The following is a 140,882-nucleotide window of genomic DNA, read 5'->3' on the forward strand; positions in this document are numbered from 1 at the left end:
TTATAGGTATGCATCGCTACAGCCAGCTGATTCAGTGCCCTTTAAGTACAACCCTGTTACCATACTCTCTTGTGGGATATATTCTAAGGACAAAATAATTGGCTTTCTTCTTAGCATATTTAATGTGGATAATGGTCTGGATGAGGTGAGTGTGAAGCTATTTTGGGTCTATGTTAAGATAGACTTTATTTGGTAGAGCAAATGAGTAAATATATCAGTGTCAGAAACTAGAGTTCTCACTGTGGTATAAGGGAGGGTGTGAAAGAACTGTGACACAGATTATGGCTGAAGGTTTCAGCATGAACTTGTGATTTCTTAATATATATGGGTATATATATTTCTAATGATTGCCTATTAAAGGAGTCTAGAAGCAGTGATACTTCACTCCCAGTGAGCACATCTTTCATATAGATTTTAGTTTCTAAATATCATTCAACCAACAGACAAAAAAACAAATGCCATTCTCCAGTAAAAGGCTGATGCTTAGTCAAGGGCAAGCAAATATACAAGGTAAGCCTTGAATATATTGTGGTACCGGAATAAATGATATTGTAACAGGGAGGAGACATGAGGGAATTTCCTAAACTTTCACGTCTCTTTTCTAAAATGTTCAGCTGGGTGAAGGATGCTCAAATTGTTCTAAATGTGGTTGTTTGGGGGTGCTCTTCCTGTGTCACTTTGCTATGTCCACATAGACATAAAAAAAAAAATCACAAGTCTAAGAGGTGGTGGGTGCACACCTTTAATCCTAGCAGTCAAGAGGCAGAGGTGGATCACTGAGTTCAATGCCAGATTGTCTTACAGATTGAGTTCCAGGACAGCTAAGGCTACACAGAGAAAAATCAATCAATCAATCAGAACTTAATACCAAAACTTCTCTCATTAATTAGTGTGCTGTGAATATCCAATTCACTATCCTCATCATAAATGCTTAGCTCGTGAGTCTGTCCCTCCTGTTGGCCCACCAAACATCTTACCCCAGCTCCCAGAATACTTGTCTTTAGGAGGCAACTTGAGCTGGGCCCTTCATTCATGCTACCTCCTAGTATGATTGTGATCACATCACATATGAGATGAGTGTCAATCTGAGAGTCAGACAGTGGCTCTCAGGAACTTGTTGTATTGGGCAGGGAGAAGTGAGTGGATCAGTGCCACTTCTTGGGGTGTATATGTGGCTCATCAGGGAATAGTGCCTATGGCAAATGTTCCAGTCCATGATGAGGGCCCTTAGACTTTAGTGTCTGCTGGTGTATGGGAAGCCATACCAAATTCAAGGCAAATGCACCATCTGCATTTGTGGTCACTCATTTTTATCTAGTTCCCAGCCTCCTCTTCTGGCCCTCTTCCTATTTCTTATCCCTGCAGTATTTGTTACTTGTCTTCCTCTTGTCTACCATCCTTACCCTGACAGAGCTCCTGAAGGCTTACGCCACCTTTTTGTTTCCATTCCGTTATACACATATCTTGTGGAATGAGTTTCCTGAGGACTCCTTGGCCTACCATATATTGGAGAAAACCTGCTGTTTGAGGTTGCAGTTCTTCCAGTTCAGATAGCCATTCTGAGCTTAGCAGTAAGGTGCAGGACTCCCTTTCCCCAGCAGGACCTCTTGTTCTCTCCCTGACTTTACCTGGATATAGAGTGTCTTTATACACAGATGCCTCTAATCATATTTGATAGATGGCATTTGACGCAGCTCCCTGCTTGCTTTCCCCTCCCCAGCGTATGTTTCTATTCATATGATAGGAGCGTGCTGTACAATGCAAACCAAACATCCTTGAAGTGCCTAGTTCCAACCAATTATGTACTCCTATTCATGGAGGCTCCTTCCCACTCGCCAAGGGCGCCTTTGTTCTCTGGAATTAAAGTTGAACTAGCTCCCTGAAGTGGTTCTTGGGGTGTGTGATCCCTGTACAGCACTTAACGGCTATTCCTGGCATGCTCCTTGCCTTGTGCTCCACCTGCCTTTGGTGGCCTGCTGGGAGACAGGCCCCAGGCAGAACCACAACCATACAGTAGCAATAACCTGCATATATTAAGAACTCCACACAGAGGCTCCATCTTGTCCCTGTAGTGGAAGTCCTGACGGCCTCTCCCTTCTAGACACCTGTCCTTGACTTGCACTGGTGCTACAGGAGCTCATGCCCTTGTCTCTGGCTACTCTTTAAACTCCTCTGTGGTTGGGGAAGCTGTCCTTTTGAGGTTGTGACCTCACACTTCTTTTAAAGTCCCTTTCTCTGAGAAGCCACCTCAACCATTCTTCTAGTATCTAGGACTCCCTGTTTACTGAGAATTCCTGGGCAGAGCAGTATGGTTACACAAGCTCAGGAATAAAGTTAGGCTAGGGCTTAAGTGGTAGATCATGCACTTTCCACATTTGGCAGTGAGATGAAGATGAAATGAGAGAAGTGTTCTGCGTAGAAAAGGTCCATAAGAATCCAGTAGCTATCAAAAGGAACCCTTTTGTTATCTGGATCAGCTTTTCTATTGCAGAGACCCCAGTGCATATTTTGAGGGCTCCTCACTCATCTCTACATCCAGTCTCATATCCCCCATCCCTGAACTTCCACATACAGCAACTCTAGCCTCCCAAGGCAACCAGAAAACACTGGACTCCTTTCAGAACTCCTTCCTACACTTGTTGAGTTTTCTGTCTCAGCCACAGTCCGATTCCTGAGGCACCCTTCATTTAGTTTCTCACTCTACAGATTGCTACAGAGCAAAACCTGACAATTGTCCCATTACATAAACTCATCCGAACACCATCTCATTTTTGGATAAGATGAGCATTTGCAGACTTCACTTTGAATTGATAAGCATTGGCTTGAAATTCATGAATGTTCCTATGGATTACTTTTACCTATAGAAACTTTAAATTTCTTTGAATGCAAGTCTTAGAAAACGTTCCTTAACTGAGTCCTCATCCCTTCATTCTCTACTATCTCCAAGGAAATAATGATTTTTCTGGTGAAGATGTTTTGTGTAGTAGACAGTTGCCATCTGCATCCACCAGGACATCCATTTACTTTCTCTCCCTGATATAGCTCACATGTGTCCAGGAAAGCAGACCCCAAGACCGGCTGAATAGGTGCTAATGGATAATTAACAATTCCTTTTCCCATATGCCCAACTCAAATACTACACAGGATGCAGTTCTGACCAATAAGAGACAGCATTTATTTGCTGGGGCATCTGAGACAGAAGCTATGCTACAGAGAGAAAAGTGCTCCTTGCTGGCAGCGAATGAAGAGTTTTGATGAAGCTGCAGACAAGCCACCCTTCGCTCCTTGGAAGTGGTGGTGAGGATGAAGCAGATACTGGAGAATTCAGAGGGAAGCAGGAAAAAAGCTGGATGTTTGGTGAATTAGTTCATCCACTGCCAGTATTCCTGGGCTTTTTTTTTTTTTTTTTTTTTTTTTTTTTTTTTTAGTTTTATAAGCCAGTAAGTTTCCTGTGTTGTTAAACAAATTATCAGAAACCAAAAGCAGTTTAGCTTATTAATAGAGTTCCTTTTGGTGAAAAGTCTCACATGCACCTTTAGCGTTATTTAATTTTCCAAATACACTCCCTCACTCAGAGTGAACAAAAACATTGGTACACTTTTTATCTAAGCTGCCAGTCCATACACACACTCAGAAGCAGGTCCCTGATGTGGTACCCCAGGTCTCAGAGAGGACCAGGGTCTATCACCTGCTCATCCCCTGAGGCCTCACTTTATCATTCCACTCCAGGGACTCAAGATTTGTTCCACAAGGCCTATGTAGGAGGCCCTTGGGGAAGAAAGGGAAGTGTAGCCCCAACTACATTCAGAGTAGAGTAGCTTTCTTGGCAAAAGTGGAGGGATAGGAGTAGTGTCTTGCAGGTGGCTGTCTTCTACCCTAGATTCCTCCTCAAAGGAGCTAGTACTTACATGACCTTTAGCACCCAGGCATAGGTAGAGTGGAAAGAGAAATTACTGCCTTCAGCTTACATTTCTATCTCCTCCTCAGTGCCCTGAGTTTCTCCTTAAGCAACGAAGGTGTGCAAAGTACAAGCCCCCATACATAGGTGGCAGAGGAAGCATCCGTCTCACGCTGTAGGTGAGCGCTGTGTGAAGAGACCAAGGCAGAGGCCTACTTGTGACAGTGCCTTGCTGAGTCGCCTGTTGTCCCTCATGGGTGAGACCCACTTCCAGGAGGAGCCAAGCAGCTAGGGTGCCCCTGAGAAGAGCTATGTCACGAAGGCCCAGGATCCTCCAGCCGTGGCCTATGCTTGGCTATCACTTCACTTTTGGCTTCAGTTTGCTTACTGAACACAAGGAGGAACTGCAGGTGATAGCAGACTCCCACCTTGAGCTGAGAAACGGGGAAGGAAACTTATTCAGGTCAGAGGAATAACTATCACAGAACAGACTCAATGGCTGGGGACCAAAGTGGCACAGAAACTTGACTCAAGTCATACAACAGAGCTGGGGTATCTTGCTGATCCTCCAGCTCCTAACCTGCTTATCATTCATCAAGAGCACACTGGCAGCTGGGTAATGGTGGCACATGCCCATAGTCCCAGCATTCAGAAAGCAGAGGCAGGTGGATCTCTGTGAGTTGGAAGCCAGCCTGGCCTACAGCCAAGGCTACACAGACAAACCCTGTCTCGAAAACAAAACCAAAACAAAGAGCATACTAGCTGCTGCAGCAGCAGAGGGGCCGTGGATAGCTACCACTTGGCCTCCTATGGAGATTTTCCAACGGCTATGCCAGACACACTAGAGGGCAGGTGACAAGGACTAGTGGCTTCCTGAGGGAGTCATTTGAGAGAGTCTGATGAGTGGGCTAAATTGGAATGCTAAGGCCCATCTCTCAAAACATCACACTCTTTCTCCTACAGAGGCACTTCTACAGGCTGGCTAGACTTGGACCCTGGCTGTCCCAAGCCATTGCTAGGTGTATCTACAGTGCAGCCTCAACTCTCCTACAGGAGACAGAGGAGAACTCAGGCCATGTACTGTGAGTAGTGCCAAGCACCTAGCAAGAGCTGGGTACATACCAGCTATTATTATCACTACAAGCCAAACTGCGAAATGAGAACACATTTAATGCAACATGCAGCTGTGGCCAGACCTGGGATTTCTTCCCACAATCCCAAAATGCTATTTGGAGAACCCTTTTTCCATAGCCTCAGTCACTTCAGGGTGTAGAAAGCGGCTGGCCAAACGTTCGATGTCATCCAGTGTTAGGCGGCTCAGGGACCTGTCATAATCCTGAGGAGAGAAGACCAGTAGGGTTCAGGAGGTACCAGTGGGAAGGGGTATGCTGTAATAGGTGTGGGCTGGGGCTAGAAGTGTTGGATCGGAGGTCCAGCATTACTGTTCTCACCCTCTGTAGTTGTTCCAGGACCCTGCTGGCATCTGCTACACTGAAGTGACGGGCCAGGACTTTGGAGATCAGCTGCCAGATGGGTGGAGGTGGGGAGTCCACCAGTTTGTGGGCAGAGCCTTCTTCCAGTAGCACCTTCTCCAAAGGCTTAACAACTAGGTTGAGCTTAGAATTAGGCCCAATGTTGTAATCTGACAGTCGTTTCTCATCTGCCAAAGAGAGATTGGTGGAGTTCCTTCCTCACTGCTGTGGGGGTGGCTGGGGAGCAATCCTGCCACAGAGAGCCAGAGTGAAGCACTGCAGCATCTGGCTATGGGGTGGTGGGGGCTCGGCTACTTTTTCCAGATCCAGTGGCATCCAGTGCCCTGATCCATTACACTGGCCTGTACATCCCGTCCCCCAACTTCCTGTGGGGCTCCCTAGCCGGCTCCTTTCCCTAGTTACCTGCTAGGGCCTTGCCCTTGAACAGCAGACGTTGCTGGCGCACGGGGACGTTCAGCTTATCCGAGACCAGGTGCTTCAGTGTAGACACTAGCTCGTCCTCCGACACCTGATCCGGCCGAAGTGCAGAGGCAAGGGCTCAGCCCGAATTCCCTCCGCAGTGAAGCCCTCACGCCCCTTCCTGAGGCCAGCTCTCCCAGCCTCCCCCGCTCGCCCTTGGCCCCCAGCGGCAGGAGTAGGTGAGTGCAGCAGCCTGCAGGGTAACCTTACCTGTAGGCTGCACTCCCGGCCCTGGAGCGCCTTTACGGTCAGCTTCATGGTTTCCAAGGCCGCGTCCCCTACGGCCAATACAAACCCCAACGGTCGCCTGCCGCGCGCTGCCCCCCAAGGCGAGCGCCGGAACCACCCGCTGCCGCCGGAAGCGGTGAAAGGGGCGCGCCCGCCTTGTGGCTTCCTCCTGCGCGTTCTTCAGTCCCTCTTCCGGGCCTTGTGCCTGCCCGGGCCCGGGGTAGAATCCGCGGTTTTGGCTCTAGAAGCCTTCCGCTGCTGTGGTGCAGGGATGTAGGGATGTCCCGCCCACTGCGATTGAAGTTAGAAACATATAGGACCAGGCTTGCTTTGCCTGGGAGCTGTGGCTCAAAAAGGACTAGGATGTCAGCTTCACGCAAAGCTGGGCCTGCGCTAATTCCCACCCTGCTGGTGGACCAAGTCAGTGCAAACACACGATAGTGTTTCTCAGATAGAGAAATGGTCCAATACTGCTTGCCATAAACCAACGATGACTTTCTACTTCTTGCTTTCTAGTATGGCTGCAAAAATATCCCGACTGAGGCTTGGAAATAGTAGACCCAGGCCTCTGCTCTCTTCATTCATTATAGAACAGAGGCCTGCCCTATTAATAGAGAAAAGCCTTTGCAGATCTGGGATAGAGCTCAAAGGTGCAACACTTGTCTACCATGTGCAAAACAGAGGGAGTAAGGAGAATGGGCTCTGTGCAGGTTCACCAAACGTGTTCACCATCCTGGCCAATACCTGTGTAGAGACACTCTACCCCCCCCCCCCCCCCAAACCACAGGCTCCAAGGGACAAAGACTAGAAGGGACCCAAGCTTGCTTTTGTCTTTTATTGAAATATAGTTCTGGGTAGTACCCAGTTGTCTAACTCAGCATGGCCTCTTTGGCACTGAAAGCTGGAAAAAAAAACAGTAAAAAAAAAAGCCTGTATTTGTCTGAGTGCATAGTGCATGAGAACTAAAGGCCTTTGGTACACAAGAACTGTGGGGAGAGTGGAGTATGGGGGTTGGGGCTTATAAAACTTGATCCAGGGGGCTCAGGGAACAGGAAACAAGCTCCTGTAAATGAACTGGCCAATAACCAAAGCCAGCATCTCAGAGGTACCACTCAGTGCCACAATGAAAGGGGCTTGAGAGGCATAGTCTGCTTGAAGGCGGCGCAGAGACAGCTGCAGCATGGCTAAGGCTAGCAGGCTGTTTTGCACTCCTACCTCTATGCTGACTGTCCGCCGCTGGGCTACTGGCAGCTTCAGGCACATAGCCAGGCTGTAGCCCACTAAGAGGCCAACCAGGGGCACTGTGAAGCCTACCAGTATAATGGGTAACCTGACTCCCACTAGGATGAAGACCCCCATGTGGTAAGCCAGGAACAAGCCACCCAGGAGAAGTACAAAGCTGAAGGGTTTGATGATCTGTAGCAGTAGCTCAGAGAACTTGGGGAGCTTAGACTTGATCACCACACCTGCTGCTAGGGGGATGGCAATAAACAACAGGGTTCCCAGTATCTTGGAGATGGGCACATGGAGTGTTTCATGGATGCTGAGAAGGCGGCTGTAGACGGCTGATGATAGTGGCAGCAAACCAGTAGCAGCTACTGTTGAGATGAAAGTCATGGAGATGGCCAGGGTGACATCTCCTCCAAGGAGGAGACTGAAGAGGTAGCTCCCACCACCGCCAGGTGATGAGCACGTAATGATGAGGCCCAGAGCTAAGGCCTTGGGTAGCATGAAAACTTTGGCCATCAGGAAAGCATAGAAAGGCATGACCAGAAACTGGCCCAAGAGGCCCAACAGCATGGGTTGGGGGCTCTGTAGGAGCTCCTTCAAAACTTCAAGTTCCACTTTGCACCCAAATGAACACTTGTTGACAAAGATAAGAGGCAAAAGAAGGTAGAGTATTGGGTTCTCTGAGAAGTGGCCCAAGTTGGCATTGAGAGTAGAAGAGATATCTTCAGTAGGTGATACTCTGATGCAGAAATCTCTCCGTTCTTCGATTAGCAGGGGTGGGGCCTCATGGAGGTCCAAGAGCTGGAGGTGGAGTGGGGCTAGCCCAGCCAGACCTGAGTGGATGCTCACCACAAAGCCACCCCCGCTGCCCCAGGTCATGGCACTCACATTCTTGATGGTCAGCACCTCTGTGTCCAGGGATATAACCCGCAGTGTGGGGCTTGAGTGTGTCCCATTAGCCTGTCCATAGTGGCTAGAAATCACAATGATACCCTCACTCTTCTCAGGGAACTCAAATTCTGTCACTGAGCTGTCTCCAATGCTCAAATAGTGACCATTTGTCAGTGGCCCAGTGTGGCCCAGAGCAGTGCTGATGTTTGCACTAGCCATCACTTGGGCCCCCCATGGCAGGTTGATGAACAGCAGGGCAGCTATAAGCATGCCTCGGAAACCTGTACAACCACCCTGCCCTCCCAGGCCAGGCAACTGCTGGGAGCCACGTCTGCCTCTCCTGACCACCATGGTACTTCTCAAAGGATTGTGTTTGTAGGCCCTTTGTGTCTTAGGAGAACACTCTTGCTTGTGTTGTTGGAATGTCCTCAGAAGGGTCCATGGGAAGGTCCTAGTCCTATGTTGTCTTCCTTAATAGTAGAGATTTTCCTGAAAAGAGAAGGGGCAAATAAAATGGCTAATAAAGAGAAGAAACTGTAAGCTCAGGACCATGGTGCTATCGGGGAGCCTTTTGCCTCTAGTTTGGGGGTAGTACTGGCCCTTGCATGCCATTTAGCCACCTCCTCTTAAAGCACAGCTGCCTCAAGAGAGCTGCCAAATTCCATGGACTTGCTTGCCTACTACGGTGACCTCATAGAGATATTCTAATATTGAGGGTTTTAGGAGAGCAATAGCTAACCCTGTCACCACTAGCCCATTCCACACTGATCTCAAGATGCAGTGATACCACCATGGGAATGAAATAAAGTGCTTCCTGGAGGGGTAGGTATGGTAGCTCACTCCTGTCATCCCAGGACTTGGGAAGTGGAATCAAGAGAATCATGAGTCTAATATCATCATCCAGTTACATAGCTAATTCCAGGGCAACCGGGAGAGTTTGATAATCCATTTCCAAACAAAGAAAATCAAATAAATGGTTTCCTGGGCAGGGAAGGACAAGGAGACTAGTCAGATGAGAACAAAGGGTACTGAGGGGAACAGTGATTTGGGCTGGATCCAGGTCTTTAAATAATAGAATAGGGGAGTCTAAGTAACATTTGCCACCTACAAAGTGGTGACAAGGTGATATGGACTTTGTGGTTCAGGTGACTTACTGAACCAAAGGCTGCAGGGGGTGATACAGCTACTGACATTGGGTGAATCATTGCTGTGGCTACATGTCTTGTCCCACATGCCCTGTAATAATGAAATGGTAGTACTCGTGGGACGCATGTCCTTACTTTCAGGGAAGTTACAGTAGTTCTGGGTTAGATATCCATTGGGTAACCTTCTCTCTCTCTCTCTCTCTCTCTCTCTCTCTCTCTCTCCCTCTTGATTTTCTGAGACAGGGTTTCTCTGTGTAGCCTTGGCTATCCTGGAACTCACTCTGTAGACCAGGCTGGCTTCAAACTTACAGAAATCTGCCAGCCTCTGCCTCACTGAATGCTGAAATTACAGTCATGCACCACAGAGCCTGGCTGGCAACCTTCTCTTTTGTCAGACCTTCCCATTCTCAGAATTTGAGCTCTCATAACTGCTGCTATATCTGATAGTCTCTCCTTAGAATCTTCTGGCATATACCCTATCAGAGTCTTTTTTTTGAGACAGGGTCTCTGTACTGGTTGACCTGCCACTCACAAATAAACTAGGCTGGACTTAAACTCAGAGATCTGCCTGCCTCTATCTCTTAAGTGCTGGAGTTAAAGGTATAGGCTACCACATTCAGCCCTACTAAAGGCTTTTTGTTGTTGTTGAGCTAGGACCTTACTGTATAGCCTTAGCTGACCTAGATTAATCATGTAGACCAGGCTGGAACTCAGAGATCCACCTGCCTCTGCCTGTCAAGTTGGGATAAAGGTGTGTGCCACATATCAGAGTTTTACACTTATAGTGGAACCTGAGTTTTGTTGTTGTTTGTTTCTAGACAGTGTTTCTCTGTGTGGCCTTGGCTGTTCTGGACTCACTTTGTAGACCAGGCTTTCCTCGAACTCACAAAGATCCACCTGCCTGATTACAGGCATGTGCTGCCTTGCCCAGCTAAGCCTGAGTATTTCTAAGGGTGGAGTGACTTGGGTGGGAAGGAGGGGTCAGCCTCCAACTATTTCTCAACTGGATAGTTAGCACTTTCTTATCATCATCTGCTAGAACTAGGGCAAATGATATGACAGTGGACACAGCGGGTTTTATGTTATGGCTTCCCAGGTACCTTAAGCCTGCTAGTGCTTCAGAGACTTTACCCTCTGGTTCCTGATCAGACATTGGTCCCAGGCCTCCACCTATATGGCCTTTACTGATTTTAAGTTTGGGTCACTTACCCTGGGAGCCCTGGTCCAGCCTTGTGTCTCACCGATGAAGAGGAAGGCAGGAAAACCAGAGTAGGGTAACTAGTCAAGTAGAGAGGAAAAGGCATCAGAGTGGTCTGAGTCAGTTAAGGGAGAGGCTAAGGGCCATCCACCCATACCCCATCCTTTTAGTAGGGCTGGTGGACCTAACTCACTCCAAGAGTAACTTGGCTTCTATCCTACACCTCTGCTGATAGAGGGGCTGGAAGAAATTAGGGTAAATGTACTTGTGGCTGAGGAAGCAATCCCCCTCAGAAGCTTTTTCCACAGCAGCGAAGTGTTGAGACTTAAGGATAACTAGAAGTGATGACCAGACGTCCTCTGAACTTGGGAACGTGAGGATTGTCAAGTGGTTGGAGAAGTTAGGAAGGGCTCACAACCCCGTGGGCAGTCTTAGGTTCAGGATAGCCTCCACGTCACTCCAGCGCCCACAAGGCCTCTCGCTGGGCCTGGTCTGGGCGGGTTACAACGGACTGCGGACGGAGCCAGAATTCACCTCCCGTCCACCCCTTCCCGGTCGAAGGCTCTCACCTGCTTCCGCAGCCACGGCCACAGAGCTCCGCACAAGCGGCGGCCAGGCCGGCAAATGCCGGCGAGTGAGGCCCGCCAGGGCCTAGTCCCGCCCCCACAAGCTCCGCCCCACCGAAGCTCCACCCGCGTGTTAGGGCTCCGCCCTCTCACAAAGGTCCTCACCTCTGGCGGGCGTTGTCAAGGGTTCCACCGGATATGACGTTTCTGGGAGCGACACGCTGCTCTGCCACGTGAGACGTCACTTCCTGAGTCGCCGCTTTTGGCATGTAGAACGGTTAAGTACAATCTTGTGTGGTTACCTCCTGGGAAAAATGGGTGGTGAGTGGGGATAGGAATGATGTCAGAGACAGCAAAATTAGTATTGACTTACAGGTGATGTAGAGGTTGAAGAGATCGCCCAGTGGTTAAGAGCACTTAATACTTTTGCAGAGGACTCCGGTTCGATTCCCCATCACTTGGCAGCTTGCAACCACCGGTAACTACAGTTCTGGGAAGTTTGATACGTTCTTCTGGCTTCTGCCCGTACTGGATGCGTGTGGTGCGCATACAAACATGCAGGCAGGCACTCATACACATAAGTCTTTAAAAAGGAGATTTGTATGCAGGTGATTCTGTTACTGCCATACCTGCTTCTCTCTGAAGTGTACAAAACAAACTTGTTTATTATTTGGTTTTGTTATTATTTGATTTGTTTTCTTTTTCTTTTTTTTTTTTTTAATGAGGCTTGGAGACCGAGACAGGCAAATCTCTGAGTTTGAGGCAGGCCTGGTTCCAGGACACCTAGCCAGGGCCACACAGAGAAACCCTGTCTCACCCCCCCCCCCAAAAAAAAAAGAATGAAAGATAATGAGGCTTTTGAGATGGCTCAGCTTGTAAAAGCACTTGAGGACTGTCAACACTACTAGTTCAGTTGAAGGAAAGAACTGACTCCTAAATACACAATTTTTAAAAAGATGTTTGTTTCCAAAGGTGCTGGAGAGACTAAAATAAAACGAGTACTGCTCTAAAATGAACCTTTTTCTAGAAATGCCTGTAATTCCAAGGTTGAGGCAGGTGGATTGAATTTTTTTCAGAGACAGGATTTCTTTGTGTAGCTCTAGCTGTCCTGGAACTCACTCTGTAGACCAGGCTGGCCTCAAACTCAAAGGTCCGCCTGCTTTTGCCTTCCGAGTGCTGGAATTAACGATGTGCACCACCACCCAGTAGTACTGGATATTGAAGACTAGGTTATCTTAAAAAAAATAACTAAATAAGGGGGTGTGATAACCCAACCTGTAGTCCCAGCACAGGGAAGTAGAGGCAGGAGTTCAAGGCCATCCTCAGCTATATAGAATGTTTAAGGCTAGCCCCAGTTACAGGAGACCTTACCTCACAAAAAACAAGTGCTGGAGAAGTGGAGTGAGGGGTGAATATGATCTAAATGTACTGTATTTGTATATGTAATTACTGAATAATACATAATCTAAAAGCTAAGAAAGTAAAAAATAAGTCTGGAGAGACAGTAGTGAGTACTGCTCTTCAGAAGGACCTGAGTTTGATCCCTACATTGTCAGGTGCCTTACAACCTATAAATCCAGCTCCGAGGGTTCTGACAGCTCTAGATTCCAAGGTAGTCCAGACACTACAGGCATACATAATTTAAAAATAAGTATATTTTAAAAAAGAAGAGTATGCAAAGCCAGCCTGGTTTGTTAGTGCAGGACTGTAATTCGATTTTCCTGTTGTTGTGCATTCTGAAGTTCTTGTGAAGAAAACTGAACCTAACCTACCACTCTATGCAAACCAGTCTCTCTGCCAAAATGTACAGTGCACTTTTGTGTATGGCCAAACTGAGCAAAGTGTTTCTTCTTTTTTTTCCAGAGCTGAGGACAGAACCCAGGGTCTTACACTTGCTAGGCAAGCACTCTACCACTGAGCTAAATCCCCAGCCCCGAGCAAAGTGTTTTCTTAGCTCACTATAAAAGCAATACTCTGTCACTTGTATGCAGTTCCATAAAACCTCTCAATCTGGAGGAGCCATGTTTAGACTCTTACTTATTTTTGAGACAGAATCTCAGAGCTGGCATCAGAGTTCTAATGTAACCGAGAGGATGACCTTGAACTTTGAATCCTTCGGTATGCATCACCACAACACAAAACCCAGTTTATATGGTGCTGAGGATCAAATTCAGTACTTTGTTCATGCTAGGCAAGCATTGCATCAACTGACCTACAGCTAAAGCCCTGAAATTCATTTTAAATGATTTTAAAGTGTATTTTTAAAAAATTGTGTGTGTTTGCATGAGTTCATGTGTACCATGTCTGTGCAGGAACCTTCTGAGGTCAGAGGGTATTGTATCTCCTGGAATTGGAGTTACAGGTAGTTGTAAGCTGCCACAGGTTGCTGGGAACTCAACTCAGGTCCTCTAGAAGAGAAGTAAGTACTCTATCTCTTACAGCCCCATATTGCATGTTTTTTTTATAAAATTAAAATTAGTACAGACATATTTCTGTGTGAACATATGCATGCATACCTACAGGTATGTATAAATGTTAGTAGTATATATGATCTAAGGCAGGAGTCCTCAATCTGTGGATTGTGACCCATTTTAGGGGTTGAATGAGCCTTTCACATGGGTCACCTAAGACCATCTGCATATCAGATATTTACATTATGATTCACAACAGTAGCAAAATTACAGTTATGAAGTAACAATTTGTAGAGGAATTTTAATTCAGCACATAGCTGCACTAGCAAGAGATTCCATCCAAAGATCTTCTAGGTCTGTGTGATCTGGCAGGAATGCAGACCTGGTGGCATATATCTTTGATCCCAGGAGATAGAGGCAGGCAGATCTCTGTTCAAGGCCAGCCTGATATAGATAGAGCAAGTTTCAGATAAAGATGAAGCTTAGATACAGGCATGGTGGTACAGGCCTTTAATCCTAAACAATGAAGGGAAAGTTAGTTTGTAGAAGGAAGCACCCATGTTTGAAAGTGTGTCTAATTGTGAGGCAGACAAAGTAATAAATCAGAAAAATATTTGACTGAATGGGATATACCCAACTCTCACAAGAACAGGGAGGAAAGGGAAGCTACTTAAGGGAGCAGCACAGAGAAAGAGAGAGAAGGCAGTTTTACAGAGAGAGGCTGAAGAGAGAACAAGCTAGACACACGTGAAGACAGAAGATTAGGACAGATTGCTGGAGCCAGGCAGAATGGTGCATGCCTATAATCCCAGCACTCAGGGAGGCAGAGGCAGGCAGATCTCGGAGTCTGAGGCCAGCCTGGGCTGCAAAGCAGGGCTACACAGAGAAACCCTATCTCGAGAAACCAAAATCAATCAACAAAAAACAGATTGCTGGAGTTAGTTTGAAGCCAAGCAGAGCAATTCAGAGGTTGAGAGAAAAACCAGACTGAATAAGTCAGCAGGGAGAGGAGTTTGCGCCAGAACAGCTGAATTGAATCAGCCAGTAACAGTTCAGAAAGATCTAGAAATGGTGAGCTTATTCAGTAGTAAGTCTCAAAAGCTGAAAACATTGTAAGCCTATATTAGATTGTGCAGAGACTAGAAACTTCCAGGACTTGGCCTAGGTTAGCAGAGAGAGGCAGTAAGCCTTGGAGACACCAATAAATCAGGAGAATAAAAGTTACTTTTACAGCAATGAGAAAAAATTTTTGTGGTTGGGAGTCACCACAACATGAAGAACTGTACTAAGAGGTCACAGCAGATGCTGTGTGTGTGTGTGTGTTTGGGTGTGTGTGCCTTTAATCCCAGCATTTGAGAGGCGCTGGCAGGTGGATATTTGTGAGTTCCAGGACAGCCTGGTCTAGAGAGCAAGTTTTAGGACAGCTAGGGTCACACAGAGAAACTCTGTCTTGAAAAACTGAACCAAACCAGCCAAACAAACAAACAAAAAGGTTGTAGCATTAGGAAGGTCGAGAACCAGTGCTCTTACATGGTTTGATATATGAATGATCACAAACATTTGCAGCTAAGAATAGAAGCTCACAGTTCTTTTTTGTTTGTTTTGGTTTTGTTTTTTATATTTTATTTATTATTTATACAGTATTCTGCCTGCAGGCCAGAAGAAGGAACCAGATATCACTATAGATGGTTATGAACCACCATGTGGTTGCTGGGAATTGAACTCAGGACCTTAAAAAGAGCAGTCAGTGGGGCTGGAGAGATGGATTAGAGGTTAAGAACACTGGGTGCTCTTCCAGAGGTTCTGAGTTCAACTCCCAGCAACCACATAGTGGCTCACAACCATTTATAATGAAATCTGGCGTCCTCTTCTGGCATGCAGGTGTACATGAATGCAGAACACTGTAAACATAATCTTTTTTTTTTTTTTATTTTAAAAGACTTACTATGTTCTGTCTACAAGTGTACTTGTACACCAGAAGAGGGCACCAGATCTCATTATAGATGGTTGAGAGCCACCTCTGGAAGAGCACTAAGTGCTCTTCTGAGCCATCTCTCCAGCCCAAATAAATCTGAGAGAGAGAGAGAGAGAGAGAGAGAGAGAGAGAGAGAGAGAGAGAGAGAGAGAGAACGAGCACAGCCAGTGCTCTTAACCGCTGAGCTATCTCTCCCCAGAAGTTCACATTTGTAATTCCAGCACAGAGAGAGGGGTTGAGATAAGGAGGATCAATTTGAGGTCAGCTTCAAAAAATAGTGAACTTCAGGGAGCATGGTTGTAGAGTGAGAACTTGTCTCAAAACAAAACAAAAACTAGGGTTAGGGAGATGGTTCAGTGGGTAAGAACACTTTCTATATAGTCATGTGTACTAAATTTGAATTCCCAATACTCTTGTGAAAATCCAAAGATGGCTACATATGCATGTAACCTCAGTGTTGGGGTGGGTGGAGACAGATGGTTTCTAGGAGTTTCCTGGCCAGGCAGCCTAGCCAAAACAGATTCAGATTCAATGAGTGGCCTGAATCTGAATCTGAATCTGAAAAATCTCTTAAAGAAATAATGCAGATAATAATAGTGCGGAAGTGCACACCTGTAATCCCAGCACTGGGGAGATACAGGCAGGCAGATCTCTTTGAGTCTGATGCCAGCCTGGTTTACAAAGAGAGTCTAGGACAGCCAAGGCTTCATGTGGAAACCCTGTCTTGAAAAACAAAATAAAACAAACAAACAAAATAATAGAGTGATAGACGAAGAGACCTTATATTCCCTATACCTCTCTAGCCTTAATATATGCACAACTGGGCATGCAACACACACACACCTACATACCTACACACCTACACACCTACCTTCCTACCTTCCTAGCCTTAACATATGCACATATGGGTATACAAAACATACACACACACATACCTCTCTAGCCTTAACATATGCACACATTGGCATGCAACACACACACACAGACACACCCCAAAAAAAAATAAATAAAAAATGAATTCCTAATGCTTAGAGGATAATTAAGCACAGCATTGTGTGTATACTTGGTATCTGAGAAGGTTGGTACTGTATGTTTCAAGTAGGTTTGAGGGGTACTGATGGAAAATGGCAATGTTTAGAGTAAGGGCATGTTGAGAGGATGCCTGATATGAAGAATTTGGCAGCTTTGTTTGAAGGAAAGCAGAGAGAGAGGTGAGAAAATATTTGAAGTTGGCTGTAGGAATTAATAATTTACCCCAGAAGAAGATAAGGAAGGGCTATTTATATTAGGTAAGAACATCAAGTTCCAAAAGAGAAATCATCTGTGTGAGTATTTAGGCAGTCTGCTTCTGGGTTGCTTAGCAACCTGATGTTATCATATGTCCCCTGCCAGGTAGATGCATCTGGCAGGCACCGGTCAGCTGTGCAGGAACTATGCATGGACCCCTGCCTCTTAACTCTCTCTCTTGCTCTTGTGTTCTTGCTCTCTCCCCTTTCTCTGTTGGAAAGTCCCCTCCCCTCCCCCATCATGTCTTTCTCCCTCTCCTTCTCTCTCCATCACCATCCAATAAACCTCTTTCATATAAAATCTGTTGTACGCGTCATCATTTCAATCTGGACCAGAGAAAAGATAGAACAGACAGTAGTAAGAGTTGTGACAACATCAAGGCATTTCAGATGGGATATCTGCTACTGAAATGTGCAACAGGACCACAGTGGTGACCCTGAGTGGAGACCCCTGATCCTGTTCTCCAGGCAGGGTAGGAAGGCATCTACACAGGTATGTGCAAGGTGTATCTAATACTTGCAGAAAATAAAGTAACAACAGTTGTTTTGACCAGCTAGCCTCAGGATATAACAACTTGTTTTTTTCTTAAGTAACTATCCCACCAACACTCTAGTAACATATGGATTGCACATGGGTGACCCTGATACAGGACCCTAGGGTGAGTGTATGCTTTGGTATATATACCCAGTTGGTTGGTGGTAGGACAAACCTAGTCTCGACTAAGGAGAATTAGCCTTCAAAGTTGTCCTGAACCTTTTGGGAATTCAGACACCCAGTGTACCCCACTGTCAGCTTCCAAGTCTGTGTTGGATCAAATGGGAGATAAATCTAGCCATATCTGTGGCTCTCTTAACAGTGTAGCAGTAACTGCTCAACACAAGGACTTAGTTAATTGTAAAACAAATTTGGGCATGGAATATAGTTAAGTTGATAAAGTGCTTGAATACCCAAGTTCAATCTACCGAACATGTTGGTACATGCTTGCAATTCCAGTGCTGGGGAGGTAAAGACAGGAGGATCCCTGGGGCTACTGGCCAGCCAGCCTAGCTTACTTGATAAGTTCCAGGTTAATGAGAGACTGTGGGGCCAATGGAAAAAGGTGTATGCCACCAAGCCTGATGACCTTAGTTTTATCCCTGGGAGGACCCATTTGGTGGAAGGAGAAAACCCATTTTCACAAGTTGTCCTCTGACCTACACCTACACAGACATACATATACATACACACAATGAACCAAAATAAACCTCTGAGGTGGCTTGGAAGTTAAGAGTACTGGGTGCTCTTGCAGATAACTGGGTTAAATTCCCAGTGCCTACATGATGGCTCACAACTACCTGTAACTCCAGTTCCAGGTGATCAGATGCCCTCTTCTGGCCTCTACAAGCACTGGAAACAAAAGTGGTGCACAAATACATATTCAGGTAAAATATACAAACATAAAATTTAATTAAAATATAAAAAGCATTCCTGTTAAAAAATTAAGGAGCAGGGACTGGAGAGATGGCTCAGAGGTTAAAGAGCACTGGCTGCTCTTGCAGAAGTCCTGAGTTCAATTCCCAGTACCCACATGGTGGCTCACAACCATCTATAATAAAAACCGTTTTTAAAAAATTAAGGATGGTGCTGAAGAGATGACACTGAGGTTAGGAATACTGGCTGTTTTTCCAAAGGTCCTGAGTTCAATTCCCAACAACCACATGGTGGCTCCTAACCATCTATAGTGAGATCTGGTACCTTCTTCTGGCTTGCAGGCACACCTGCAAGCAGAATAATGTATAAAAAAATAACCCCCCCCAAAAAAATTAAGGAGACAAATAATTGAAGAAAACACCTAAAGTTGACCTCTGACCTCTACACACCTATGCATTTGCACCCCACCCCATACATCTAACAAGGTGGAAAGTACAAGAACAACACCTGAAGTTGTCCTCCGGCTTTGACTTGAGTATGTGCGTGTGCATACACATACAAAGATTGGACAAATACAACAACTGTTTGGGATGCACATGAGGGTCTCTGGCCCTTTCAGTATCATATTAAGCGCATTTCAGTGAGAGTCTGCTTCACTTGGGAATAAGCTGTTAACCTAGGGAGCCTACTCATCTGGTTCCTAACCTCTAGGTACTGTTGTAGCTCTCCTAAACTCACTAAGGCCCCTCTTTTGTTCTGTAAAATGACAACAATGACAGGAATCCTGTGGTTGTGTGGACTCTGTAAGCAAGTTGTATAAAACTAAAATCTTGAAAGAATAAGCCAAGACTTGCTTGACATTTATTCAGAGCATTATAAGTGTAGCTAAGGCTATATTGACTACATTGTGGAAGAAGGTGAAAAGTGTACTGGATTTATATTATTCTGTCTATTCCTTGAAATTTTTGAAAAATTTCAAAAATAGAAGAATCAAGAGGTAAAAAATATATATCTGATAATATAATTATGGATATATATATATATATATATAATAAAATCATTACATGATTTTGTGAACACTCAAAGAATGTGGGCTTATGAGATGGCTCAATGGGTAAAGGTACTTGCTGCCAAGCCCAAGGCCTGAATTTGATCCCTAGGACTCACATGATGTAAGAAAAGAATCAATTCCTTAAAGTTGTCATCTGACTTCTGCACATGCCCACACATATACCCAGAAAATAAATACATGTAAAAGATTAAAAAGAGAAATCCCAAAGAATGTATACCTGTAGCAAACCTAATATAAAAATGTAGTTCACTGATTGTGACCAACAGGAGTCAGTCTTATGGGCAGTTTCTGTAATTCTCACTCAGTTTTGATATGTATTTAAAATGGCTCCAAAGAAAGAAATTCTTTTAAAAAGGGGACAATAGTAATAGAATTTTCTTTTGGTAGTGATGGGAATAGAACATAAGACTAATGATCCCCCAGAATATACTTCACAGAGTTTGGTACAGGGGCTAGAGAGTGTTCAGTCTATAAAGTACTTCCTGTGCAAGCATGAAAACTGAAGTTTGAGCCCCAGAAACCATATAAATAAAAAAGGCAGGCATGGGGGCAGTGCTGGGGAGGCAGACATGGGCGGATACCTGGAGCTTATTGGCCAGCCAGCCTCACCTAATTTTGACTTCCAGGCTATTTGAATAAACAAACAAATAAAAGCAGTGGAGTATGGTGGTACATGCCTTTCATCCCAGGACTTGTGGGACAGAGACAAGCAGATCTTCTGTGAGTTCCAGGCCAGCTAGGGCCACACAGAAAGACCATTCTCAAAACAATAAAACAAGTATCTAACGCTGGGCCTGGCATCCGCCTTTAATCTTAGCACTTGGGAAGCAGAGGCGGGAAGATATTTGCAAATTGTAGGCCAGTCAGAGTTACAGTGAACCCCTGTTTAACAAACAAAACTCTCCAAACAACAGCAACAAACTCCACCAAAACCCCAAACCAAATCTAAACCAAATAAAGCTCAAGGTAGACAGTATTAGAATAAGGACACTTAGGGTTGACTTCTGGCCTCCATATGCATTTGCATGTGCACATACATGTAGCCATATGAACATGCACACACACACATACACATGAACACAAATATTTCAGACTCGGGTGTTATCAATATGTCTGAGACAAGGATCTGAGCCCTGCTGATTTTCCCGCTTGACTCTGTTAGTCCTGGATATAAAACTATCTCTTCCCTGGCATGCCTCTCCCCCTGGACACCCCAGCCCTCTAAACCAGCATACACCTCCTACTGAATACTTTCATCCCCTTTCCTCTTTCTTTTTTCCGTTTTTTTTTTTCTCTCTCTTAACATTTACTTATTTAGTGTATGTTCATGTACATGCCTAAACATGGTTAGAGGACAACTTGCAGGAAGGAGTTGGTTCTCTTCTTCTACTATGGACTTTGGGGATCACCAAGTTTGGCAACAGGTGCATTTATCCCCAAGCCTCCTCCCACCTTCTGGATGCAGAACCTCATTGTAACCCAGGCTGTGCTGCAATTTGCTGAGTAGTCACAGTTCAATTTGAACTTTTGATCCTCCTTCCACTTCCAAAGTGTTGGAATAATAGATGTATACTACTATATGCAGGCCTACTCTCATTCTTTGAGGCCTGGTGTGCCCTAACCATTTTTTCCCCTGAGACTCAGTACTTTCTCTCTCTCCCTCTTTCCCCACCCTCTTAAAAAGATTTATTTATCTTATGTATATGAGTGCTATGTTTTCATTCACACCACAAGAGGGAATCAGATTCTATTACAGATGGTTGTGAGCCACCATGTGGTTGCTGGGAATTAAACTCAGGATCTCTGGAAGACCAGCCAGTCCTCTTAACCAGTGAGCCATCTCTCCAGCCTGAAACTCAGTACTTAACACCAATGGGCTAAAGGCTTGGAAAGCCTTCTAAGTTTATCACCCCTGGCATGGCCACTTCAGGGATACTTTGTGGGATCCTCAAATTACTATGCCTTGATGTCTCCCAGCTAGGAATGCCAAGTTGTGTTCTCTTCTTTTTTTACCAGGTTGCTTCTGCATTCCTAGAGTTATTTCAGTGCCTGTACTGGCTTTAATTTTTCAATTTCCATCTTTTTCTTTATAGCTCACACTGGGTTAGTGAGTTTCCTTGGGTTCCAGAGTACAGAACAATCTCTCTAATCGAAGCCATGGGTAATGCCAGCTGGGGAGCCATTCTGCCTCCTGAGTCACATGTTGGTTGAGCCTCTGGGACTTATTTGTCCCCTCCACACATACAAGACGACACCTCCCTTGATTCTCCAGTGAGGACATCTGAACGCACTTTATTCTACCGAGAGTGATTATTTTATTAACAAACAGGTCATTTAGAAGGTGAGCCCTCTGACAAATTGCATACAGTCATACAGTTTGTGAGGAACTTTGATTGGACTCTAGCTACTTGGGCACCAAAGGCCAGATTCTTCCATTTAGGCTTGCAGAAGTGATCTGATTAAGCTCTGATTTGGATCACATTGAAAACAGGGTTGGATGATAGTGAAGTGCCTTTGGGAGGGAGGGAGAGTTTCTGGAAGATATCCCAACCTACAGGATGGCTGCTTTAATGAGAGGGGCAAGCACTGAAGACCCTTGTCTCTGGGAGCACTCAAGAAATAGAAGGTGACACAGGAGGGACAGAGGAAGGGGCTTGGTATGAAGTGACAGTGGGAGCAGCTTTAGGAAAACAAGGACACAGGTACCTTAGCTCCATGACAAAGTGAAACGGGCCAGCCCTGCGGCCCTTATGACCTTGAGGCCACTTTCAAGCCCTGATGTATTAGGGCAGGGTAGCCTCATGCCTGAGCATGGGGCAAGGCCTCCACCCTCCATTGGTGCCACGTTGCCTCCTTCAGGCTGGTCCCAGGGTTGTGCTGTACTAGCCTGCCATGCTCCTTCGAGGGATACAGCCTTCCATCTCCAGGGCCTCTGGCCAGCCCTCATACTTGTTGGTGTGTTTACTGTTCTTCATATGCTGCAGAGGTTAACAAGAAGTCATAGCCTGACCCTCAGGGGCCAACCACCTGGATACTCTTCAGTCTGATGTCTTTCCCTTCACACAGGGATAATTGGGGATGGCTGCAGTGGCCTATTCCTTCACAAGTGAACTGGGGATGTGTCATGGGCCTGACGTACACTAGGAAGGTGAGTACTGTGGACAGGAGGGAGTCCATATGACCCTGACTTCAGGAGAATACTGGAAACTGCTGCCCTAGTTGGGGTGAAAGGTCTTGGACAGCATGAGCTTGAGTTGTTTTTGTCAGCCACAGCAATGGAGAAATTTGTATTTGTTGAAAGCAGCACTTGGAGGCCTACCTAAGAGTTTTTGCTGGGAGCCTCCTTTGGTAAGGGTGATGCCAGGGATTGTTCTCTCCCTAGCAGCTCCTAGCATCAAAGCACAAAATCTGACTGGTGTAGACTAAGAGGGAACATGGGGAAGGTGATGAAAAAGGAGTATGTAGCATAAATTGGGAAACTGGATTGTGAGAAGGCTAGGGATGGAAGTGAGCATCTTTTTTTTTCCTTTCTGTTTTATTATTATTATTATTAATCTGAGACAGTATCTTATATAGCCCAGACTGGCTTCAAATTTGCTATGTAGATAATCTTGAACTGTAGTGTTGGTATTACAGGTGTGTCCCCATGCCCAGTTTTATGCAATGCTAAAGAATGAACACAGGGCCTCGTGTATGCTAGACAAACACCCACCATAAGTAAGCTACATCCCTGGACTGAGTATCCTGAAGATGTTTGCAAAGATTTCTTAGTTATAAGTCTGGCCAATATGCAATCGAACATTTAAAGACTCTTTAGGGTGGAATACATACAGGACAGGGAAGAGCAAAGTTACTGTCTATCCCTGTGGTGATAGCAAGGGGCCAGGGCAAGGGACAATCAGGAACAGAGATCAGAGCCCTGCTGGGAAGAATTCAGGGAAGCTTTGATGTAAAGAGAAGTGGTGGCTAGGTTGCCAGCGATAGCAGGCATATGTGCCGGGTTCTTTGCTGTACCTGCTCAAAGGGGCTCTTGTTCTGCACACCCTTGGCTCCCACAAACACCCAGCTGTCACGGAAGGATAGCTCCTTGGCGTTCCTGCTGCCCAGCTCAGAAAAAAGCTTCCTGGTCTCTTCATTCATCCTATTACACAGTAGGAAGAAATGCAAACTGGGGACTGTTACTGTCCTGGAACACTGAAGCTGGACTTGGAAGTCACTTACTTGGTAGCTGGATCATCATAGGATGCCACGAACACCAGGGTACCTTCATGTAACGGCCGGATGAACTTCAAGAGATCATTGACATCTGGTAGAGATGGGCCCACAGAACATGGAGCTTCAGGTTTCACCTAAGTAACCCTTCCCCACCAAACAATATTCTTCAAATGAGGGGAAAAAAAGTAGGGACTGGGCTAGGTCACATCAAGGGCCATCGGTATGAGCACAAACTGGTAAAGAAGCTAGGGCCATCAGGTCACAAAACATAGAATCCAGAGAGATCTCCCCATCCATTGCATTTTGTGAACCCCAGGCTATACTTGAACAGCTGAGTGCAAGGACACAGAGGGCAGAGTTTCAGGAAGAAAATGTACAGTAGGCTGCTGTGGTTGCTACTCACCTCCAGCCCACATGTCAAAGGCTCTGGCTTCTAGGAGCTCACCGCTGACCCCTGTATCAAAAAGAGGAAGACCTGTTGAGCAAGCTGCCTGGGCCATGCCACTTTAACACCTTAGCTCCCAGCACAGGCTCAAACATGGTGCATGGCAGCCCTTTCTAGAAGCTTCAAACATATCCTGTCATCCTCTCATTCACAGAGCTGCAACCCATGGAGCCTCTGGCATCTGAGTTCCTAAGAGTCTACCACTATTATCACTGCTATCACGTTTGCTGGGTAACTTCCTTTGTGGAACTTTTAGCTGGGATGGAATCCTTCCCAAACCTCCCTGGGAGTACCCAGAAGCCACCTGCAACTTCAGAAGGAGTAATGAAGTGGAGGGGGCAGGCCATAGCATGGTATTTGCTTCTATGGGTCTGAAGTCTGACCCCACAACATGGGGCACTCACCATTCACCAGGGCGATATTCAGCCCACGGCCCACATTGTCCTTGATGCTGCTCATGAGCCTAGCAGGGGGCAGAAGAACTTTTGTGGGCATATCAGCTTTGCTCTTCCTCACACAGCCCCCAGCCCTTGGCCTTTACAGAACTGGCCTGAGGATCCCCTCCCACTTCCCATCCCATATGCTCACATCTTGTCCTCGAGGCAGATCTTGGGCCCGATGACATTGGCAGCCCCGCTGACTATGCGAAAGGCCAGGTGCTCCTCAGGACATGGCTGGGGCAGGCCACACTTGTACTTCCTGGCCCTTGGTTCTGAGTAATGATAGCAGATGTGACTCATGTGCCTGGCCCTGGTGTCACCTGAGATCTGAGAGTGGAGGTCAGGACCAGACACAGGGCTGAAGGAACAGCCACAGAGCATAGAAATAGGGAAGGAGGTAGCTAGGGCTCAGACCAAAGCTGGGGTTGCTTCCAAGCGGTGTTGGCAGGGTGGTAGGGACTCCAAGAATAAGGCTTTTTTGCTACTGGTAGGAAAGGGAGAAGGGGGTTGACAGCTGGCTTAAACCCCTTATACAACCAGAACAAAGCAGAGGTCTAGAAAGTCAGGGTGGGAGCTCCATGAATGAGGCACACAGTCAGACCAAAGTGGATAAGCTGAGCATGGTGCTCTGGTAGCCTCTGGATTTCTTCAGGGTGAGGGTGGAGATGATCTCTGTTATGGCTTGAATTATGATCATACAAAATATACTGGAATCTGAACTCTTAGTTCCTCAGAATGTGACTTTGCTGCAGACAGATAAGTTATGATGAAATCAGAATGGAGCATGGTGAGCCCTTAACACACTGTGACTGGTGTTCTTATGAGAAGAGAAAAGATAAAAGCACACAGAAGATGCTGTGAGACAGTAGAGGCAAAAGACAGAGTGGTGCAGCTACGAGATGAGACAGAGAAGGCTTCTGGAATCTGCAGAGGCACAGAAAGACCCTTACCCGGTGCTGACACCTTCATCCATACTCCTTGTTTCCAGAATAGTGAGAAGGTAAATTTTGTTTGTTTAAGGCACCTGCTTTATTCTGCATTTCTTAGAGTAGCTTTAAGAAGCTAATACAGGTTTTGGTGCCAGGAACTGGGGGTTTATATAAACAAATACCACAAATAGCTAAGAATGTCAAAATGGATTTGAACTGGGTAGAGTAGACAAAAGCTGTAGAGTTTTGATGTATATAATAGAAAGAACCTACACTGTTTAAAACAAGAACTAAAGCAAAAAAACAAACAACCCCTCCCCCGGAATCCTCTTGGTAAGAATACAGAGTGAAGCCAGGAATGTTACTGCATATCTGTAATCCCTGGACATGGAAGGCTGATATAGAAAGATGATTTAAATGCTACCCCGGGGCTGCATAGGAAGTCTCTGTATTAAAACAAATTTAGCAACATGGTTGGTAAACACATTTTGCTACAATCTCAGAAAGAAGAGAGTAACAGAGAAACATTCTTTTGTTGAATCTTTCACTTACATCATCACCCTAAACAAAGTCTTCATAGGAACATTACATTACAGATCTTTTGGTGAGACCTTAGAAGGAAGTTGAAAAAGCCATTGTTGGGCATGGGAGGAAAGGCCATCGTTGTTATAAAGTGTCAGTTGATCTGGTGTTTTGTAGGAAAGAAAGCTTGTAAAATATTTAGCAGAGGAGATTCACAAGCACGGTGTTAAAGGTATGGCCTGGTTTTTCCTTGCTGCTGTTCATGGTAAAATGAGAGTAGACAGAGCAGTTGGGGAAAGAACTATCAATCATGAAGGAGAACAGAAACACTGTCAGCCTATGAAAAGAACAGAGATGAGAAGAATACAAGGGTGGAAAAATTAAAGGAAGGAAAGAAGGAAGGGGGGGCAAGAGGAAAGGAGGGAGAAAGGAAGAAAGGAAAGAAGGAAAGAAGGTTAGTTCTGAGTACAGAGCCAGGGATGAAGAGGCCAAAGAGGGCCCATTCCAGAGGATGGGGTCACTTCACTGGGCCTAGAGAGCAGAGTATCTGGACATAGAGATTTCTTCTCAGGCCTTGAAATCTAGAATTTGCCTTACTTCGTACCATGAGCTCCCTTTCTTCCCAATGTCTTCCGTTTAGAATGGAAATGTTTTTCCTTTGCCCGCCCCTCTCACCTTCTGATGGTGGGTAACTCATTTACTAGGTTCACAGCCCAGAAGGCTATGATAGGTAGTTGGGAGAGGTCCAGATGGAGAACAGAAATCCTGGGTGGCTGGCTGGCAGTAGGCAGGGGTATGACACAGGCAGAATAAAATGCAGGCACAGGAGGAAATAGGGAAGGGACAGGAGGCTTACCTGCAGTCACTGAGTTCTCTGGGCCTGTGGATAGAGAGGGTTTTTTTTTTCTGTTAGCATGGAGGCCTCCAGGAGACTACAGCAGAGTAGCCAGGCTCAGGGACTTAGGGCCAGCTCAGGCTATACTTGGCATGTTCTCCACTCAAGTCTCAGCGATGCCCTGATGTAAAACTGTCTGCTCCAGGAAAAGGATGAAATGGAATTGAAAATAGTGCTTAGGTGACTTGGCACCAGTGATAAGATTTAGAGTCCCTTGTGTATCTCAGAGCCCAACAGAAAGTTCAAGACATCAGTGTTCAGTGGAGGCCTTTCCTTACTCTTACTCTATCCACTCAATATTGGATTGCAATTAGGTGGTGTTGTTCTCTAGGTCAGTTGGTAAGAAAAAGGGTACATTTGTGTTAGAAGGTAGGCCTAGTGCAGCAGAAGGAAGTCTGCCAAGGTGATGGAAAACCACCACACCCCATATTGGACACTTCTACAGTGAATCAAGAGGGTCCCCACACTCACTGGTGAAGAATTGCTGAATTCGAGGAAGGCCACTACCAGGACCACCCAGGAGGATTGTGACTAGGATCCAGGTGAGACCCATAATGATGATTAGGGCCACGATGCGCAGGGGGCCTGCAAGCAGGATAGACACAGGGCAGGACTATCTCAGACACCAGTGAACAACCCTCGCAATAACCCACTACCTCACATGACCAGATCTCCTCTTTCACTTGAGAACAAGTGATGGCAGGATTGGAAGGTGGGGCACCCATTGCTACCCACCATATCTAAGAGGGAGACTTGAACTTCCTCCTGGTAGAGGAAAGAGGGTTCAAACCTTGAGGATGATCTGTTTGAGTCTCCCCAGTAGGTTTGGAGGGGGCCTTTTAGAACCCATGCTCTGGACATCTTCCATAGCACCAACCTCAGCATCTTACTTCTGAAACTGTCAGTATATTACAGCTCACTTTTCTGCCTCTTCTTTTCTCTTGTTCTGATGGAGATTTATATATCACAGAGATCCACCTGTCTCTCCTCTCCAAGGGTTTGGAATTAAGGCTTGTGCCACCACACCCAGCTTTTATTCTCCTTTTGAAGACTTTCTACCTGCTTCAAGATCCATTAAGTTCTTTCCTGTTTTAGATACATTGTGCTAAGACTCCTTCTTTCTAGCCTCACTTTCTTTCATATTATCAACAGGCTGTAACTTAATAAGAAAAAAAAAATGAAACAGCTCCTGCAAGAAAAATTTCATCTTCTGACTCCTCACCTTCCACTTCCCCACCAAACTCTTTAAAAATTTATATTTTGGCTGGGGATATAGCTCTCTGGTGGAGCATTTGCCCAGTACACATGAGACCCTGGGTTCCATCCCCAGCATACACATAAAAAAGTCATCTACATTGTAATTTCTATCATCTCATCTCCCAACTCTCTCCCAAAATTCTTCCAATCTACTCTTGCCCCATCAACTCCAACCAAACGACCTTCCAAACCAAACGACCTTCCAAACCAGACCACCTATGACTTTCATGATGTCACATTTCTGATTGACTGTGTGTTCTTTCTTGACCTCTCAGTGGGCTGCCCAAGCCCTCCTGATGCAAAAACTTCACTGCTAGCTTCCAGAACACCACTGTCTCCTGAGCCAACTCTCTGAGACTTCCTCTTTGTCGTTTAGATTGTCTTCTATTACTTTCTCCTCAAAAACTGTCCTTTTCCAGGCTGTGTTCTCCGGTGTTCATACTCTCGTTATGGGAGATTTTATCTACTATAAGTATCAAGTTAAATACCTTGCTTCAATGACACCTTATTTTCTGCCTCCAGTCCTAATCTGTCTTGAACCCACATCTTCCTAGCCAGTTCCTTGCTGCCCAACTTGGATTTATCCATGAGCTGCTACGTTGCCAGTTGTCAAATTCTACTCTCATCCCAATCAGTCCCTCTATGAGCCACTTTTTACCCCCACAAGGCATCTTCATCTTAGTTGTCCAGCTGACAGCAGATCTGCCACTTGGATCATGTTCAACCTCACAGGCACCTAAGTCAGTTTTCTTCTAAGGCCATGCCTCTCTATCTGTACTCTTCACCCCTCTCCATTTAGCCACTAGGCTCTCTGGAGGCCTGTTTCTCACAACTCATTTTCAAAAAGCAATTGGCCTGTAATTTGAGCTGGGATATATATCTTTAACTTATAGTTCGGGAAGCTGAAGTCCTCAGAGGTGAAAGAATCTGATCATAGAATGAGTGCTTGTGCAATCATCCATTAACAAATAAACCAGTGACCACCCAGGCCCCTCCTAACACAGACACTAGGGCACCTGGCCTCTCTTTCATTCGCTGTGGAAGCCACCCACCTGCCAACCTCATGTCCACTTCTCCCGCTGGCTTGGGACCTCCGGCAGGTGCACTGTTTGGGGACCGAGGGCTCTGGGAGGAATGAAACAGGTGAGTAGGTTTGGGGTGGGGTGGGGGCAGGGGAAAGCCTGTGCTGGGCGCGATCGGTGCTATGATTTGTTCTTCCAAAAACCAGACCAAGCTCAGTTCCTCGTGAGCGCTGGGGGAAGCCCTGCCTGGCTTGGAGGGCTTTGAAAACCCGTCGTGCCTCACAGTCTGGCTAACAGAAGCGTCCAGGACTGGAAGGTAGCAGTGGTTCTCCCCTCCTGTGCTAGGCCCCGGAGCTCAGGTCCGTCCTCTCCAGGCTGGTGGCAGAAACCGGCGAGCCAAGGACGTTGCCTGAGTGTAGGGAGACGGAGACCTGAACAGGGAGTTCCCCACTGGTCTCGCTCTGCCAGCTAGGTGAAGCAAAAAGAGTCACGTAGAGAAGCTTGGCAGGCACCAGCACGACAATGGCGGCCCAGGGAGGGCCACAGCCCACAGGCGTCGCTCCGCCATAGGTCCATAGGCTGTTCTGTGGGGCCGCAGATCCTCACGCAGGCTCCACCTCCAGACCCGCCTCTTCCCTCTTCTCCCGAGGCTGGGTGGGAGGTGCCTAATGTGGCTGTGCATCTGCTGCTTGTGATAAACCTGAGCCAGCTAGCTTCTTAGAAAGAACTGGAGTCACTGCTGCCTGTCCTAGACTTTATTTGAGGTAATTATTTGCTGTGTTCTTTCCTGAGAGTGTTTTTTCTGTTTTATGTATCACTCTCTGAGGGGATGCCTGGAACGTTGCCCTCGATCCTCAGGTTTGAGCTTTTTGCCCCAATTTCCTACAGTGCCAGGATAGCCGGGCTGGTCCTTTCAGCTGGATCCATCTGTCTCCCAGGCAGCATCTGGACAGCATCTGGCAAACATTCCTGTCGTTTGACCCAATAATCCTACCTACAGGAACTACCCAATTTGGGTAATGCTCCAAAACACAGAAGCACTTTTTTGGATAGAATATAGCATTTTCAATTTGGTTACACCTGCAATCTCAGCACTTGGGAGGTGGAGGTAGGAGGGTCAACAGTTTAAGGCATCCTGAGCCACTTAAATTTGAGGTCAGCCAGAGCTGCATGAGACATTGTTTAAAAAAAAAATGGTGGGAATGGAGCCAGATGTGGTAGCTCACACCTGTAATCCTAACATTTGGGTGGCAGAGGCAGGAGGGTCAGGAATTGAGGGCCAGTGTCAACTAGAAGTGAGTTTGTGGTCAGCTTGAACTGCATGAAAATGTATCTCAGAAAAAAAAAAAGACAGGCTGGAGTAATATCTCAGTGGTTAAGATTAATTGTTGTTTTTTCAGAGGACCCAGGTTCGGTTTTCAGCACCCACACTGTGGCTCACAACCATCTATAACTCCAGTCCCAAGGATTCTGATGCCTTATTCTGACCTTCTCAGGCATTAGGCATGCATGCAGTGTACATATATACATGTAGGCAAAATACTCGTATACAAAAAACAAAATTTCAAAAACTGTAGGGGCCTAGAGAGATGGTTCAGTGGTTAACAACACACTGTTCTTCCAGGGTTTTATTTCCAGAACTCATGTGCAGCACTCACATCAGGCAGTTCATAACTGCCTGTAACTCCAGCTCCAGGGTTCTGACAACTTTCTGACCTCCTCTTCCTCCTACACAAACACACACACACACACACACACACTAAAATTAAGTTTAAAAACATTTAGTAAAGATAAAATAGTAATAAAAACAAAATGAATTCAAAACAAACAGGAAAGAATACAGTTGTTTCCATACCGGCTGACTGAGTAGTCTCTCACAGACACTCTTTTATGCTTACGCTCAAGGCCATCTGTTTTAGCAGCCTTCTGCTGCAGTCAAGGGTTTGTGCTTTGGTTTTGTCACTGAGTTTGGTGGCCTCAAGTACTTCTGGCATCAAACCCTGGGCACAATACCCTCCTCAGTAGGATTCAGTAGAAGCTGCCAGCTACTAATATCCTCATACTGATAGGTCACCAGGTATTTGCCAGATTAGTGGTAATTAGAAAGCAATGTTTGTAAGTTGCTTAGAAAAACAGAGAAAATTTGATTTAATAAGTCTCTTTGAAGGCCTGAGGCAACTCCTTACTCTCCAGGGTCACAAGAATGAACTATTCAGTTAAGGAAATTCTACATGGAAAGGAATCATAGCTTCTGCTTCTTAGCCCCAGGTAAGCAGTAAACATGAAAGAATACCAAATTGTCAGACCCTAGTTAAGCTGGCTCACTTGATGCCATGCTGAGCAGAGATGAGCCGGCCCTGGTGAGACTATGTCCAGATTGCAAACAACATGTAAAAGAAAATAGACTTGTTATTTCAGATCACTACAATTTATGGTATTTTATTTTTTTTTATTTTTAAGTATATAGGTGTTTTTGCATGAATGTATGTCTGCATATCACATGTGTGTAAAATAGACTTGTTATTTTAAATTACTACACTCTATGGTATTTTCATTTTTTAATTTTTATGTATATGGTTTTGCCTCAATGTATGTCTGCATACCACGTGTGCATGAGTGTGTAGTACCTGCAGAGCTGGAAGAGGGTTGTGATCTTCCTGAGAAGGGAGTTATCGATGGTTGTGGGCTACTGTGTGGCTGCTGGAAATTGAACCTGAGTCCTGTGGAAGAGCAACCAGTGTTCCTGACTACTGAGCAATCTCTCTGGCCTTTTAAATTTATGTGGCATTTAAAAAATTATTTCTTTTATTTTTGAAATTATAATATAATTACTTCATTTCCTCAGTAGAAGCTGCCTGTTTGTTTTCTAATAAGTGATAGAAAGGGAAAGAATGAGGATAGGTAGAGACCCTGGAGAGTGAGGAGTTACCCCTCGGACTTCAAAATTCTTTGAGACAGTGTTTTTCTGTGTAGTCTTGGCTGTCTTGGCCTTTGTAAACCAGGCTGGCCTCAAACCCACAGAGATCCGCCTGCCTCAGCCTCCTAAGTGCTGGGATTACAGGTGTGTGCCACTGTGCCCGGCACCCAGCAGGATTTTTAGATTTAATTGTAATGTCCTAATTTTTTTGCTATTGTATGTATGTGTGATATGTGTATATGTATGTATCAATGCTCTTGTATGTTGAGTGTAAGAATGTGTGTACCAGGCCACATGTGTGGAGATCAAAGGACAACCTTAGGTGTTCATCCTAACCTTCCACCTGTTTGAGATAGGATCTCTTTTGTATTGATGTGTATGCCTCCCTCCCTGGTCTAAGCACTTCTAATCTCTGTCTCCCATTTTCCCATAGGAGTGCTGGAGTTAGAGGCATGTGCTAGGGTTAAAGGCATGCACCACCATGCTTACCATAATCTCCTAGGTGCTTTTTACTCTAAACAAGTTGACAATTCAGTCTTAACCATTATAGTCCATTGTGGTGACTCAAGCCTATAGACCCAGGACTCAGAAGGCTGAGGCAGGAGGATCACTGTGAATCCAGGCCAACCTGAGTAGGCTAGATAGTTTTATGTCAACTTAACACATGCTAAAGTCATCTGAGAGGAGAGAACCTTAATTAAGAAAATGCCTCTGTATGATAGGGTTATATGCAGGCCTATAAAGCATTTTCTAAATTAGTGATTGATGGGGGAGAGCCTAGTCCATTGTGGGTGGTGCCAATCCTAGGCTGGTGGTCCTGGATTCTATAAAAAAACAGGCTGAGCAAGCCATGATGAGCAAGATATGAGAAGCACCCATTCATGGCCTCTGCATCAGTTCTTGCTTCCAGGTTCCTTCCCTGTTTGATTTCCTGTCCTGGCTTCCTTTGGTGATGAAATATGATGTGGAGGTATAAGCCAAATACCAGCCCGTCCACTCCCCCACCCCCCGGTAGCTTTTTTGTCATGGTGTTTCATCACAGCGATAGAAACCCTCAGACCCTGGGTTATAGTTATTCCTTATCACAAAGAAAACAAACTAACAAACAAAAAGATTTAACTATCATAGGTTCCCTTGAACCTAATTTACAAAATAGGTATACTTTATTTAGCCTTGTGCCAAGACTTATTTAGATTTAGTCATATATTTACCATATTCTTTATTTTTTTCTCACAGGTACCAGTTTTCTTCTATGCAAAATATAAATTTAAAAACATTAATTTGGTGTGTGTATACCTGCCCATAAGACATGTAAGAAGGTCAGAGTACAACTATCAAGAGCTAGTTCTCTTCTTCCATTATGTGGGTCCAGTGGATCAAACTCAGCTCATTAAGCACCGTTATACAATAAGTCATCTTGCTGGCCATAGAATGAATCTTTTTTTGTGATGACATGATTGTAGGAAATTTTCTAATTTTTATTTGCACTATCTCTCATGTTTAAAAGATATTTTAGTAGTGATGGAGAGTTGGCTCAGTTGTTAAGAGTATGTATTACCTTTCCAGAGGACCCCCAGTTCAGTTCCCAACATCCACATGACAGCTTATAACCATCTGTAATTCCAGTTCTAGGTGACCCAATGCCCTCTTTAGCCCCTATGGGCACAGGTATGCATATGCACATATAAAATAAAACAGATAAAATCTTTAGGAAAAAGAAAGATATTTTAAAGATGGGCATGGAGTGTACTTTTGTAATCCCAGCACTTGAGAGACTGAGGCAGAAGGACTGCAAGTTCAAAGCCTGCCTTGCCTACAAAACTTGGGCTGTGTAGGCTAGCCTGGGTTACAGGAGACTCTGTTTCAAAATAAACGAAAACAGGGGCTTGGGAGATGGCTCAATGGTTAGGAGCACTGACTGCTCTTCCAAAGGACCTGGGTTCAATTCCCAGCACCCACATGGCAGCTCACAACTCCAGTTCCAGGAGATCGGATACCCCCACACATACATACAAGTAGGCAGAACACCAATGTACATAAAATAAAAGCAAATAGATAATTAAAAACAAACAAACAAACAAACAACCTAAAATCCCACTAAGGGCCTTTGAGATGTTGAGTGTTAAGGTTCGAAAATCCAAAACAACCCAAGCAGTTACAAGAGTCCAACAAAGCATGACCTTTATTTGAATTTCGCAGTAAAAAATAACCAGTCAGGGACAACACCACAGATGTGGGTGCTGACTGCATCTTCAAATGTTAGAATAATGTTAGTTAAGTATTTAAGCAGATGACAAAAAATTAAGAAGATGACAAAAATATATTCTATTCAGGCCAGTACTGATCAATCAGGGCCAAAGAACATACTTGGGAGCTCAACTGTAATCCCAAGCCAAAATGTTACAGAGTTTTTAATCCTGAAATTAAAAACATCTATGCCGAGTTATGCTACCAATCAGGATTTAGGAAGAGAGGACTTTCTTAGGAATATGTCTTTGTGGCACACTTATCCTGGCCCTTTTGGTTGGGTTATTGAACTATGGTGGGCAACTTGCTAAGCATGATGTCAGTTTCCCAAGTACATGTCTCTTTTTGCCAAGCAGGATGTCAGATACCCAGGGAGGTTTTAAGAACTTAAACTTTACCCCTAATCAAAATGGAAGTTTTATTCAAAATGACTTCAGTTTGGTTCCTTCTTACATTGAATATCTTTTTCAATTACTCTCCACTTTAAGTTTTTTTTTTAATTTGTGTGTGTGTGTGTGTGTGTGTGTGTGTGTACATGTGGAAGTCAGAAGACAACTTTATGATCAGTTCTTTCTACCCACATTTATGTGGGTTCTGGTGTTCCTACTGGGACATTTTGCTTGCCTCCATATTATGTTTTGAGATGAGGTCTTCCACTGAGTCTGAGACTTGCTGATTTGCGTAGGCTGGCTAGCCAGTGAACTTAGGGATCCTCCTGTTTTTACCTCCTCAGCACTGGTACTACAGATAATCACTGTCCTGTCTGTCACATAGGCACTTGACATTGAACTCATGTTCTCATGTTTGCATGGTAAGCACTTAATTAACCGAGGGAGCTCCCTGGCTCTGACTATTTTTTTTTTCCTGGGCATTTTGAACATTTTATATTTCTCTCTGATTTTTCTGTGGTTTCCATTATTATACTTCTAGGCATTGATTTATTTTGATGCATTCTTCTTGGGATTGTTTTTGTTTGTTTGGATTTTTTTTTTTTGCCTAAAGATAAAATTACAGCAGTTTGATTTTATGATTTTTAATTTGTTTTTGTTTTCATTGTTTTTAGACACTGTTTCTCTGTGCAGCCCTGGCTTTCCTGGAACTTACTCTGTAGACCAGGCTGGTCTCAAACTCATGGAGATCCACTTGCCTCTGCCTCTCAAGTGGTGGGATTAAAGGTATGCAGCATCACTGCCCTTCGTAATTTTTTTTTTCCTGTAAGTAAGTATTTTGTCTGCATACATGTATGTGTTCTTAATGCAGGCTTGTTACCCAAAGAGGCCATAAGAGGACACCAGATCCTTAGGAACTGGAGTTGCAGGCTGTTGTGGACTGCCATGTGGATGGTAGGTATCAAATTCAGGTACACTCTCTGTAAAATCAGCAAATGCTCTTAACTATTGACTCTTTCCTCCAGATTCTGATTTCATGATAGTTAATAAAAAGTTTAGTTGGGCTAGCAAGATGGCTCAGTGGGTAAAGGTATTTGCTGCCAAAACTAACAGTTAGTTCTGAGTTTGATTCCTAGCACCCATATGGTGGAAGGAGAGCACCATCTCCTACAAGTTGTCCTCTGATCTCCACACAAGCTCTATGGTGGATTGAATGATTATATCCTCCATGGACTCATATGTTTTAATACTTGGTCCACAGTTGGTGGAACTATTTGAGAAGGATTAGGAGGAGTGGCCTCATAGGAGGAAGTGTGTCACTGAGAGCAGGCTTTGAGGTTTAAAAAGCTCATGCCATTCCCAGTTAGCTCTCTTTGCTTCCTAATTGTGGATCAGATTTAAGTTCTCAGCTAGTCTGTGAACATTTCCTCCTGTGTTCTTATTGGGGCTATGATTCAGTCAGAAACTGGTAACTGAGAAGTCTTGGATGCATGTTGAAAAGCAACACTGGGATAGTTTTTTTTTTTTTTGTGGGGAGGGGTAAAAAGCTTATTAGAGGAATTATCAATTCACTGACAAAGAGACAACACCCTGGCAGGGCATTTGAGGAGAGTTCTAGGTCTAAGTACCAGAGACAGAGGTTCTGAAGAGAGGCACCAGAGATCTCCAGGCAGAGTTAAGGTCCTTTCTTAGAGCTCTCTGAGGAAGAGGGGTGGTGTATAGTACCAACCTGCAGATAGGCTCTTTGGCTTCCAAATGGAAGTTAGGGAAGGTAGTGGGGATCAGGATGTGTGGTGCACCTGGAAGTCTGTTAGAGATTAATAGAAAATGTCTTCAATAAGGGGCCTGTCAGTAGATGTGAGAAGAGAAGGGCTGCTGCAGGTACTGTGGCATGAGCAGCAGTCTGGTCTGAGTTCTAATACTGCATTCTTACAATAACACTATGGTGAATTGTTTTTGTTTATTTTGAGAAAGGGTCTCTCATGTTTTCCAGCTGTCCTTAAATGTGCTATGTAGTTGATGCTGCCCTTCAACACATGATTCCTATTGTCACCATTTGTGAAGTACTGAGTTCACAGGCATGTGCTACAGATGGCTTTCAGAGGGAGAATTCTAGAGGTGCTGTTAGAACATGAAGAATGATCCCCTCTGGTTGCTTCTCAAAGCCCAAGTGAGACTACAGGCTCAGAGAAGCCCTTCCCATATGTATTGCTGTTTCCTCTGGTCCTCCTATGTCCTCCTGCTCTTCAGCGGGTAGGTCAAGTCAAGCTTGGGTTTTGACCTTTTCTACCTGCAATTGGTTGGTGGCTCAGTCCCATCAGTGAGCCAGATTTGGTTTGAGGGAGGGCAGGAACAGGAAAGCATCTGCTTTTGTCTTCTTCTACTGGTAGACCAGATCCTACTGAGCTACTGTGATGGCTTTACTGACAGGTTGTCAGACATATGTGAAGATGTGGATGCAAATCACGGATTTCTGTGTGCCTGGGGTTCAGTCTGAATGGTAAGGCCAGGTGTGAAGTTTTTATCCACCTTAGTAATTTTCAGGCATGGACTATGATACTAAAAACTGAGCACTGTGTCTCTGACAGGGGACACAGGAAAGGCCTATTAAATTTCTGCCTGTTCTAACTTGGGTGAAGCCCTGAGAGATAAGCAGATAATAAGTCTCCATAGACACGAGAAGAAGGAGCTAAAGAGAAGACGGGTAAAGCCTTTTTACATCCCTGAACTGTTTGACAGGGAGGTGGGTGGGAGAGCTGGCTTGAGTATATCTGTGTGGACAAGGATATGAATTTGGGCTAGCTGCTGGCTTGGTCTAATGCTCCTGAGAGCTTTGAAAGGCTAGTGAGGAGTATTTGTCCAGGGAGCCCACAGGGCTTTGGTGTCCTGCATAGTCATCCAGGACCCTGTTCTTAGGACTACACACTTGTTGTGATATTTTGCAGTCATCATTTTAAAATCACTGATAAGTGCATCTGTGATAACTTTAGGTACATAAAGTTAGATGGGACAAATTGTAGCAATGCAGTAAGCAATGGGTGTACTGACTCTGCATATCCTCTGTTCTAGGGTGACAGCTGACAGTGCCCCATGAATTGAGAATTCCTATGATTCTAGGATGTGCAAGTTACCTCTGCAGCAGAATAAGTGGGCATTGAGGGACCCCCAAAGAATATACTACATACTTTCATTTACATATTTCCTTTTATTTAATATATATTTTTAGATTTCCTTCCTTCTTTTCTTTCTCCTCTCTCTCTTTCCCCTCTTTCATTTTGAGGATAGTATCTTGTGTAAACCCATTTGGCCTTGGAACTTGTTATATAGTTAAGGAGGACGGTTGTGAACTCCCAATCCTGCTTTAACCTCCAAATTGTAAGAATTATAGGCATGTGACACCATCATGCCTGTTGTTGGTAACAATTAATATTTACTATTGGTTTATCTTTTAGTAATGCTGCTGTTAGTCCTAAACAGCTGTATACCCAAATCACCAAACAGACACTAGGATTTATTTAATTAACCTAGAACACAATGCTGGGTAATAGTTGTTCCATCCTAAACCTTCAAGCCCACGTAGTTTCTATCATTCAGATTTCCCACATTATACTTGCTTTTTGTGATATATTAGGTCCAGTCCATCTCTCCACGTTGTTCCAAGACCTCTGCTCTTGCCTCTGTTCTCCAAGCCTCTCCTGCCCTTCTTCCCTCCTCTGCTTCCCACTTCCTATCCTTTGGCTCCTCCCTCTCTTCCTGCTTCCTTTCCCTTGCTCAACATTGAGGCTAGTTGCTTTATTTTGGCATGTTTACACAAAGTTGAGACAGGTGATGCTTAGAATAAATATCACAATGCAATGTCAGGATTGAAACCAGAGAGTGGGGGGAAAAATCAGCATTTGAATGAACAAGGGTAAAATGTATACATTTCAAAAGAACATTATACCAACACATGTCCCTGTTTTTCATTTTCATTTTACATTCTGACCACAGTTCCCCTTCCCTCCTTTCCTCCTAGTGCTTCCCACTTACCATCTCTCCCATCCACCCTCATTTCTCTTCAGAAAAGCGCAGGCCTCCCATGGATGTCAGTCAGCCACAGTATAACAAATTGAAGTAAGATTAGGTACCTCCTCTCCTTTTGAGGCTAGATAAGGCAACCCAGTCGGGGGAATGGGGTCTGCTTTTTAAAGAAAATTTTTTTTTAATTTTAATTTTTATTAATTACACTTTATTCACTTTGTATCCCCCCATAAACCCCTCCCTCCTTCCCTCCTAATTGTACCTTTCCTCCCCCTTCTCCACTCATGCCCCTCCCCAAGTCCACTGATAGAGGAGGTCCTCTTCTCCTTCCTTCTGATCTTAGTCTATTAGATCTCATCAGGAGTGGCTGCATTGTCTTCTTCTGTGGCCTGGTAAGGCTGCTCCCTCCTCAGGCGGATGTGATCAAAGAGCAGGCCAATCAGTTCATGTCAGAGGCAGTCCTCTTCCCAGAAAATGGTTTTATTTTATTTGTCTCTGTCTGTCTGTCTGTCTGTCTGCCTATGTATCATTGATTTTGTATGTGTATATGTACTGGAGTGGCACAGCAATCATGTGGGGGTCTGAGGGAAATTTGTAGGAGTCAGTCCTTTCTAATATGTGAGGCCCATGGATTGAATTCAGGTCATTAGACTTGGCAGTAGGCACCTTTATCGGCTGAGTCCTCTCAGTGGCTGTTTTTGTTTTTGTAACAAGTTCTCATTATAGCCCTGGCTGGCCTAGAACTCTCTAGGTAGATCAGGCATTAATTTCAAACTTGTATTAATTCTCCTTCTTTGGCCTCCAGAGTAACAATGGGATTAGAGATATGCATCATCATGCTTGGTATTCTTTTTAGTTTTAGAAACTATCTTTTGTAGCCGGGCCTGTTGTAGGCCTATAATTCCAGTTACTTACATGGCCGAGGTGGGAGCATCAGAAGTTCAGTGCCAGCCTGGGCAATTTAGTGAGAACATGTGTCAAAATAAAAAGTAAGAAAGGGCCTGGCATGATGGAACCTTCCTTTAATCCCAGAACTTAAGAGGCAGAGCTGGGTAGATCTCAGTGAGTTCTAGAGCTATATAGTGAGACTTTCTCAAAAACACAAAACAAAACAAAATGTAAGAAAGGGCCTGGCATGATGGAACCTTCCTTTAATCCCAGAACTTAAGAGGCAGAGCTGGGTAGATCTCAGTGAGTTCTAGAGCTATATAGTGAGACTTTCTCAAAAACACAAAACAAAACAAAATGTAAAAAGGGCTAATGGTATTATCCTGGGTTCAATAGCTAGTACAACAAACAACAGAAATCAAAACAACTGTCTTTTGACAGTTTAATGACATTTACCCTCTTATTATTAAAAAAAAGTTTTTAAGACAAGATCTCAAATTTTCACTAGTTGGCCTGGAGCTTGCTATGTAGACCAGACTATCCTTGAATTTACAGAGATCTGCCTACCTTTGCTTCCAGAGTGCAGGGATAGGCAGTGCCACCAAGCCCAGCTCTAAGCCCCCCTCTCATTTTTTAAGCAGAGGGATAGCTCTCCCTTTTTTTCAGTGCCAGGGCTCTAACCCAGGGTCATGGGCATTCTAGGTAAATTCTAATGAAGTTCTGAAATATCCTTATTTTTGAATTCTTTTTTTTTAGAATGTTGATATATTTTTAAATTTTTATTAATTACAGTTTATTCACTTTGTATCCCAGCCTTGGCCCTTCCCCCCCCCCCAAACCCTCCCTCCCTCCCTCTTCTTCTGCTATGCCCCTTTGAATTTTATTCTACATATTTATTTATGTATGTGTGTGTATATGTGCAGGCATGCACATGCCACAGTGTGCATGCAGAGATCAAAGGACAAATTGAGGGAGTTGTTTTTTTCCTTCTATTATGTGCATTTCAGGGATCAAACTGAGGTTATTAGGTCTGGTAACAGGTGCTTATAGCCACTAAGCCATTTCACTGGTCCTTCCCTCAGTTTTTTGAGACAAGGTCTTGAATATTGTTCAGGCTGACTTTGTCCTATTGATCCTATTGTCTCTGCCTCCACAGTGCCAGGATTACTGGTATAAAACATCTGACTGAGCCAGGCATTTGGTTTTGTTTGTTTTGTTTTGCTTTGCTTTGTTTTCAGACAGCTTGTTTCTCTACTGTAGCCCAGGTTAGCTTAGAACTCACCATGTAGTCCAGGCTGAACTAGAACTTGGGCAGTTCTCAGGAACCAGTCTCCTGAGTAATGAGATTCCAAGGCATGAGGGCTGACTCTTCAGCCAGGCACCTAAACATTTTTATTATGTGTGCATGTAATAATATGTGTATATATGGGTGTGCACGTGTTATGATGCACATGTGAAGGTAAGAATCAACTTTTGTGGAATCAGTGGTTTTCTTGTCTTACATAAGTTCCAGGTATTAAACTTGGGTCACTGTGCTTGTGTTGGGCTGACAGGCTTGTATTTGATTGAACTGATTTTACCTGCTGAGCCATTTAAGCAGCCCTCAGCCAAGGCAATTTTACTTTGAATGGGATTCTGAAAACTTTATACCCTAGCCGGGTATTTTAGAGGTCCTTGTGGGCATTCTGATAGGATTGAGCGCCATAAACAGAGACTCCTCCAGTGTAGGCTCTTGGCCTCTTTCTTACTGGCTCAGTACCACACACCCACATTTACACAGACTAAAGGAAACAAGCTGCATATAAGCTTGTGTATTCCTTTTTATTTGTTTATTTTTTTGAGATAGGGTCTCATGAAGCCCAAGTCCTCCCAACCAAAGCCACAAAAACCCTTAAAAATAACCAAACAACAAAACCTGGGCATGGTGCTACACTCAAGAGCAGTGGTTCTCAACATTCCTGATGCTGTGACCCTTTAATACATTTCCTCACATTGTGCTGACCACTAACCATAAAATTATTTCATTGCTACTTCTTAACTGTAATTGTGCCACTATTATTAATTGTATTGTAAATATGATACTCAGGATATCTAATATGTGACCCCTAAAGGAGTAGTGACCCACAGGTTGAAACCTATAATCAAGAGAAAGATAGGAGGATCAGGAGTTCAAGTTCATCTTCTATTACATAGCAAGTTTGTGACCAGCCTGGCTGTATGAAACTCTGTCTCAAAAACAACAGCAACAAAACAAAGTACCCACTGAAAATACAGTTAAAGCAAACAGAATTATTAAATACAAGCTACTTTCCTTTGTTTTTAATTGTCAGTTTTCTTTAGTGTTTATCAAAGTCTCCAGATCTATTCTTACACCTAGTGCATTGAATTACCTTTATGTCACTGTCTTAGTTTGGGTTTTATTGCTATGAAGAGACACCATGACCATGGCAACTTGTAGAGGAATTTTAATCCAGCAACATGGCTGCTCTGATCACATCCAAAGACCTTCTAGGTCTGTGTGATCCAGCTGAATGCAAACATGCCCTTAATATACACCCTTAATCCCAAACAATGAAGGTAAAGTTAGTTTGTAGAAGTCAGCACCCGTATTTGAAAGTGATGCCTAATTGAGAGGGAGAAAAAGTGACAAATCAGAGAAAGATTTGGCAGAATGAGTCAGAATAAGTTATGCCCAACTTGCACGAGAACAGAGAAAAGGAGTCTACTTAAGGGAGAGTGGGGCAGAGAGAGGAGAAAAGGCAGTTTTACCCAAATGGTTGTACAGAGACAGGTTGCAGAGAGAGAACAAGCTAGACACAGGTGAAGACCGAATGAGCCAGAGAATTAGAAGGAGCCAGAAAATTAGAACAGATTGCTAGAATTAGTTTGAGGTCAAGCAGAGCAATTCAGTTAGAAACTGAGAGAAGCCAGTTTGAATCAATCAGCTTGGAGAGGAGTTTGAGCCAGAACAACTGAGTACCAGCCAACCAGTGTTCAGAAAGAGCTAGAAAGGGTGAGCTTATTCAGCAGTAAGTCTCAGAGGCTGAAAGCATTCTGTATGGAGGCTGGAAGCTTCCAAGACTAGGCTAGGCCTAGGTTAGCAGATGGAGGCAGTAAGCCTCCCAGACAGCAATTACATCAGACAAATAAAAGTTACTTTTACATCAACTCTTATAAAGGAGTTGGCTTACAGTTTCAGACATTTAGTCCATTATCATTATCATCATGGTGGGAACCATGGCAGTATACAGGCAGACATGGTGCTGGAGAAGGAACTGAGAGTTCTACATCTGGACCTGCAGGCACCAAGAGGAGACTATGTGCCACGCTGAGTGTAGCTTGAGCAAATATGAGACCTCAAAGCCTACCCCAACAGTGACACACTTCTTCCAACAAGGCCACACATACTCCAACAAGGCTACCCCTCCTGATAATGCCACTCTGTATGGCCAAGCGTTTAAACATGTAAGTGTATGGTGGCCATTCCTATTCAAACCACCACAGTCAAATTTCCATTCTTCATTTTAAATTCTGAGATGGGATGCTTATGTTTCTAATGCTGGCCTCCACTTTGCTATATAGCTGAGGATGGCCCTGAACTTCTGATCTTTCTGCCTCTACCACTTTAGGGCTGGAGTGATAGGTGTGACCTCAGAGCTGAGGTGACAGTGGACTATCCTCACCTTTTACTTCTATCCTAATATTAAGCAAGATCTTAGGTGACAGTTGAGAGTCTTTCTGTGTTTTTGTATTCCAGAGTTGAAATGGCAGCTGAATGACTTCTCCTATTCCCTCATTCTGTCCAGCATAAAGACCAAATTCTTGGATTTCTCTTGAATGCTATCACTTGAATCTTCATTTCTTATTTGTGTGCTGGAGCTGAGGTGGCCTTTGCTGTCTGCTGAGCTTCATGCCATGCCCCTGAAGTAGAATAAGGTAGAAAATACCAAATTGTAGGTACTGGTGTATTTATTTGTGTAGTGATTGACCTAAAGCACTCTGTGTACTGCCCATCTGCCAAGCAGGACTTCACTTGCTGCCTGGAACAGAATGACCTGGAGGAATAGCTGAAACAATGCATCAGTGCCCTTAACAACCTGCTGTTATGCTTCTGCCAAGTATGCTTCTGCTTCTGTAAAATCCTGCAGGCCCCACGTCATGGTTTTAGGGTATAATATGACCCATACCCAGAAAGACACGCATGGTATACACTTACTTATAAGCAGATATTAGCCATATCTACAGATTAACCATACTACAATCCCCAGATCTAAAGACGCTAAACAACAAGGAGGACCCTAGTGAAGAAGCTTAATTCTCATTCAGAAGAGCAAACAGGATAGATATCGGAAATGGCAGAAGATAGGGAATAGGACAGGAGTCTTCAACAGGGGTCCTCTGAAAGACTCTACCCATCAGGCTATTGAAGCAGATGTTGAGACTCATAGCCAAACTTTGGGCAGAGTGCAGAGATCTTATGAAAGAAGTGGGGGATAGAAAGACCTGGAGGGGACAGAGCTCCACAAGGAGACCAACAGAGCCAACAAATCTGGGGGGAGGGGGGCTGCAGAGAATGATGAACCAATAAAGGACCATGCATGGAGAGGACCTAGACCTCCTACTTAGATGGAGCTGATAGGCAGCTGTCTCCATGTGGGTGCCCTAGTAATGGGAGCAGAAGATATCTCTGACATGGACTCTATTGCTTGCTCTTCAATTACTTCCCCCTGGCAGGGCAGCCTTGCCAGGCCACAGAAGAGGATGCAGGCAGTCCTTATGACACTTGATAGGCTGGGGTCAGATAGTAGGGGAGGAGAACTCCCCCTTTCTGAGGACTAGGGGAGGAGGTGCAATGGAAGTTTTAGTTTCTTTAAAAACTCAGTTATGTTATATAAATATGTTTTTGTTTTAGTCCCAAGTATGGGATATTAGTTGGTTTTTAGTTTGTGCACAGCTAATAATTGTCTTGTGCGGGGCATTGTCTTTGCCAGCTGGTAACAGCCTGCCTCATCCTGCATGGAGAGGGGCATGGTCTAGGATTCTGAGGATATAAATATGAGAGCCCAGAAAGAGAAGGTGTGGCACGCGGTAGTGATGCATGGCCAGTGGCAGTTTGGAGAGACCAGTGATGGAAACAGACAAAGAGAAATGTTTCAGCACAGCGGATTGGAGGATACTGTGTGCTGCATTTGCTGTTGACGGAGATTGGTATAACATCCAAAGAACCCATTGACCCTAAATAGCCAGAAGAAGTAAAGAGGTCTGCACCTGCCTCTTCCCACTAATTTTCTCTCTCCTACCTAGGGTTTGGAGGTTGGAAGGGAGAGGCTATAAGGAACACCAAATAAAATAGAGTTTAAAAATGAGCCCAACAAGGGGGGTGGGGGAAGAGGGAGGGAGGGTAGGACCAGGAGAAGAGGAGGGAGGAGCTTCAACTGGGATTTAAGGTGAATAAATTAAAAATATAAATTTAATAAAAGAAGAAAATGGCCACACTATCACTATCTATCAGGTAAGGCAACAGCAGAATGTCCTCACTAGAGCTTTGGCTTCTTTTTCAGTGCATGTTCATTCACAGTCACCTTCATATGCCTTCTGTACTTCAGGCTCCCTGTACTGACCCTGTATACACAGGGATGTTATGGCAGCAGGTCCCTACTCCCAAAGTCTGCTACATCTCTTGAAGTCTGTAAAAGTTGGGTTACAATCTGAGGGTTTCAACAGCACTCTAAGCACCAAGAGCCTCTGCATGGTCAGGATGATTTTCTTGTGCCTTTGCTTTAATACCATCCTTAGGCCAATGTCTGAGGCAGTGAAGACCCAGCTCCACCATTCAAAGTGGTTGAGGATTTAAAAGGCTCTTTTCCAGGAGCTGGCATGAGGCTGGTACCCCTTGGTGGTTTGTAGAAGAGGCTTGGAGGCATCTTTAGGGAAAGCTGGGCAAGATTCTGCCATTTGGGGGCTTTTACATCATCACAAGCACTTTATGAAACCTGTCTACTCATAGCCACATGGCTACTGTACCAGGAGTCAAGAGAAATCCTCTCTTTATCATGGAGTTAGAGAAACTGTGTGGCCTTTTGTCTAATCATGGTGAGCAGAATGATATTCACAAGAACCATAGGAGATGACTGTGTGGAGGTGGTATTGAGGGCTCAGTTGGGCTTTGTGCTCTGTCCTCAGGAAGCTATTCTGCTGTATTTATCTGCTTTCTCCTGGGGTATAGTAAAAGTGGTGAGGCTAGGTTGGAAAGCCTCCATAGCTCAGCTTACAACTGTGAGCCCCAGAGGACACTGGGGCAACCTTGGCTTGCTGGTACATACATCTCAGCCATAGGTACCAGGAGGATGGAGAATGAAGGCAAGACCCTGTACTAAAGCTTGGCCTTCAGTTCTGTCCATGGAGGCCTGCTGGCTGCTCTGGAGGACCTTGTTTAGAAGTGTAACTGTCAGCTGGGCATGGTCATGCACACCTGTAACCTCAGTACTCTGGGAGGCAGAGGCAAGCGGAGTTTGAGGCCAGCCTGGTCTACAAAGTGAGTTCCATAACATCTAGGGCTGTTGTTACATAGAGAAACTCTGTCTTGAAAAACAAAACAAAACAAAACAAAAAAGTCTGTCACGCTTGAAATGAATGAAAATATTCTATAAGGTAGTAATAGGTTTCTCTGCTGACATAATTAGCCAATTCATGCTGAATTAAAAGTATAAAAGCAGGTTGATTTGGGAACAGTTCTTGGGTGGTTCATTAGTCTTAGAGAAAGAGGCCAGAGAAGTTGCCATGCAGATAAGCAGACAGGGAGACAGATAGGGTGGAGAGAGAGATACACAGAGAGAGGGAGACAGATGATATAGAGAGGGGAGAGAGGGGAGGTAACTAAAATGTCTGGATTATATAGGAAAAAGCCACTGGGGGAAGGTCAGTCCAGGCTCTACGCTGTAAAGCTGAGGGGAGGGGGCAAGTTATGCCAGCCATACCTTGTATCAGGTAGGGGCTGAGGGACGCTAGGACAACCTGGAGGCCAGGCGTGCTTTGATGTGTTAAATAGCCTGCTTCTCCCTTGCTGCTCCTGATTGCTGTTGAGAGACAAGATGTTGGAGATCTCCTGAAACATGGATTGGACTGGCTCCAAGGAACCCAATGACCCTAACCAGCAGGAAGCAGCTAAGAAAGAACTGCACCCCCCCTCACACTAATCCTTTCTCTCTCCTACCTGGTGTTGGAAGGGATTGGGGTGGAGTAGGGAGAAAAAGTTAAAAGAAATGTAAATATTGCCTACAAACTCATCAACTCTCCTTCCTAATACTGGGTGGGGCAGGGTCAGGGTCTGGGTAAAGCTAGTTGATTTGCTGTCCTGCATGAACAATAAAGCAGTGGATGTATTTGTGTAGAAGGTAAAAGCAAGGGTGACCTGTCCTTGTACTTCAGGATAGTCTCAATGACAATGTTGTAGATTCAGAGAGTAGGCTAGAGAGACTGGTGGTCAGACCCAGGCTCCTAACTGAACCATTGTGGGAGACCTCAGAAGTAAAGATGACAAGAGAGGCAGGAAAGGAGGGAAGGGTGGAGCAGATGGTGGGGTAGGAACCTACAGGGTAACATGGTATGATGGCTAATATTGTCAGTTCAACTACGTCTGGAATTAACTAAACCCAAGAAGTTGGGCCTATCATGGAGGGATTTGATTTTTATTGGAAGTGGAAGACCCACTCAAAATCCAGACCATTTGAGGCCAGAAGACCCACCCAAAATTTGGGCCACACCTTCTGGTGACTACCCACATAAAAGAAGGAAACTTGATCTTTGCCTGCTTGCCGTCTTGCTGGCAAGTTCATCTCACTTATTCATGAGCCATTTGTTTGCTGATGTTAGAACCCACTTCCTTGGGATTCGAACCTAGAGAGAAAACTGGCAGCTCTCTAGGCCCTCCCTGGAACTCCAGTACAAGATTGGGCTACTGAGATATCCAATCTCATAGATCCTGGGCCTTTCCATCAGGAGATAGCTATTCTTGGTCTACTTGGACTGCAGCTTGTAAGCAACTCCAATACATGTTTTATCAGTTTTGTTGTTTTATAGAGCCCTGACTAATACACATCCTTCACGGTCCTGGACGGCAGGAAGAAAGTGACAAGGAGACAGGTAAAATTGTTTGAGAATTTAATGGCAGGTTGGGGTAGGTAAATCCTAGCTGCTGCTCCTGCCTTCCTTTGGTCAGGAGGCTACCTATGTGTGGGATGAGGTTGACTATGGAGTACTGAGTTTGTTAGGAGGTATCTAGCTAGGGCCCCAAAATATTGCTAGGCAGCGTGAGGTCTCTTCCAGCTGGTGAGGAGGAATGTCAAGTAGCACATTTAGGCAGGGTGGCCACAGGCAGGTCCTCTCACATGGGTGTCCTTGACCATTTCCTTCAAGTTCTGAGGTCCTTGCCCATAGGGAGTATGGTTTGCTCATTGTCCCTCTGAGGCCCAAGGTTTCTTCCCATTGTTCCTAACTCCTGTCTTAGGGAGTCTAGGGACTTTCTGAGAGGTGTTTTTCTTCTTTCTGCAGGGGCTGGAGGGGAGAGGGTGATTCGGATCTGCGGAAAGGTGGGTGGCTCAGATAGGGGCAATGGCGGCCCATAAAGTAGTACAGTGAGTTCTGAATGCCTGGTAGTTGAGGAATGTAGCTTGAGTCAATGGTAGTGGCAGTGGCAGCAGCAGTAGTGGCAGCGACAGCAACAGCATAGGACAGAGAATGGGATTGGAATGTGTGGCTAAGGCCTATGGTCCCAAAGTCCTTCCAATATGGGGTCAATAGTTGTAATATAGGGATAGATGGTGAGGGCAGATGCAGGAAGGGTCGCCAAAAGGGGCAAAGTGAAGATGGTGTAAGTTCTCAGAGCTTGTGAGGATTCACCCACTTGTACGTGCCCTCATACTGGAAGCCCACTCTCTTCATCAGCTCATCTGCCTCTGTGGGCCCGCGGCTGGGAGGCAAAGAAGAGACATGAGTGAACTTTGTCCCTGGTAATTCCTACTGTCATGCTTCATTTGGCTTGCCTCCCTTAGCTCCCATCCTTCCCTTACCTGCCATAAACATAGGGGATGGGTTGGGGCTTCTCACGATCAATCTTGTGCAGCAGTGGTGTGAAGATACGCCAGGCTTCCCTGAGTTCATCACTGAAGGGATACAATGTAGGATGGAGTGGATGCACATAGGGATGTAAGGAGAAGACCACTCCTCTTGTGTGACTGTATTAGGCTGGGGGAGGGGGTCCCTCACCTGCGGACAAAGTGCATCTGGCTCCCACAGAAGACATCCAGGATGAGGCGTTCATAAGCATCAGGGAGCTTCACATTCTGCAGGGTTGGGGAAGAAGGAATGTTGCTGATATTACTGTATTCACTCACCAAGGGCCTCCCTTACAGCCTTCCCAGATGGTCCTCCCTGTGGGAACCTTGTATCTGTTGCCATAGGTCAGGTCCAGTTCAGATTCCTCAGGGTTGAAGAACATGCCAGGCTTCTTGGTCATCATTTTGGTGTATACAGCCTCATTGGGCTGCACACGGATCACCAGCTCGTTACGCTTGCACTGCTGGTGGAAGATGTCGCCTGCCACATCGCGGAACTGCAGTCTCACCTCAGCCTTGCGCTCATTCAGGGCTTTGCCACAGCGCAGGATGAAAGGTACCCCTAGGGGGCAGGGCTGGCCTCAGGGACTGGCTTTTCTACTGTCTTGTGCTGTGCTGTGTTGTGTGTGTGTGAGTGTGTGTGTATGTTTGTGTGTGAAAGAGAGAGAGAGAGAGAGAGAGAGAGAGATCTCCTATGCCTGTGTATATGTGTAAATGTGTACATGTAGAATAAGTATGACTAGGGTGGTTTCCCACTTGTGCTAACCCTCCTCTCCAGCATCCTTTACCACGGAGCACCATGTATCTGAACATACCAAGAAGTGTCTCATTGAGGGTACCCTACCTTGCAGGGTCCTAGAGGTGTCACCTACCATCCCACCGTTCATTCTCCACATAGAGGACAGCTGCTGCAAAGGTGGCAGTGGTGGACCCATGGGGCACTGTGGGATCATCTAAGTACCCTTTGGTAGCTTCTCCTTCTCCATTTGGGTTCCCCACATACTGGCCAAGGACGACATTGCAGGTTTCCACCTCTGAGATACATTTCAACACTTTGACCTGTGAGAAAACCAAGGCAGAGTGGGCTCCTTGGTAACACAGAGGGTGTAGGGGAATGGACATGAGCCCAGCGCCTTGTCATAGAGTGGCTTGCTCTGGGGCATGGCTGCTGGGGGACCTGGTAGACCAGCCTCCACCTACCTTCTCATCACGGACATCATCTGAATCTGTGGAGGCAGGCTTTTCCATGGCCACTAGACACAACATCTGCAGGAGGTGGTTCTGCATAACGTCCCTAGTAGCAGAAGAGGCAGATGTTCTGCTCAAGTGCCACTTTCAGGGTGGGAATGAGGGGATGACCAAGTTCTAGGGGCCCTAAAGTTTGGAATCCTTGACTCCTTATCCCTAGTGTCTTACAGGTCTCCTAAGGTAAGGAAGTAGACACTGACCCTGAAAAACATTTGGGGTTTGGCTGGATGGTACCCTTCATGGCAACCCACAACACCTAACTTGAATACTAGCCCTCAGGGTGTGAAGATGAGCTGAGTTGGGGTTGGATATGGGTTCTTACCTGATGATCCCAAATTCATCAAAGTAGCCCCCACGACCCTCTGTACCAAAGGGCTCTTTAAATGTGAGGATTACACAGGCAATGTTGTCTCGGTTCCAGATGGGGCCAAAGATCCTGTTGGCAAATCTGTGGGAGGTACAGCAGAGAGGCTAGCATGCGAGACATTGTGGGAGCGTCCATGAATGGACCTACACACTTGGGATTTCTACAGTGGTTTTATCTGAGCCAAGCTAGAGCTTAGCACCCTGGCCAGCATCGAGAAAGAATTTGTCTTTGGGGCAGCAGAGCAGGTAGGGTTCCTCACATTGCCACCCTTGCCCTGGTCCCCTTTCACCCTGTCCCCTGTGTACCTCAGCACCATGAGGTTCTGGACCATCTCCTTGCCCAAGTAGTGGTCAATGCGGTAGATCTGGTCCTCACGGAACAGAGAGGAGATGTGGTTTGACAGCTGGTTGGAGCTCTGCAGGTCTCTCCCGAAGGGCTTCTCCACTATGATGCGGTTCCAGCCTCTGATGGGAGTCCCAAATCATGTTATTTCTGAAACCTTTTCCTAGGAATAGACCTATGGCCATGTCACCCTGATCCTCACCCCAGGGACCAAGCAGGGCTTTCATCCTCTTCATTCTCAGGTGACCCAGGGAAGTTCTGCAGGCTGCTATTGATCCTTACCCTGAACAGACAGCATCTTAGAGCCTTCCTGCCAACACGCTAAGGACTGGAAATTTCTGGGATTTGCCCACCTTGGTGCTAGGGTAGGATGACTGGAAAATTTTTGGGTGGCTTTGTTCCTCTCCTTTCCCGTGCCAGATCCTCAATGAGTCAGAAGTGGCCCAGCAAGCAACAGACAGGACATCAAAGTCACAGCTTCCTTACTAGTTTTACTTTAATTAGTTTAAGATACGGTCTTACGTATCCAAGAATGACCTTAAACTCCTGATTCTCCTGCTTCCACATCCCAAAAGCTGAGATCACAGGCATTGTGCCATCCTTCATTGGTTTTATATTCTTGAGATGAAGTCTTAGTATGTTGCTCAGGTTGGCCTGGAACTCCTGAGTTCACAGGGTATTCTTGTCTCATGCCTTGAAAGGACTACAGTCATGGCCCAGTGCAACTGACTTTTATTGGCTTTATTTATTTTTAAACTAGCTTTTTTTTTCCTTTTTGAGACAGGTTCTCACTATAAAGAGTAGACTGACTTCAAATTCGGTATGTAGCTTAGGCTGGTTTTAACTACATAGTGATCCTGAGCTTCCTGAGTACTGGAAGTATAAGTGTGTAACACTATACCCAGCTTAATTTTGTTGTTGGAGACAGTTTCACTCTGTAGTCCAGGTTAGCCTTGAACTCCAAGCAATCCTCTTGCCTTAGTCTCCACAGGGCTGGGATTATCTGTGTGAATCACCTTGCCCAGATTTCCAGTGACTTTAAAACAGCAGGTTCCTTTCTTTGTCAAGAAGAACAGAGCACTGTAATTGTTTTCTAAATTCAAAATCAGTAACAAGAAAAATGGCTTTCAGTCAGCAGTAAGCTCTTATGAAACAACACTGCCACCTTGTGGCTGTGCTAGATATTTAGGAAGGGGGGGGTGTTCCGTGGATCAACACTGTCATCTTGTGGTCCTGGGGCGAACTGTAGCAAGGTGCCAGTATTTTTTAGTGAGAGCCTTGGAAGTGTATGTGATAAATAGTAAAGGCTGTTAGAAAACTCCAGTAGTTATAGCCTACTATAGCCTGTACCCTTTTCTTCAGTGCTGATCCATGTGTACGACAAACTGGGAGCATCTTTTAGCTTGCCTACACTGGCTTGATCTGGGGTCTGTTTGGAGTAACAGAAACAAGAGCAAACAGACAAGACTGGAGAAAGACAGGCCTTACGTCTGACTCATGCAGGTCTCTTGGATGTTCTTGGTGACAGCTTCATAGACTGTAGGAGGCAAGGCCAGGTAGAATAGGCGGTTGGCCTGCAACCCCTGGTGCAGGGAATTCATGTGGCTGTTAAGGTGCTTGTAGGAGGCTGGATCATCATACTGGCCAGCCACATAGGAGTTACGGGCAAAGAACTCCTCCAGTTTGGGTCTTTCTTCTGGGGTGGCCTGGGAGAGATGCACAGACAAATGTGAATGCCTGCTTCTCTCAGAGTCTACACTTGTTGTACCCTAAAGGAGTAGGCAATCTCTCTCTCTGTTTTCAAGACAGGGTTTCTCTGTATAGCCTTGGCTGCCCTGGACTTGCTTTGTGGACCAGGCTGGCCTTGAACTCACAGAGATCCACCTGCTTCTGCCTCCTTGAGTAGGATTACAGGCGTGTGCCACCATGCCTGACTTCTTTCTCTCTTCTTTATTTCTTGTTCCACAGCTAAGGTGGGCTTCCCTTCAGTCAACTGTCCTGGCTCCACAAGTAGTTTACTTCATTCTGGTAACTTTGTGAGGGAGGAAGCTGAGGCATACAAAACAAAAATACTATATGCCGGTGGAGCAAATCACTGGTACAGTTTGCATATTCTCAGGACCCTCATGCCTACAGTAGAAAATGGATTTCAGGAAACTCTGAATGATGGAGAAGGTTGTCTCTCCAAAATGATTACAGCAAACTATAGGTGCTGAGAAAATGCCAATATAGCACATTTACTGGGGAGAAGAAGTACTTGAAAGAGTCTTTTCAGCTGCTGCCATGTCTCAGTGTGGCACCAAAGCACAGCAGGAGGGAGCCAGAGAAGCTGGGTCAGAGTGGAGCTGGGAAACAGATCTGAGCCTGAAGAGATCATCTTCCTCTGTCTTTGGTTAGAGGTCAAGGAGAAGGTTGTACAAGTGAATGGACACATTTTTTGGGTGGCTGGCAAGGGAGGGTAAGGATGTGAGATATCAGGGCTTGAGTGTTCTGGGTGACCTTGACTCTCAGCAAGTCAAGTGAGAAGTACGGAGGGAAGTGTTGCTTATGATAAGAATGGAGACATGTCTCCTCATGGGCTGCCTGGAGCTAGTCTTGCTGTGGGGTACAGGAAAGGGGAGAGCAAGGCTCTGGGATCTAATGTCACTCACTTTAAAGAAGGGCTCACTCTGCTTGCGGATGTCATCCACTGTGAGTCTGGAGCGGGCATAGCCTACAATGAAGGTGTCTTCCGGTAGAAGGCCATCCCGGAACAGCCACCTAAGGGAACAACATAGCTGTTTTCAGACTGGGTATGGTAGGCCTGTTCCTGGTAGTTTTCTTGGGTAGTGTAGAGTTATACCTACCAGATGGTGGGATAGATCTTCTTCTTGGCCAGGTCACCCTACAGCAGAGAAAACATGTGGTCAGAAAGAGCTGACATGACCTAGATCATTCCTACCACTGGTGACCTGGATCCTCATTTAGGGTTACTACTCAACTACAAATGTATCTACTATGCCCATATTTCATCAGAGGAACTCTGAGACTCAACTCTGCCTCACTCTTGTATCAATACAGATAGATAATCCTGCTGGGTTCAGGATGAAACCCCAGACATTGCATTCATTACAACTTAAGGATGATAAAGGCAGCACATAAAGGAGGCTGGAGAGATGGCTCATTGGTTAAGAGCACCGACCACTCTTCCAGAGGACCTGGGTTCAATTCCCAACACCCATATGTTAGCTCACAACTGTCTGTACTCCAGTTTCAGGGGATCCTATACCTTCACACAGACTCATGCAGTCAAAACAGCAATGAACATAAAATAAAATAAAATAAAATAAAATAAAATAAATAAATAAAAATTTAAAAAAGCAGCACATAAAACAAAAACTAAACCTGTGAGATATGACCTCAGATGTTACATTATCATGAGAGGAGCTATAAGGTAATGAGATGTTCAATTTACGAAGTTAGAAAAATGACAGCAGGCCAGGTTTGATGACGGAATATGAAGTCTTGTCTCAGTAACGAAGGTCAGATTTGGTAGTATACAACCTCCTAACATATAGGGGAGACACTTTCAAAAACCCTTCCTCCAAATTAGAATTTTAAAATATAGCGATGAAAAAAACACAATAGAAAAATTGGGCTATGAGTGATGCTCAGTGATTTTGGAGAAGGCACGGGATTTCATTTTCCACCCCTGCACTACAAAACAAACAAACAAACAGAATAAAAAACTAAGAAAAGAGAGATGGAGGATGGAGAGGAGAGCGTGAATTGCTATCTTCTGAATATGACACGGCTGTGGTACACATGAAGAAGTCACAGCAGCTATGATTGCCTGCAGAGGGTCAATATGTCAGCACAGTGTGTGTGTGTGTGTGTGTGTGTGTGTGTGTGTGTGTATCTAGTTCACTAGCTAAGGATCTGTTGACAGTTCTTCATGGGCCCCTTGTACTTGTTCAAGAAGTGGATGGTAGCCCATGCTCATTAGCATGTAGGAAGCAATAATTTCACTTAGTGGGTTATATAAAAAAGAAAAATTGGAAGTGTGAGGGGAAAGGGGGTCCAGAAAGACACCCTTTCAATTGATTGATTGCCTTATTGGTTTTTTGAGACAGAGTCTCTCTACATAGCCCTGACTGTCCTGGAACTCACTATGTAGACCAGGACCTAAGTAAGTTTGATCCCCAGAACCTATGTAAAAAGCTGGGCGTGGCAGTGTGTATCTGTAATCCTGAAGCTCATTTGCCAGCTAGCCTGGCTGAACTGATGAACTACAGGTTCAATAAGAGTTCTTGTCTCAAAGAATAAAGGTAGAGAGCAATGGAAAGAAGATACCTAATGTCGGCTTTTGGCATCTACACACATGTACATGTTATCTACACATACAGAGGATATGGATATCATTTCAAAGTTAGCAGTCTCTCAGGGTGAGACATAGTGGTACATGCCTACAATCTTAGTACTTATGATGCTGAGGCAGGAGGATGGTGACTTCAAGGCCATCCTGGGCTATAGATTGAGACATGTCACAGAATAAATCACTGAAAAAAAATCACATTAAAATATCAAAACAAAACAAAACAGGTTGAAGTGATGGTCCAGTGTTGTTAAGAGCACTTGCTGTTTTTGCACAGGATCCCAAGTTTGGGAACCCATGTCAGGCAGCTCAAAACTACTTTTAACTCTAGCTCCAGGGAATCTAATGTCATCTTTTGGCCTTTGTGGGTATCTTCATACATGTGGCAGATTGGCAGATTGGCTGCCTGGCAGACAGACAGGCATGCGTGCACACACATATACACATTTAAGAAAAAAAAAAAAAAAACAACAACAAAATTTTAAAAAAAGAAATTAGCCCAGTGGTAGCCGTGCACAGATTTAATCTTAGCACTCACGAGGCAGAGGTAGGTGGATCTTTTAGTTTGAGGCCAGCCTAGTTTATAGAGTGAGTTTCAGGATAGCCAAGGCTACACAAAGAACCCTATCTAAAAATAAAATGGGGGTGGGAATAACCTAATTCCCTTCCCCGCAAGAGAAATTAAATGAAAAATTCTGAAAAAAAAAATCATTGTGTGTGTCTTATGTTTTCTGGTGACTGAATTCAGGAATTCAAATATGCTAGGCAACTACTTGACTGACTATGGAGCTATAGTCCCTGTCCTGGCTAGTTTTATGTTAACTTGATACAGTGAGAGTCATCAGAAAGTAGGGAGCAAGGAGTCTAAATTGAGAAAATGTGTCCGTAAGATCCAACTGTAGGCAAGCCTGTAGAGCATTTTCTTAGTGATTGATGTGGGAGGGGCCCAGCCCATTGTGTGTGGTGCCATCCCTGGGCTAGTGGTCCTGGGTTCTATGAGAAAGCAGACTGAGCAAGCCATGGGGAAAAGCTAGTAAGAAGTAACCCTCTATGGTCTCTGCATTAGCTCCTGCCTGCAGTTTCCTGTCCTAACTTTCTTCAGTGATGGACTACAATCTGGAACTGTAAACCAAATAAACCCTTTCCTCCCCACCTTGCTTTTGGTCATGGTGTTTCATCATAGCAATAATAACTCTAACTAGCACAGTCTTTACATTTTTTTTTTGATAGGCTTTCACTGCTTATTCCTGGATGACCTAGAACTTGCTATGTAGAACAGGCTGGCTTCAAATTCACAGAAATCCATGTACCTCTACTTCCTGGGATTAAAGTCATGCCTGCCTAAAGGTTTTTTTTTTTTTTGAGACATAGTTTCAGTAATTTACTCAGGTTGGTCTGGAAGTTACTCTGTAATCCACATTGGCTTTGAATACTTACCTCAGATTCCAGAATAGCTAGAGTCACAGGTCTGCATGATTAGACCTTCTGAGAAATTTTTAGCTATTTTAGTCTACTGATTTTTAAAATGTAGCAACTTTGTTAAGTCTAACATGCAGATAAAGGGTTTCAGAAAAAAAATCTATTTAAGTAAATTTTTTTTTCAATTGAAGAAGGAATGATATCTCTTTAATTTGATTTGGGACATTTAGCTCACTTTCTCCTGTTTTCTTTTTGTTCAGTCAGGAACACCAACCAATAGGGTGTGCCATGAACATTCATGGTAGTCTTTCTTCCTCAGTTAAATCTCTCTGGAAACATGATCTGAGTGTCTATGAGGAAATTCTAAATGTTTGCTATTGTCTCTTTAGTCAGTCTTAAACTAGAAGCCTTTGCTAGTATCATCAGACAAGAAAATGAAAAGGGTATAAGGTTTGGAAAACAAGACAAAAACCTGTCATTACCAGATGATAGCTTGTTTATTAAACATACCTCAAATCAACCTGCAGACTAATTATTAGAATTAATAAGAGCTTAGCACAGTTGTTAGATTTAAAAAAAAAAGCGATGAGTAGATAGAGATTTCTTAGGACATAAAGTAACAATCATAAGCCAGCACTGTACTGCAACCTATAATCATAGGACTCCAGAAGTACAGGAAGGAGGATAAGGACTTCAGGGTTATCCTTTGATACAAAATGAGTACAAGGCCTACACAGAGAAGTGGTGCTGGGGGAAGGGGAGTGTGAATGGGAGAGGAAAGAAAGGCATGAAAATATGAAGGGCATGCATGAGAATCTTGGTTCAGTTTCTAGTATTATGAAACAAAAGAAAGAAGAACGGAAAATAGATAGGCAAGCCTAAGTATTATAGGCTTAGTGGTAGGGTATGTACTTTGTGTGTGCAGAGCTCAGAGTATAATCCCTAGCACCAAAAAAGCCTCAGAGATAGCATTCACTAAACTTACCTGTAATCAGAATATCTAACTAGCTCCTATGACACAATGAAAAACAATCTAACTAAAATGGGTAAAAGGTTTGGCTAGATGTTTCACCAGAAAGGAAATGAATGGCCATTTAATACACGGGAAGTGTCAGAAAACGCAAATTGAACAAGAAACCACTTCAGACTCTTTAGAATGGTTGTAATCCAAATGATAATAGTTGGACATGTTGGTACATAGTTATAATTCAACTCTGTGGGAGGCTAAGGCAGGAGCAACTCTATGAATATAAGGCTAGCCTGGGCAACATAGTAAGTTCTAGGCTAACATGAGACCCTGTGTCCAATAGAACCCCCTCCCTACAAAACACCAAAGCAAATTACAAACCTAATGTTGGTGTGGAACCCATAGACTGTGGGTAGAAATGTGCAATGGTTAAATCTAAAACAGTCTAGCAGCCTCTTATCAAGTAAAGCACCTACACATATCTTATTCCTCTCCTAGGTGTTATCTCAGAAAAATAAAGTAGGCAGCTACCCACCCAACAATTTGTGCATGACTGTTCATAGCAGCTTAAATTGAAAATAGCCCGGAAATACTCAAATAACCAGTATGCAGATGAACAAACTGTATATCTGTATTCAGCTACTTAGGATGAGCAAATCTCAAATACGTTACGCTAAACCACAGACCCTAGATACAAGAGACTACTCATGGGTTCACTTAAAAGTCCCAGAATGGGCAACAGGAGTTTATTATGACATAACTCAGATGAGTGATTGCCTGGGGAAGTAGTAGACTGGCTAGCACAGGTAACCAAGAATTTTGTAAGGAGACAGAAATGTCCTAGATTAGGCCATCAACAATACAGCTACCATTTATGTATTACAATATGTACCAAGACAAGAGGATGAAAATAATTGAGCAGAAAATAATAGAGAAGAAAAACAATGACTGCAAAATAGGGGACTTCTTGGGTATAGATTTTTTTTGCGGTAGTTTTGAGACAGGGTCTTGGAACCTGCTATGTATCCCAGACTGGCCTTAAACTCAAGGCCAGTCTCATCCTCCTAAGTACACCTGGCTTTAATCACTTAGAATTTTTTTTTGAGACTGGGTTTCACGTATCCTAGGCTATCCTCAAACTCATTATGTAGCCCAGACCGGTCTTGAACTCTTAATCCTCCTGCCTCTACCTCTCTAGAATTACACGAGTATACCACTATGTTTTACTTTGTTTTAATCCAGGGTCTTGCTGTTGCTTAGGTAGACTATTTTTGAATGTCTTCCCTGAAGTGAATCTCCTGCTTCAGCATTTTAAATCCTAGGACTTCAGATGCTAATACTGTTTCTTCTTTTTATTTAAATAATTATTTAATTTTTAATTATACACATGTGGGGGGGGTACATACAGGTGCCTATAAAAGGGCAGAAGAGGGCAGTGGATTGGGAGTTATAGGAAAATGTTAGCTACCTGATATGGGTGCTAGGAACCAAACTTGGGCTTGAGCAAATGTAGCAAGTTGGATACAAGTTAACTGCTCTTACTAATATCAATCAGTTGGCAAAACAGGCAATTTCAAACACTACCATTTATAAAAGTAAATATTGTAAAAAAAAAAAAACAAAAACAAAAAAAAACAAAAAAACAACTTAGGTTCAATAGAATACATGTCGGTTTACAGAGAAAATTATCTAATGCCATTAAAGATGACCCATATAAGACCCCATGTTCTGGGGCAGAAGGGGCGCCAGGAAAGATCATGATGCTCCTCTCTACACTAATGTGCTAACCCAGTTCAGTCTCCTGGTAACCATCAACAGCCCAACATGCTTTCACCTCGTACCCTGCCAAACTAGGTGCAAGAAGGAGGAGCAGAAATGGCTCCCAAGCTCTTAAAGAATAGAATAGGGCATCTACCCTTTCATCTCAAATCCTATAATTAGGAACATGGGATGGGTGTGAACCCACGATACACAGGGACCTGAATATATATGTGAAAATAATTTGTTGAGGGTGATGGTGGCGCACACCTTTAAACCCAGCACTTGGGAGGCAAAGGCAGGCAGATCTCTGAGTTTGAGGCCAGCCTGGTTTACAGAGTGAGTTCCAGGATAGCCTAGGCTATAGAGAGAAACCCTGTTTTGAAAAACCAAAAAAAAAAAATTGTTGAAACTTAAAAATATATTTATTTTTATTTTATGTGCATTGGTGTTTTACTTGCATGTATGTCTGTATGAGGGTGTCAGATCTTGGAGATACAGATAGTTGTGAGCTGCCATGTGTGCATGCTGGGAATTGAACTTGAGTCCTCTGGAAGAGCAGTCAGTGCTCTTAATCTCTGAGCCATCCAGTCCTTGTTGAAACTTTTACTACAGGTACATCCAATTAAAAAAATCAAAACACTCTATCTAACAAGGTATTTTAGTACTAATTTTTCACGTGTTTGGGATGAGTTTTCAGCATGAACCTTGCCAAGTTTAAACTAACTATGCAGAATTCAGCTATAACAATACTCCTTACCTGGGTCCACCATGACCTGGGAAGATGCTAGGCTCCATGGATGAGGGAAACCCCCCCCCCCAGAAAGTGAAGTGAACTGCTGTCCCCTTTAGCACAATATTCAATAGGCCACTCTTGCCATCATTAGTGGACAAATATATAACATAGCCTAAGCTGAGTAGCTCTTTAAAATGAAGAGGTGGGACTGTGGACATGTCTTGGTGGTTAAGAGCACTGGTTGTTCTCTCAGAGGACCCTGGAACTTCCATATAGTGGCTCACAACCACCATAACTCCAGGTTCAGGGGATCTGACACCCTCTTCTGACCTCTGAGGGCACCAAGCTTGTAAGTGGTGCAGACATATATGCATGTAAAGATATACACAAAAAATAAATAAAATCAAAATATTGAAGAAGGTAATACCACCCTAGATACAAACTTCAGAAATGACTGAGGCAGATGTACTTGGGAGGCTGAAATAGGAGAATAACAAGTTCAAGGCCATCCTGAGAAACTTAGTGAAACCTTGTCTCAAAAAAAAAAAAAAATGAGGGCACAGGCTCAGGGGAGGCTAAGGCAGAGTTACTACTTGCTTACCATGCAGGAAGCCTTGAGGTTCCAAGTAACATATTAATAAACAAAAGAGACTGAGCCATGTGGCTGCATTGATGAATCTATTTCTATAAGAAACGGAAGTTTTGGATAAAGATGGGCAATTTGGGACTCCCAGGGGCTTGAATGTTTGTCTTCAGAGGTCTGCTGAGTGACAGGTCCATGGAAACAAGTGTGTGTGGGTCATTTCTAGGTTATACTGTGTTCCCAAAACTTTCATAGGGGGCTGTCGTTAAACTGTGGCACCCTGTGTTGGCCTGAGGGAGCAATTCCCTCCACTCAGTGCTCATGTCTGTTAATTGCTCGGGATTAAAGTCCTGAGCACTGGCAAGTGGGTTCCTATGATAATTGCCACCTTCCATGTGAACTTCTGAAAGCCTGAGCCCAATGGCTACCTTGTAGCCTCATGCTATGATGACTATCATTAAGAAAATGTCTAAGACTTGCTAGCTGTGCTCCTATTTCTCAGGAGCTTCCTCATATGTTGCTCCCTCATGTGATACTTAGTATCACCATCTGACTGGCCTAATTACTGTCCCCTAAGTCACTCATCTGGGCAAAACTTTTACCCTGTAGAGTGAGATAACTGCCCTTATAGGTTCCACAGAGCTCAGCTTATACAAGTCCCATTCTGGGCCAGGATCTCCCACCAGAGTCACTCAGAGTACCCTCCATGTCTGCCTCTGGCACTTTTTACCAATGGGATGTACGCATGAGCAGTAGCTCATGTTCAGAGGGCTTTATCCTCACTGAATACATTCCAGAAAGGGCTGGCTTGCTGGGAACTAGACACTGAAAGAAACAATGAGAAACCTGGCTTGTAGACATCTGTAAGCGGGCAGTGTTTGCTTATGATCAAATTCCACCAGACTGGGAGGAATCAGAACAGACTCCAGCCAATGTATTGGTGGCAGGGGACTGGTCTGCTGAGTCACAGTTGCCCCACACTCAGAGTTGTTTGTTCTTGTTCCCTTTGGGATTAACCACAGAACCTGCTCTCCTTGTTTTTGATCAGTCCCTGCAACCAGCTCTGCCTGGCTTCAAGTCACCCAAAGGAGGCGAGGTAGGACTAAGGACAGTGGGGGGTGGGAGGTAGCCATTCCTCTCAGGGAAGGGGATGGCCCTGCCTTTCCTGTTGGCTCCATGACTTTCACTGAACTCCTCTTGAAGTAAGGAAGAGAAGAACTAGGATCTAAACTTACCAAGTGCAGGAGTGAGGTCAATTAGAGAGGTAGCTGGAAGTCTCTCATCTTTGCTACCCCCTCACATTGCCCCAAGGACCATGGCAGGTGAGGGATCTACCTAAGAACATGTGGTGATTTAGAGAATTAAGGGATAATTATCTGGCCAGATAAGGGCAAAGAAACCCGAGTACCAACTGGTCTGTGTTTAGCTGAGATTTGGCCTCTTGTGTTATTATAAACCCAAATTACACCCAGCTTCTTGTTTTGGGGGTGAGAAATTCAAGTGAGGGCCTTGCAGGAAGGAGACACTTAGTTCTCAAGGGTTGCTGGGGAGGAGGGATCCACCTAGCTTCCCAAGTTGGAGTTCTGGGCTGTGACTGAGGATCATTTGGTTTCCAGCCACTGGAATGAGACATGGAAACTTATGAGATAGGTTTGGGCTAAAAATCTAACAAAAGGCCTCCTTCCTACACTCTGGGGCTCCATGAGTCACCCAGCTTTTGGAAGAATGCCAAGGTCATCATGACACAGCAAGAATGTTACTAGCCCAAGGGAGAAGTCAGCTCCGAAATGATTCAAGAACAAGGATGGGATGGGACTGCCAGATCACTCCTCACACAGGCCTGTTAGCAGGATGGCTCCTGAATACCCCGAGTCTATGGGTGTCGCATAGTTTCTCCAGGTGGAGAAACCGATGTCTGGAGAAATGAGCCTTGAAACGAGCCCATTTGGCAATGTGGACCCCCAGGCCTACTTCTTTTCTTCTGCATAGAAGAAGAGTCACTCTCTAGCCTCACCAAGGCCCTGTTGGTTGGGGGAGATGCCCTTTTAGGCCCAAAGTTCCTTCCCTGCACTGGTCCAGAAGGATAGGGTTCTCTGGAGTAGGACAGTAAGGATTTATGCTCTTTTTGTTGTTGGGGTGGGAGTCCTGAGAAGAGTGCCTACAGTGAGGCAGACTAAGAATGCCCCCAGGAAGGAAGGAAGGTACATGAGTAAGGACCTGGGGAGGAAGAAGGAACAGAGGACAGCTGCCTGAGATCAACTTGTCCTAGTGTGTTCCAGTTTCCTAGGCTTGGAGCCTACCAGCCATTAGCTTCCTTTTAGTTTCTAAGTCACACTGAATTTGTTTCCAACTTAGAGGGCAGTTGTTCTTATCCTCAACTTGCCTTGCTCTCTAGGACGTTTTGGAACCCGTGTTTTGCAGGGGCCTTAGTACACAAGAGCCCATTTGTAACTTCTGTTACATGCAGTTCTGCAAAGTACACTGTCCCCACAAAGAGGATAGGAACTGAGGGTGTTGTAGATTGGAAGAGACACTCGATTGTTATGTTTTTAATGAATGGAGAACTTGTACATTTCCTAAATTAGCTAGCACCTTACCTGACTCCTGCATTCAGTGAAGTGTCAGACAGAAGCTACTCTAGGGTCTGTGTCAACATAGGGTCTGTCTCAGGTCCTCTGACAGGAACAGAGAAAAACAATGATGCTCTTCAGCAAATCTCTTTTTCTTTTCCACTCTCTTCTGCTGGAGCTAGCACTTCCCACTTCTATTCTAGAAGCCTGGGTTCTCACTGCCACAGCAGAGGAGAGAAAAGGGGAACCATACTGATTGCAGTGAAATGAAGTTGCTCAACTTCAGGCTAGAACTCACATAATCAGCCTAGGATAAAGCCAGAGGCTGCTTGGCCCTTATTTGTAAGGTTTAAACTACTAAGGTTCAGAGAAATGTAGACATCTGTTTCAGGTCACACAACAAGCAATCAATGAGGTATGTAAGAGTTCAGGTCCAGCAGTTATAAACTATCTTTGCTGTCTGGGTTATGCATGCTTATGAAAGTATGGGTGGGGCAGGGGAAGTAATGCTCAATTACTTTCTCTTCCAGTTGGTGCTTTAGATTAAAGGGCCTAATAGTCAGAGTTCTACAATCTAAGGTTTGTGGCTGATACATGCACAGCTCCTTTAAGTGGACTAGGCTGGAGCCAGGGCTGAGGGTAGGGCTGCTGTACTGTGTGTTCCGAATGGGTACCTCCCTTGGGTCTTAAGAGTTACAGGGAGGCAGGGGACAGTGCCTTGGAGTATGTGTTTTTCTTTCCCTTTTAGTAGCAGAGCCCTTCTCCATTGTTTATTTCTGCATTCCTTTTCTAAGTTCTCCCACTCCCAGTTTTGCTTAGAAACATAAGGCTAACAAAGAAAAGGTTTGGCAAAGGGGTGGCATGTTCTGGTAGTACTTTTTCAAGTACTACATTTTCGGTAGTACTGGGATTGAATTTAAGACCCCATGCATTGTGATTTTGTGTTCTACCACTGAGCTACAGCCCCCCTTGGTAGGTGGCAGTACTCTGTATGAAAAAAGAACCACAGAGTTCTTCCACATTGAGGGGCCCAGTGTGGAAGGTGCTGAGCCAGTGCAACCTTCTCAAGAACACAATAGCACTGATGAAGTTCTTGCCCAATATTACACAATAAGTTAATGGTGAAGATGGTCACACAAGGGTGAGCTGATTCCAGGGTTAAAAGCAAGCAATTGAGTTTACCTTTGACATCAAACACTGGTCACTGAACATGCCCTGCTGCACATACAAGAGGGTGATCTGGTCTAGGCCCAAGGCCTAGACCATGGTTTAAGCCCTCACCTGTCCCAGTCTCACTGTATACCATCAATAAACAATCCCTCTGACTGTGCTGTTCTTCATTTTTTCCTAATAGAGCACAATGGTAGTTGTTCCAGTTGGTCAACTGGGACCAGGCGAAATGAACAGAGATCTGCAGTAGCTTTGGAAGATGTGGCAAAGAGGTGTTTGTTCCCAGGGAACTTCATACAGTAGAGAGAAAATGGACAGAGGCAGGACCTCAGATCCTTCCACTGAAATCGACTGTAATATTTGTCAATATTTAACAGATTTGTTAAAAATATAGACTTTTCCCTGATTGTACCTCAGTTTCTTTTTCTATCCAGGAGGAATAAGTCCAACTGGACGGTGCTTTAGAACCTGGACACTCCAAGTCTGGTCTACATTCAATGGCTGGGCACAGATTTCTGAAATTCCTCACAAGTGAGAAATGTGACACAAGTACGTTGATACCAGGTACTGTTGTGATGATCAGGACACACAGGTGGGAGCATATGCCATAGAGTTCAACCTGGTGGAACCTGTGGGTCCCTCAGCAGTCAGATGAGAGAGTTGAGGTACACAGAGAGAAGCACCTTGCATAATACTATATTTGATCTCTTAGACTCAGGGTCTGAGGGGAGACTCACCGATGCACCCATGATGATAAATATGTGTGTGTCAGCTTGGTGGAAGGCATCACCCTGGTACAACTCTTCCCTCAGGATCCCACACACCTGGGTCCGGCTCAGGGCCACCTGCTCTGCCATGATGTTTTCTGGTGGAAGAAAGGCTCATTGATAAGACAGGAAAAAAGAAGAGCATTAACAGCTTAACCTTATCCAAGGGTCCTTTGGGTTCTCACCAGGTTGGTGACTGATTATTAAAACCACTGGCTGGGAATGCGGTCTCTCTCTCTCTCTCTCTCTCTCTCTCTCTCTCTCTCTCTTTCTCTCTTTGTGTGTGTGTGTGTGTGTGTGTACATGCGCGAACACTTTGCAGAGTCAGAAACTGCTGCCTCTGGTCTCCAGCCAATCTATGCCTTCTATGTTGCTTTCTCTGGGGGCTGCACATTACGCAATCACTGAAAGCATTACTGGAATCCACGTAGGGTATCTACTCTGGGCAGCTAGATAAAATCAGGTCAGGAATAGTACTATGTATCTGGGACCATCGCACTCTGGTCTCCGCCAGAAACTTCACAATGAACTGAGCATGTTTGATTGTGCAGATGATGGAGTTTAGCTCCAGCTCTCTTCTGGCTCAGCTGAGTGATCCAGGAAAGTCCCTTCTCTTCTAAAAGTCTAGCCCTCATGGGCCCAATGCAGAGGAAAGTGCAGGGTACAAAGGGATGGGGTAAGACCTCGTAGATTTTTTTCCATATCCAAGCATAGCAAGTAGCGCGCATCAAAGGTAAACGCGGCGCACAGGCGTGCAGCATGTCCCTCCACCAGTGTACCATCAGACCACCCCTTTACCTGCGGTTAGTTTAGTTGCCGCTGCCATACACGCTCACAGCTCTGGAGTGCACAGCCTGTTTCCGGGGGCTGCGCTTGCTGGCCCATTTAACGCAGGAGGGCGGGTGCTTTGACTGAGCTGACCCGCCTCAGGAGAGGCAGGAGGGGAGGAGCTTCAGATTACTCCATCAGTGCGGGGGGTGGGGGGTGAAAGGGAGGAAGAGTAGCGGTAGGTGCGTGCGCATCTCTAGCCAGCCCCGCCCTGTTGGCCGTCCCAGATGCCTCTGCTCGGCGATTGCGGTGTTTAGCTGGCTTAAGTGCAGCTCCATACAGTTCTCCTTTGTCCCCATCGCCATCCCAGTCATAATGTATGGTCTAGTTTTCCTCTGGACCCCGGAGACCTGTCGCCTCCCCGATGACCCCACTTCCTCTATCAGCGTAGCCACGCCTTCCTTAGCTGATTAGTTTTCTGGGCTGGGCATTCGCAGCTTCCTCTAGGCTTTTTCCATGGGGCCTGGCGGCAGAGATCCCAGTGGCAGGACCAGACCGACACTAGGGTGTTTCAGTGCGGTTGCGATGCCTTGAAAATGGGGTGGGGCGAGTGTGGTTGTGGTGACGCACTACTTTAATCCCAGCAGACGGGAAGCAGAGATAGGTAGATTCAAGGCCAGCCTGATCTACATAGGACAGCTAGGATACACTGTTTCAAAAAAAAGTGTGTGTATGCCTCTGTGTTGAGTGTGATCTTTATCAGTGAAGAGCGTTGCACTGTTCTGTTGGCCAATGCAGGCCAGTGGTCTAAGGCTTTTCTTTGGAGCAGGGTGAGGCACTATTGAATTTTCGCATCTCTAGTTAATCTCCACGGCCTCGAGTCTGTGTTTTACTTCCGGATCCCACACTTACGACACCGGAAGCCGGAAGCGGGGTTTTCCACAGCAGAAAAGGGAAAGGTGACCGCCTGATTAAGACTTTGTAGGAGCTCCGATTCTGTCGGAGCGGTCGGATCCCGCTTCTCCCGTCCTCTTCACTTCAGGCCGACTCTGCTGACAGGTGTGGTCCTCTTCTTCAAAGACAGGGCTACATCGGTGGCCATTCCGCAGCTTCCGAAGCTCCAGAGGTCCACCCCCCACCCCCACCTTAGGCCCAGTTTGTTCTGCCTTATTGTTTCTAGAGCATCGGTTGAGGCGCGCTGATTCGCTACCCAGGTGGGCGGCTAGTCAGCCTGATTCTGTTCTTCCCTCCACTGCAGCTGTCGCCTAAGGGCTTAGTTTAGCCCCTGGTGCTAGAACTCTTCTGGTTTCGAAGACATTTTCTGTCGATCAGATTCTTCTGAAGTACATTTTGCGATGTAGGACAGGCAGACCTCGAACTCAAGATTCTCCTGCCTCAACCTTTCGAGCACTGGAGTAACTAACAGGTGTGTGCCAACAGGCCAAGCTGTTTATCGAACTTGAGTACATTTGAAGTCTTTAAAAAGTTTTCAAGTGTACCTTGACAGCTAAACATAGCATGTCAGTTCACTTTGCAAATGATTAATAGTAATCTGTTTGCTTGTCCACATACCACTTATTTGACTTGAGAATGAAAGTGTTGTCTTAGCATTTCCTAGGAAAAAGGAAGGACTGGTAGCAGGAGCAGAGAGAGCCAGGGAGTAATAGTTGGCTGAGAGGAAGGAAGGCAAGCAGGAAGGAAGGAAAGGGAACTAGGTGGTTTAGGACCTTGTAGGCTGTTGTACAGATTTTTTTTCTTTTACAATGGGAGAAATGGGTTCATGGTAGAAGAGAGAAGTAGTCTGAGTTATCTTTGAGGTAACTGGCTCCAGTTGGGTAAAATGAATGTAAAGGGCAAGGGAAGAAGCAAAGTATGGTGGTCTGTAAAGAGATTATTCCAGTAATCCAAGTGAAAGATGGTAGTGCTCTCAGACTTTTATTTTTTGAAAAAAAATTTAAATGTACAAAAGAAGAAATAATAATAGAGTAAGTTCCATGTGCACATTTCTTAGGTGTCACTATTAGCTCATAGCTAACTTTAATTCACACCTCTTATAATCCTCTACCATGATTATTTTCTTTTTTAAAAAGGTGTTATTTTATGTGTAGAGCTGTTTTGCCTGTGGGTATATATGTGTATTACATGTTTTCCTGGTGCCCAGGGAGGTCAGAAGAAGGTGTCAGATCCTCTTGGATTGGAGATACAAATGTTTGTGAGCTACCTTCTGGGTGCTGAGAACTATCCTCTGCAAATCCAGCAAGTGCTCATAACCACTGAGCCCATCATCTCTTGCTCCGCCCATTATGATTTTCAATAACAGCATTCTTGAAACATAATTTGTATGCTACATACAGTATTTATTGTGTTGTGTGTGCGTGCGTGCATGCATGATGTGTACACGAACACAGGTGCCATGGCCAGAAAGTGTAGTGGTCAGAGGACAACACTGACTCAGGTATTTCTTTTCCACCTTTACTTGTGTTCTCAGGTCGCCAGGCTTGCCTAGCAAGAGCATTTATCCACTGAGCTGTCTCACTTGCCCATAATTCAATATTTTTTGAGTCAGTCTCATGAAGATCTCTTCCCCTTGAGTTCCTAATCCACTTGAGCTGGGGTTATAGAAGGTTGTGAGCTACCCAACATGGGTTGTGAGAACTGAACTTGAATACTCTGGAAGAGCAGTGAGGACTCCTCTAACAGCTGAGCAATTGAGAAGACTTCTAAACATCCAAGTAGTTTGATATTTGCATCTAGAATTCAGGAGTGAGGACAGCTTGGAACTGTTTGGCTATTTACCCTAAAACTGTTGCTACCCACAGATCCATCTGCTAGAGCTTACCCAGCCGACCCTACCTTCCTTTTCACCTTCAGCTTCCAGAAAAAGCCTCCTCTGCTGTCTCACTCTCTCAAAGGCTGATCCTGCTCAGGTTCTTTTACTTGCATTGAGATTGTCCTCTTCCTGTTAGTCAGTCTTAGGCAGGATTTAGAAGGTCTCTGGATTAGCACTGTTCTGAATGCTCTCTAATCTGGTTTACAAGACAACATAAGCAAATCACGGGTCTTTTGTCTCAGACTGACACCCAAAGTTAGACTTTCAAATTTCTTAGCATACAGAATACACCAGAGGTTTCCTCCATCCTCAAAGAACACTACTCAGGTACAGTGTGGTCTCCTGAAGTCTCTCTTACCAAACTGAGTTTTCTTGATTCCTATAAGAAGTAACCACAGGGCCTGTGGCTTAAAACAACAGAATTTTTTTATCTCACAGTTCTGGAGGTCAGGAGAATAAAATCAGAGAGCAAACTAGGCTATGGTCCATCTGCAAATTGTACAAGAACATCCTTCCTGTGTCTTTCAATTACTGGTGGCTCAGTTGTTCCTTGGCTTGTGGTTATATCAATCTAGTCTCAGCTTCTGTCTTCTCATGGCTGTTTCCCTGTGTTTCCACCTATTTTCCTCTTTCTTCTGTCTCGTATGTATATGTGAGGAGCTGGGAATTGAACCCAGGGCCTTTTGAATGCTAGGTAAGTGCTCTACCACTGAACTACATTCCCAGACCCGTTTTGTCTGTTTTTCAGAAGGGTACTTGTTCTTGGGGTCATAGAACATGCATGTAACTCTGGATGATCTCAATTTGAGAGCCTTAATTTTTGCCAGACAGGTTCTTACTATGTAGACCAGGCTGGTCTTGAACTCAAAAAGATTTGCCTGACTACCTTCCAAGTACTGGGATTAAAGACATATTCCACCATGCCTGACTTAAGATCCTTAATTTAACTATATCTGTAAAGACCCCCCCCCCCCCGCGTCAAGTAAAGTCATATTTATAGGTTGCAGGGTTTAGGACATGGATATATCAATCATTCCACTACATTAGGTGAGGAGCCAAGATCCTCTCCTTCTACTTGAAGGTGTATGGGAGATGTACAGTTTCCAGTATACTGTCCTTTCCTGCTATAATTCTCTTATTTTGGAATGGGAGTATTTGCTACATCTTAGACCCAAACTGTACTTTTATGTCTGGTTCCACTAAGACAAAATGACCGGCCTTTTGCTATGAACTGATGTTTATAGCTTCTGTACAGATTAAGTGCCTTGTGCTGTTTGAGAGAATTCTGCTCTGTGTCATGTATTCCTACTGCCTTTTTGTTCTAGACACTGTCTTTTTGGATGAGCAGGCACCTGTGGAAGAATCAGCTGAGTGAGATGGTGCAGCCCAGTGGTGGCCCAGCAGGGGATCAGGACATGCCGGGTGAAGAATCTTCCCTAGGGAAGCCAACAATGCTACATCTGCCTTCAGAGCAGGGTACTTCTGAGACCCTCCAGCGCTGTCTGGAAGAGAATCAAGAGCTCCGAGGTAAAGATTGCAGTGTGAAGGAAGCATGAAGTAAAAAAAAAAAATCAGGAGGGGCCTGGCACACTAAGGACAGAGTTTCTTTTTACCTGCACCTCATTATTGGCAGGGTATGAGATCATGATGTGCCCCAGAACCAGCCAGCATTTCAAACTTAGCCATCTTCCTGCTTGGTTTCAGGTGGGGTTCTCTGTGAAGATTCACATGCAGGAAATACTGTGGTTCAAAGCCAGTACCTGGGAATGGAAAAGGGAGGGGGAAGGAGCACAAGCTGAGAAGCCACGGTGGGTAGGAGAAAAGTGGGCTGTAGGGATCAATGGGAGTAGGTTTGATCTTTCTTGGGACACAGCAAGCTTTTAAGTGGGAGGGGATATGGTTTTTTTTGGGGGGAGAGAGGGTTGTTTTCCTAAGGTGGACTGTGGCCTGCTCTTGGAAAGGCATAGCTAGCTCCAGTGGGAGGAGATCTTTGAGTGTGTCTTCTGCACTGGCACTGCTCCTTTCTCCTGTCACCCTCATTTTGTAAGGTGGATGTTAACTGTTCTTGAATATGCAGCTGAAACTCAGAGTGGCTGCTAACTTCTCCTGTCTGCACCTTCTGGGCTCCCAGGCTGCAGCTAGAAACTACAGAGTGAAATTGCCTTGGGGACTGTCTCCCTACCTCCCCAAGTCCTGCAGGCATGTTTAGGGCCCCCCATCCTGGGAGGACTGGGACTTCGTGTTCCAGGGTAGGGATACCTCCAATTGACCAGAGTATAAATGCTATAAAAGAAAGTTGATTTTGATGTATTCCTTCAATGTGGATGATGTGTTTTACTAATGCATTGGAGATATTTGGGTGCATAACTCAGTGGAATTGGCTGGGAATTGGTTTGACTTCTTAGAGAAAAGCCTCCTAGTATTAGAGGAGTGCCTGGCTGTCAGGACTCACATTTCCTTTGCTGTCTTCCCTGCCCAGATGCTATCCGACAGAGCAATCAAATGCTAAGGGAACGCTGTGAGGAGCTGCTACAGTTTCAGGTCAGCCAGCGGGAGGAGAAGGAATTCCTTATGGGCAAATTCCAGGAAGCCAGGAAGCTGGTGGAAAGACTGAGCTTGGAGAAGCTTGACCTTCGGCGGCAGAGGGAACAGGCCTTAAAGGATATGGAGCACCTGAAGAAATGCCAGCAGGTAACTGAAGGGTGGGGAGGCCTTTCTGCCCCACCTGTGTTTGAAGACCATAATGATGCTCATGTTCCCAGAGAAAGCATGTTGTTGGGGTTCCTCAGGACCTCTTCAGGCTTGATTGCTCCCAGTTGTGAGCAGTGGGGCCAGCGTGCATAGAACACTGTCACCTAGGAAATGTGCTTGAGCCCTGGGAGCCAAGGTTTATACTGGGCTCACTTTTGAAGGCATGGAGTGTTTGGGTACCTGACCCAGCTTGCTTAGTTTCAAGCCACCCTGAAGTCTACCACGCACCATACCGTGTGTTCCAAACTCCTCACATACCCTGCCCAGACAGCCTAGCTGACCCCTAAGCCCCTAATAAATCAAGGTACTCACATCAGGTAGGATTTCCCAGGGTGCTTAGAAATGATCCCCAGGAGCCTTGGGAGGAAATATGTGACCCCAGGCCTGTAAGTATTGCACTCTCCCTAAAGAATGGTGTGCTTAGTGTGGAGTGAGAGTATACTTCAGGACCTTTTTGGACTGGCTATTTTCAGGACCCTAGTGACAATGGTTGAGAAGGGATTGTGCCATCTGGGAGTGACAATCTGGGGAGAAAGGGTAGGGAGGATATGCCACAGTAAAGTTTTACATTGTGGGGCTAAGTTCACAGTGAGGCTGGGAGTACCTGGTCAAAGCATTTGCTTCTTATCTGGGGAAAGAGCAGCAAGGTATGCACACTGGGGGCTGAGACAACAGAGATTGTCCCTAGTTTTGGAGGTCAGAGGCCTAAGATGAAGGCATGTGCAGGTGGCTTCCTCACAAGAGCTGTTTTAGGTAGTACTCCAACTGTATTGTCTGTGTTGGTAATCCTTGGTGCTTCCCAACTCTCTTGTCACATGGCCTTTTCTCTTAAATTTTTTTTATTACCGTGTACCTGTTCATGCCCTCACACATGTGCCATGGTGTGCATATGCGGGTCACAGCACAACTTTCACAGCACAACTTCTGATGTGAATCCCAAAGATCAAACTCAGGTGGTTAGATTTCATGGCAGGTATCTTTACTCACTGAGACCTGCTGAGCTGTCTCACAGCCCTCCTCTCTTTTCATAAGGATACCAATGTAAAACATAAAGGTGGACAGTTACTAAGGCTATGAAAACAGGTTTTGTTTTGTAACTGATGACAATGAAAGGGAAAGAGCTAGATGAATTCTGGTGATCTGCAGAGGTAACTGGGTATTTTACCTTTTTTGAGATTTATTTTTATTTATGTGTCTTATTTTTGTGTCTGTGTCTGTGTGCAAGTGCCCTTGGAGATCAGAGAGTGTCAGATCTCCTCAAACTAGAATTCCAGGTGACTGTAAGCTACCAGACAGTTGTGGTGCTAGGAACTGAACTCTGGTCTTCTAAAGAGTAGCAAGTACTTTTAACCACTAAGCCATCTCTCCACCCAACGACTGAGACTTTTAAAAATGAGAATAGGGCCCAGAGTGTGGCTCAGTAATAGAATGCATTCTTTGCCATGTGTGAGGCCTGAAGTTCAGTTTCTAGGACTTTAAGAAATAAAGACAGAGATAGAGCTAGAAAGAAAATGAAGGATTTACTTAGCAGCCAGTCCTGAAGATATTTGATAAACCAGAGTAAGATGAAATGGGAGGAGAAAGGAAATTAGTGTCAATGTGATGAGACCAGTGTCATTACAGGCTTGTACAATCAAAGGTAGTTTTTTTTTTTTTTTAACCATACTTGGAGACTAGAAGTCTAAGTCCTTTCCCTACTGATGATTCCATTTCAAAGGAGTTGCAGTCAGGTTTTTGAGACAGGGTTAGGGTCATAGGAAATACATAGGCTTTGAGAAGGATAGAGGAAGGAGTCATGGCTGGCAAGGCTTCTAGCAAAGGTCAAGCCTATGTCAAGTGTCAGTTTCTTTAACATTTGCAAGTAGGATCCACGAAGGGGCCTGGGACATTATAGGAATGTCATCTTAAACTGTTTGAATACATCTTAAAGTTTGGTCAACCTTAAGGTTTGGCTGAGCTGATCATGGTTTACACTCAGAACAGACTGTTGTTAGTTGGTTTCTCTCCTTTCACCATGTGGATTTTGAAGATCAAACTCAGGTTATTGGCCTTGGTAGCAAGTATCTTTATTCACTGAGCCTTCTTGCTGGTTTAGCACTCAGTATTTAAAAAAAAAATCCAGTCTTTTTTGTCATACTGAAACTTCTCACTTGTTGTATGTATGGACTAGGTGTTTATTTTTGTTGCTGTATTTGAGTCTGGTCTCTTTTTACAGAGTCTCAAAGAGACTGAGAAAGGTTCATTACCAGCTGAGAGTCAAGGTTGGTGACTGGGGGAAGACAGATAGCCACTGGGCTAATGAGGTTCCAAAGTATCTAGGTTTATAGGTGCTGAGAGGCAAGAAAAGCCTTTGATACATCAGCGGCTTAAAGGCTGCCTCAGGTCTTAGGGATGTCAAAAGTGGGCAGCGTGGGAGATAGCAGCACTGATAGGAAATGACCTTTCTCTTACAGCAGATGGCTGAGGACAAGGCCTCCGTGAAAGCCCAGGTGACATCACTGCTGGGAGAACTCCAGGAGAGCCAGAGTCGTTTGGAGGCTGCCACAAAGGAACAACAAACTTTAGAGGAAAGGTGAGTGGGGAGGGGAAGCTAGCCCAGTGGGCCCCTTCCAGGATTTGGAATGAGGCAAATGTAGGTGCCCCTAGGAATTCCTCTCTCCTCTGAGAAGAATGACTGACAATCTTTTCCTAAATTCCCTGGTGCTCTCAGGGCTGCCTTGTGAGAGCCCTGGCCAGGTATCCAGAAACAGTTCCAGCTGTTGCTTCCAGGCTCTGACTCTTTATTGGGTGCTTATTTAGGATTTCTATTGCTGTGAAGAGACACTATGACCATGGAAACTCTTGTAAGGAAAACATTTAATTGTAGCTTGCTTATATTCCGAGGTTTAGTCCATTATTTTCATGGCGGGAAACATAGCGGCAAGCAGACAGACATGGTGCTAGAGAGGTAGCTGAGCGTTACACATTTGGATTGTCAGGCAGCAGGAACAGTGAGTGAGCTACTGGGCCTGGCTTGATCATTTGAAACCTAAGCCCACCCCTAGTGATCCACTTCCCAACAAGGCCGCACGTATTCCAACAAGGCCACATATCCTAATCATATCCTTTCAAATAATGCTACTCCTATGAGCCTAGGGGAGGAATTTTCATTCAAACCATCACACTGGGATTCAACTTATTCTTTAAGAAGCACTGTAGGGCCCCCAAGGTCATACTTAAGAGCTCACTCTCCAGACTGATATGCAGTGGGATTCTACCAAGGCAGAAAGTCCTAGGTGAAGAAGAATGAATACATCTGGTCATTTCCACCAAAAGCACAGAGCCCTCATGAACTATTTCTTATTAGAGACTCTGGACCCCATGTTTCTGTTGGGAGTTGGTCAGGTTGGCATCCTCTGCCAGGCATGTACCAACATTTCTGATTCCTGGCAGAAAACTGAGTTTGGCTGGTTTTGTCAGCTAGTGTCCTTGGGAATGTCACTCACTTTCTTTTGCCAAGGGGATTGGGTTGTCACATGGGATTATTGAGTCACAGGCATGGGCACTATTGTGCCTTTCACACTGCCTTGCTGCTGTCCTCTAGGTAGTTGGTGAAGCTAATAGGGTAACCCTGGCCCTCTCAGTGCAGTAGATAGTCATTGTGTTTGTAGAGAAGTGGGTTGGGGCTCCTATCCTGTGGGAGGGAGGAGAGTTAAACTTGCCTTTAGAGACCACTGGTGGTGGGTGGGTGGGGGAAGGGCAGTGTGAGACTAGGACAAAGGGGAGCAGGCCCAGTCCAGACCTGCCTTAACAGAATTGGGGTGACCTGCCATCAGAGGTCTTCCTCAAGAGACCCATTCTTTTGTAATGAGCACATAGGACACAGGGAGATACCAGGATGCTGAGGAGCTGGAGGAAAACTGTGGGGTATTATGGGCCAGGGTTAGAAGATAAGTGGACCATGGATGATATAGGTGAGACAACATAAGCTTTTACAGTATAGAGGGAGAAATGAATTCTCTGTGGAGACTATTGATGCCGTGTCCTACACCATGAGGCTGTATAACCCAGGTATGGAACCTGAGCCTCCAATGAGGGTGCCTGGGACTTCAGCTGAGTTGTATCACAGTACTTCCTGCCTATACCTGAGCTCAGTGCTAATGAGCTCAGATGGCAGTCTACCCTGATGCTTCTAGAATAGTCTCTTGACATCCCTTTACCCAGACTGCTTTGGTACCTTTCCAGGGACTCCTCCCACCTGGTCCAGCAGCAGTTTAGGACACAGGTACCTTATCCTCTTCTTAGTCTACCTCCTTTCCAACTGCACATGACTGTTGGGCCCCTGCGTAGAGGCAATACATGTCAGGAGATGTTTTGTATTTTACATATTCCAACTGCTGCCTTGCCATGGCCCCTCTACCCTGCCGCCAGAATCAGCTCTCAGACACAGGTTATTCAGGAGCCTTCTACATGCTGCCCTGCTCACAGTTCCCTTAGCGCGTTCTCTTTTGTCGCATATCAGGATGCGAGCTGTTAGTGAGCAGGTCAGACAGCTGGAGAGTGAGCGGGAAGCCCTGCAGCAGCAGCATAGTGTGCAGGTGGACCAGCTGCGCATGCAGAACCAGAGTGTGGAGGCTGCCCTTCGGATGGAGCGACAGGCTGCCTCAGAGGAAAAGTGAGTGGCTGGTAGACTCGGGACCAAGAGATCAGAGGACCCGTGGTGCTTTCTGCCTTCTGGAGAGTCCTGGTAGGGACTGCCTGTGTAGAGAAGGGCCGATTTTCTCCCCCTGCCTTGTTAATGGCAGAGTCAACTATTACATGTAAACAGAAATATTTTCCATTCACACTCACAGTTTATTGTGTGTCCTACATAGGTTCTTTTCACCAGAGTTAAAATAGGCTCTTGGTGTAAGAAAAGCAATGAGCTATAGTGGCTTCAAGTTGTCCCTAAAGACTCCTTATCTGGCCTACAATGCCTGTACAGGTTCTCAACCAGCTATTGGCATCTGGTTTAGCATCCTTTTGAGTTTCCTTTAATTTAGAACAATGTCCCTTTATTTTCTTTTCTGTGCTAGAGATGGAGTGTAGGGCCTTAAGCACACTAGGGCACAGGTTCTACTCCTGAGTTGTACTCTAGCCCTTGTTAGAAACATTCCAGGACTTTGGCTTTAAGGAAAGCATGAACTATGTAGTAGCCAAATCAGTTGAAGTGAATCCTTGCAGTTAGCAAAACTGGCCTTAAGAGTTGATGGCCTCAGGAACCCAGATATAATCCAGAAAGCCCACACTTCAGCTATTTTATGGGACAAGAAGGAAGAGGGTGAAGCTTTAATATGCAGTCTGTGGCTGTATTCCTTTTGCTCCTTTTGCACAGGCGGAAGCTGGCTCAGTTGCAGGCAGCCTATCACCAGCTCTTCCAAGACTATGATAGCCACATTAAGAGCAGCAAGGTGAGTGATGAACACAAGTTCATAAGTATGACTGTCCTGGGCTTTCCAGGGAGAGGCTTTTTTTCTTCTTTTCTTAGGGTACCTGAAGGTGAGCAGTGTGACCTTTGAGATCTAGAGCACCTAGCTTTTGAAAGGGTCTCTCAAGTTGTCTGACACCTTCATTGGGGCTACAGCTGTAACAGATTATGGATAGCCACAAGGAGGTGAGACACATCCACAGGACATCACTAGGATATCTGTGTCTAGGACCTTCAGATAAGGTTTGTGGCAGGGCTGTTTTTCTGCATAGCCAATCCTTCATGCTTAGAGCCATGAAGAGTCTTAGACACATTTCTTCTCTAAAACATTTCTTTTTCTCTAAAAACATTTTTATATTTAGTTAATATAAAGAAGTATTTTGCCTCCATATATGTATGTGCACTATGTGTGTGTTCTTGGTACATGCTGAAGATAGAAAAGAGTGATAGATCTCCTGGAACTGGAGTTATAAACAGTTGTGAGCCATGTGAGTACTGGAGACTGAATAATAAACATTCTTAACAGCTGAGTCATCTTTCCAGCCTCTCTCGTTTCCTCAGAAACATTTCTGAGGTGGCTCAGAGCTTGTCAGGTCTAGTGATAACTTTGTGTGTGTGCCTATTCACAAATATATGTGAAGGTTGGAGGACATCATTGGTGTTATTCCTCAGGAGCTATACATGCCCAGCTCTTTTTCCTATGTGGGTTCTGGGGTTTGAATTGAGGTCCTCACAAGTACTTTATTAACTGAACTATCTCCCTCACCCATACTTCTTCAGTTTTTTAAAGATAGTGTCATAACCCAGGCTGGCCTTGAACTCTTAGGTGGCTGAGACTGGCCTTGAACTCCTGATCCTCTTGCCTGATCTTCCATGTGCTGAGATTCCATGTGTGTGCCACTATGACCAACGTTGTAGTGGTCACATTTTTTTTAAACTGTAAAGTTTATTAGCTGTCCTCCTCTTTCTAAATAGAAATAGATAGAATGGACTGTTGATAATTCTTTACAACTCAGTAAGTCATATAAAAAAATGTAACAAGGTTGTCAAAAGCTCACATATTGATGCTGGGCTTGGTGGCAGATACCTGTAATCCCAGCATTCTGGAGGTAAGGCAGGCATATCATGGTGAGTTAGAGGCCAACCTAGTCTACAGATTGAGTTCTAGGACAGCCAGGGATATGTACAGTCTCAAAACAAAACAAAACAAAACAAACAAAAAAACGGAAGAACCACCCCCAAAACAAAAACAGCCCTCCCCACTAAATAAACAACTCCAGAGAGCAATGGGGAGCTAAATGATATTAATAGACTAGAAAAACTGATTTATGAAGGCATTGCTGCTTCTCACTAAAATTTCTTAAAAATGTTTACCATAAAGATCTGTGAAGTTCTAGAGCAGTGTGGCTATGCAAGATGAAATGTCTGAAGAGGGATTCACAAAAATAGGAGTTTCTCTGTTTTTTTCTATTAATAAAATGAGGAGAAATAGAAGGAAAGGCAGAAGAGCAAAATAAAGCTCTGTGATGTATGTGTGTGTGTATGTGTGTGTACAACTGTGCAAAAAATAGTTCTCATAGTTGCAGAGTTTAAACAAAATTTTCTTTTTTATATATTTATTTTAACAAAATAGGCAGTTATTGTGGATAAAATTTGACTCCTCCCTAAGCATAAATTTAAAAACTTAGGCTAAGAAAACCATATAATGGAAAAAAAAGATAGCATGTTCAACAAATGGTGCTGGTCTAACTGGGTATCTACATGCAGAAAAATGCAAATAGACCCATATTTATCACCCTGCACAAAAATAAAGTCTGAGTGGATCAAAGACCTCAACGTAAAACCAGACACACTAAACCTGTTAGAAGAAAAAGTGAAGAACCTTGAACTCACTGTCACAGGAGACAAGTTCCTGAACAGAACACCATCAGCACAGGCTCTAAGACCAAAAATCAATAAATAGGACCTCATGAAACTGAAAAGCTTCTGTAAAGCAAAGGACACTGTCATCAGAACAAAATGACAGCCTACAGACTGGGAAAAGGTCTTCACCAACCCTATATCTGACAGAGAGCTAATATTCAGAACTGAATATAAAGAACTGAAGAAGTTAAACAACAACAAATCATGTAATCCAATAAAAAATGGGGTTCAGAACTAAACAGAGAATTCTGAATAGAGTAATATTTCATGGCAGAGAAACACTTAAAAAAACAATCCTGAGATTTCACCTCACACCCATCAGAATGGCTAGGATCAAAAACTCAAGGAACAACACATACTGGAGAGGATGTGGAGAAAGGGTACCCTCCCTCATTGCTTGTGGGAATGTAAATTTGTACAATCACTTTGGAAATCAATGTGGCACTTTTTCAGACAATTAGGAATAGGGTTACCTCAAGATCCAGGTATACCACTCCTAGGCACATATCCAAAATATACTCAAGTATATAACAAGGACATTTGTTCAACCGTGTTCATAGCAGATTAATTCATAATAGCAAGACTCTGGAAACAGCCCATATGTTCTCAACTGAGGAATAGATACAGAAATTGTACATTTACACAATGGAATACTACTCAGCAATTAAAAACAAGGAAATCATGAAATTTGCAGGCAAATGGTGGGACCTCGAAAAAGATCATCCTGAGTGAGCTATCCCAGAAGCAGAAAGACACACATGGTATATAGTCACTTAGACCTGGATATTAGACGTATAATATAGTATAAACATACTAAAATCTTTACACCTAAAGAAGCTAAGCAAGAAGGAGGACCCTGGGTAGAATGATTAATCCTCATTTAAAAGGCAAATGGGATGGACATTGGAAGTGGGAGAAAGCAGGGAACAGGATAGGAGCCTACCACAGAGGGCCTCTGAAAAACTCAACCTAGCAGGGATTCGAAGTAGATGCTGAGATTCATAGCCAAACTTTGGGGCAGAGTGCGGGGAATCATATGAAAGAAGGTGAAGTTAGAAAGACCTGGAGAGGGCAGGAACTTCACAAGGAGAGCAAAAATTCTGGGCCCAGGGGTCTTTTCTGAAACCGATACTCCAAACATGGACCATGCATGGAGATAACCTAGAACTCCTGCACAGATGTAGCTCATAGACTCAATCTCCAAGTAGGTTCCCTGGTAAGGGGAGCAGGGGCTGTCTCTGACATGAACTCAGTGACAGACTCTTTGATCACCTCCCCCCGAGGGAAGAGCAGCCTTACCAGGTGGAAGAGGAAGACAGTGCAGACCTGATGAGAGGTGATAGGTTAGGGTCAGAGGGAAGGGGAAGAGGAACTCCCCTGTCAGTGGGCTAGGGGAGGGGCATAGTGAGAGAAGGTGGATAGAGGGTGAGAGTGGGAGGAGATGAGGGAAGGGGCTACAGCTGGGATACAAAGTGAATAAATTTTAATAAATAAAAAGAAAACAGGGAAACACACAAATAAAATTTTAGGCTAAGAATTGGATGCCATAATGATTATTATATCTCCATGGGAACATTTTTTTTTCTTCTGCAGTTATCACTGAATTTTTTAACCTTCTATGTAAAAGGTGAGGATCTCTAGCACCTAAATATGGCCTTAATTTATAAAATGTATGAACAACTTTTGAAAGACTGTAAATAGTGTTGCACAAGTAGATTAAAAATACTTGAACACTATTATTTTTAGCAAATACTTTAAGGGAGGGCTCAAACAATAAAACATGAAGACCTTTATGCCGAAAAATCCCTCATTAAATGAGTTAACTCAGGTACTAATTTAAAAATAAAAACATTTTTTGTCTAAAATTTAAATAATAATAGAAGTGAACTGAGAAAAGACCTTGAAAGCTAACACAAATTGTGCATAGTTACACAGTTAGTGGTCACATTTTAAGAAGGATATTGTCAACTATAATGTACTCATAGAAGATTTGTAAGGATTAAACATGAAACCAGGTCACAGGATGAAGAATTAGTTATATGGCTGCTTAAGGGATTGGAAAGATGATTCAGTGGTTAAGAAAACTTGCTGCTTTTTCGTAGGACCCAAGTTTTGTTCCCCGCCACCTGCAACTCTAGCTTTGGTAGATCTAATACCATCTCTGACTTCTGTGGGTACACACACACGTAAATTAAAATCTTTAAAAATGGCTGCTTTAATCCCAGGAGGGAATTCCTGGTTGAGAGCATGTGTACATGTTTATAGGGTATGTGTGATGAGCAGACCTTTGACCAAGTGGCAGAGTGGAAGGACCCAGGGTTTCAGCCTTGCCTGGTGTATGGTAGGACTGGAGCCTGGATGGTTAGTACATAGTACTTACTTGCTGTGAATGGGAAGCCTCAGGAGGGATGGTGGCTTCTGTTCTTGAAGGGTCAAGGGGAAGGCTTCCTAGCTGGGGATTCTCTGAAGAAAATGACAAAGAGTAGGAGGCAGTGCTTATAGCCTGAGAGTTCCTACCTAAGAAAGACCTCAGCATTTCTTCTGTCCTATAGGGCCACAACAGGATGCAGTCTTCTCCCTGCACACATTAAGATCTGAAGTCCAAAGGTCCGGCTTTGTTCCAGCTTTTCCTTCTTAGTTCTTAGATCAGTGGCCAGCCAGGCAAATAGTTTGGTCCCACTGTAGGCCAAGAGACTGCCAGAACTCTTTGTCCTTCTCTAGGGCGTGCAGCTGGAAGATCTGAGGCGACAGCTCCAGCAAGCCGAAGAGGCCCTGGTAGCAAAACAGGAATTGATTGATAAGCTGAAAGAGGAGGCTGAGCAGCACAAGATTGTGATGGAGACTGTACCAGTCCTGAAGGCCCAGGTGAGGTCTCTGTTCCAGCCTGCTTACCATATGAGTAGCCTTCCCACCCAGGCCATAGGGTCTTGTGTACCTTTTTGGCACTATTTTGTAGGGGCCTCTCTTAGTCTTCTTGACTCCTTTGCATTGTTATTTGACCTCTTGGTGCTCCTGGGATCACAGGCTTTCATATCTGTTCCTGGTATACTATCATGGAGTCCTAGGGGACAGGACAGGGCTCCTTTCCTCTGGGGTATGGTATAGAATGCTTAAAGGGCAGGTGATGGATGGTGGGCATACCTCTGTTCTATTTGCCAGGCGGATATCTACAAGGCTGACTTCCAAGCCGAGAGACATGCTCGGGAGAAGCTGGTGGAGAAGAAGGAACTTCTGCAGGAGCAGCTAGAGCAGCTACAGCGTGAATTCAACAAGCTGAAAGTTGGCTGCCATGAGTCAGCCAGGTGGGCCTTTAAGAGTGTAGCCAGGAGCACAGCCACACACAGAGAAAGTGGATACCGGTAGTAGCTACAGGAGATTGATGGCTCTTGGCAGTTGTATTAAGTTTCCTATACCTCCTGCTGCTCTCCCTGTGTCTTGTCCTTCCAGCAATTACCTTTCCCACTGGTCCAGCCAGAAACTCCACAGCAATGCATGTATTGAGATGGCATTTCCAGACTAAAGTTCCAAAGTCCTTCCACAGTCTTCCACAAAACAACATGGTCATGTCTGTCTCAGCAATTCCCCAAGAACCTATTACTGTTGTCTGTCTTAGTTTGGTTGCTACTGCTGTGATAACACCATGACCAAAAGCAACCTGTGGAGGAAAGGGTTTATTTCAACTTATAGTTGCAATCATGGAGGGGAGTCAAGGCAGGAACTTGAGACGGGAACTGAAGCCGAAACCATGGAAGAACTGCTTTTTGGCTTGTTCTCTGTGGCTTGCTTGGTTTGCTTTCTTAGAAAACTCAGGTGCTTGCCCAAGGAGTGGCACCATCCCTAGGGAACTAGGCCCTCCCACATGAGTGTTCAATGAAGAAAATGCCCCACAGAGTTGCTGACAGGCCAATCTAATGGGGATATTTAGTCATTTGGGATTCCCTTTTATCAGATGACTCCAGCTTTTTAAAAAAATATTTATTATTTAAATAATAAATTATTTTTAAAAATAATTCTTTTTATTTATTATTAAATAATATCTTATTTAATAATAAATACTTATTTAAATCAATATTTATTATTTAAATAAATTGTTTAAAAATATTTATTATTTAAAAATATCATTTATTATTTATTATTTATATAGCACTCTGCCTGCATATGTGCCTGCATGCCAGAAGAGGGCGTCAGATTTCATTATAGATTGTTGTGAGCCACCATGTGGTTGCTAGGAATTGAACTCAGGACCTTTGGAAGAACAGCCAGTGCTCTTAACCTCCGAGCCATCTCTGCAGGCCAACTCCAGCTTTTGTCAAATTGACAAACAATAACAAAACCTAACTAGTACAAATATGGCTACCTAAAACCTCAAAATATGCCCTTATTTGGAAATGTATCTTTGTATATATAACTAGTTAGCATAAAGTCATTTTAGGTTAATTGACTGTGGTCCTTATAGAAGCACCACATTAAGATAACAGAAGGCAGCCACAAGAAGGTCAAGGCAAAGACTGTGGGATTTAGCTATAAGCCAAGAAGTGCTAAGGATTCTGTTGTCCATCATCAGCTGGTAGAGAATACAGATCCTCTGAAATACTGATCTAGGGCACCTGGTCTCCTGCACAGTGTACATTTCTGTTATTTTAAGCCACCAGGTCTGTGGTAGTTTGTGTCAAGGTTCCGAGGAAACTAATCTAGGGGGAACCCAGGGAATAATTGCTAATAAGTACTAAGTTTCCTTTGGGAGACAAAAATATTCTTAAAGTATACTGATGATTGGACATGCTGAATAGAGTAAAACCCACTGAACGATACAGCTTAAATTGCTGAACTGTATGGTACATGAATTATATCTCAATGGAAGTATTTATTCATAAAAAAAGCCCCACAGACATTGACTGAATGCTTTCTTTTTTTCAAAGGATTGAGGATATGAGGAAGCGACATGTAGAGACTTCCCAGCCCCCTTTACTCCCTGCTCAGGGTGAGTGAACAGGTGGTAGACGCTGGGAGGAGATGGGCAGGGGGGCAGAGTGTTGTGCTGAGGAAAAGCCTGTGTTGGCTTCTCTGGTGCTGTGATGTGGGGAGGTCCTGTTGGCCACCCCAGTCAGTAGCCCACATCACTTTGAGTCAAAAGGAAAACTGTGCTGGTAGAGGTTGCTCCCAGCCGCACATGTAGTCAGATCTGGTGGTATCAATAGGTCTCAGACCTTGTTAGCTCCTCCTTCTCTTTGAGGTCTACCCAGGCTGTGCATGAAGCCCACTTAGCTATCCTGTGTTCTTTTTTTTTTTCTTCTCAGCTCACCACTCCTTTCATTCGCCCTTGTCCAACCAGCGGAGGATCCCTCCTGAGGAACCACCTGACTTTTGTTGTCCCAAGTGCCAGTATCAGGCTCCTGATATGGACACTCTGCAGATACACGTCATGGAGTGCATAGAGTAGGGTCAATAGATGCAAGGCCACCTGTAATACCATGTCCCAAACTATGCGATTGTGCTTTCCTGTTCCACCTGTATAGTCCACGATCAAGGGCTGTCAAACAGTGGGCCCCAGGACCTAGCAGAACCCCTGCTTTACCCTTTTGGTGGTCTGTTAGTTCTCTATTAAGGTAAAGAGCCCTAGTCAGGGCTGTTTTTTTCCCCCCTTTTCTTCTGTGTGCCTGAGCCACTTGCCTCTGGTGGCTTCTCCCTTCCTCTTCTCCTATTTTCCTAGGGAGTCCAGAATGGAGGTCAGGGGCTCTCAGGGAGCACTCCTCCTCCAAGCAGGGCTGGATGCAGCTCTTCTTCCCTCCAGCTGATGCCTTTCTTGCCTGGGAGTGGCAGGCTCTCTTTCCAGGGCATGTGGCACTTAGGTTCATAACGTGTTGTCTGTGATAAACATTTGGGAGTATTCTGTCTTTTTGCTACTGTAAGTAATGGTGCAGTGAAAGTACTTGTGCACTGATCTGTGTGTACCTTTAGAACAGATGCTTAGATGTGGCATAGGAGCCTTGCCATGGTAGAGGTCAGCAGACCTTTAGGTTTCTACCATCTGCTAGACATGTAGTTCTTTCGTAAATAGTGTGCTTAAGTGTCTTTTTCTGGGGTATATGGGTCTTTTTTAATTCCTTTGATGTAACGTGACTTTTCATAATTCCTACCCATCTTTGATGATCAGTCAAGTTAGTTCTTGACTATCACAGAAACTGTACACCTTGTTCCACTTTGTGTTACTGTTTTGGGGACTAGAAGCTGTTATATACTTCTACTTAACCATTCTTTAATTTTTTTTTTTTTGGCTTTGGAGTTATGACTGCTTTGTGTTTTGATAAAAGGATATTTCACATACACTTTTGTTCTAGCTCCAGTGTGCTCTTGTTTTTGCCAAGCACATTGTTGCCTTGTATGAATGGTGGTGGCCATAGTTCACACTCCAGGAGTTTGTGATGGCATGTTTTTCACCAGCCCAGAAGACCTGTTTTGGGAACGATTTAGCATTGACTGGCAGATTATGAAAAAAGGAATGCGTCATTTGCTTTACAAGGTTCTAGACATTTTCTGAAACCTTAGAGTCGTATTACCCTTGGCAATTCTAGTAAAGGAAAGAAAGTTGGAGTTGAAAACTTTGCTAATCCTCAGGCCTGAAATCCTTCCTGCCCTCCTGTAAACTTTTAAGGTTCTGAGTGGGATCAGTAAATCCATGCCCAGGCTTTTATTCACAGAGCTTCTTTCCCATTAGGAGTGAGAAAGCTAAGTAGAATTCAGATTTTTAAAAAGGATTTAAAAAGTAAGCCTGAGCCTGGGGACTTCCACAGAATTCTCAGACATGGGGAGCAAGTTTTCCATTTCCTAATTCCCAGGTCTCTAATGGGCAGCTCTTTGGGAAAATTAATTAAAGAACAGCTAAGTTCTTTGTTTATGAGTTTTTCTTTTTTTAATTATTTTAATTTTAATTTTTTTCTTCACAATTTATTCATTGTATATCCTGATTGAAGTCCCCTCCCTCAACTCCCCCCAGTCCCATCCTCCCTCCCTCTTCCCCACTATCCTCTTCCTCTAGTCCACTAAAAGGGGGAGTTCTCCACCATTGCCAACTGTCCAAGCTTGTTAAGTCTCACCAGGACTGCTTGGATCCTCTTCCTCTGTGGCCTGGTAAGGCTGCATCACCAGGAGCGAGTGATCAAAGTGTAGGTAACTGAGTTCATGACAGAGGCAGTCCCTGATCCCCTCACTTGGAGACTGAGCTGCCAATTGGCACATCTGAGCATGGGGTCCTCTCCATGCATGGTCCTCCATTGATGCATCAGTCTCTGCAGGACCCCCTGGGCTCAGATCCTTTTGCTTTGTTGATCTCCTTGTGGGGGTCCTGTCCCCTCCATGTCCCTCTATCCCCACCCTTCTCCTCTTCTACAAGACTCCATGTGCCTGCTCAAAGTTTGTCCTTGAGTCTCAGCATCTGCTTCCATCCCCTGTTGGGTAGATCCTTTCAGAAGACCCTCTCTAGTGGGCTCCCATCCTGTTTCCTCTCTTTCACTGCATCTAGTGTCTATCCTGTTTGCCATTCTGAATGAGATTTAAGCATCCTCCCTAGGGTCCTCCTTAGTTATTAAGCCTCCAATTCCAGGAACAAGATCGTAAAATCTCCCACCCAAGAAACAGCCTAGAGATAAGCACAAAAATGCGAAGGGATATCTGTTCTGGGCAGCCTTATCTTGTGGTAGAACATTCTTAACACAACAATGTAGCCCACTGACCACCTAGACTGGTTACAAGCCCTTAACCCTTATGACTTCCCTGCAGCCCACCAGTTTGGGCTGGTTTGGGCTCTCTAAGAGACCCCAATCAGGCTCTAGCTAGCCATAGCCAATCATAGATGTACTTATACCCTTGCTTTTTATGTGCACCAATCACGATAAAGATGACCTACCTGTCACTGAAAATTACACAAGTTTCCTATAAGAAGACCTGTGCGCCTTTGTGTAGGGTTGCCATTTTGCCTGGATGGTGGCCCCAGCATGCTGGTGTTCTGCAGAATAAACGCCCTTTGTTGTTTGCATGCTACTTGAGTCTGGGGTCGTTCTTTTAGTGTCTTCTGGACCCTAACTTATCGTGCTTTGGCTGGGAAATCACTGAAGCCCCCTACTCAAGTAGTAAGGTGTTTAAGGGGAACCCATGACTTCCCCACCAATCTGTAAGTGAGTTAGGATGACACTCCCATAAACTGGTTTGGTTTATGTTTTGTGTTTCTTTGTGTCTGTGTTCTTGTTTCTGGCGTTTACTTTCTTGGTTTTGGTTTCCTTTTGTAAAAGGAGTTGGAACGGGCCCTTGAGATTAGGGGATGTGCTGGAAAATCCCCAGCCTGAGGTATGGAAGACCTTCCTGTCACCTCTTTGGGAGAACTTGAGTGTTCTCATTTGGCTTTGGTTTTGGATCCCTTTCTGGAAGAATGTGATAGCTCTCAGTTGTTCTTGGGGTCCTCTTCAGAAGATTGTGACAGCTCTCAATTGGTTCTGGATCCGGCAAAGGGTCTCTCTTCCTACCAGAGCTCACCAGTTGACCTAGCTTTTTTGGTTCTTGTCTTCACTTCCCCAGGAACATGTGTGTGTGTGTAGTTGTTTGTCTGGCTGTGATTGTTGTCATTTTATTGTTGTTCTTCTTGGAGTAATAGAATGGGCCAAACACAGACCACTCCCCTGGCCTTTCTCTAATCTCACCTTAAGGATTTCAGGCAGCTAGCAGATGATAATGGTCTGTTTGTCTGCCCTAGGAAGTTAACCACCTTTTGCAGTAGTGAGTGGCCAACTTTTAAGGTCAGATGGCCAGAGGATGGGACATTCCATCTCCCCACAATTACCAGGAGGAGAGGCCAGGACACCCCATCAGGTGCCCCACACAGTTATCTGGCAGTATTTGGTGGAAAGCCCTCTTTCCTGGCTGAAATCCCTCCTTCCCCCAGTCCAGGAAGCTGCCAGTTCTCCCCCTCCCCATCTCCAGACAGTGCTGAGGAAGAGCTGGATCCACCTCCCTTTGCACCCCATCAGGACCCCTCGCTGGAGCTAGATCAGGCAGAACTGGAACCTGTGGGAGAGGAGAACAGGAGGCAGAGGCTCAGCAGGGAGGGAGGCAGATAGAGAGGAAAAGAGAAAGAAGGAAAGAGAAAGAGGCGGAAGCAGAGAGAAAGAATGAGGGACAGAGACTCTTCAGACTCTCAGTGGAGGTCCCCATGCACGCAATCACATGTTGGGTATCAATCCAACTCCATGGTAGCCTTACCTTTGCACCCAACGCCCCACCAAATGAGAATGGTTACTAATTCCAGACTTATGACCTTTTTCCCACTAGTAATTTGTATAACTGGAGGGCCCAGAACTCCAGTTTTTCTGAGATGCCCTCAGACCTCATTGAGGTCATAGATTCCGTAATGGTGACATATCAGCCCACATGGGACGATTGTCAGCAACTCTTGGAGACCCTCTTTATTGCTGAGGAGAGGGACGGTATTTTAGGAACTGCCTGGAAATTGGTATGGGAGCCCAGACTCTAGACAAGTTGATGCAGCTTTCCCCTTGGACCAGCCAAACTGGGACCACCACTCTCAGGCAGCTCTGAGTGTATCCCCACGTTCTGATGGGAGGCCTCTGGGAAGCTACTTGGCAACCCAGAAATCTAAAAGTACGATAACTGAGGTAATGCAGGAGAAAAAAATGAGGCCCCCCTAGGAACTACCTGCAGAGACTCCTGGAAGCCTACCAAACCTACACGCAAATAAGACCCAGTAGTGCTGGAACACCAATCTGTGATCAACATGACATTTGCAACCCAAGCTGCCCCGGACATCCACCAAAAGCTCCAAAGGCTTGATGGGTTTGTTAGCAAGAATAGAGGAGAGTTAATTGTCATAGCAGAGAAAGTCTACAACAACTGAGAGACATTGGAAGATCAACAGACTCGGGGAATAGCCCAGATCCTCCTTGCAGAGCAAAGCAGTCCAGTGTTCTCTAGCACAAGGATGGGGCAGAGGTAAGCCTATGACAGCTGGCTGCTGGATGGCCATAGGTGGTGGAGTAAGCATCTCTCCTACCTGTAGGCTCCTACAGAGAGACCAATGTACATATTGCAGGGAACTGGGCCATTGGAAAAATGCCCCAAGAATAATTGGGGGAGGCCCTAAGGTCCCCAAGTTAGAAGAAAATTGATGACTGAGGATGTCAGGGCTCAGCACCCCTCCATGAGCCCTGGGTAACCTTAAAGGTAGAGGGGACGCCCGTGGGCTTTCTAGTGGATACGGGGCCTCAGCAGTCAGTGTTGAAACAGCTATGGGACCCCTCTCTGACAAGAAGACATGCCAAGGGGACACAGGAACTAAGCCTTACGTGTGGACTACTCAAAGAACAGTGGACTTAGGAATGGGATGGGTAACCCATTCATTCATGGTGATCCCAGGATGCCCCTACCCGCTTTTGGCACTGGTCCTCTAGACCAAAATGGAAGCTCAAATCTATTTTGGGCCAGAGGGAATACAAGTTATGAAGTTTACTGGCCCCATTCATGTCTTATCTTTGGCATTGGAGGAAGAATAAAAATGGTTCCCCCAGCCCTCTCACCCTGCCGAGGGTTCCCTATTGGATGAATTCCTGAATGCAGTCAATTCTGGGCAGAAAACAACTCAGTAATTTTGGCCAGACACAGGGTTCCAATCATTGTACAGTTAAAAGTAGGGGCCACCCTGGCCAGAATCAGATAGTACCCAATGCCTCAAGAGGCAAGAGTAGGAATTACCCCACACGTCAATAGACTGTGGGAGGCAGGCATCCTGGTTACCTGCCAATTGGCTTGGAATACTCCCCATCTACTTGTGGAAAGGCCTCATTCAAATGTCTATCAACCGGTGCAGGACCTCAGGGAAGTCAACATCCCACTGTGCCAAAACCTTACACTTTGCTGAGCAGCCTTGCCCTGAACAGACAATCTACACCGTCTTGGACCTGAAGGACACTTTTTTCAGTTTGTCCCTGGCACCTGTTAGCCAACCTCTTTTCACTTTCGAATGGCACAGCATGGAGAGAGGCTTCAACGAGCAGCTCACTTGGACTCTCCTCCCACAAGGGTTCAAGAACTCGCTGACCATCTTCAACGAGGTCCTACATGAGGACCTGGGTGAGTCAGACACAACCACCCCCAGTAAGCCTCCTCTGGTCTCATCATGGCTCCAACGTTGGCGACATGCCAGGAGGCTAACCGAGAGCTGCTGCAAGAACTTGGTTGTCTGGGATACCTAGTGTCTGCCAAGAAGGCCCAGCTCTGCCAGTCGGAGGTAACTTACCTGGGTTACAAGCGGTAGGGTGCAGTGTATGTTGTCCCCCACCCAAAAAGAGACTATTTTAAATGTCGCTGTCCCCACCTCTCATAGACAGGTGAGGGAATTTCTGGTATCAGCAGGATTTTTCAGACTCTAGGTGCCTGGATTTACTGAAATTGCCACGCCCCGATATGAGGCCATGAAAGGCAAGAAAATGATTTGAACTGGACTCCTGAAATGGACAATGCTTTCCAGAGACTCAGACAGGCCCTGTTAGAGGCACCAGCCCTGGCACTACCTGATATTTATAAACCATTCCATTTGTATGTAGACGAGAACAATGGCATAGCTAAAGGGGTCCTAACACAACCTTTAGGCCCGTGGAAGAGACCTGTGGCCTACTTATAAAAGAAGATGGTCCTGGTGGTTCAGGGTTGACCCCTGTCTCCATATTGTGGCTGCCACCACGTTATTAAAGATGCAGATAAGAAAACCATGGGACAAGAACTAGTGATCACTATCCCTCATTCTATAGACGGAATTTTAAAGAACCCGCCTGATTGCTGGCTATTGAATGCTAGGCTGGCACATTACCAGGCCCTGCTCCTCAACCCATCCCGCATTCGATATGGTCTCACTTCAGCTCTTAACCCAGCAACACTCTTGCCGTATCCTGACTCAATAGTTCAGCGCAAATGTCATATTGTGTTTCAACACATTCAGAGCTTAAGGCCAGATCTGGCAGACATCTCCTGGCTGGATGCAAAATGAATACTCTTCACCGATGAAAGCAGCTTTGTTCCGGGTGGCACCAGGTATGCGGGGGCGGCAGTAGTAGACTTTATGGAGACTCTCTGAGCTCAAACATTAATCCTGGGCATCCCAGGTATGCAAGAGTGGTTCAATATATGGAAATTGATCAATGTAATCTACCATATAAACAAACTGAAAGAAAAAAAACCCCACATGATCATCTTCTTAGATGCTGAAAAAGCATTTGCTAAAATCCAACACTCGTTCATGTTTAAAGTCCTGGAGAGATCAGGGATAGAAGGCACTTACCTAAACATAGTAAAGGCAATATACAGCAAGCCTATAGTCAACATCAAACTAAATGGAGAGAAACTTACATCAATCCCACTGAAATCAGGGACAAGGTAAGGCTGCCCACTCTCCATATCTCTTCAACATAGTACTTGAAATCCTATTTAGAGCAATAAGACAAAGGAGATCAAGGGGATACAAATCAGAAAGAATTCAAAGTATCACTATTTGCAGATGACATGATAGTATACATGAGTGACCCCAAAAATTCTACCAGGGAACTCCTTCAGCTGAACACCTTTAGCAAAGTGGCTGGATAAAAAAAAAGTAACTAAAAAAAAAAAAAAATCAGTAGCTCTCCTATATACCAAAGACAAAAGGGCTAAGAAAGAAATTAGGGAAACAACAGCCACAAATAACATAAAGTACCTTGGGTAACTAACCAAGCAAGTGAAAGACCTATATGAAAAAAACTTCAAGCCTCTGAAGAAAGAAATAGAAGAAGATATCAGAAGATGGAAAGATCTCCCATGCACATGTCTTGGCAGGATTAACATAGTAAAAATGTCCATCTTACCAAAAGGAATCTACAGATTCAATGCAATTCCCATCAAATTGCCAACACAATTCTTTAAAGACCTGGAAAGAAAAATTCACAACTTCATATGGAATAATGGAAGGGGAGGAGGACCTCCCCTATCAGTGGACTTAGAGAGGGCCAAGCAGGAGATGAGGGTGGGAGGGGGCTACAACTGGGATACAAAGTAAATAAACTGCAATTAATATAAAAAAAGTAAAACAAAAACAAAAACAAAAAAACACAAAGCCCAGAATAGCTAAAATAATCCTCTACAATAAAAGATTGTCTGGAGGTATCTCCATCCTTGATGTCAAGCTGTACTACAGAGAAATAGTAATAAAAACTGCATGGTACTGGCATAGAAACAGAATGGTGGATTAATGGAATCGAATAGAAGACTCAGAAATAAACCCACACACTTATGGACACCTGATTTTTGACAAAGATGCCAAAACCATACAATAGGAAAAAGATAGCATCTTTATTAACAAATGGTGCTGGTCTAACTGGAAGTCCACATGTAGAAAAATGCTAATAGATCCATAGCTATCAACTTGTTTTATGAGTTTTTCATTGAAATACCTAACTTCTCATTTTCCTTTAGGAGTACTATTGGTTTGGCTTGATTGAGTTCAGGTGTATATGACTTTCCTATAGCTGCTCTAAAAATGATCATAGACTTGAAAGAGCAAAAACAACAACAAAAACTACTCTTTCATGTCTGGAAGCCAGATGTTAAGTTTTGTGTGGAGGTTTTGAGAATCAGTTCCAGGCTTTCTCTAAGCTTTGGGTGGTTTCTGGCTGTCTCTGGTGTTGCTTGGCTTGTAGACCCATCACTCCAGTCTCTGATTCTAAGGCCTCATGGTTTCCTCCTGTCTTTGGTAATTTGGAATTGCAAACCTTATTGTAGATGTAGGGTCTATCTGGTCAGATTAAAGAGGTTCTCCAGCTCAAGACCTTTACTATACTCTACCTACCAAGACTTTTTTCCCAAATAAAGTCATGTTCTCAAGTTCTGGAGGTCTGGGCTTAGATTAGCAACACCATTAGAACCTGAGTAAATGCAGCCCGAAGGCAGGTGCTTTTAAGCTTTGCAATTCTACTAGAGAGACTAGTTTGGAGAGGTCAGGCCCTTGTAGCAGGCCCTATGCTGCTAGCAGGGTCAGTGAGTCTGACTGGGAAAAGCAGGTTGGCTGCCTGCAGTGGTTGTATGGGCTCCATGCTTCTTGGATAAACAAAGTTACTGGTGCATTTCTGACCAGCACTTTATCCCGAAAGCATGTGTGACCCAGATTGCACAGCAGGATCATCTGAGAGTTTGGAAACATTCTGACTTGGTCTCCATGGACTGGTCAAGCCAAAATCTAAGGGTGGCTCTAGACAATGGTTGGGATATTATCCTTCCAGAAGGTGGGGTCCCTTGCTAGTTGCTTACCCTGCAGTATGGTCAGTAGGATTTACCACACATAAAGGATTTCAGATTCTACCATCTTCCCTGACATGGGGAATGCCACTTTTCTAGAATTACTTAAGCTAGACCTAGAAAAACTGGTAACCTGTCCCCTCTCCAGCAAGGGAATTAGCCTACTTGCTTTTACACTTTTTGTTTTTGTTTTTTCAAGACAAGGTTTCTCTATGTGGCCCTAGCTCTCCTGGAACTCACTCTGTATACCAGGCTAGCCTCAAACTCAGAAATCCACCTATCTCTGTCTCCAGAGTAATAGAATTAAAGGTGTGTGCCGCCACACCTGACTCTTTCACACAAATTTTATGTGGCCCCTGTCATACAACTTCTGAATACAGACAGCTAGAAGCATGTCCTTTCTAGAGGTCTAGTTACTGTTACATATGCTCTCTTCCTGTTGGTCTATGCCCAGGAGAAATCCAGAGAACCAGTAAGACAATGCATAGTACTTCACCCACTGCAGTAACAAATGATAAGGTACAGATGTAAGTAAGGATGATGTCAAAATAGGAACAGTTGCAGCCCTGTGTGTGATACCTTTAGGGAAGGTGAGACCTTTCAGTATTTCTCCTTTGGGGGAGGGGAGGATGTTTAGTGAGATGGAACAAGCACTTTGGAAGCATCCTCAGCCTTTTTTACCTCATTGCAGCTTGGTCCTCATCATGACTACTTCATTGGAGTGGTCCTCATGGCACCATCATCTATCACCACCAAAGGCCGTGACAAAATGAGACACCACATATCTGATGACACAGGCCTGCATGACCAGCATTTTGTTACATGGAACATTTTCTGTAGTATGGTGTAAGAAGGCCAGAGGATTAAATTGTGCGTAAAATGTGAAATAAAGAAGTAAGAACTGCAAGCATGCACCCTGTCCTCACTTGGTAGTTGTAGGGGTAGGATTGCCAGTAGCAAAGCATTACTTTTGTGCTATTTCTATGCCTTTAACTCTCATGCATTATATAGGAAGTAGCTGTTGCACACAGCTTTGAGGTTTCCTCTGCCTGTGGCTGAGAAAAGCTCATTGATGACACAACAGAGTGGTGCAAGGGGCCAAGTCAACTAATTTGGAGCTTGGGTTTCCTGTGGCTGCAGCAAAAAAAAGTGCTACATGTTGGGGACTTAGGCAACAGAAATTTCCTGTTCCCCTGTTCTAGACAGCAGGGATCTGAGATGAAGGTTTGGTCAGAGTGGGTTCCTCATAAGAGATAACCCATTCCAGGTCCATCTCCCACTGTATGACAGGTCCCAGCAATTCTTAGCTCTCTATAGTTGGACCTGCATCACTGCCTTTGCCACTTTTGTCACAATTTTGTCACATGGATACTTTGTGTGTTTCCTCTTTATAAGCACACCAAACTTACACAAAGGTGAAGCATGGAAGCATTAGTGACTATGATGGAAAGAGCTGACCTGCAGAGATGGTCAGAGCAGCATGAGGGTCTTAGGTATGGTGTTGTGACCAACATCATGGATATGGAGGAGAGAGGACAAGGCATCTAGTAACTGGTGGGTTTTTGGTTTCATAACTGGGTACCTGGGCCATCTATGCTACTGGAAAGACTAGGGAAAGGGGAAGTTAGAGTTGAGAGAGTAGCTATTCAATATTGAATTCTCATCCAGCTAGGCTCAGTTTAAGATGTCCTGGGTGTTAGGATTGTGCAACAAAGTTACACGGTGGGTTTACAAATCACTATGCAACTGGTTCCACGTGGGAGGTTTTATTAAGGGAAGGGGGAGGGGGTCACAGAGACCATCTCTTGGCAGGGTAGAAGAAAGAGAGCAAGGAGATGGTGCGAATTCTCTTATAAGGTGACCCAGAGCGTGTGCAGATGGTTTCAGGTGGTCTGCGGGTAGTCCATAGGTAGCCTCACAGATTCTTGATATCTCATTCGTCAGGTCCCTTGGGGTTGGCCATAGCGATGCCTGCTTATGAATCCCAAGAAAAGATCATCCTGAGTGAGGTATCCCAGAAGCAGAAAGACACACATGGTATGTACTCACTTAGAAGTGGATATTAGACCTATAATATAGGATAAACATATTAAAATCTGTACACCTAAAGAAGCTAGGCAAGAAGGAGGACCCTGGGTAGGATGATCAATTCTCATTAAAAAAGACAAATGGGATGGGCATCAGAAGAGGGAAAAAACAGGGAACAGGACAGTAGCCTACCACAGAGGGCCTCTGAAAGACTCAACCCAGCAGGGTATTGAAGCAGATGCTGAGACTTATAGCCAGACTTTGGGCAGAGTGCAGGGAATCTTATGAAGGAAGGGGGGATAATAAGACCTGGAGGGGACACGAACTCCACAAAGAGAACAACAGAACCAAATATTCTGGGCCCAGGGGTCTTTACAGAGACTGATAATCCAACCAAGGACAATTCATGGATATAACCTAGAACTCCTGCACAGATGTAGCCCATGGCAGCTCAGTCTCCAAGTAGGTTCCCTAGTAATGGGAACAGAGACTGTCTCTGATGTGAACTCAGTGGCTGGCTCTTTGATCATCTCTCCCTGAGTGGGGAGTAGCCTTACCAGGCCACAGAGGAAGACAATGCAGCCAGTCCTGATGAGAACTGATAGGCTAGGGTCAGATGGAAGGGGTGGAGGACCTCCTCTGTCAGTGGAGGGAGGGAGAGAGGGAGGGAGGGTGAGATTGGGAGATGATGAGGGAGGAGGCTACAGCTGGGATGCAAAGTGAATAAACTGTAGTTAATAAATAAACAAATTTTAGAAAAAGGAAAAAATGAGGTAGGAAGGGGGTGATGGTGGGGAGGGTATAGAGGTGACTTTTGTTCTTTAAGCTACTTCCTTCTGATTAGGGGTGTTGTCATTCTCAGGGTATAGCTGGTCCCCACCATCAGGGTTGACTGGAAGGTCATTGTCATCTGCTTCTGTGGGCAGAGGTTGATAATCCTGTAAGAGTAACTGATTAATGGTTTGGTTAGAGAATATCTGCATTTGTTGTTGGAGGAATGTAGAGAGGAAGTTAACAAAGCAGGGTGCAAAAAGCAAAAGCAGAAAGATGAGAAGAAGTGTGGGGAAGGGCAGAATCCATTTTCATGTGGGGTTCTCGAAGGCCCAAGAGCTGGAGGCCTCGAGCTGTTCCCTTACCTTTTGTAGATTTGTCTGGAGTTGTTGGATTTCGTCTTTTACTATAACTGACTGGTTGACATAAAAACAGTGTTCCTCCTGGAGGAAGATGCAAAGGCCACCTTCTTTAGCTGTGAGGAGATCCAATCCTCATCAGTTTTGAAGTACTAGTGCTGCCAGTGAGTCATTCTGTCCTTGGAGGGTTAGTATCATCTGAGCCACTTGCTGGAGGTCCTGGATGAACTGAGAAGAAAGCTGATAATACAAAGTAAGGTGGCTAGTCCTGCTGTCCCGGTCCCAACAGCTGCTGTGATTCCAGCAACAGCCAAGAGGGGCAAGATTTGAATTGCCCTCTTATCCTGCTGGGCAGCTATTGAGTCCATGACTGGGATTGGTAGGGGCTCCTTTTCATTTATCACCCCCAGGTCGAGGAAGAGGAGTACAAGTGTGCAAACTCCTGGCTAACCAGCAGGTAGACAATGGTAGACTTGAGTGCCACAAAGAATGGAGTTATTATTAGCAGTAGGGTATTGGGGTTGAGATGAGGTATCAAGGATATAGTTTTATTACAGTCTACGGAACTCAGCATCCCTACAGAGTGTGTCGGGATGCTTTGAAACATCTTACCATATTAAAGGGTGATATGAGAAAGGTAGGGGGTTGTGGCAACATCAGATCCGGGCAGTTAATGAATGGTGAAGTAAAGTTACTTGAGTCACCAGAGAAGCTGTCAGTGTAGTTCTGTGTTGGTCCAAGGTGGGACACACAACTAGTAAGTTTTAAAATGGCCTGGTTGGGTCACTTTAAGGAGCTTGTAGGCTGAGGTCAGAGTCTGAAGTAGGAGATGAAATGACAGGTTTGTATTATTTGGGGGGGGGTGTCAGAGAGGCAATGACCTTAGAGGAGTGTTTAATTACCTTCTCTGCTTCTCCCATCCCCAGGGACTGGGTAATTGGGACGTATTTTCTCTGGATATGGATGGTACTTATTGGTAAATTGGGTGTGTAATGGTGGTAGAGTTTTCCAATGACACCTGTTTCCCATCTGGGATCCCAAGGGTCTTGAATGTATAAGTAGAGTCTTTTTGTACAGGTGAAGGAGCTTCTTCTGTGCTGGTGCATGGATTTGGCAAGGCTAGAATGGGCAGCCTGCATATCTGTATGGCCATTTTTTGCAATAATCGTTTGTTTGGTCGAAGAGGAAGTTAACAAAAATTCTATCAAATAAGAGAGGAGGGATAGATGTAGGGGTGATGGCTATTTCAATAGTCTCCTGACCCTCCCATAAAGCAATTTTCCTACCCTATTTGGAGAGACTGTTTATTGTCAATGATGGTTTCTTGAACCTCAAATCTCTGTATATAGGGATTACCTTGGACAGAAACAGGCAAGAGGGAGAAGAATAAAAATACATTTCCAATCCAGTAGGGTCGAACACAGCTGCTGTAGTGAGGCCTCATTTCTCTGGAACCAGAGGCAAAATGGTTGATCTTGGCATGTTTTGGAGCTTGAGGGAGCAGGGTCCTGTTGGAGTTGATATGTAGGAGGGGGAATTATTTTTGAAGCGGGGGGGGGGGCGGGTAAAAGGCTTGAGGTGATATAGATGAATCCAGTGAGGGAAGCCCTCAAACTTAGCAGCTGTGAGAGTCACAAAAATCACCTTGAAAGGGCCCTGCCATTTAGGAGAAAGGGATGGGGGGACTTTCATCTGCAAAGGAGAGAAGGACCTGGTCCCCAGTGTTAATAGGAGATGGACAGGGGTTAGTGTGTGGTCATGGTAAACAGTGGCCAGTAAAGTTCATAGAAGAGAATGGAGATGACAGAGTAAGGGAGTAAGTAGGTGGCCAAGGATAGGCAAGGAATTAGCTGAAAGACCAGGAGTTAGGACCAGTCTTCCATCATACATGAGCTCAAAGGGCTAGATGGACAGAGTTTTTTTTGTTTTGTTTTTTTTTTTTTTTTTTTTTTTTTTTTTTGTTTTTTGTTTTTTGTTTTTTGTTTTTTCCGGAGGGCTTATAGCCTGAAAAGGGCCGGGGGAGGAGTTTTACCCAATGAGGTGAAGCTCTTGTGATAGTTTAACAAGAATATTTTTAAAGGATCGGTTAGTTCATTCTATCTTTCCTGAGGATTGGGGATGGTATGTGATATGAAAATACCAAGGAATATTAAGGGCTTTAGATAAGGTCTGGGAAACCTGAGATGTGAACTCAGGACCATTGGGTAACTGGAGGGAGGTAGGCATTTCAAAATGTGGGATAATCTCACAGAGAAGGAGATCACAATCTGTCTGAGCCTCCACCCATCCTGAGAATGTGTCCACCCAGACTAGGAAGTAACAGACACATTTGATTGCTGGCATGTGGGTAAAATCAAGTTGCCAGTCAGTCCCTGGGAGAGAGCCTCTAGCCTGGTGGCTAGGAAAAGGGTACAATATCCTGAGTTAAGATCTGAGGTCTGATGCATGGAGATAACCTAGAACCCATGCACAAAAGTAGCCCATGGCAGCTCAGTGTCCAAGAGGGTTCCCCAATAATAGGAACAGGGACCGTCTCTGACATGAACTCATGGGCTGGCTCTTTAATCACCTCCCCCTGAGGGGGAGCAGCCTTACCAGTCCACAGAGGAAGACAAAGAAGTCAGTCCTGATGAGATCTGATAGACTAGGGTCAGATGGAAGGGGAGGAGAACCTCCTCTATCATTGGACAGGGAGAGGGGCATAGGAGAAGAGGGAGGGAGGGTGGGATTGGGATGAAGGAGGGGACTGCAGCTGGGATACAAAGTGAATAAACTGTAATTAATAAAAATAAAATAAAAAAAATAAAAAACTCTGAGGTCTGGCAAATCCTATAAGAGGCAGTAATAGTCTCTAGGAAACGCAAGTCCTCAGAGGTAGGCTGCAGGTGAGTCTTGACAAAATTAGACAAGGCTCGACTGTTAGGATGAAAGAGCTGGTGTAGATAGGACAGGATCTGACAGCTGTCAGGAGATGACAGGGGAGGTGAGGGTTGTAGTGTAGACTGTCCTTTGGTGGGTGAGACGAGTCTGGGCCTTTAAGGGCCACAGCCTTAGCTGCCTCATCAGCCCGGTTATTTCCTTTGGAAACAATGGAATCGTCTGGTGGGACCGGCAGTGGATTATTCTGATGCCGCTGGGAAGGTGGGAGGCTTCTAGCATGGCCATAATTTGGCCTGCATTAGTTACAGATTCTTCCTTTGCTGTAAGTAACCCACACTCTCTCTAGATGGCAGCATTGGAGAGAAGAATATGAAAGGCATATTTAGAGTCTGTGTAGGTATATTGTCCCTGGGTCAATTGGAAGGAGCGGGTAAGAGCTGTTAGTTCGGCCTGTTGATTAGTGGTGTGGGCAGGGAAGGCTTGTGACTCAGCCACCTCAGTACATGACACTATGGTATAGCTTGCTTTTTGAGCTCCCTTGTGTACAAAGGAGCTTCCATGTATATACCAGGTATAAATGGCCTGATGCAGTGTGCCCTCCTGTATGTGTGAGGGATGGGGCAATAGTTCCTCTAAGGTTTCAATGCAAGAATGAGATGGGGAGTGGTCAGAGTTAGGTTGAGGAAGAAGGTTTGAAATATTAAGAGATGGCCATGGTTAGAAAGTAAGAGTAGAGTCTTCTACTAGCACCACCTGAAGGGAAAGAACCCTGGAGGGAGGTAGAGTTTGTAAGTCTTTATGCATTAAAAGATAAGACAGATTGTGAGAAGAGAAGACAGTAATAGGTGACCTGAAAGTTAGTTTTTTGGACTCTTGAATAAGGAGCTCTGCAGCTGCTAAGGCACAAATGCAGGGTGCCCATCCCTGGATTGTCAGCTACAGGATCCCACCAAATTTCAATACCCACTTCTTCTTAAGTAATGGATATTTTTTGATAGGTATGTTACAGTGCAAAGGATGGTCCCAGTTGGTGACCCAGGGCTCCAAGGGCATATCCCTCTTTTTCTGTTACGCAGAGGGAGAAAGGATGGGTTAGGTCTGGAAGATGTGGAGCTGGGGCCTCAAGAAGAGCCTGTTGGAGCCTCTGGAAGGGCTTAATAATGGGCTTAAAAAGTGGTTCATGCAAGGGGTCTAAGGCTGCCTCAAATAAGGGGCAGGCAAGAAGGCAAAAGGAGGGGACCCAGGACCTTAAGAAACCAGCCATTCCCCAAAATGATAAAATTTCTTCTTTAGTGGAGGGAACTGCTGGGGACTGTATTAGTTCTTTTCTATCTAGGGTGATACCCTTGTGGGTTGGGGTTATTGTTAGTCCCAGGTATGTGACCTCAGAGGTGGACAATTGGACCTTAGAGGGTTAGACCCTGCTGGATAGGAATTTTAGAAGAGCAGAGGTGTTAGTTTGGCTAACTTGTAGGGATGGGCTGCAGAGGAAAATGTCATCTATGTACTGTATAAGTTTAGATTTAGGGAGAGATAAGGGGAGTAGATCAGAGGCTAGGGCTTAGCTAAACAGGTGTGGGCTGTCCCAGAATCCCTGGAGTAGGACAGTGCAGGTAAGCTGACTGTCAGGGTCAATCCAGGTGAAGGCAAAGATATTTTGTGACTGGACGTCCAGGGGGATAGAGAGAAATGCATCCTTGAGATCCAGAACTGAGAAATGGGAGGTACCTGTGGGGATAGTGGAGAGGAGGTGTAGGGGTTAGCTACAGCAGGGTGGAGGGGGACATCTGCAGATCTGAGAGGATGAAGGTCTTGAACCAGGTGATAAGTTCCATTGGGCTTTGTAACTGCAAGTATAGGGGTGTTAGAAGGAGAAGAAATGGGCCAAAGGAGTTTTTCTTTTTTTTCTTAGGTCAGTGGTAACAGGCTTAAGTCCCCTGAGACTCTTGAGAGGAAGTGGGTATTGAGCTTGGGTGATATACCAGGTGGGGTCCTGTAGCTGAATGAACACAGGAGAATGGTGTCTAGTGACAGAGGGGTTTTGAACATCCCAGACCTGGGGGTCCACTTGAAAGGCTGGTAATGGAAGTGATATGTCACACTGCTAGGTAGGGTAGCTAGGAGTAGGAGAGAGGACACTGGTGAGTTTGGGGTCAGGTGAATGGGTGGAGTAAAAGAGATAGAGGCTCCCACTTTGTCTAAAAAGTCCCTTCCCTGTAAAGGGACTGGACAGGTTGGCATCACTAAAAAGGAATGAGTCAAGGGAACACCCCTGAAAATACAATTAAGTGGTGGAGTCTGGCAAGGCTGACATGGTTGTCCCCCTACCCTGACAATAGAGGAACTACAAGGAGAAATTGGTTCCCAGTACTCCGTCAAGGCTGAGTAAGTGGCTCCGGTGACCACAAGGAAGGAGATGGGCCACCCCAATACCATGATAATTACCCATTGCTCCCTGTTAGTAATGGCAGTGGTCTGGTCAAGGGAACCTTGGCACCTTCAATCATCCATAGTCAGACCTATGATATTGGCCAGAGGGCAATCTGGGAGTGATACCTCCATATCATGGGAGAAATGGTGGCAGTCAACACCCCAGTGTCTCTCTTGGTGGCATTTTGGATATGGCCCTGGTGGCTTGCAGGGGTTAGGACAAAACCAGGCCCAGTGACCTTCTTGATCACATTTGAAACAGGAACCCTGTGGTCCTGGTACCTTAAGGAGGCAAGGGAGCCTGGGTAGTTGCTGAGGCCAGTCAGATGGCCTTGGCCAGCATTTGGTATTTTTGCTTGCAGTCTTTCTTATCTCTCCCATGGTATGCCTTAAAGGCCAGCACTAAAACTTCTGCCTGTGGAGTCAGAGGTCCTCCCTCCGAGCATTTAAGCTTAGCCCTGATGTTGAGGTAAATCTGGGAGAAAAAAAAAGGTTATCAGGAGTTGCCTACTGTCTGTACTTTTGGGGTCTAGATTAGTATGTTGTAAGAGGGCCTTTATAATGCGCTCTAGAAATTGAGGCAGGTTTTCATTCTTGTCCTGAATGACCTCTTAGAGCTTCTCATAATTAACTGGCTTGAGGGCAGCTTTGTGGAGACCAGCCAGGAAGCAGGTCGTGAACTGATCCCTAGCTAAAATGCCTTCCGGGGTATTATAATCCCATTGTGGATCCTGGTCAGGAACTGCCTAAGCCCCAACCAGGTGTGCTGTGTTTGTTTGGTGAACCTCATCTGCATGTGTTCTAGCCTGTTCCCAAACTCGCCAGTGCTCCTCAGGTAATAGGTTGTTGGTAAGAATAATATATATATATCATGGAAGACTATAAGACTATAAGATTGAGTGAGATATTGAAATTTTTTAATGAAAGTGGAAGGATGAGAGGTATAGGATCCTAGTCTCTTTTCTACTTGAGAAAGTTCAGTTAATGAGAAGGGAACATGCACCCTAACTAAGCCATCCACACTGGCCACCTCCCACAAGGGAAGAATTGAGACTGGTTTATGCTGAGTAGAAGAATAAGGGGGCTTCGCTACACAACTAGAGTGGGTAGCAGGGGGGCTAGTATCTGTTGGTGGGGTGAAAGTGGGTGCCAAAGTAGGATGACTAGGATCCTATTGCTGGGGAAGGGGTGAGGATGCTGGAGAAGCCAAGGAGGAAGAAGAGGAAGAAGATGAGGAGAGAGAAGCCAGAGGTTGAGAAAAGTGAGGCAGAGGTTCATCTGCAGGGTCAAAGGTGGAGAACTCTTGAGGTTGAGACTTTATAGCTAGAAGAAATTGGGTAGGAGAACAGGAAGAACAGAGAGAAGGTTTAGAGTAGAGGAGAGAGAAAGCTTGAACATAAGGTACCTCCTTCCATTTACCAGATAGCTGACAGTAATTAAAAGATCCCATATAATAATGGGATTTAATGTGCTGTTAATCGGCCAGTTTGAACCATTATCTAAGGAATATGTAGGCCAAGTTTTACTAGAGAGGCATATGAGCCCAGAGACCTTTAACTCAGGCTCCATGTGTAGGGTTTTAAAATTCTCCAGAAGACATCCCAGTGGGGATGCTGGAGGAACAGAAGAATTGGCAGTTCCCAATGGGAGGATAGGAGTCAGTGACCGGCCAGAGGCATCCCAAAGTCAAAGTTTGGCTCAGTAGAGCAGTATGCTACTACCTGATCCAACAGCTCATCAGCTTTGGCCAAAGATCAAGGACACAGATGCCTGTAGTAGATACCGATTACCTACTGCTAGGGTTTCCATAGACGAGTGTGTGTGTGGGGGCAGGGGGAGGACTGTGTCAGTAGGAGGAAAAATCTCACCCAAGGGAAAGAGAAGCCCTAAATGGAGGTCAGCCAAAAGGTTCAACTGTGGCCAGTGAAGGCAATGGTTGGTTGGGGGTTCCTCCACCTCAAGAAGTACCAGGAAGTTGCCCAACTTGCAATGGTCAGTCTTCCCCTACCAAGAGAGATGTTTATGCTGACCAATGAGGGGAACTCACCAGTCCAGCTGGTGTTGCATGTAGGAGGTAGCAATCTGGTTCTTGGAAAGTGGGTCACAGGCAGATTTGAAATGAAATTGGTTTCCAGCAGTTCCGGTGGTGGTGCTGGCACCAAAAGCAACAACCATGTGGCGTGGCCACTGAAGGCGCCTCTTTGGCCCAATGCACTAATGTTAGGATTGTGCAGCGAAGTTACATGGCATGTTCATAAATCACACCATGGGACTGGTTCCACATGGGAGGTTTTATTAAGGGAAGGGGAAGGGGGTCACAGAGATCATCTCTGGGCAGGTTAGGGAAGGGAGAGGGGAGGGGAAGGGGAGGAGGAGAGGAGGTGGTGCGAGTGAGTTCTCTTATAAGGTTATTATGTTAATGTACTAGAAATTATAGTACAAAAATCCTTTTTTAGAACTGTAGTGGCTCTAGGTTTGTGTGTGTGTGTGTGTGTGTGTGTGTGTGTGTGTGTGTGCTGAGGATGGAACCCAGGGTCTTGCCACGTGCTAAGTGTGTATACCACCACTGAGCTACAATCCCAGCTTCTCTCTTTTTTTCCCTACCCCTCTCTCTGACACAGTCCCACTCGGTAGCCCTGCCTAGCTTGGAACTTACTATGTAATCCAGGATGGCCTTGAACTTACAACCATCCTCTTGTCTCTGCTTCTCCAGAGCTAGGGTTACAAATATGTGCCACTATGCCTGACTAGCATTTTTTTTTTCAAATTGTTCAGAATTTGAATGTGTTTCTGGACATAGTGCATAGTGGCACACACAATTCCAGCCCTTGAGTGGGAGAGGCAAGAAGACTACCATGAGTCTGAGGCCAGCTTGGGCTATAAAGCAATACTAGGAAAAATGGAATTTGGAAAAATAGATCGGGTGAGCTTTGTAATGTATAGTTAAGGAAACTGATTCTGAGGTTACATAGACAAGTCCCAGTCTGGATATTAAAGAAATCCCTGAGCCTTGGTTTCCTTATCTGTAAAATCACAAAGCAATTTAGGTTACACCCAAGTCTAGATTTTTTTTTTTTTTTTGCTAGGTTTTGACTGCTGGAAAGAAAGTCAGTTAGACCTGTCTATGGCAGAGCATGCACTCAAAGTTGAAGCAAGCTGTTAATGAGCTCCAAGCTAAGTTAGGCTACCTAGCAAGATCCTGTCACATAAAACAAACAAAAAATTAATCAATGATTCTCTGTGGATGAGTGGGGTGAGGAGAGAGTGATAGCTAATGGGCACAAAGTTCTTTGAGAGCAGTGAGGATATTCTGAAATCGGTCTTGGTGATGCTCATATGTCTGTGAATATGCTAGAAACCATTAAATTGTACACTTCAGTGAATGACTTGCATTGTATATGGATTAGGCTGCAATAAAACTGACATTTAAAATGTTATCTAAGCTCTGTGCAGTTTCTCAGAACCTTTTTTGACAGTGCAGATGAAGATACAGATGAAGATTTGACAAGCTGTTTGACAAGTGGCCTGTTAATGGGCTCCTGGTGTTGTTCCACTAACTAGAAGGGCAGAACTGGAGGTGAGGCATCTGTGATTGACTTTGTCTCATAAAATAGATTGATCACACCATGTCCTTTCTCCAGAGTCCCAGGTTTGGAACTAACTGAAGACTAGCAGCTGCCTCTTGACCAGCGTGGGGCTGGAGGGCTGGGCAACAAGTGGGCAGTATTATATCACTAGAACAACAGAATTAGGTGAGCAAGTATAATAGGTATTGGCCAGTGGGGAAGCAGGGACCCTTAGGCATAGGTTTTTAATTTATTTTTTATTATCTTATTTTATTTTTTAAAAGACTTCACTGGTGCCAGGTGTCCCAGAATCAGGGCAGGGGATGGAACTTAATTTGCCAGTCTGGCAGAGCCATGGTAGACACATGTCTACCAGAACTAGAAATAAAAGCCTTACCACATATTCAGGAGTTGCTGGCAGCTGGGATGAAGGGCTGTGTGTCCACCCTAGCAAACACTGCAGAATAGTCATTGCACAGAGAAAGCCCCAAATTAAGCAGCAGCAGCAGCAGCAGCAGCAGCAGCAACAACAACAACAACAACAACAACAACAAGGAAAGAAGCTGAGTCAGATGGCTCACTAAGTAAATGTGCTTGCTGCTGAGCTTGATTACCTGAGTTTAATTCTCAGGACACATTATGCTCCCATATATGTTCTCTCACTCTCTATAAATGAATAACATATATATGTATATACATATGTATATGTATACATACCACACACATACTTGTTTTTTTCTTTTTTCTTTTCTTTTTTTTTGAGACAGGGTCTCTCTGTGTATCCTTGCTTACCCTGGACTCACTTTGTAGAACAGGCTGGCCTTTGCTGGGATGACAGGCATGCATCACCACACCCATCCATAAATCTTTTTTAAAATTAATTAATTAACTAATTTACTTTGCATCCCTGTCCCAGCTTTTCTTCCTTCTCTCCTCCCAGTCCCTCCCTCTCACCTCCTCCGCCCACTCCTTCTATCCTCGGAAAAGGGGAGACCTCCCGTGCATATCGGCCAGCCTTGGCATATCAAGTTGCAGTAGGACCAGGCACAACTTCTATTGAGGCCAGGCAAGGCATCCCAGCTAGGGGAAAGGGATCAAAGGCAGACAGTATAGTCAGAGACAGCCCCTGCTTCTGCGTTAGGAGTCCCACATGAAGACCCAGCTACACAACTGTTACACATGTGCAGAGCACCTAGTTTCACCCCATTCATGCTCTCTGGTTGGCAGTTCAGTCTCTATGAGCCACTGTGGGCCTAGGTTAGTGATTCTGTAGATTTTATAGTGCTGTCATTGACCCATCTGTCTCCTTTAATCCTTCTTCTCCCCCTTCCACAGGATTCCTTAATGTTTAGCTGTGGGTTTCTGCATCTGTGAAGCCTCTCTGATGACATTTATGTTAGACTCTTGTCTGCAAGTATTGCAGAATATCATCATTAACAGTGTCAGACCCCTCTCATGACATGGGTCTCAAGCTGGGCCAGTCATTTATTGTCCCTTCCCTCAAATTCTTCTCCATCTTTACTCCTGTAATCTTGTAGGTAGGACAAATTTGTGGGTGGGATGTAGTCCCCATACCCCCATTGGAATTCTCGCCAGGTTAAAGGAAGTGATTATAGGTTACAGGTTACAGGTTCCATAACCCCTGTTGTTTAGGAGTCTTAGCTAGGGTCATCCTCATAGATTCCTAGGAGTTTCCCTTGTCCTAGGTTTCTGGCTCATCCAGAGATTGCTCTCCCCATTTCAGTTCTCTTTCCCAGTTCTCCTTCCCCCAGTCCTCCCCACATATGATCCCTCCTGTTTTTCCCCACCCCTGCTCCCACTCATTTTCGTCTCTCCATCTACCTCCAATGTCCATTTTATTTCCCCTTCTAAGTGAGATTCAAGCATTTGCCCCTGGCCTTCCTTGTTACTTTGCCTCTTTAGGTTTGTGGGTTGTAACATGGTTATCCTGTACTTTATAGCCACTTATAAGTGAGTATATACCATGAGTGTCTGGGTTACCTCACTCAGGATGATCTTTTCTAGTTCCCACCATTTGCCTGCAAATTCCATGATTTCCTTTTTTTAAAATAGCTGAGTAGTATTCCATTTTGTAAATGTACCACATTTCCTTTATCCATTCCTTGGGTGAGGGACATCTAGGTTGTTTCCAGTTCCTGTCTATTATGAATACAGCTGCTATGAACATGGTTGAGCAAATGTCCTTGTGGTATGGTGGGCCATCTTTTGGGTATATGCCCGAGAGTGGTATAGCTGAGTCTTGAGGTAGCACTATTCTTAATTTTCTGAGAAACTGCCAGATTGATTTCCAAAGTGGTTGTACAAGTTTGCATTCCCACCAGCAATGGAGGAGGGTTCCCCTTTCTCCACAACCTCTGCAGCATGTGTTGTCATTTGAGTTTTTGATTTTAGCCATTTTGATGGGTGTAAGGTGAAATCTCAGGGTCGTTTTGATTTACATCTCTCTGATGGCTAAGGATGTCTTCCACCAAGGACCATGTATGGATATAACCTAGAATTTCTGCTCGGATGTAACCAGTGGTAGCTCCGTAACCAATTGGTTTTTCCCTAGTAAGGGCAAGAGGGACTATTTCTGACATGAACTCAATGGCAGGCTCTTTGACCTCCCCAATCCCAAGGGAGGAGCAGTCCTGCTAGGCCACAGAGGAGGACTTTGCAGCCAGTCCTGAAGATACCTGATAAAACAGGGTCAGATGAAACAGGAGGAGGTCCTCCCCTATCAGTGGACTTGGAAAGGGGCAGGGAGGAGATGAGGGAGGGAGGGAAGGATTGGGAGGGAATGAGGGAAGCGGGATACAGCTTGGATACAGAGTTAATAAAATGTAACTAATAATGAAAATAAAAAATAAAAAATGAAAAACAAAATAAAAAGTTTATGAATACTTAAAGGTGTCTACTGTGCTCTTAAAGATACATATTGAAGAATTTTTTCCTGCAGATAATTTTGTGGTTGGTATTTAAGAATGGTCCAACATCCCATCATTGAAAAGAAGGCATTTACAGCAGACTTGTGTTTTCTATCTCAAAAAAAAAAGAAAAAGAAAAAAGAAACTCTGTCTTGAAAAAAAAAACCCAAAAAACCCAAAACCTGTATGAGAATATGTTTACTGATACTCCAACCAAGGACCATGGATGGAGATAACCTAGAACCCCTGCACAGATGTAGCACAGGGAGCTCAGTCTCTAAGTGGGTTCCCTGGTAATTCCAACAGGGACTGTCTCTGACATGAACACAGTGGCTGGCTCTTTGATCACCTCCCTGTGAAGGGGGAGTAGCCTTACCTGGCCACAGAGGAAGACAATGTAGAAATTTGTGCATAAGTGCCTAGGCCATAAGCTTTGGCTCATTTCCCGACTAGCTCATAATTTATTGTACCCATTTATTCTATTCTATGTGTTACCTCTCTTCAGGTTCATGTGTTCATCTTCCCTCAAAGTCCGAAGCAAATCTCCCATTTGACTCTATCCCAGAGTTCATCTCTCTCTGCTGTAACTCCCACCTCTTATTTCCTGCTTCACCTAATAGGCCATCAGCTTTTTATTGACAGGTGATACTTCCATACAGGACACAAGAGATTCTCTCTGTAAGTACCCACATAAAAAGCTGGGCATGGGCGCAAAAGTCTATAATCCCAGTATTAGGGAACAAAGACAAGTAGCTCTTGAGGGCTTGCTAGCAAGCTGGTCTAGCACAAACTTCCAGTTCAGTGAGAGACGCTTTCTCAGGGCAAAAAGGAAGGGAGCAATAGAGGAGGACACCTGATGTCCTGCTCTGGCCTCCACATGTTCATTAACCTAACCTGCATGCATGCACCAGACACACAGATGCCACATCCATAACAGGCCCCACAATCTGTTAGTTCAAAAATATGAACTAATGATGAATATGATGCTTGCTTTCTTTTTACTTTGGCTTCTTTCTTGCTTAAGCCTCCTCCACAAGCCTTGCAGCAGAATCCACGATGACCATGTATCCCAGATCTGCATATTCACTGGCTGTGTGCACAGCATGCCTGAGGTCTCAGCTCAGCCTGGTGGTAACCATGACTCATGAAGCTCCTGTCTTACCTGTCGACCAAGTGAGGACAGTGCACCCATGAGGTTTTAGCTCAACCTGCAGCCCCATTTAGGACTGCACACCAATGAAGCTTCAGCCCTGCCTCTTGGCTGGGTGAGGTCAGCATAGCTGCTGAGGTTTCAGTCATCCATCTGCCCCAGTGATTAATTAGGCAGGCATGCTGAAGCTCCAACAACCTAGCACCCAAACACTGCAGGGACTCTAATCTGTCATGTCCCCCAACTCTGTTAAGTGGGCAACCACCCCAGGTACACTGCCAATCTGTGAACCAGAGCTGTCTCAGCCAGTGACTAACATGGAAGAGTTGCACTGGAAGTTTCACAGAAACATAGAATTGGTGAAAAGTAAACTTAGAAAGTACTAGAGTTTGAGTCTGGTGCCTCAAATACGAGTCTAGCAGAGTGGGAAAAAAACAAAACAAAACACTGACCCTATAACAGTGTAGTCGCTCTTGAACAGTGTACACATTCACTTTGAAAAAAATATAAAAGGCTAAATAAATAAATTTATTCATCATCATCTAGTTCCAGATGTGTGAATACCAATGCAAAAACATAACATGAAAACCCAAAACAACATAACTCCTTAAATATTAATTTAGGCCGTGTGTAGTGGTCAGTGTCTTTAATGCCAGCACTCAGGAAGCAGAGGCAGTCAGATCTCTGTGAATTCGAGGCCAGCCTAGTCTACACAGTTGAGTTCCAGGACAGCCAAGGCTACACAGAGAAACCCTGCCTCAAAAAAACAAAATAAAAACCCCAAACCAAACAAAAGAAAAATAAAAAAAAATATTAATCCTACAGTAATGGTCTCCAATGAGAATGCACTAGATGAAATTCCAGAGAAAACTCAAAAGAATGTTTATAATTACATTCAAAGAAATTAAAAAATAGGGGTGGAGAGATAGCTCAGCAGTTAAACAGCACTGGCTCCTCTTCCAGGGGACCTGGGTTCAATTCCTAGCATTCACACGGTGGCTCACAAATGTCTATATTTCCAGTCTCAGGAAATCTGACAGCCCCTTCTGGTATCCACACATGTACATGCAGGCAAAACATTCATACATATAAAATAAAAAAATAAACAATCAAATAAAATAACTCCTGAACAAATTCTAAAAGATCATAAACAAACATCTGAATGAAAGAAGGAAGTCAATTCAAGATATTAAAGAGAAATTCAATAAAGCAATAAAATTTTGCAGAAAAAAGAAACTAAAGTAAACACAGCAAATGAAATAAAAAAATCTGTGGAGGGCTGGTGAAATGGCTCAGCATAAAAGGGGAGCCCTCAAATTGTCCTCTGACCTCCATACATGCATGGCACACATAAACACACACACAAAATGAATAATAAATAAATGTTAAAAATACCCTCTGTGGAAAGCCTCACCAATAGAATGGATCAAGGAACTCACATACAGGTGGAAAGAAAGAACTGACTACACAAAGTTGCCCTCTGATCTCCCCACATGTTGTGACATGTGCACTCTCAAGCACACATCACGTACACATAATTAATTAATAAAAAATCAAGAGTGGATCAAGGAAAAAAACAAAATATTTGAACTTGAAGACAAATGGAAGAAATGGAATATGTAAACAAGAAAAAGATACATTACTAAGCTATATATGAGTGTGATTTTCAAGATATTATGGACACTACCACAAGGCCAGGTTCAAGATTCATGGGCACAAAAGGTGAAGAATTCTATTCTAAAGGCATAGAAAAAATTTCAGTAAAATAATAGAAAAGTTTCCTAAATTAGACAGATGTCAACTCAGATACGAGGCATTTATAACACCAAACATACAAAACCAGAGAACCTCCCTTCCTCATGTTATAATTAAGCCACTAAATATACAGAACAAAGGAGTGATACTGAAAGAGCAAGAGAGACGCAACAAGTCCCCTGTAAATGTCTATGCACCAAGCATTGGTGTATACAGTTTCACAAAACAAACATTACCATAGGTAAAGTCACAGATTAACCCCAGAACCACAATAATAGTGGACATCTACAATACCCTACTTTCACCAGTAGGCAGCTCATCTGGACAAAAAGTAAACAGAAATACTGAAGGTAAATGATGTCATAAATCAAACGACTTAAAAGACACCTAAAAAACCTCAGTCCATCCGAACACATTCTTCTCAGCAGCCATGGGCTTTCTCTAAAATAAATTATCAAACATGTCTTACAAAATGCAGGAAAATTGCGCCAATTTCTTATGTTCCATCTGATCACAACGGAGTAAGACTACAAATCTATAGTGAGAGAAATGACAGCACATACACAAACTTGGCATAGTCACATCTATGGGAACAGCAAAAGTCATAAAGGCAGCACAGCTACTTGACAGAGATTCAGCAAAGCTGAGTGATGCAATTGCTGTGATGCAGTCTCCTACTTTTTGGTCTTGAGCTCCACGTGTTGCATGCTTTTTTATTATTTGTACATCTTGGAGATACTGGATTGATGGAAATTTTCTTATGAATCATCGACACCTCCCAGGAGTACTGCTTCTGAACTTTCCCAGGAATGTCTTGACCATACTACCCATCCTGCTTTTAGGAAGATACCGTTATCTGGCCCGACATGAAGGTCTTCCTCATGCCCTGGAGGCTGTGACTCTCTGACTCAAATATACTCTTGGCACATGTGTCCCTGCACTTACTCAGGAACAAGATAATCAGAACAAAGTAACTTAAAAGGTAAACAATATTGGTGGGCCAGAGAAGTTGGCAACAGACCAAATTAAAAGCCTCTTCCAGGAGCTGGAGAGATAGCTCAGAGTTTAAGAGCACTGGTTGTTCTTCCAAAGGTCCTGAGTTCAATTCCCAGCCCCCACATGGTGGCTCACAACAATCTATAATGAGATCTTGTGCCCTCTTCTGGTGTGCAGACAGACATGCAGCCAGAATAATGTAAAAATAATAAATAAATGAATAAACAAATAAGATAAAAAAAAAATAAAAGCCTCTTCCTACTGATGGACAAAGAATGGTGTATATTAATGATAAAAGAATAACATTAAGACCTCTCTTTCTTAGAAAAAGCAAATTCATACAGGACCACTGTGGTATCATATGACCAAAGAACCAAAGATTAGATGTACAAATAAATTCTACAAATACATAAATTATAAGAGTTGTGTTGTGGCAGAAATTGAATAATAACTACAGCAGCTTTGGCCTGAAGATATTTTTTGCGCCTAATGAGAATTAGTACTCAGCTTATTAAAAGCTGATAATCCACTGCTTGGGACATGACAATCTGCCCAGGCTGGCTTTGAGATTTTATGTCTAGTGCCCTTGAATCTGCAAGAACTACCAGCTTGAGAATAGGCTGTCATGCTTTGGCAAAATATGCCCTTGAAACTGCAGGACTGTTAAAAGTTGGGTTGTGGGGTTGATAAGGGAAAATGATTGTAAAAGATAATTCTGTTCTGTCATGGTTTATCAGTGATGACTGTTGGTATAATGTTCTTGTGGAATGTATACAATTTACCCTTGTTCGTCCAAATGCCGATTTCTCTACCCCACTATCTGGTTTCAATCTGAACATTGCATTGTGATGTTTATTCTAAGCTTCGTCTACCTCAAGTCTGTCTAAACATGCCACCGTTTGTTCTCTGTATTGTCAATAAAACAACCAGCCAGTGCTGAGCAATGGAGAGAATAGGGTGGGACATCCTGGTCCAGAGGGGAGAAGGAAGCGAGTGGGAGGAGTGAGAGAGAGAGAGATCGGTAGGAAAGGACTTGGAACCACGAGGAGAGATGAACTGGACCTAAGACATGACTAAAAGCAAGTATAATGTGAGAAATCTGAATGGGAGGAAACTGTGCGGGCTTGGAGGTTTAGGATGGAATAACTATCGCCCAGCATTGTGCTCTAGGTTAATTAAATAAATCCCAGTCTCTGTGTGGTGATATGGGTATACAGCTGGTTTAGGAATAACCACTGTTTAACTAAAAGATAAATCAACATTAAGTATTAATAACCAACAACAGATGACTAATTTATGACCAAGAGGAAGTTGCAGTTATGTTTCCAGGGACAAACATGATATGATCTATGTTTTGGAACAACATGCACCTATCCGTGCCTGCAGAGTTCTATAAAAACAAAAAAGCACCCAGACTGCCAGTCAATCAGTATGTAAAACTACTCCTGATACCTGTGCTTGACTTACTCCTCCCTCCCTTACTCCTTATCTCCTCTGCAGGATCTCTCCAGTACTAGGGCTGGACCCTGGCACAAACTCATAGAGATTAAATAACACACTAATTTTTTTTTTTTTTTTGAGACAGGGTCTCATGTAGTCCATATTAACCTTTAACTCACTATGCAATTGAGACTGTCCTTTAACTTCTGTTCTTTCTCCTTCTACCTCCTAAGGTAAAGGATTACAGGCATGTGCTACCATGCCCAGCCTAAACACCACACAAGTGTATGACTAGTTCATTAAAGAAATCAAAGAATTCAAGAAATTACTAGAAATGAATAAAAATATAATATTGTAAAACCCAGAGGGTAGAATGAAAGCAGCCATAAGAAGTGAGTTTATATATCTAGGGGCTTATATTAAGAAAGCTGAGGGATCTCAGGGCTGGAGAAACAGCTGTTAGTAAAGTACTCGGTGAGGCAGCATGAGGACTTGAGTTTGTAGCTCGAGTATCTGAATAAGAGAGCCAGGTTCAGTGGCCCATGCTATAATCCCAGAGCTGAGAAGCCAATGATGAGAACTCCCTGCGAGGTTGCTTGTCAGGCATTCTAGCTAAATGGGCAAGCTCCATGTTGGTCAGTGAAATCTTGTTCCCCAAAATAGGGTGGGATTTTACAGGAAGACAGCTGACATCAACCTCTGACCTCCACACATGAATGAACACAATTTCCCCTGCTCCACTTCTGTGAAATCAGAAATCTCAAATCAATAACTTAATGATATGGTCCTTGGAAAAAGAACAAGCTAACCCACACCCACAACTCAGTATATGGAAAGGGAAAAAATAATTAAGATTCTACAGGGCAAAGGGACACAAGATGGGTTATTGAGTTAAAGCCCTTGCTTCACAAACCTGGCAACCTGAGTTTGGTAACTGGAATTAACGTAAAGGTGAAGAGAGAATGAGCTTCACAGACTTGTCCAGATATACGTCATACACATAATAAAAATAAGTAAAATAACAATAAAAAATGTGGAGATGAGAAGGGAGACATTTTGACAAATACGAACGAAATTTAGGACATCACTAGCCTAAAACTTAAAAACACATGCTTTACCAAATTGGTAAATCTAAAATAAAATAAAAAAAAATAGACAAGTTGCAAGATTGAAAGAGCATAAAAAAACAAACAAACAAAAACCCCTCAGGATTAAAAATTTTATGCCCTGATGGCATCACTGCTGAATCCCAGATCTTCAAAGAAAAATTAAAACCAATGTTTTTCAAACTGTTCTATAATTAAGGAAAGGAATAGTAGCAACTTTTTCAAGATACAGGCATAGGGAGGGACTTTCTAAACAGGATTCCAGTTGGTAAGGAAATAAGGCTAACCACTGACAAACAGAACCTAACGGAAACAAAACTTCACTGATAATCTGTCTCATGAGCCCAGTTAGAATGGCTAGTATCCAGACAACAAATGATAGCAGATGCTGGTGAAGATGTGAGAAGGGGGGGGGGGGATCTTATTTACTGTTATTGTAAGATAGTACACTAGAACACAAAAAGATGAAAATACAACTACTTTAAGACTCTGAATAGCAACACTGAACAAATACCTAACAGACTCTATATTTTACTAGAAAGGCACTTGCTCATCTTATTCTTGTTACTTGCAAGTCTATTCATAATAACTAAAAATAGGAATGATCCTAGGTGTTTATCAACAAACGAATAGAAAAAGAAAAAGTGGTACATACATAAGGAATGTCATTCACCCACTAAGTAATGAATTTGTACAATTTGCAAGAAAATGAATGGAGCTGTAAAATACATTAAAGAAAATCTTAAAAATAAAAAAATATTTAAAAAAGAAAAAAAAAAAAGAAAATCAAGGCTCAGAAATAAAAACCCAACATGTTCAATATATAAACAAAACAAAACAAAACAAAAGCCTTCTGATTTTTATGTAGACATATTTGTGAGAGACTTAGATGCTAGTAGAGGGGCCAGAAAAGGGGAAAAAGGTTTAGGAAGGATCAGGAAGGGTGACAGAACATATCTATATGAACTAAAAGGGAGAACGATATTGGAGATGAAAGGGTTAAAGTAGAGATAGCTGTGGAGAAAGGTACAATACAAAAGAGCACACTAAAAGCCAAGTGTACTAGGGCAGGTGGTGGTGGCTCAAGCCTTTAAATCCAGTACCCAGGCAGCTGGATCACTTGCTGGTGATTAAGCATTCAAGGCCACCGTGGTCCACAGAGTGAGTTTCAGGACAGCCAGTGTTACACAGAGAAACCCGTCTCAGAAACAAAAAGAAAACCAAAGACAACCGTGTATGAAAATGCCATGAGGAAATAAGATACATTGCATCTAAAATTATATTTAAAAAAAATCAACCCAGATTTGATACACGGGCATGGTGAAACACACCTTAATCCCAAAACTCCGGAGGTAGAGACAGGTGGATCTTTGTGAGTTCAAGGGTAGCCTGTTCTAAAAAGAAAGTCCAAGACACCCAGGGCTCTGTTACAAAGTTAAACCCAGTCTCGAATGACACCGCCCCCACCAAAATCAACTCAAATAAATTCTCTAAGACTATAATTAAGTAATTAAAATTTTCGTACGTTTCCTAAATTGTCTTAAATTATTTTGGACTACTCAAACATTTAAATTCCACAACTTCTTCTCCAGAGAAGCACACGGATGAGGAAACCTGTACGTTTCTACCACAGTCAAAAGTAAAATCAGATGAAAAATTTTGAAAAAAAAATTTTTTTTATTTCATTCAGTAACATTTAAACCGTCATTCCTTCAGCAACTGTGAAACAATCCAACCAACTGACTGATATGGTTTACTTAGCAATAAGATGCTACGTTCAAAACAACAAGTTAATCAAAACACAAAACGCGCTGACTTTTCTTGTATCTGGTAAGATGTTAGGGTTCACGGAATCTTCTCTGTCCCCGTCTGATAACAGCCACGAACTCCAGGCGCTGAATGTTTCTCATCACCAGGGAGAGCTGGTCGAGGAAAGTGTTGATGGAAATTCGGAAGAGGACAGGGTCTTCAGTATTCCACCTACTAAATGAGAGAGAGACACCATCAGGGCAGTGATGACGGATCTGTTCGGGTCCACCACACCGTGCCTTCCCTGCTTACATTAAATCCACCCAGGACTCCATTAGGAAACCCCCACAGTTGAATTCATGTCAGAAATAGTCCCTGTTCCCCTTATTAGAGAACCCATTTGGACACTGAGCTACCATGGGCTATATCCGAGCAGGGGTTGAACTCAACGGTGAGCTCTTCGACCCCCACCCCCACCCCAAGGGAGGAGCAGCCCTGCTAGGCCACAGAAGAGGACATTACAGCCAGTCCTGATGAGACCTGACCTGATAAGCTAGGGTCAGATGGAAGGGGAGGGGGACCTCCCCATCAGTGGACTTGGAAAGGGGCAGGGAGATGAGGGAGGGAGAGTGGGGTTGGGAGGGAAGGAGGGAGGGGGCTATGGCTGGGATACAAAGTAAATAACCTGTGATTAATATAAAAATTAAATATATTTAAAAAAAAAAAGGAAAGCCCCACAGTGCACACCACCTCCCAGCCTTGAGGCCACCCCCACCCCAGACTTTTGGAAAACTCACACAGCCAGGACACTGTCGTTCACGGTGTACTCCTGTGGAAGCACCACTTGCTGGTGACGGGCATTGGAGACCAGGGACCTGCGGGCCATGTCTGCCTCCACCGCAGACCTGAAAGGCACTGTTACAGAGCTGGGAGGAGATAAGGTTAAGGCACCGACCACTGCTTACCTTATTTTTGCCTGCCTAGGCCTGTCTGGCAATGAGCCCTCCTGCCACCCGAGCCCAGGCACCTCCCACCTCCTCAGCGGTTCTGGTCTTCTTCTGTATCCCTCAGCCCTCTCAAACAGGGAGTCTCCGTGTCCTGCCACGATGTCAACTCTTGTGCCTGACTGCCCGCTCCGCACCTGCCCGTCCTTTCCCTAGTCAGACCTGCACCATTCCCCCAAAGCCTTCCATGGAAGTTTTAGCCATTTTCCCATGGACCCTGCCAAGGGTCTCTTACGAAAGGATACAACTCCAGGAGTCGACTCGCACTTGCTGGTGTAGTATCACCGCTGGGTCCAGGGAGAAGCAGCCCCTGCTCGCCGAGGGGGATGACTGCTGCCTCTTCAGCCGCTTCTCTGGGCCCTGCAGGGGCCGCTGGGCTGGGGCTGCCTGGAGCAGCCGGGCTCCCGGGGGCAGCCGGACTCTCGGGGGCAGCCGGGCTCCCGGGGGCAGCCGGACTCCCGGGGGCAGCCGGGCTACCAGGAGCAGCCGGGCTCCCGGGGGCAGCCAGGCCACTGGAATCCTGTGGGCCGCCCTGAGGGAAGTTGCCATGGTCACCTTCAGTTGCCAGAGTTTGGGCGCTGGTCTGGGCATCGGCAGCTTGAGGACGACGCTGGCCGTCGTGGTCTTCTTCAACCCCTGCTCTCCCCTCGAGGCTCTCCTCCGGCTCCTGCATGACTACTCTGGCTCCCCTACAGTGCTGCCAAACCCCGCCACTAACAAAGCTGCACAGCTCTTAACTCTGCTAAGGAAAGAAAGTTCTGGAGAAGCGCAGGGGGTTTAAACGGCACGAGAGGTCCACTGCGCATGTACAGACAAGATCTCGCGAGGCTTGGTTCCCGCCAAAGGAGCGACGTGTCAGGACTGTCTCGCGGAAGGGGGGGGCGGGGGGGGGCGGCAGGAGGCTGGGGCGAGGGGGGCTACGGAAAGCAGGGTGGCTCCGAGAGCCGGAAACGTACTGTTGTTTCACACAGCTCCTTCCCAGGGGCTTGTACTATCGGGACCCTTCGATATAGGGTTCCTAAAGCTGCCCCACCCACCAGTGGCACTAACCTAAGGAGCGTGGGGCTTCGGGATGCTCAGCCTGGCAGCGGGAGTGGGTGCCCTGGCAGCAGCAGTGGGTGCGTGGTGCTACCTGGGTACTCAGAGAACCTGCGCAAGCTGGCTGTCCAGTGTCCCGGATACCCTGACATGTGAAGGCTCAGCCCAACTGCCCCACCCAAAAGTTTCTGCCCGGACCCATCAACACCCCCACAGACAATTACCATTCAGTTCTCCTGTGCTGGGCATCGCCTAGTGACACTGATAGCTGAAAGAGTAAGCTCTCAAGGCCCTCGATTACTGTGTTCCACAAGCAGGTTGGGCGTATAGAAACCATCTGTTACAGCAGCAGCCTCTGTTTGGAGCCCAGCACACAAGCTGGTTCTTTATCGTGCGCAAGAGATGTTATGTATTTGCATGCTCATCGAGTAGAGCGTCTCCCGTGTTTCCCATTTGATGGGGATTGTCTGCTCAGTTGTGCCTCCTGCTCGGAGGCGCTCAGGTGGTGTGGAACTGTGGGTTTCTCTTAGGGTGTGGAAGAAGGGTGAGCAACCATGCAGGCTGAAGACCAAGATGCTGCTGCTGCTGTTGGGGATGGAAGACAACGATACTCTGCTAGGTCCTGTAGCCACTGAGTCATTAATGCCCCTGTTGGTGATGGAAAGGCAGGAGCCACAGGCGACGTACTCCAAACTGAGTGGAGTATGTCTTGACATATTCCTGACCTAACTGGAGATGTGACAGAATCCCGAGTATTCAGTGCACCAGGATAAAGAGACCATCCTTTGTCTGTGTGGACATACTGGAGGGTCGTTTGGTCTACAGGCTGTCTGGGTGCCTTGGGCACACAGCCAGAGCACTAGGAAGCAGTGTATCCTATTCAAAATAGCCATGTCAGTGGGGGGATGTTTTGTGTAGGCTGTGGCTTATTGACAGCATGGGGGAACGGCAATGAGAAAACAGGTAGCTGGGGACTTAGTCTAGTGGGGATGGGTGGTTTCAAATTTGGAACAGAAACCAGAGGGCAGCCAGGGCTGAAAATGAGGGGTGGGGGCGCAGACAGAGACCTCAGAGAAATAGGAAAACTTGAGCTATAAAGTCACTGTTACATGGTGCCTTAACCATCTTTCACCACAGTCTTCATGATGCCTTTTCCTTCTTGCATGGAAGCGGAGGTGGCCTTCCAGTATCTGGTCCCTCAGGACTACATGCAGTTCAGAGAGAACTCACAGTGTCTGGCAATGTACTAAATGTGTGAGTAAAGAAAAGGGTCTGGGTGGGCCATTTTGCTTGTGGCTGGGTTTACTCCCCATCATCCAAGAATGGGTGGGATACAAGAATAAACCTTGATGCCATGAGCCTGTTCCCACCAGAGAGATCACCAGAAATAAATGCTTAGATACCTTTCCCTTCTCCGTGGCTTTTAGCCAACTGACTGCCGAAGACCCTGGAATATTGGAAATTTCCATCACCTCTTGGTAACAGACCATGTCACATTTTCCATTCCCCCCCCCCTTTTTTTTTTTTTTTTTTTTTTTTTGCCAGCCCTCTAACCTAGTGTTCTTTAGGTGAGGCATCTATGCCTAAGTATTGGGTATGTGTTGTGGATATAAACATGCTTTTGTTTTGGTCCCAAGTGTGGGATGTGGGACTGATTCAGACAGTCACAGCAGCAGACTTTTTGCTTTGTTCCGGCTCTGAAAGGAGCTCTTTGCCAGCTGCAGAGAGTTTAAATCGGAGGGCTCTGGAAAAAGAATAAATTCCAGAGCCCAGAGAGTATGGAGATCAGAATAACAACACTGCTGCTCCCGCTTCCCCCCTTGCTGCTCCTGGTTGCTCTTGTGAAACAAGAAATTGGAGATCTACTAAAACGAAGACTGGACTGGCTCCAAGGAACCCGATGACCCTAACCATCAGGAAGCAGCTAAGAGAACTGTGCCCCCTCTCCCACTAATCCTTTCGCTCTCCTTACCTGGTGTTGGGGTGATGGAAGGGATTGAGGTGGAGTAGGGAGAAAAAAATATATAAGAAATGTAAATAAAGGAGTTTTTTAAAAACTGTGTCTGCTACCTCATCCTGGGGTCTAATAGCTGGATTACATTGCCCTTTGGGTTTCCCACCGTATTGTTGCCTTTCTGTTGGATGAGGGAAGTCTTAACATATTTGTTAACCTAGAAAATGAAGCTAGGCTCCCCAGCTGCATCTGAGGTTCTTTTTAGCCTACGGTCTTCTGTTTTTCTGTTCTGTTCTGTTCTGTCATGTCATGTTACGTTTGCTTTTTTCTTATGTTGAGGGAAAGTGGTTCTGTAATTCTGGTGTTCATGTGGTCAAAAGGAAAGAAACTGTGGTGTAGAAGAAAATGAAAATCAATTTTGTCTTGTTTTTCACTTAGAGTTCTGTTCTGAATCCTGCGGTTTTTGTTTGTTTGTTATGAGACAGGTTCTTATCATGTAGCATTGGCTGTCTTGGAACTTGCAATATAGACCAGTCTGGCCTCCAACTTAGAGGTCTTCCTACCTCTGCCACCCAAGGGCTAGGAACTACCATAGCTGGCTTGTATTTCTATACCAAGTACATAACATAAACATAATATATCCATTATTAAGCCCAACATTACTGGAATTAAAGATCAAAACTATTTGTATCTAAGGCATGAGATACTAAAAAAAAACTGTTCACAAACATGTACTGGAATAGATGCATAAGCAATTAACTATGAGGTCATTGCTGGACGTGTCATGCTTTTATTTTCCCCTCATATTAAAATAGTGATTTCATGGAAATTGGTACAAGGCTCTGTCTGATTTTCCTCTGGATTTCTCTATGCTTTTGCTCACCCCACGAAACCTCCCCTACTCCCACTTGACTGGACTGAACCAAAAAACAAAAACAAACAAACAAAAAAACGAAGCAATCTGATTCCTAAGCTTCTGTCTGTGGTTTTGCAGCATTCATCCGGCACTGACTGAGCTTGTGGCCCAAACCATCCTTCAGGATGTCCACACAGGCCTGAAAAAGAATGATCTCCAGATCCCAGAAGAACATCTGCATATTGGCCAGCGGTTTGGGATGTACTTGTGAGTCCTGTGTTGGCTCTGTGCTGTATGAGTCTTGAATCTTAGGAACCAGGATTACAGGGCATCCTGGACTACCAAGGTGCCTTTGGCCTTCATCCCATAGTGCAAAAGCCCATGTGCTCAGGTCTTTTCAGAGGGACCCACAAATATTGAGTGCTATCATGTAGTAGAAACAAGCAGATAGAAACCAGTTTTACTCTTCTCCATCCCGCGGCCGCGGCCCTGCTCTTCAGGACACCACTATCTCTTTAAGTAATTGTGAGTTAGTGGCCATTCATAACCACACCTCTTCCTAATGTGTTTTTTTTTTTTTTTCCCTCTGCTGTAGGTGCCACTATCCTGGAACGCAACCAGAGGCCACTGCCCTGAAAAATACTTTTTCCAGGTGAGTCCCCTGAGTCGTGAACATGACCGTACCCAAAGGGACAAGCACATGTGTGACCAACTTACTGACTGGTCCCCGCCATCCAGTTCTAGGACAGGAGTACACGCCTCTGAGTCACTCCAGTGCCATCCATGCCATCCCCAACACGGGAACATGATTGCCAGGAGGCGGGAAAGATCTGTCTCTGATCTCTGCCAGCACTGAGGGCTGTGATGGGCCTTCTCTTTCAGCCACACTGATCAGTGTCATTAAGGGATGTCCACCTGGTGACAGATGTGGCACAGCATGTGTGCAAAGGTCTGAGTTCAAGGGGAACAGTTTGGGGAGAGCGGTCAGAGGAACCTTCTCTTAGGCTTCCAACAACTGCGTTTATCCTGGACACAGGCTGGACAAGCTCGTGCAGGTGCTCTTGAAACGCCATGCACTAGCTCTGCCATGGTTGAGTTTCCTGCAGCCTCAGGCTTTCTGTGTGCCAAGGGATCAGTGACACTCGAGGGTGGAAAACCCTGGGGGAATCCTATATTGAAAGGTTCTGTCAGTACAAGTCTCCCGGTGTGTGGGGAAGCGAGTTAGGGAGCAGAACACGTAGGTCCCCAGGGACACCCACCAAGAGCCAGGCAGTAGATCAGAGGGAAGCAACCCTGGCGAGAACTTACTTAGGCAAGCTCAGTGGTCCTCATGGGCTGGGCTGGGTGTAGTGAGTGGGCCTTGTAACCACCACCTCACTTCCACAGCTGAGCCTGGGTGGTACAGTTGCTTGAGCCAGGGTCGTTGGGTGGAAAGTCAGAATCGCCTTGCAGGATCCCGGTGAGGACTCATGTGGCAGAACAGGGTTTGAAGATGAAGGTGAGGACAGGCAGCACAGACCTCAAGCTCCCGACGTCCAGCCTAGCTCTCAGAGTTCAGCTGCTGTGGGCGTCCCACAAGATGCCGGTAGTCGGGCTGCTCCAGGCAGCTCCTGCCCAGGGAGCCCTGTCGGGTCAGGAGTGGCAGCTGAGGAGGCCCCTGTCGTTACCCAGGACGAGCAGACACCGCTTCTCGCTGGACCCAGCAGAGATACTGCACCAACAACTGCAAACGACTCCCGGAACAGCATCCTTTCGTAGGAGACCCTTGGCAGGGGCTACGGGAAGATAAGAAGGATAAACTGTGAAATGGAGGCTTCGGGTGGGTAAGCAGGAAGGTTGGAAGCAGGACAGGGAAGAGAGAGACTGGTACACTCTGGGCAGTCAGTCCAAGAAGAAATGTCATGCTGGCAGGCAGGAAGTCACCTAAGCCTGAGATTTCAGGACATAGGAGAAAACCCGAACCATGGGGGAGATTGGAGGCGGGTGAGCTTGTTTAATCCTCAGAAAGAAGGTTCAGGCAGGGGTAGTCCTGGACTTGGGGGGCAGAAAAAGGTAGTGCCAGACAGAACTCAGAAGTATTCCAGGCCACACAGCAAGAGGAAACCTAATAGTGGATGGTACCTTAAGCATAACCTTCTCCCAGCTCTGTAACAGTGCCTTTCCGGTCTGCAGTGGAGGCAGACATGGCCCGCAGGTCCCTGGTCTCCAACGCCCGTCACCAGCAAGTGGTGCTTCCACAGGAGTGCACTGTGAACAACAGTGTCCTGGCTGTGTCAGTTTTCCAAAAGTCTGGAGTCCGGGTGGCCTCAAGGCTGGGAGGTGGTGTGCACGGTAGGGGTTTCCTAATGGAGTCCCGGGTGGATTTAATGTAAGCAGGAAGGCATGGTGTGGTGGACCCAAACAGATCCCTCATCATTTCCCTGGTAGTCTCTCTCTCTCTCTCTCTCTCTCTCTCTCTCTCTCACACACACACACACACACACACAGCAGGTGGAATACTAAAGACCCTGTCCTCTTCCAAAATTCCACCAACACTCACCTTGACCAGCTCTCCCTGGTGATGAGAAACATCAATGCTTTTGGTTTGTGGTTGTTGTTAAACGAAGAAGAGGAAGGAGTCATAATAATTAACCTGTCACCTGCTACAAGACAAGACAGAGGCATTTCAAAGTTCAATGTTTTGATGCTCTAAGTCTCTTGATAAGCTTGTTTCACTGTTGCTAAGGGAATGGATATGTAAACATTCGTTCCTGAACAAAATACAAGTGACCTACTGTGGGTTTTTGCTTGTTTGTATGACTTTACTTTTGGCTATGGTAGAAACCTCCGTGTGTGTGTGTGTGTGTGTGTGTGTGTGTGTGTGTGTCTGTTTTATGTGTGCGCTTTTGTGGAAACTTTATGGGATTGAGAATTTCTTGTCGTCTAAAATAATTTAGGACACGTTAGGAAGAAAAATCAAGTCCCTTAAGGCCAATCATTAAGCACTAAGCACAGCAATGTCTGAAAGAAGAAGAAACAGTGCTTACCTAGCAATCAGGAGATAATGGCTTCAATGCAGAGTAACATTCAGCCAACAACAAACAAATTTTGTGACATCATTAAATTTATAAATTTTGTGATTATCATTTTCTTTGAAATAGCTTTGCTTGTTGTTTTTGAGAAGGAACTTCTGCTTTAGAGAAATAGATGACTCATTTGTTAAGAGCACAGGCTACACGTCATGAGGACACAGGTTCTTTTCCTAGAATGCTCATGGTGACTAACAACCCTCTGTAACTCCAGGTCCACGGGACCCAGTGATATCCTCTGTACCCCAAAGATACCACGCACACAAGTCCTACACAGAAGGGCCCAAAGGCAAAAAACAAAATTTTAATTTAAAGGTATTAGTTCTACTAATCTATTCAGTATATAAAATTAGCTTATGAGGTTTTAATATTAATGTCAGTTTTCTTCAAAACTTACAAAAGCCTTCCATTTTCTGAAATTCTTTTTGGCTGTTGTTCTTTCATTTATTCTGTAAATGAAATCATTGTGATTTAATTCTAAAACTAAACCTTTTCTTAGTTTTGTTTCCTTTTCATCTTCTCTCATCCTGACTGCAGTTTCCCTTCCTCCAACCTTCCCAGTCCCCAGTCCACCTCCCCTCTTTCACAGTTCTCTCCCCCTGCATCTCCGTCCTCCAAGAAAAGAGTAGCTTCCTAGGAATAGCAACTGAACGTGGCATAACCAGTTACATTAAGACTGGCACAAACCCTCATCTCAAAGGTGGACAAGTCAACCCAGTAGCAGGAAAAGGGTCCCAAGAACATGCAAGAGAGTCACAGACACCCCCTCCCCCAACTCCCACTGTTAGGAGTTCCACGAGAACACCGAGCTACACAGCCATAAGGTGCATGCAGAGGACCTAGGGATTGCTGCTTCGGTGTCTGTGAACCCCCATGAGCCCTGCTTGGTTGATTCCGTGGGTCCTGTTCTCATGGTGTCCTCGTGAGCCCTCTGACTCCTACAATCCCATACCCACTCTTATGCGGGGTCCCCAAAGCAGCTACTAAATTTTCTGTGTAAATATGTCACCCCTGGCTCTGCCTGATATTTGGCTGTAGGTCTCTAGGTCTGCTCCCATTATTTGCTGAATGACACATCTCTGATGACAATTGGGTTAGGCACTGATCTATGAGTATAGCCGCATATCATTACCATTTTGTGGAACTCTGAGGCAAAGACCACTACATAAAACACCCTAATATAATAAACCATCAAACATTTAGCGTTTTCCAGTTTTACCCCTATCACGAATAATTCCATAAAAAAAAAAATACACAGCTCCTTAAGGTATATTAGAAGAGGCAGGATTCTGGAGTTAAACAGCTATATATTCACTCAATAAATTTCTCCATGTATACTACTCAACCATGTTCTTTTTTAATTTATTTTTTTATTCACTTCACATGCTGGTTATAGCCCCATCCCACCTCGCCTCCCAGTCCCTTCCCTCTTCCCTATTCCTCAGAAAAGGGGAGCCCTCTTCCTGTCCACCCCAGCTCATCGGGTAGCATAGGGACGGAGTGTGTCCTCTTCCCTCTGAGCCCTGGTTAGTTGGCTCTGTTGGTCTTCTTGTGGCGCTTCTGTCATCCCCAGGTCCTTTTCTGTCTCCTCCCGCTTTTCCACAAGACTCCCTACACACTACCCAGTGTTTGGCTGTGCAGTCTCAGCATCCGTTTTGAGGCATTGCTGGGTAGAGTCCCTCAGAGGACAACTCTGTAGGGCTCCTGTCTGCAGGCTTATCTGAGTATCATTCGCAGTGTCAGGGGTTGGCACTCTCCCACAGGCTGGGTCTGGTTGAGCCAGGCATTGGTCGGGCATTCCCTCAATCTCTGCTCTACCTGCTCTGTCTTTATCTCTGTACATCCTGTAGGCAGGGTAAAATTTGGATCAAAGTTTTTGAGGCTGGGTTGGTGTTCCCCTCCCTCTACTAGGGGACTAGTCTAGTTAGAGGGTGTTCTCTTCTGTCTCTGTGGTCTCTGCTACTAGGAGTCTCTGCTTGAATCCCCCTCACATCGTCGCAGGAGCCTACCCTGACTGTCATTCCTCAGGTACCAGATGTCTCTGGACCCAGTGGAGATGCTTCAATACCAACTGGAACTCTGTTCCTGGAGTTGTAACATTTTTAGGATACCCTTTTCAGGGGCTACAGGAGCACAGGGAGGCTAAAACCAACATTTGTGACAGTGCCTCTCAGGCAGTCGTGTAAGAGAATAATAAACCTGAAAACTTGGCCCGTGTGTGTGTGTGTGTGTGTGTGTGTGTGTGCGCGCACGAGTACGCGTGTGTGAGTGAATGAGTGTGTGTATGTGCTGTGTTTGTGTGTGTTAATGGCTTTAGGGGAACCACAGTCCAGACAAAGCAGCGTGACTGAACCACTCACCTATCGGGGCCTGGAGGTCTCAGGGTGTCTAGAACACAGACCAGGCCTGGTTTCACAGGCAGTCTGAATATTGGAGCTGCAGCGCTCATGACTGTGGTCTCGCTAAGCCTCAGGGTTCCAGGACACGTGTGAGTGGGCCAGCCTCCCGGGAATGGAGGATGTGGGGTCCACTTGAGCTCTCCAGCTGCACACCATCACAGGTCCCTCAGGTTCACAGGGTCGAACATTTTGTCCAGAACCAATTCTCGCGAGGTCCTGTTTTCACAAGTTCTGTGGGCTTCACCTCACGTGATGCATTGTGGAGAGGGGGGCGGGACTTGACAGGGCGCCTCACCTCAGTGCATCCTAGAACCGCTAGGGGACGTCGTTTCGGTGGTTGGTTCTGGGACTCCCTCAGCAGCCATGAAGGACTCTGGCAGCGGCGAGGCTGACACAGCAAACAGTGATGGAGACCAGAATGGCCTCCCAAGCTCTGGTGTCCAGAACAATAGAGATGGAACCGAGAGAGCCCAGAACGGTGCCAGTGTGCCGAATGGTTCTGCCTGCTCTGGAATCCCCGGAGGTTGTGAAGGCACCGGAGAGGAGGGCGCATTGGTGGAGAAGCTGCCCCATGATCCAGAGCAGGAGGGAGAAGACGAGGAAAGCCAGTTCCTGGAGTTGTATCCTTTCTGATGTTTGTGACAGCAGCTGAGGGGGTGTCCTGAGATGGCCAGGGAGGGCATTAGGGGCACATCTTGAGGAAATGGTGGTGGAGGAATGGGGGAACCGAGGACCCTGGAGGAGGCAGCCAGTGGGGAAAGCACCCGAGCCAACAAGTCACCTTAACGGTATCCCCACCAGCGACCTCACGGTGCCTTTCTTGTCCTTCACGGATGCAGAGATTGCGCGTATGTACCTGACCCAGGAGGACGAGTCCCTGGAAGGAGCAGTTCACACGGAGCTCAGAGTGACTGGCAGTGACCTGGTGATGTAAGTTCTGGAAGCGGGGAGCCTGCTTGGGGGTAGGAGACAGCTGTTTCTGGCTCTGCCTGAGGAGCCCACCCCATTGTACATTCACAGACACCTGAAGAGCCACTGTGAGGAGGGGGTGTGGCTGAGCCCGTAGGGGTCTGATAGGGAGACTGAGGGTGTCCTCAAGGACCGAGTCCACTGGCCCCCGGGAAGGCATGGAGGAGGAATGGGCCAAGGTGAGCATTCAATGGCTCTAGTGTGACTTTTCCTTTCTCCTCACTTTTAGTCGAGTAACTTCTGAAAACTCCAACCTCCTCTACAGTTCCGTCTCCTCCCTGCTCAGCCAGCTTTCCACAGTGGTGACAGCCCTGAGGTTCTTTGTGCCTGAGTTCTTCAAGCCTCACCAGGGATAGACGGCTTGGGCTCTCACACATCCTCCTGCCCTAGCCACTGCACACTTCCAGAGGGCAGCCACTCCCGCAGCAGATGTTTTACTGTGGAGAGGAGGGTGGTGGTGTTAATTGTTTCTCTGTGCTTTTCCTCAGGTTGTTTAGTGTTTGCCAACACTGCACACAAAATAAAGCTGTGAGACTGGTCTTTGTCTGTGTCTGTCTGTCTAGCTGTTGCTGGTCCAGATTTCCTCATCTTCATCCTTGTGTTGCCAGAGAGCACTGGCATTCAGAGGCTCAAGGTGATTGCAGGTGGTTTAGGAAATGTACAATCAGTTGGCTCCTGTCATTCAGTGTTAGCTACCCCCAGCTCTGTAAAACGTGTTTGAAGTGTTTAAGACATTCCTGATAGGTATAGAAATGTCACGGGCAGAAAAATTTTATTGCGCTGGTTTAAAATCAGGAGTTTGTGTCTAGCCTTGTAACTTGTTAAACCATGTCCAGTTGATATCCCTGGAGGCCTGCTCTTTTTTTTTTTTTTTTTTTTTTTTTGAAGAGAAATGTGGGAGGAGTGGATCTGTGGGACATGGGAGGTTGTGGAGGGACTGGGAGGAGTGGAGGAAGGGCAAACTCCAATACATAAAGACAAGAATAGAAAAATAAATAGATAAAATAAAAGCCTTTTGTTCTGGAAATTTTTATGTGTGGCATAAGAGCTTGCTCTCTTTTAGACATGTCCACTAACATGAATTTATAAAATGCACTACATCCTACCATGTTGGTGCCTACCTGTAACCCTGGTACTTGGGAGCCTGAGGCAGGAGGACTGAAAATCCAAGGCTGGCTTTGTACAGGTTTAACATTTTTGTCATCTTTACACCATCTAGAGTTATCTGGGAAGAGGAATTTCAATTGAGAAAAAAAGGCCTCCACTAAATTGCCTGTAGACAAGTCTTTAGGGCATATTATTGATTAATGATTGATGTGGAAGGGCCCAGCACACTGTACTCCTCACCCACCAGGTACCACTCCTTGGTAAGTTGGTCCTGAGTTGTTTAAGAAGGCAGGTGAGAAAGCCACAGGGAGCAAGCCTGTAAGCCTCTGCTTTAGTTCCTGCCTTGAGTTCCTGCCCTGACTTCCCTTAGGGTATACTATAGAGTGTAAGCTGGAATAAACCCTTTCCTCCCAAAGTTGTTTTTGTCATGGTAGTTTTATCACAGCAATGGAAACCCTTACTCAGACAGACCCTGACTCGCTAATAAAGCTTTTGTACATATACATGATTTGCATGTTGTGTTTAGTGACAAATTCCTGCCATTTTGGATAAGTGGTCATAGCCCTCCCATATATGTTTCTCCAGGTAGAGGTGTTAGCTTCTCATGGATTCCACAGCACACATACTTTTTCAGTGTTCTTTTAAAGATTTGTTTTAATTGTAAGTGTGGAGGTGGGGAGACATGTGCTCATGAGTACACATAGCCCTGGAGGCCAAAGGCATTAGGTCTCCTGGAGCCTGAGATTCAGATATCCATGAGACTCTCCTCCCCCTGCCATAGTGGGTACTGTGAAGTGATCTCATTGCTGTGTTAGCTCTACAGACCCTACTACCTCTTTTATTTATTTTTTAATTATTTAGAAAGTAATGTGTTTCAGTATGGGGTTTTCCTACATATTTTGTCTTGATGTTCTTCCTCACCCCCCTCCACCAACCCAATACCCTCCCCTGCTGAGCCCATGCTCCCTCATTCTACTCCCTCTTTTGCCTTCCTGTCATGTGTATTTTGTTATTTGCTATTTTTCAGTTTTTACTGTTTTTTTTTTTAAATTTTGTATGTATGGGGGTTTTGCCTGCTTGTATGTCTGTACACCATGTACTATGTACTCCTGGTGCTCACAGAGGTCAGAAGAGGGCATTGAATGACTGACATACGAGTGCTGGGAATCAAACCCATGTCCTCTAGAAGAACAGTCAGTGTTTTTAACTGCTGAGCCATCTCTCCAGGCCCCTCTTACCCTCTACTTTTTCTTTTTTTCCTCTCACCAACCTTCCTTGTTGCTTGTTACTTCTTGCTGTGTTATTTACAATAATGAAGAAATGGAACAAGCCTTTGTGCCCACCAATTGATAAATAGATAAAAATAGTTGATATGCTCCACATGGTTCCAGAATTGTTGACAGGCTGGTGATATTCTGGTTGTGATTGGACTTCCATCAAAAACAGAAGGCAATTCCTTAGACACAGCACGGGTAGCCACTGTGGGCATGGAAGTAGAAAGTGGTTGTACAATGGCAATCTAAGGGGCTGCTTTCATGGAGGAGAGGCATTAAGCAGTCAATTAGCCTATGTTTCAATGAAATGGTGTCCTGGAAAGGTTGTAGGCTTATCATACCTAGTACCAGACATGCCCTCAGGTAATGGTAGTCTTGTCCTATGTAACAAATGGGTCACTATGGACACACATCTGCCATTGTTAGTTTTTGTCAAATGACACAAACTAGAGCCACCTGGGAAGAGGGAGCCTCATTTAAGGAATTGTCTCCATTAACTCGGCCTATAAACCCAAGTATGGGGCAGTTTCTGGATTATTGATGGATGTGGAAGGAGCCCACCCCACTGTGGGAAGTGCCACCCCTGGTCCTCAGTTATATAAGAAAACAAGCTCTTGGGAAGCAAGACTAGGTGAGCAATGTTCTCCCATGGTTTCGGTTTCAATTCCTGCCTTGAATTACTGTCTTCGCTTCCTTTCTTGATGGATTGTAAAGTGTAAGCCAAATGAACCCTTTTCTCTTCAAATTGGTTTTGGTCAGCGTTTTATCATAGCAACAGAAAGCAAATCAGAACAGCATCCTAAATCGACAAAGACATGTTTCAAGGGAATAATAGCATTCCTTTCCTCCAGCTACATTGCTTATCAAAGGGAAAAGATAGAAGTGTCTTTGCACCTCGAGAGGACAGCAGCTCCACAAGGACCAGATATATCTGGGCACAGGGTTCTTTCCTGAGACTGATTCTCCAACCAGGACCATGTATGGATATAACCTAGAACCCCTGCTAAGACATAGCCCATGGCAGCTCAGTATCCAAGTGGGTTCCCGAGTAATGGGAACAGGGACTGTCTCTGACATGAACTCAGTGGCTGGCTCTTTCACACACACACACACACACACACACACACACACACACACACACAGAAGGAGGAGCAGCCTTGCTAGGCCACAGAGGAGGACATTACAGCCAGTCCTGATGAGACCTGATGAGCTAGGGTCAGATGGAAGGCGAGGAGGACCTCCATTATCAGTGGACTTAGAGAGGGACAGGGAGGAGATGAGGGAGGGAGGGTGGAATTGGGAGAGAATAAGGGAGGGGACTACAGCTGAGATACAAAGTAAATAAACTTTAATTAATTAATTAATTAAACTTTAATTAATATTATATTTAAAAAAGAAGTGTCTTTGCTGCATTACCATGTGGACATTCTGTGCATATAAAACTCACTGAATAGGTAGAGGTTGGTAGGGACAGGATAAGAAGGGCACATGGTTGAAAAATTTAACTCCCACACCAACAAGTTTTCTCTCCAGGACCTTGTACATGAGACATATCTAAGGGAGTCAACAGACGGGGCAAATAGGCATATGAAAATGAACACAGTAGTAATGTAGGGCCAATAAATGAGTCTGTATAGCAAAAGACATGACACCATCATTCAGAGAAGGCAGCAGATTACAGAACAAGAAAAAAGATTTTTACCAACTACACATCGAAAGGAAGGCTAATATATAAAATATGTAAAGAACTCAAAAAACCTGGACATCAAGAAAACAAATAATCCAATGAAAAAAAATGGGGGTTAGATCTAAACAGAGCATTCTCAAAAGAGTGGCTGAGAAGCACTCAAAGAAATGTTAAACACCTTTAGCCATTAGGGAAATGCAAAACAAAACTACATTGAGATTCATCTTACACCTGACAAAATGGCCAAGATCATGAAAACAATTGACAACTCAGGCTGAAGAGGATGTGGAGTAGGAGGAACACTCACACATTGGTGGTGGAGGTGCAAACTTATACAGGAATTATGGAAATCAATGCAGCAGTTCCTCAGAAAGATGAGAAGCGATTACCTTAAGATCCAAATACACCACTGGTGGGCACTTTACCACAAGGACACTTACATACTATGTTAATTGCTGTAAGTCTCTCGACATATAAAAAAATGTGGTGCATTTACTAAGTGACTTATTTCTCAGCTGTTAAAAAGAATAAAATTCTTAGATAAATGGGTGGGCACAAAGAACGTCAGGGCTGTCACCACTGTGGAAAGCTGGCTGAGCAGGGAGGAGACGGAACTGTAGAGAAGGTTGGAGTTTTCAGAAGTTACTCGACTAAAAGTGAGGAGAAAGGAAAAGTCACACTAGAGCCATTGAATGCTCACCTTGGCCCAATTCTCCTCCATGGCTCCCCGGGGGCCAGTGGACTAGTCCTTCCAGGACACCCTCAGTCTCCCTATCAGACCCCTACGGGCTCAGCCACACCCCCTCCTCACAGTGGCTCTTCAGGTGTCTGTGAATGTACAATGGGGTGGGCTCCTCAGGCAGAGCCAGAAACAGCTGTCTCCTACCCCCAAGCAGGCTCCCCGCTTCCAGAACTTACATCACCAGGTCACTGCCAGTCACTCTGAGCTCCGTGTGAACTGCTCCTTCCAGGGACTCGTCCTCCTGGGTCAGGTACATACGCGCAATCTCTGCATCCGTGAAGGACAAGAAAGGCACCGTGAGGTCGCTGGTGGGGATACCGTTAAGGTGACTTGTTGGCTCGGGTGCTTTCCCCACTGGCTGCCTCCTCCAGGGTCCTCGGTTCCCCCATTCCTCCACCACCATTTCCTCAAGACGTGCCACTAATGCCCTCCCTGGCCATCTCAGGACACGCCCCCCCCCACCAGCTGCTGCTGTCACAAACATCAGAAAGGATACAACTCCAGGAACTGGCTTTCCTCGTCTTCTCCATCCTGCTCTGGATCATGGGGCAGCTTCTCCACCAATGCGCCCTCCTCTCCGGTGCCTTCACAACCTCCGGGGATTCCAGAGCAGGCAGAACCATTCGGCACACTGGCACCGTTCTGGGCTCTCTCGGTTCCATCTCTATTGTTCTGGACACCAGAGCTTGGGAGGCCATTCTGGTCTCCACCACTGTTTGCTGTGTCAGCCTCGCCACTGCCAGAGTCCTTCATGGCAGCTGAGGGAGTCCCAGAACCAACCACCAACACAATATTGCCCTGCCAGTTCTCTGATGGACTGAGGTGAGGCGCCCTGCCAAATCCCGTCCCGCTCCCCACAATGCATCACGTGAGGTGAAGCCCACAGAACTTGTGAAAACAGGACCTCGCGAGAATTGGTTCTGGACAAAATGTTCGACCCTGTGAACCTGAGGGACCTGTGATGGTGTACAGCTGGAGAGCTCAAGTGGACCCCACATCCTCCATTCCCGGGAGGCTGGCCCACTCACACGTGTCCTGGAACCCTGAGGCTTAGCGAGACCACAGTCATGAGCGCTGCAGCTCCAATATTCAGACTGCCTGTGAAACCAGGCCTGGTCTGTGTTCTAGACACCCTGAGACCTCCAGGCCCCGATAGGTGAGTGGTTCAGTCACGCTGCTTTGTCTGGACTGTGGTTCCCCTAAAGCCATTAACACACACAAACACAGCACATACACACACTCATTCACTCACACACGCGTACTCGTGCGCGCACACACACACACACACACACACACACGGGCCAAGTTTTCAGGTTTATTATTCTCTTACACGACTGCTTGAGAGGCACTGTCACAAATGTTGGTTTTAGCCTCCCTGTGCTCCTGTAGCCCCTGAAAAGGGTATCCTAAAAATGTTACAACTCCAGGAACAGAGTTCCAGTTGGTATTGAAGCATCTCCACTGGGTCCAGAGACATCTGGTACCTGAGGAATGACAGTCAGGGTAGGCTCCTGCGACGATGTGAGGGGGATTCAAGCAGAGACTCCTAGTAGCAGAGACCACAGAGACAGAAGAGAACACCCTCTAACTAGACTAGTCCCCTAGTAGAGGGAGGGGAACACCAACCCAGCCTCAAAAACTTTGATCCAAATTTTACCCTGCCTACAGGATGTACAGAGATAAAGACAGAGCAGGTAGAGCAGAGATTGAGGGAATGCCCGACCAATGCCTGGCTCAACCAGACCCAGCCTGTGGGAGAGTGCCAACCCCTGACACTGCGAATGATACTCAGATAAGCCTGCAGACAGGAGCCCTACAGAGTTGTCCTCTGAGGGACTCTACCCAGCAATGCCTCAAAACGGATGCTGAGACTGCACAGCCAAACACTGGGTAGTGTGTAGGGAGTCTTGTGGAAAAGCGGGAGGAGACAGAAAAGGACCTGGGGATGACAGAAGCGCCACAAGAAGACCAACAGAGCCAACTAACCAGGGCTCAGAGGGAAGAGGACACACTCCGTCCCTATGCTACCCGATGAGCTGGGGTGGACAGGAAGAGGGCTCCCCTTTTCTGAGGAATAGGGAAGAGGGAAGGGACTGGGAGGCGAGGTGGGATGGGGCTATAACCAGCATGTGAAGTGAATAAAAAAATAAATTAAAAAAGAACATGGTTGAGTAGTATACATGGAGAAATTTATTGAGTGAATATATAGCTGTTTAACTCCAGAATCCTGCCTCTTCTAATATACCTTAAGGAGCTGTGTATTTTTTTTTTTATGGAATTATTCGTGATAGGGGTAAAACTGGAAAACGCTAAATGTTTGATGGTTTATTATATTAGGGTGTTTTATGTAGTGGTCTTTGCCTCAGAGTTCCACAAAATGGTAATGATATGCGGCTATACTCATAGATCAGTGCCTAACCCAATTGTCATCAGAGATGTGTCATTCAGCAAATAATGGGAGCAGACCTAGAGACCTACAGCCAAATATCAGGCAGAGCCAGGGGTGACATATTTACACAGAAAATTTAGTAGCTGCTTTGGGGACCCCGCATAAGAGTGGGTATGGGATTGTAGGAGTCAGAGGGCTCACGAGGACACCATGAGAACAGGACCCACGGAATCAACCAAGCAGGGCTCATGGGGGTTCACAGACACCGAAGCAGCAATCCCTAGGTCCTCTGCATGCACCTTATGGCTGTGTAGCTCGGTGTTCTCGTGGAACTCCTAACAGTGGGAGTTGGGGGAGGGGGTGTCTGTGACTCTCTTGCATGTTCTTGGGACCCTTTTCCTGCTACTGGGTTGACTTGTCCACCTTTGAGATGAGGGTTTGTGCCAGTCTTAATGTAACTGGTTATGCCACGTTCAGTTGCTATTCCTAGGAAGCTACTCTTTTCTTGGAGGACGGAGATGCAGGGGGAGAGAACTGTGAAAGAGGGGAGGTGGACTGGGGACTGGGAAGGTTGGAGGAAGGGAAACTGCAGTCAGGATGAGAGAAGATGAAAAGGAAACAAAACTAAGAAAAGGTTTAGTTTTAGAATTAAATCACAATGATTTCATTTACAGAATAAATGAAAGAACAACAGCCAAAAAGAATTTCAGAAAATGGAAGGCTTTTGTAAGTTTTGAAGAAAACTGACATTAATATTAAAACCTCATAAGCTAATTTTATATACTGAATAGATTAGTAGAACTAATACCTTTAAATTAAAATTTTGTTTTTTGCCTTTGGGCCCTTCTGTGTAGGACTTGTGTGCGTGGTATCTTTGGGGTACAGAGGATATCACTGGGTCCCGTGGACCTGGAGTTACAGAGGGTTGTTAGTCACCATGAGCATTCTAGGAAAAGAACCTGTGTCCTCATGACGTGTAGCCTGTGCTCTTAACAAATGAGTCATCTATTTCTCTAAAGCAGAAGTTCCTTCTCAAAAACAACAAGCAAAGCTATTTCAAAGAAAATGATAATCACAAAATTTATAAATTTAATGATGTCACAAAATTTGTTTGTTGTTGGCTGAATGTTACTCTGCATTGAAGCCATTATCTCCTGATTGCTAGGTAAGCACTGTTTCTTCTTCTTTCAGACATTGCTGTGCTTAGTGCTTAATGATTGGCCTTAAGGGACTTGATTTTTCTTCCTAACGTGTCCTAAATTATTTTAGACGACAAGAAATTCTCAATCCCATAAAGTTTCCACAAAAGCGCACACATAAAACAGACACACACACACACACACACACACACACACACACACACACGGAGGTTTCTACCATAGCCAAAAGTAAAGTCATACAAACAAGCAAAAACCCACAGTAGGTCACTTGTATTTTGTTCAGGAACGAATGTTTACATATCCATTCCCTTAGCAACAGTGAAACAAGCTTATCAAGAGACTTAGAGCATCAAAACATTGAACTTTGAAATGCCTCTGTCTTGTCTTGTAGCAGGTGACAGGTTAATTATTATGACTCCTTCCTCTTCTTCGTTTAACAACAACCACAAACCAAAAGCATTGATGTTTCTCATCACCAGGGAGAGCTGGTCAAGGTGAGTGTTGGTGGAATTTTGGAAGAGGACAGGGTCTTTAGTATTCCACCTGCTGTGTGTGTGTGTGTGTGTGTGTGAGAGAGAGAGAGAGAGAGAGAGAGAGAGAGAGAGACTACCAGGGAAATGATGAGGGATCTGTTTGGGTCCACCACACCATGCCTTCCTGCTTACATTAAATCCACCCGGGACTCCATTAGGAAACCCCTACCGTGCACACCACCTCCCAGCCTTGAGGCCACCCGGACTCCAGACTTTTGGAAAACTGACACAGCCAGGACACTGTTGTTCACAGTGCACTCCTGTGGAAGCACCACTTGCTGGTGACGGGCGTTGGAGACCAGGGACCTGCGGGCCATGTCTGCCTCCACTGCAGACCGGAAAGGCACTGTTACAGAGCTGGGAGAAGGTTATGCTTAAGGTACCATCCACTATTAGGTTTCCTCTTGCTGTGTGGCCTGGAATACTTCTGAGTTCTGTCTGGCACTACCTTTTTCTGCCCCCCAAGTCCAGGACTACCCCTGCCTGAACCTTCTTTCTGAGGATTAAACAAGCTCACCCGCCTCCAATCTCCCCCATGGTTCGGGTTTTCTCCTATGTCCTGAAATCTCAGGCTTAGGTGACTTCCTGCCTGCCAGCATGACATTTCTTCTTGGACTGACTGCCCAGAGTGTACCAGTCTCTCTCTTCCCTGTCCTGCTTCCAACCTTCCTGCTTACCCACCCGAAGCCTCCATTTCACAGTTTATCCTTCTTATCTTCCCGTAGCCCCTGCCAAGGGTCTCCTACGAAAGGATGCTGTTCCGGGAGTCGTTTGCAGTTGCTGGTGCAGTATCTCTGCTGGGTCCAGCGAGAAGCGGTGTCTGCTCGTCCTGGGTAACGACAGGGGCCTCCTCAGCTGCCACTCCTGACCCGACAGGGCTCCCTGGGCAGGAGCTGCCTGGAGCAGCCCGACTACCGGCATCTTGTGGGACGCCCACAGCAGCTGAACTCTGAGAGCTAGGCTGGACGTCGGGAGCTTGAGGTCTGTGCTGCCTGTCCTCACCTTCATCTTCAAACCCTGTTCTGCCACATGAGTCCTCACCGGGATCCTGCAAGGCGATTCTGACTTTCCACCCAACGACCCTGGCTCAAGCAACTGTACCACCCAGGCTCAGCTGTGGAAGTGAGGTGGTGGTTACAAGGCCCACTCACTACACCCAGCCCAGCCCATGAGGACCACTGAGCTTGCCTAAGTAAGTTCTCGCCAGGGTTGCTTCCCTCTGATCTACTGCCTGGCTCTTGGTGGGTGTCCCTGGGGACCTACGTGTTCTGCTCCCTAACTCGCTTCCCCACACACCGGGAGACTTGTACTGACAGAACCTTTCAATATAGGATTCCCCCAGGGTTTTCCACCCTCGAGTGTCACTGATCCCTTGGCACACAGAAAGCCTGAGGCTGCAGGAAACTCAACCATGGCAGAGCTAGTGCATGGCGTTTCAAGAGCACCTGCACGAGCTTGTCCAGCCTGTGTCCAGGATAAACGCAGTTGTTGGAAGCCTAAGAGAAGGTTCCTCTGACCGCTCTCCCCAAACTGTTCCCCTTGAACTCAGACCTTTGCACACATGCTGTGCCACATCTGTCACCAGGTGGACATCCCTTAATGACACTGATCAGTGTGGCTGAAAGAGAAGGCCCATCACAGCCCTCAGTGCTGGCAGAGATCAGAGACAGATCTTTCCCGCCTCCTGGCAATCATGTTCCCGTGTTGGGGATGGCATGGATGGCACTGGAGTGACTCAGAGGCGTGTACTCCTGTCCTAGAACTGGATGGCGGGGACCAGTCAGTAAGTTGGTCACACATGTGCTTGTCCCTTTGGGTACGGTCATGTTCACGACTCAGGGGACTCACCTGGAAAAAGTATTTTTCAGGGCAGTGGCCTCTGGTTGCGTTCCAGGATAGTGGCACCTACAGCAGAGGGAAAAAAAAAAAAAAACACATTAGGAAGAGGTGTGGTTATGAATGGCCACTAACTCACAATTACTTAAAGAGATAGTGGTGTCCTGAAGAGCAGGGCCGCGGCCGCGGGATGGAGAAGAGTAAAACTGGTTTCTATCTGCTTGTTTCTACTACATGATAGCACTCAATATTTGTGGGTCCCTCTGAAAAGACCTGAGCACATGGGCTTTTGCACTATGGGATGAAGGCCAAAGGCACCTTGGTAGTCCAGGATGCCCTGTAATCCTGGTTCCTAAGATTCAAGACTCATACAGCACAGAGCCAACACAGGACTCACAAGTACATCCCAAACCGCTGGCCAATATGCAGATGTTCTTCTGGGATCTGGAGATCATTCTTTTTCAGGCCTGTGTGGACATCCTGAAGGATGGTTTGGGCCACAAGCTCAGTCAGTGCCGGATGAATGCTGCAAAACCACAGACAGAAGCTTAGGAATCAGATTGCTTCGTTTTTTTGTTTGTTTGTTTTTGTTTTTTGGTTCAGTCCAGTCAAGTGGGAGTAGGGGAGGTTTCGTGGGGTGAGCAAAAGCATAGAGAAATCCAGAGGAAAATCAGACAGAGCCTTGTACCAATTTCCATGAAATCACTATTTTAATATGAGGGGAAAATAAAAGCATGACACGTCCAGCAATGACCTCATAGTTAATTGCTTATGCATCTATTCCAGTACATGTTTGTGAACAGTTTTTTTTTAGTATCTCATGCCTTAGATACAAATAGTTTTGATCTTTAATTCCAGTAATGTTGGGCTTAATAATGGATATATTATGTTTATGTTATGTACTTGGTATAGAAATACAAGCCAGCTATGGTAGTTCCTAGCCCTTGGGTGGCAGAGGTAGGAAGACCTCTAAGTTGGAGGCCAGACTGGTCTATATTGCAAGTTCCAAGACAGCCAATGCTACATGATAAGAACCTGTCTCATAACAAACAAACAAAAACCGCAGGATTCAGAACAGAACTCTAAGTGAAAAACAAGACAAAATTGATTTTCATTTTCTTCTACACCACAGTTTCTTTCCTTTTGACCACATGAACACCAGAATTACAGAACCACTTTCCCTCAACATAAGAAAAAAGCAAACGTAACATGACATGACAGAACAGAACAGAACAGAAAAACAGAAGACCGTAGGCTAAAAAGAACCTCAGATGCAGCTGGGGAGCCTAGCTTCATTTTCTAGGTTAACAAATATGTTAAGACTTCCCTCATCCAACAGAAAGGCAACAATACGGTGGGAAACCCAAAGGGCAATGTAATCCAGCTATTAGACCCCAGGATGAGGTAGCAGACACAGTTTTTAAAAAACTCCTTTATTTACATTTCTTATATATTTTTTTCTCCCTACTCCACCTCAATCCCTTCCATCACCCCAACACCAGGTAAGGAGAGCGAAAGGATTAGTGGGAGAGGGGGCACAGTTCTCTTAGCTGCTTCCTGATGGTTAGGGTCATCGGGTTCCTTGGAGCCAGTCCAGTCTTCGTTTTAGTAGATCTCCAATTTCTTGTTTCACAAGAGCAACCAGGAGCAGCAAGGGGGGAAGCGGGAGCAGCAGTGTTGTTATTCTGATCTCCATACTCTCTGGGCTCTGGAATTTATTCTTTTTCCAGAGCCCTCCGATTTAAACTCTCTGCAGCTGGCAAAGAGCTCCTTTCAGAGCCGGAACAAAGCAAAAAGTCTGCTGCTGTGACTGTCTGAATCAGTCCCACATCCCACACTTGGGACCAAAACAAAAGCATGTTTATATCCACAACACATACCCAATACTTAGGCATAGATGCCTCACCTAAAGAACACTAGGTTAGAGGGCTGGCAAAAAAAAAAAAAAAAAAAAAAAAGGGGGGGGGGAATGGAAAATGTGACATGGTCTGTTACCAAGAGGTGATGGAAATTTCCAATATTCCAGGGTCTTCGGCAGTCAGTTGGCTAAAAGCCACGGAGAAGGGAAAGGTATCTAAGCATTTATTTCTGGTGATCTCTCTGGTGGGAACAGGCTCATGGCATCAAGGTTTATTCTTGTATCCCACCCATTCTTGGATGATGGGGAGTAAACCCAGCCACAAGCAAAATGGCCCACCCAGACCCTTTTCTTTACTCACACATTTAGTACATTGCCAGACACTGTGAGTTCTCTCTGAACTGCATGTAGTCCTGAGGGACCAGATACTGGAAGGCCACCTCCGCTTCCATGCAAGAAGGAAAAGGCATCATGAAGACTGTGGTGAAAGATGGTTAAGGCACCATGTAACAGTGACTTTATAGCTCAAGTTTTCCTATTTCTCTGAGGTCTCTGTCTGCGCCCCCACCCCTCATTTTCAGCCCTGGCTGCCCTCTGGTTTCTGTTCCAAATTTGAAACCACCCATCCCCACTAGACTAAGTCCCCAGCTACCTGTTTTCTCATTGCCGTTCCCCCATGCTGTCAATAAGCCACAGCCTACACAAAACATCCCCCCACTGACATGGCTATTTTGAATAGGATACACTGCTTCCTAGTGCTCTGGCTGTGTGCCCAAGGCACCCAGACAGCCTGTAGACCAAACGACCCTCCAGTATGTCCACACAGACAAAGGATGGTCTCTTTATCCTGGTGCACTGAATACTCGGGATTCTGTCACATCTCCAGTTAGGTCAGGAATATGTCAAGACATACTCCACTCAGTTTGGAGTACGTCGCCTGTGGCTCCTGCCTTTCCATCACCAACAGG

The 140,882-nt window shown here is 45.2% G+C and overlaps 6 protein-coding genes across 25 annotated transcripts; 1 reads left to right on the forward strand and 5 right to left on the reverse strand.

Moving 5' to 3' along the window:
- Nucleotides 1–5,048: 5,048 nt before the first annotated feature.
- Ubl4a (ubiquitin like 4A) lies at nt 5,049–6,423 on the reverse strand. Its single transcript, XM_021659296.2, has 4 exons — nt 6,061–6,423; nt 5,794–5,899; nt 5,350–5,558; nt 5,049–5,234 (listed from the first exon to the last, which is right to left on the reverse strand). The coding sequence occupies exons 1-4, from the start codon at nt 6,106–6,108 to the stop codon at nt 5,124–5,126; spliced, it is 474 nt and encodes a 157-aa protein (XP_021514971.1). The 5' UTR covers nt 6,109–6,423; the 3' UTR covers nt 5,049–5,123.
- A 476-nt stretch (nt 6,424–6,899) lies between these two features.
- Nucleotides 6,900–11,804, reverse strand: Slc10a3 (solute carrier family 10 member 3). Of its 2 annotated transcripts, none has more exons than XM_060375584.1 (3): nt 11,274–11,804; nt 10,554–10,622; nt 6,900–8,688 (listed from the first exon to the last, which is right to left on the reverse strand). In XM_060375584.1, the coding sequence occupies exon 3, from the start codon at nt 8,548–8,550 to the stop codon at nt 7,120–7,122; it is 1,431 nt and encodes a 476-aa protein (XP_060231567.1). In that variant the 5' UTR covers nt 8,551–8,688; nt 10,554–10,622; nt 11,274–11,804; the 3' UTR covers nt 6,900–7,119. The 2 variants fall into 2 exon arrangements, with proteins under 2 accessions (XP_060231567.1, XP_021514953.1); XM_021659278.2 differs by lacking the exon at nt 11,274–11,804 and adding an exon at nt 11,112–11,229.
- Nucleotides 11,805–21,554: 9,750 nt separating this feature from the next.
- Fam3a (FAM3 metabolism regulating signaling molecule A) lies at nt 21,555–29,594 on the reverse strand. 3 transcript variants are annotated; one of them, XM_021659293.2, is made up of 10 exons: nt 29,272–29,592; nt 29,019–29,091; nt 27,181–27,294; nt 26,671–26,694; nt 24,512–24,635; nt 24,328–24,386; nt 23,882–23,932; nt 23,485–23,569; nt 23,278–23,404; nt 21,555–22,241 (listed from the first exon to the last, which is right to left on the reverse strand). In XM_021659293.2, exons 2-10 carry the CDS (start codon nt 29,029–29,031, stop codon nt 22,146–22,148), a joined length of 693 nt encoding a protein of 230 aa, XP_021514968.1. In that variant the 5' UTR covers nt 29,032–29,091; nt 29,272–29,592; the 3' UTR covers nt 21,555–22,145. The 3 variants fall into 3 exon arrangements, with proteins under 3 accessions (XP_021514968.1, XP_021514967.1, XP_060231581.1); XM_021659292.2 differs by having other exon boundaries at nt 29,019–29,594; XM_060375598.1 differs by lacking the exons at nt 29,019–29,091; nt 29,272–29,592 and having other exon boundaries at nt 24,512–26,151; nt 27,181–27,295.
- Nucleotides 29,595–29,642: 48 nt separating this feature from the next.
- Ikbkg (inhibitor of nuclear factor kappa B kinase regulatory subunit gamma) lies at nt 29,643–93,790 on the forward strand. 17 transcript variants are annotated; one of them, XM_060375589.1, is made up of 14 exons: nt 61,324–61,432; nt 64,261–64,429; nt 64,511–64,640; nt 66,870–67,037; nt 69,767–69,968; nt 70,921–71,132; nt 73,646–73,764; nt 75,694–75,846; nt 76,546–76,621; nt 81,283–81,426; nt 81,721–81,863; nt 83,481–83,542; nt 83,859–83,997; nt 93,575–93,790. In XM_060375589.1, the coding sequence occupies exons 5-14, from the start codon at nt 69,782–69,784 to the stop codon at nt 93,654–93,656; spliced, it is 1,317 nt and encodes a 438-aa protein (XP_060231572.1). In that variant the 5' UTR covers nt 61,324–61,432; nt 64,261–64,429; nt 64,511–64,640; nt 66,870–67,037; nt 69,767–69,781; the 3' UTR covers nt 93,657–93,790. The 17 variants fall into 17 exon arrangements, with proteins under 17 accessions (XP_060231569.1, XP_060231574.1, XP_060231568.1 ...); XM_060375591.1 differs by lacking the exons at nt 61,324–61,432; nt 64,261–64,429; nt 66,870–67,037 and adding exons at nt 29,647–29,752; nt 35,413–35,495 and having other exon boundaries at nt 64,511–64,625; XM_060375587.1 differs by lacking the exon at nt 64,261–64,429 and having other exon boundaries at nt 61,296–61,432.
- Nucleotides 47,593–65,798, reverse strand: G6pd (glucose-6-phosphate dehydrogenase). Its single transcript, XM_021659270.2, has 13 exons — nt 65,642–65,798; nt 64,814–64,941; nt 53,366–53,403; nt 53,171–53,279; nt 52,008–52,225; nt 50,483–50,641; nt 50,133–50,258; nt 49,763–49,856; nt 49,435–49,621; nt 48,889–49,124; nt 48,714–48,790; nt 48,518–48,610; nt 47,593–48,417 (listed from the first exon to the last, which is right to left on the reverse strand). Exons 1-13 carry the CDS (start codon nt 65,667–65,669, stop codon nt 48,327–48,329), a joined length of 1,584 nt encoding a protein of 527 aa, XP_021514945.1. The 5' UTR covers nt 65,670–65,798; the 3' UTR covers nt 47,593–48,326.
- A 22,190-nt stretch (nt 93,791–115,980) lies between the features above and the next one.
- Nucleotides 115,981–117,717, reverse strand: LOC132650047 (EKC/KEOPS complex subunit LAGE3-like). Its single transcript, XM_060374957.1, has 4 exons — nt 117,501–117,717; nt 117,290–117,395; nt 116,838–116,966; nt 115,981–116,274 (listed from the first exon to the last, which is right to left on the reverse strand). Exons 1-4 carry the CDS (start codon nt 117,715–117,717, stop codon nt 116,130–116,132), a joined length of 597 nt encoding a protein of 198 aa, XP_060230940.1. The 3' UTR covers nt 115,981–116,129.
- Nucleotides 117,718–140,882: the final 23,165 nt, after the last annotated feature.

The sequence above is a fragment of the Meriones unguiculatus genome, chromosome X, assembly GCF_030254825.1.
Source record: "Meriones unguiculatus strain TT.TT164.6M chromosome X, Bangor_MerUng_6.1, whole genome shotgun sequence".
Lineage (NCBI taxonomy): Eukaryota > Metazoa > Chordata > Mammalia > Rodentia > Muridae > Meriones > Meriones unguiculatus.

Coding starts and splice junctions, on each gene's coding strand:
- Ubl4a (XM_021659296.2), bottom strand. CDS start 6,108: ATGAAGCTGACCGTAAAGGCGCTCCAGGGCCGGGAGTGCAGCCTACAG. Junction 5,559..5,793: donor CAAGGGCAAGGCCCTAGCAG/GTAACTAGGGAA, acceptor TCTCTTTGGCAG/ATGAGAAACGACTGTCAGAT. Junction 5,235..5,349: donor TCCTGGAACAACTACAGAGG/GTGAGAACAGTA, acceptor TTCTCTCCTCAG/GATTATGACAGGTCCCTGAG.
- G6pd (XM_021659270.2), bottom strand. CDS start 65,669: ATGGCAGCGGCAACTAAACTAACCGCAG. Junction 53,280..53,365: donor AAGATCTATCCCACCATCTG/GTAGGTATAACT, acceptor TTGTTCCCTTAG/GTGGCTGTTCCGGGATGGCC. Junction 49,125..49,434: donor GGAGAATGAACGGTGGGATG/GTAGGTGACACC, acceptor CCTGCCCCCTAG/GGGTACCTTTCATCCTGCGC.
- LOC132650047 (XM_060374957.1), bottom strand. CDS start 117,717: ATGCAGGAGCCGGAGGAGAGCCTCGAGGGGAGAGCAGGGGTTGAAGAA. Junction 117,396..117,500: donor TAGCCCGGCTGCCCCCGGGA/GTCCGGCTGCCC, acceptor CAGGGCCCAGAG/AAGCGGCTGAAGAGGCAGCA. Junction 116,275..116,837: donor AACGACAGTGTCCTGGCTGT/GTGAGTTTTCCA, acceptor TCTCTCATTTAG/TAGGTGGAATACTGAAGACC.
- Ikbkg (XM_060375585.1), top strand. Junction 75,847..76,545: donor CAGGCTGCCTCAGAGGAAAA/GTGAGTGGCTGG, acceptor CCTTTTGCACAG/GCGGAAGCTGGCTCAGTTGC. Junction 83,543..83,858: donor CCCTTTACTCCCTGCTCAGG/GTGAGTGAACAG, acceptor TTTTCTTCTCAG/CTCACCACTCCTTTCATTCG.
- Fam3a (XM_021659292.2), bottom strand. Junction 26,695..27,180: donor AATTCAGCAATTCTTCACCA/GTGAGTGTGGGG, acceptor CTCTATCCACAG/GCCCAGAGAACTCAGTGACT. Junction 23,933..24,327: donor GAATATCGCCCTGGTGAATG/GTGAGTGCCCCA, acceptor TTTTTGATACAG/GGGTCAGCGGTGAGCTCCTA.
- Slc10a3 (XM_060375584.1), bottom strand. CDS start 8,550: ATGGTGGTCAGGAGAGGCAGACGTGGCTCCCAGCAGTTGCCTGGCCTG.